At 40.2% G+C, this 144,179-nt stretch overlaps 1 protein-coding gene across 1 annotated transcript; it reads left to right on the plus strand.

Moving 5' to 3' along the window:
• Positions 1 to 5,256: 5,256 nt before the first annotated feature.
• On the plus strand, positions 5,257 to 77,193 carry Abca9 (ATP binding cassette subfamily A member 9). The gene is made up of 38 exons (XM_041635799.1): positions 5,257 to 5,370; positions 7,982 to 8,189; positions 9,549 to 9,713; positions 10,917 to 11,020; positions 11,536 to 11,762; positions 14,998 to 15,139; positions 15,726 to 15,911; positions 18,466 to 18,613; positions 21,783 to 21,951; positions 23,289 to 23,347; positions 23,571 to 23,681; positions 24,785 to 24,960; positions 25,277 to 25,396; positions 25,607 to 25,745; positions 26,230 to 26,320; positions 28,043 to 28,182; positions 33,475 to 33,594; positions 34,685 to 34,883; positions 36,789 to 36,955; positions 37,641 to 37,774; positions 39,678 to 39,815; positions 46,486 to 46,593; positions 49,321 to 49,494; positions 52,613 to 52,726; positions 55,682 to 55,801; positions 57,233 to 57,301; positions 58,374 to 58,465; positions 59,982 to 60,102; positions 61,249 to 61,366; positions 62,278 to 62,369; positions 66,714 to 66,874; positions 67,649 to 67,724; positions 69,538 to 69,632; positions 70,351 to 70,470; positions 70,665 to 70,805; positions 71,710 to 71,789; positions 75,413 to 75,468; positions 75,967 to 77,193. Exons 1-38 carry the CDS (start codon positions 5,275 to 5,277, stop codon positions 76,063 to 76,065), a joined length of 4,875 nt encoding a protein of 1,624 aa, XP_041491733.1. The 5' UTR covers positions 5,257 to 5,274; the 3' UTR covers positions 76,066 to 77,193.
• Positions 77,194 to 144,179: the final 66,986 nt, after the last annotated feature.

Raw genomic sequence — 144,179 nt, forward strand, 5'->3', positions numbered from 1 at the left:
GTATGTGCCCATTTCCTGTGGCCAGAAGAGGACATTGGTTCCCCTGGTACTGGAGTTACAGATGGTTGTTAGTCACTATGTGGGTGATGGGAATCAAATTCAGGTCCTGGGGAAGAGCAGCCAATGTTCTTAACCATTACTATAGCCCTAGATCCCAAAGATTAAATTTTAAAATGATTTCTGTTAAAATGATGTATATTATCGTGTCTGCTTTGGATCTCATAAATGTGGAGACTCAGGCTTTTAGGGCAAATTCTTTGCTCTGCACTGTAAAATAAATAGTGTACAGGTGAAGGGATCCACAGAAAGGCACAGAGAAACACAGTCTGGGTAAAAATGAAGAACTGGAAAGCACCAGGGATGAATTAAGACATGCTTAAAACCACATGAGTGGAGGAAACCGATTCACCATTTTAAAGGCTTGTATTTATTTTATAAAAGTAAAATTTAAAAAATCAAATTAAATAAAAGGGGAAATTTTATTAAGTTGCTTAAAAAAGGAAATCTTCCATATAAAATATTGGTTCTTGATCAAAATATATCTGAGAAATAATAGTTGAAGTAGAGGGATGAAATAGATCGTTAAAAGACTATTTCATGGGAAAAGTCCATGAAACGGAATCAAGTTTAATTTGATTAATATTTGTCTATAAATATTTATTTGTTTTCATTTTATGTGTGTGGGTGCTTTGCCTAAGCCACTGCTTCTCAACCTGTGGGTCACAGCCCCTGGGGGTGAAATGGCCTAAGGCCATGTGCATATAGGATGAAAATTATAGTTATGAAGTATCAACGAAAATAATTTATGGTTGAGGGCACCACAACATGGGGAATTGTATTGGGGAAGGGGCTCATAACGTTGGTAGTAAGGTTGAGAACCATTGGCCTAAATACATCTTTACTTCACATGCATGCAATGTCCACGGAAACCAGAAGAGGGCATCAGATCTCTCTGGAACTGCCCTGTGAGTGCTGGGAACCAAACTGGTCCTCTGAAAGGGCAGAAAGTTATAGTTATCACTGAGTTATCTCTCCAGTCCCTTACATATTATGTTTTTTTATTTTTTGAGGGTTTGTGTATAGTTTATTCAGTGAGTTATGGAAGGAAAGGGAAGGAGGGAGGGAGAGAGGGAAGGAGGGAGAGAAGGAGGGAGGGGGTGCTGCAGCCATCTCTTCGGAAGAGAGACGGGATCACATATTATATTTTAAAGAAACAATATATAGTTAAGAATGATATCAGACAAAACCTGCATGTATGTTGTTCAACTGGGTCTGAGGAAAGAGGGAATATATTCATTTCTAAGAAATAATACATTTTCTAAAAGACAAGATCGCCTGAGTAAATTGGGAGCATGGGGACCATGGGAGAGGGTAGAAGAGGAGAGAAGGGGAAGGAAGGGTAGTGGAGAAAAATATATAGTTCAATAAAAACAATAAAAAAATGAACTAGGAGAAGATTCTGGCCCCACTGCCAGGGATTCTACAAACGGACTAAGCCACACAACTTTCACCCACATGCAGAGGGCTTAGTTAGGTTCCATACAGCTCGCCAGCTGTCAATCTGGAATCTGTGAGCTCCCACTATCTTGGGTCCACTTTCCCTGTGGATTTCCGTGTCGTGATCTTCGCCCCACCCATGGGAGTCCCTATTCTTTCTGAGGAAGGGATGAGGGGTGGGGTGGGGGGGGAGGTAGAGGGGAGCAGGAGGAAGGTAAGGAGGGAGAACTGTGTTTGGCATGTAAAATGAATTAAAAATGTAAAATAAAATAAAATAGAGCTGGGTGGTGGTGGTGCACACCTTTAATCCCAGCACTTGGGAGGCAGAGGCTGGCATATCTTTGTGAGTTCAAGGCCAAGCCTGGTCTACAAGAGCTAGTTCCAGGACAGGCTCCAAAGCTACAGAGAAACCCTGTCTCAAAAAAGAAAAAAGAAAAAAACTAAGAATGCAAAAAAGAAATAAGACATTTTCTAAATTATAATCTCTGTGTACAAAATGTTAGCAGTGTGATTAAATGTGCTAATGCGTGTTCTGTAGAAGGCACCAGACATACAGAAACAATCACAAGGCTTGTTGTTCTCATGGATTATGAGTTCAATCTGGTTGTGCAGACTTTGCTGAGCAATTTCTGGATCTAATATAATTAGCAAACAAGTAATTAAGCCTAAATAAATACCGAAGGAATATTTCATATCTTTGTGATGCTTTGTCTTCCGTGCACACAAGAAGTTCATGATAATGTAGCCATTGCCTGCTGCAAACATTTGACAACACGGGGAACAGGACATACTGAAAAACAGTGGTTGTCTACAGAGAAACTTGCTTCTTGGGATTGGATGTTAATGTATCAATCTCTTCCTCCCTCCTTGCTCCTACCCCCATAAGTGGTGGAGCGCAGGGGGCGGGGGTACATCGCATGTGTGTACACACTCAGATAATTCAGATAAAGGCCAGAAGACAACCTTGGCTCTCATCCTTAGAAACATCCCCCACCTCCAGACAGGCTAGCCAACAAGCCCCATGGATACTCTTGTCTCCCCCCTCCCCACCCCAGTACTGTACATTGATCCCAAGGTAACACCCCTGACATTTCTTACATGGGCTCTGGAAATCAAACTCAGTTCCTTAGGCTTGCAAGGCAAACACTTTACTAAGTGAACTTTCTCCGCAGCCTGAGAGCACATCTCTCTACTCTGCTTTTCTGCCGTAAATGACGATGGAAATAGGATGCACACAATGCTACAGAAATGTAGGCAAAAGTGCAGATCTACCCTGTAACCCTGGAAACATTGCTATGCTGTTGTGTGCAGATCCAGCTTTTAAAAAAATCAATGAAGGGCTTTGAGAAATGATCTTATCCAATGTGTACGTTTATTCTTGTAATTTAGGAAATCCTTTTCTGCTCTGCTTTGAGCTGGCCTTTTTCTGATTTTTGTTTAAAGAACGCTGCTGCTCAGAGTCAAGTCTCCTATAGGGGTCTAATCTGAAAGAAAGAAAAATGCTTTTTAAAAAGCCCAGCTTCTTCCTGGTTTGATGGTTGCTAACGTTCCGACATGTCCAGCCAACCATCTGCAACCACAAATTCCCTGCTGAGGAGCTGGCGGGAGGCAGAGGAAGAAAGAGCAGCTCAGGAGTCACTACATGAGCAGAGCTTTGGCAGTCAGGCTGAACTCAGTCAAGAATTCTCTTCAGAAACCAGAGTGAAACAGAACCGTTCCCGATAAGCAAAATTCAAAGCAAGATGTAGCAGTGATCCGAACAAAGAGATGTGAATTCTCCTCCAGGACAAAGATCTGTGGATGAACTTTTTGAAGATTCCTGCTTTAGCTTCCCTCAGTAAGTTAGCCTCTAAACTGGCTATTAGCACTTATGTAATGGGACAAGAAAAGGCATCAAAGTCATGCCAAACATTTCGGTGGAGGTTACGAGTAAGTCATTTTGATTTTTCAAACCTTTGAGTATTTCATACTGTACGGCTAAATAAGCACTTGGAAAACTAAGAATTTTCCATTTTGCTGCATGACTAAAGCATTTTTCTAAAAAGCACATACGCTGGACCAGGCGAGCGGGTAAGTGGAAAGGAATGTAACATGTTTGGCTCATGCTGTTTTCAAAGCTTCTAGAACTGCTTATTCCCCTTCGGTGTGCAGCGCTTTCCAGTTTTATGGCCCGAGGAATGTAAACATCGGGATGCAAGATTCTGTGAGCTTTGAGTTGTTTTTAACTGACTTGAGAGTTTTAATCAAGAAAACTTGGGAAATACTCTATTGGCCCTGTTTATCATACTAAATATGTAAAATAATTTAACTTGTGCAATGCTTGTCGTCCCCGAGTAGCAGGAATACTGTCCAACTGGGAAATTACTAGTTTTTAACAACTAATGTATTATTTTTAAACTACTCAATTTGCTATTCAAAACAATTGAAGCTAATTTAATATTTTCTTCACCTAGAGCAAATAGCATTTTGCATGGGCATGCAAAATGGAATAATTAATTCTTAACAGCCAGGAACAAATAACTTAATGCATGATGGTTAGATTATACAACTGTTTTTATTTATGAATATTTTCCTCCATATACATTAACTATCTAAGAAGAATTGGCACTTGAACAATATATCTTTATGCTTTGGATACCAAGACTTGCTACAGCATTGATTTCTAATTGAAAATGTGATTTAGTATTAATTGGAGTTTCCAATTGTCATAGCCTATTGATGATATTATTACTTGGAGATTATTTATGTAAGTGGAAAATCCAAACATTGGAAGCAATATGAAATTATTTAAAATGTCCTTTTGTGTCCCTTGAACTTAGCTACTTACTATTGACCTGTGGTTTTTTTCAGTGGTTTTTGTAAGAGTTTTTCAGACTTCAGTTGCGAAAGGTCAGTAAAGGGCTGAGTTAATCATTGTCTTGAGTTCATGACATACAAAACGCCTGTCTTTTCTTTTTGTTTACTTATTCCTTTGACTCAAATGTTCCATTTCATACTTGACTTCCATCCCTATTTCCCACTTCCCAAGATAATCTTTTAAAATTGTATTTGGTAATGATCTTTTAGCGTTTGGGATCTATTTAGAGATATGTATTGCTCATGGTGTGAATTCATATAAATTATATTCTTATATAAATCAACCTCTTTTTTTTTAAAAAAAAAAAGACTTAGTTGACACCGTATTATTTAGGATTTCTTATGTTGAGCCGTGGGTATCAACTCAATGCTTCTGAGTCCCACAGAGTTCTGTTTGAATAGTGTGTGTAAAGACGTGTTCTGTAACACCCTGTCACAGTGATCTACATCTGGAAGAATCTGAGTACAGGTCCCTGGTGAACCCACACCTCGGCATACAGACCCAGGAACAGAACTGACTGGTAGTGGAATTCTGCTGAATAGTAACTAGTAATTAGTAGTAACTACTGGTAATTAGTAATAACTAACTAACTGACAGGGTATAACAGGAGACCTCCCACCAGCCTATATAAAGCTTGGACAGCTTAGCTGCCAACTTTCATGGGGGCGGCACGGGACATTATTATTAGTCTCTGAAAAGCCATTCCATTGAAGAAAAGACTCTTATTTTTTTCAGTAGATTTTGCCACCTCCTCTTTTTTCCTTCCTTTCCTCTGTCTATATTTGGCGCCCTGCTTCTGTAGGCACATAATTGGAAACAGCTGCTCAAATGTTTCCTTCTAGTTTGATTGCACAATGCTTTCTGTTTCAGGCTTCCACGTTTGCCTCCTTTACATCCTTTAGAACAATAAACAAGCCGAAATGAGGAAGAGACAGTTGAGAGTGGGTCAGCAGACGTGGGCTCTTCTCTGCAAGAACTGGCTGAAGAAGGGCAGGATGAGAAGAGAAACAGCGATGGTATGGCTGAGAATCTATGCGCTCTCATATTTGGAAAAGAAAACAGTATTTTCTCAGTGATAGCCACATGGTGATTAGTCAATGTTTTTTTTTATATAACCCAGATATAATTTACAGGCTAGAATTTTTCAGGTCCTGGGCTTTACTACTATTTTTTTTCACATAAAAAATTTGAATATGTAACATTAAATACTTTATGAGAGATATTTTAAAACAACTCATATTCAGACATGCCCTATAAAATGAAGCTATACCTTTATACAACAGAAATAATAATTTACATCTGTTTTAATTTCGGTCTCATGAGGGCATAGACACTGAGGTTCAGGGCATCATCAAAGAAGCAAACTTTAATCCGTAATTGCTTCAGAGTGTAACCTGAGGTTTAAGAGAAATGAGAAAAGCCTGTCACAAAGAATTCCCATTGGCACTCTCCCCGTTCCCTACAACTCCACGCCCAAAACAATTCTCAGAGCTATCTGTGACATCTACACGACAAGAATCTTACTGAGCTTTATACCAGGGTGTATTCTCAAACACAGACGGAAGCAAGCTTAATGTTTAGACATTAACGGGGATAAACGTCTCATGAAAAGGTTATTTTAAGGAAAGGACTTTAGGTTAAATATATACAAAACTGCAGGAGCATGAAACACAGCAGATACTTTAAAAGTACTTATTGTGTATTACCATGTATATATGAAAGTGTGATGACATATACAAAATGAAAGGTTGCGGTCATTTCTAAATAGTGACAAAGATAGGGCACAGTGCTGTAGATGGTGTGATTCGCAGAGTGAGCACATCGTGTGTGTAATAATATACTGCTGACTTTTCTTCAGTTTGGAAAGATTCAACCCATGCGGTTTTGTCAAAAGGTGTCATGCTAGTGATAAGTAATGAGCTTTGCTTAACCGCTCTACCATGCGAGCATGTGTTGAAATATGTTATACACATAAACGAGTATAACTTTTATGATTTAAAATAAAACACCTGCATAATTTAAAATATCATAAAAATTTAGTGGATTTTTAAAAGATGATCATATTTTGCTGGGGAAAAAGATACTCGCCACAAAGAAATTACAACACTAGAAAGATACCTATGTAGCTATCATGTCCTTCTCGGCAAGCACACTGTAGCTACAAGCTGCAGTGAGAGCAACAGAAACAAAATCATATTTGGGTCTTTCTTTTTTATTTTTATTTTTACTTTTGGTTTTTCAAGACAGGGTTTCTCTGAAGTTTTGAAGCCTGTCCTGGAACTAGCTCTTGTAGACCAGGCTGGCCTTGAACTCACAGAGATCCGCCTGCCTCTGCCTCCCGAGTGCTGGGATTAAAGGCGTGCGCCCCACCGCCCAGCTGGGCCTTTATTTTCATTGCACTAGTACTCTTTTTGTTTTAACAATGATATATATTTTCTGTAGAATTAATGATAAACACAAATTAAAGTCACTCATTAAAAGAATTACCAAATTAATGTCGTATTCTATGAACAGTGTGTGTATTCATCCAAGAAACATTTGATGAATGTTTGGATTGTCAATGAATAAAATATTCAAGAGCTTTAAGGATAAAGCAAAGGTCATATGAATATTAATATAAAAGCTGAGAGCCTACTTTAAGTAATTGTTACACTTCCAAACGTTCGCTCTTTTAAATTCTATGCATACATACATGTACATACATACACATAGCTAAAATTGTATATGATGGATGTGGTATACCATGAGAGAAGAACAAATAAATCCTTTTTATACCTGACAGTTTCATGCATTTATATAATGATTTTTAGTTGCTTTTGATCATCACCTCTTTCTCTAGAACCCTTCGTCTCCCAGGTGCTCATTCTTCTTTCATGTTTCCCTGTGTGACTGTGTGTGCGCTCCTGAGTTTAGTTAGAGTTCCCTCTTTGAGTCAAACTAGAACGGCAAAATGAATTCTTTGCACTGGGCTTCACACATGGTCTGTTGTGTTTACAGTTCTAGAACGCAGTGACCGTGATAAAGAACATTAAAATTCTTTTGGTGAGCAGTATTTTACTGCCTCTTCCATGTGTAGAGAGCTGAAGAACAAGATAAGGCCGTGCTTCTGTTGAGGGAAGTACTTACCTATTCCATACCGCCCCCCCCCCTTCAAATACCAGCGAGTGGTCCGTTCTCGTGGTCATGTGGCCTCTGATGAGACTTATTAGAGGTGACAAGCATCTGGCCTTGCATTGTTGAATGAGGAAACACTTTCAGTTATAATTGGAACTGCTGTCACAACCCTGTCTTGGTGAACAATGCTCCTGTCACAAAATGTGCAGATGAAAGAGCAAAGTAGGAGCTGGAGAGCTGGCTCAGCAGTTCAGAGCACTAGCTGCTCGGGCAGGAGATCTGGGTTTGATTCCCAGCACCCACACAGTGACTCACAGTCATCTGTTACCTCCTGATGCCCTCTTCTGCCCACTGGACATAAATTAAATGGATCTTTGGAGGACAAAAGTAAAATCAATTACTTTAAAATGGAAGAGAAAAAAATGGAGCAGCAGCTGTATGACAGGATGACATTGTTTTGGTTATTCGTGGGAGAAAGCCTGATGTTCTTTCTTTTCTCTTGTTACTATGTAGGAATGGTTTTTCTCATTTCTTCTAGTATTTCTTACATATCAACTGTCCTCCGATTTACATCAAGTTCATGACGCCCCTCAAATTCCTGAAATGGATCTAGGACGTGTTGATGATTTTAATGATTCTAACTATATGATTGCATTTGCTCCTGAGACTAAAACTGTCTACGAGATAATGAACAAAGTGGCATCAGCTCCCTTCATGAAAGGTATGTTCTGTGGCAGTTCATGAAATCATTTCTTTACTTTTATTATTATACTCAAATTTATTTTAGGATTTTCTTGAAAATAAATGTGTTAAATGTTGGCATTGCTAAAGTTGATTAACAACATGGATGGGTATTACTTTTGATATCAAGGAGAATATCTTACTCCAGTAATACCTTTGAGCAACTGTACTTCAAAGAGAATTAATATTCCTTATAAATTATATCAAAATGAGATGAGTCTTGGGTTATTTAAATGTAAAACAAGACCCTGAATCTATTCTCCTTTGTTTAGCTGTTTTTCCTGATCATTACCCATAAAAACTTGTAATCAACATGCTAAACAAAAACAAACATTCATGAACATTTTTTTAGGAATGTGGGCATAGTTTTCAAGGCTACTACCTGCTTATTGGTAGTACTGATAATCTTATGGGGATTCAAAGAAAGTTTGGGATGATAGTCAAGTCATGACTAGAGTATTCTGTGAGGCTGGATCATCTCAGGCAGAAGTCTTGAGGCTGTTCTGGATGTAGAACTCAGAGGAAACTGCAACAGAGGTGCTCTGAAATGTTGGACCATCTGGGTCATCTGTTACTATTGGAGATTTTTTGGGGGGGAGGTGCTTCCTGGATCAAACCTTATTTTTCTTAATCCAGAATAAATCTACAACATCCCATTTCCTGTAGAAACAAAAGCAAGATCTCTTCTCCAAAGTAATACATCTTTTGGCTTAAAATTTTAAGTCAAGGCATTTTCAAAATACAGGTTGGATTAATCCAGCAGCATTTATAATCAATGGTCTTTTAGCAGCTGTTGCTCCTTCCTCAGCAGTCAAAGAATTCAAAGACAACACAATAACATACAGTATCCAGAGTCTCTGTGTATTTTCCATTTTTATGTGGGGTTTTTAACTCTATTTTTTATTTTTATTTTTAGTTTTTTAAGACAGAGTTTCTCTCTGTATCTTTGGTTTTCCTAGAACTCACTCTATAGATTAGGCTGGCCTTGAACTCATAGAGATCCACCTGCCTCTGCTACCCAAGTACTGGGATTAAAGTCATGCACCACCATACCCAACTACTCTAATTTTTTAGGGCTTTCTCTATCCTTTTTCTTTTCTATCTAAAGCCTATGTATATTTTTTAAAAACATTGTAAACTAGAGTTTTTTCCCCTCTGAGTCTGTCTTTACTGTATATATCTATCTTTTTCTGATCACATGAGTCTTTAATCTGCTAAACGATGTGACTAGGGAAGAATTAACTCAAACATAAAACGGTCTCAAGTCTCTTGAATCTGGTATGCTGCCATTGAACTACATGGGAATTTTACTGAACTATTCCGTTTCTTCACATGGCAGGAAGAAGAATTGTGGCATGTCCTGATGAAACATGTATGAGCGAACTAGATTTAAATTACTCAACAGACGCAGTGAGAGTCATCTTCAAGGATACATTCTCATATCATTTGAAATTTTCATGGGGTCAGAGGATCCCACAAGTAAAAGAACACAGAGACCACTCAGGTAACTTTGCCATTAGGAAAAATATATTAATGTAGATATTGCTATTATGTCATTAGACCCAAGGGACACATACAGAAGAAGTTAGATGAACATCATAACCCCCATGATAATTTCCAATGTCCAATGGATTGATCATTATTAAAAGAAACCTCTGTTTTTAAAAATATAATTTTATTGATATATATATTCCTTATAGTGATGGATTTATATTCAATCAAGCCTGTTGTGTACTTTGACCATATTTACCCCACCCTCTCCCTTTTCTCCTCTCTCCCTCCTATTATTCTTATTTGGTCTTGCTTCTACAATCATGTCATTTATGTATATGTATGTATGGTTTTATGTATTTATAGAAAGTCTAGGTTCTATAAATGAGAGGAATGTCATAATTTGTCCTGAGTTTAACTCATTTTGTTTAATATGATGACCTCCTATTTCATTCATTTTCCTGCAAACTACATCAATTCTTTTTCTTTATGGCTGAATAGAACTTCATTGTAAGTAGGTATATTTGCCCATCTGTTGATAGATAAGAAAGACTCTATACCTGACTAGGATGAATAGTGCTACATTAAACATAGGCGTTCAAGCATCTCTATGGTATGTAGACCCAGAGTCCTGGCATAAACTCCAGCCTGATAGATATTTTATATATCACAGCTCCACTTTTATTATTTTTAGGAGCCTCCATGCTTATTTGAAAATTATACTTTTAAGTTCTTTATTCCACTATGAACTTAAAGCCTTCCTGTGAGCCCACGACCAGCCTGAACTACAGAATGAGATCCTGTTTTGAGGAAACCCAAAAGCTGCACGTCATTCTTTCTGTTCTTTGATATATTAAAAACTTCAACAAATTGGCTTAAGTTATCCCCACTTATTTAAAAATAGCTCAGTGTTTTCTGTGTTAGTGAGTCTACTCTTTGTTTTTCTGGCACAAACAACAGAAGGACCAAACATTTTAAAGTTGAAATAACTATAAAATAGCAAGAAAAATAATCAAGAACTTACCTTAAAGAACGTCGACAAAGCAGTCTTGGTATGTCCTTTTTGGTCATGCTCTACAACCCGAATCAATATGCCTTGCCACATACTGTCCTATTATAGATTTTAAAGACATTTTGGAGAATTACAGATTTTTATTTGCCCCATAACTAGTGCTGTCTGGTCGCATAACAGTGGTTGTGTCTTCTTTTCTTGAAGCTCCTTGCGAAACAATGGATGACAAAATAACTTGTAGAAGTTCAATCTTCTGGGAGAAAGGGTTTGTAGCCTTCCAAGCTGCCATTAACGCTGGCATCATAGAGGTGAGTACTAAGTTAACAGAAACTAGGTGCATTGTATACTGAATTTTGATAGGTGGCGATATGGATTGTCTTATTTTGTAATTTATTTGCGTTTAGCCACTAATCATAGTAATGACAGACAGCTTCTTTTCCAGACTGTAGTGTCAAGATACTGGTGACTTGAAAATATGCACAGTATGGGTACTTTTAAGCAGAGATCCTGGTAATACAGAGGTAAAAGTATAGATAAGCGGTCATTAGGAGGGCTTTAGGGTCTATCATGGGGTAGTAAATTGTGTGCTGCATAAACAATAAAACAGGAGATACTCTGACTAGAAGCCCCAGAGAAGATCTAGCTTGAAGTGTTATTCCAGTTGGGTTTTAAAAACAATGGTAATTTTTTTCACTGAAAGACTTAAAGTAGAATCTTGGAAACCAACAACTACAAGCTAACGCCTTCTTACAGACTGAAGAAAAGAGCCCAAGGCTGCAATGGGATTGCTGATAATGATTTGTTCATTGGTGTCTCTCTTTAGATGACAACAAATCACTCAGTGATGGAAGAGCTGATGTCACTTATTGGGTCACACATGAAGATACTACCTTTTATTTCCCAGGGAGGAGTTGCAACTGATTTTTTAATTTTCTTCTGTGTTATATCCTTTTCTTCATTTATATACTATTTATCCATCAACATTACCCAAGAAAGGCAATACATTACGACACTGATGGCAACGATGGGACTTCGGGAGTCTGCTTTCTGGTAAGTTGCTTGTCTGTAATACACCAATCAGCATGTTAACAAAGGGAACTCCCTAGGTTTGTTTATGTCATACTTAGTCTTTAGTCTTGATACTTTACTAAGCTAGGGCATATGGATGCTTGAAACACATGGACTTACATGCCTGGTAACTGGAATTTTCTGTATTTCTTTGACTTAAAGAAAGCCTAAGGGTCTCCAATCTTCAAGACACTGACGACACGTGGAGTGACTCTCAGTTATTAGCTTCTGCGTCTATGTGAACTGACATATATGAGAAGTTATGAGTCTTTTAGGGAAAATGAAATACGTATTTTGGATACTGTGTTAAATGAAATATGTATTTCAGAGACTATGTTAAAAATGATGATGATTTGACCCCACTTTACATGGGCCATGGAAGAGAAAGCTAGTATGTCCTGAGCTTTTCTTAGCAGAGACAAGAGAGCAAGCAGTTGGGCAGTGACCAGCCCCATGGGAAGCCGCAGGCTGTCTTCATCTCAGCCTTTAGTAGCTTTCCACCTTGGGAGTGTGACTTAAACTTTGTAAATTCCAGTTTTCTTTTCTGTGAAGCGCCAATCATAATTCTACTTCTTGCTGGCAGCAGGATTAAATAGAATGTACTTAGAGTACTTTCCGCGGAAGTTGAGAGACATGAAATGCTCGATGTTAGATATTAGCTGTAGAAGTGAAGAGAACAGAGCATCAAGAGAGAACAGAAGATGTAACTTAGGAAACTGAGGGCCCAATAGTTAGTGACAAGATTTCCAAATAAGATTAACCAAGTGATCCATTAAAGATAGATAGTGAGGCAGGAAAGAACACAGAGTCAGAAAGCAGTGATTTGAATGTCAAATTTGCCTTTTACGAACCGACCAGTATTTTCAGTGTTAAAGATGGTATGGAGATTATACATAGTGTCCAAAGAGAAGCCCTGCTGAGTAGGAAGACTACACATTTTGCTGGCTGACTTGAGCCAAATTTGTTATTTTTTTCTAAGATATTGTTCACTATACTAGTGTGGAAAGAAAGAAGACAGTAGCTCGAAAGATAGATCAAGGGTGAAGAGCACAGGCACTCTTGAGGGTTTGCTTCTCAGTTTGCTTCCCGGCATCCCACACTGAAGCATACAACTGCCGGTAACTGCACTCAGGGGACCCCACAACTGCCTGTAACTGCAGGTCAGGGGACCCCACAACTGCCTGTAACTACAAGTCAGGGAACCCCACAACTGCCTGTAACTACAAGTCTGGGGACCTTACAACTGTCTTTACTTACAAGTCAGGGGACCTTACAACTGTCTGTAACTACAGATCAGGTCCAGAGGAGCTTGCATCTGCCTGTAACTACAGATTCAGGGGAGCTTGATGCTGATGTTTCTGGTCTCCATAGGCAAACACCCATGTGCACATTCTCTCCCCCACACCCACCCACAGAGATGCACATATACATAATGCAAAATAAAATATATCTTTCAAAAAGGGATGGCAGGTTTGATACAATGCAAGGTTTTTTGTCCCTTTGTGTACTAAAATTATGCCCACGATATTGAAGAGAATTTTTTTACCATATTTTAAAAGGTATTGAAATCTATGAAGAGCCAGTAGAAGATAATATATTTAAAAAATCTAATGAGGAGAGATTAAAAATATTAGGGCTTTTCTTCCTCCTTGAAGGAAAGAAATATTTTATTTGAATAAAATTAAGAATGTAATCCATTATATAAATAAGTTGAAAGAAAAAAATCTGTATGATCATTTCATTAGATGCTGAAAAAGCATTTGACAAAATCCAACACCCCTTCATGATAAAGGTCTTGGAGAGACCAAGGATACAAGGAAAATATCTAAATATAATAAAAGCAATACATAGCAAGCCAACAGTCAGTATCAAATTAAATGGAGAGAAATTAAGAAGTCTGTAGAAGGCAGGCAGATTAAAACTGGTCCTGAACTTGATAGGATTTTCTAATATAAATGAAAGGAAACTAGCTGTCCACTGTGGGCCTATCACCATGTTATATCCACAAAATACCCGACTAATTTAATTCTCAATCTTTCCCTAGAGAGGAAATTGAAATGTAAGGGAATTAAACAATTGCTTCTTAACATATTAAGTTGTAATGAATAGAGAAAATTTGATGCCAAGTCTGTGACATTACTGGACCCTATGTTGGGCCTCCTCTGTCCTTGGTATCAAAACTAAATAAGCCTCTCCATATCCACCTACCTGGCTGTATTCCCCATAGAGATGCTCTGTGTATTCTTGTTCTGGATCATCTATACCAGAAGCTGACCAGGTACTTTTATGCAAGTTGTGAAGTAGGAGTGGCTTGTCTGGGAAGAAAGAAAAAAGAGCGGTAATCACTTTTTAGGGGACATAAAAATCTATTGGAAACTCAAATGTCTATAAATACATTCTCATTGGGATATAGCCATATATTGGGCAGAGACTGCGTGTAATTGCTCTTGGTCTGTGAAGGCAGCACTGATGGCAACAAAGGTTACTTGGCTTGCAAAGCCTAAAATGTGATCAGTATGTTTCTAATGCCCATGCTGTTTCCCTGACTTCCTTATGAAAGAAGGTGAACAGAACCGAAAAAGCAGCACAGATTCTCCCTTAAGCCCTCCCTAGAAGCCTTTGATCCTCAGACTTGAGAACGGTGACTTTCTTACTGTCCAGTTCATGTCCTTCTGTTTGCATGCAGCTGCTGTGATAAGCCAAAAGCTACCCGAGCAGGAAAGGATTTACTTGGATTATACTTCCCTGGTCAGAGACCATCACTGAGGGAAGGCACAGTAAGAACTCAGAGGCAGGAACCATGGAAGAGTGCTACCTTGTGGGCTTGCTCTCTGGCTTCTGCTTAGCTGACTTTTTCATGCAGGACCATCTGCCTGAGGACTGGGCCCTTCTGCATCATTCAGTGAGCCCATGCCTCCCAGACATGCACACAGACCAAGCTGGTCTAGGCAGTTCTGCAACTGAGGCTTCTCCCTTGCCAGATAACTCTAGGTTCTACCAAACTGACAATGTTTACGAGAACAGCTATTTGCTGTATGCATTTGCTTGTTTATTATCTACTTTATAGAATATGAGCTTTAAGATGAGGATGTTTTATGAATTGTTAGGAATTACCCTTTTGGAAGATACTCTTGATAAGTCACACACGTTTAAGCTAAGTGAATGAAGAGAGTGACCGAGTCATACCATTTGCACTAATCCTGTGTTTCTTGGCCAGGCTTTCCTGGGGTTTGATGTATGCTGGCTTTATCCTTGTCATGGCTACTTTGATGTCTCTTATTGTGAAATCTGCCCAGATTGTTGTCTTAACTGGTTTCATGGTGGTGTTCCTTCTTTTTCTCCTTTATGGCCTGTCTTTGGTAAGTTGGTGAATTCTCTCCCCCGACTTTCTCCTTCCCTCCCTTTGATCATGCACCATTGCTTGTTTCTATCTTTTCTGTTCTGTGCAGTATCTGCACAAGGCACTATCCACATAGAATCCAATTGAAAATTGATGAGATATACTTTTCAAATACTGTGCTGCTCAGCTCTCAGTCCCAATAACAAATGCCAGAGACATTCAGCTAACAAGAAGGGTTTGAGTTGGGTTATTTTTCCCTATAATTTTGGAGCTCTTAGTCCAGGATTGGTTAATCCTGTTCCTTTGGCCAGTCTCTGTCATGTCAGGTTCATGGTAGACCAAAGTTGCTCACGTCACAGCCAGCATGTCAAAAAGAAAAAGAGGTGGGGCTTTCATAACCCCTTTAAGGACAAGTATCCAATGACAGGAGAACTTCCCACATACCCCACTTCTTAAAGATGCTATTACCTCTCGATTGAGCCTTTGGCTGGAGGCTTTAACACGGGCGCGTTTGGACAACCCTTATCCAAATAGGAAATTCCTTTGAGTGTGCAAGCGATGGCCCTCAGACCATCATACCGGTTCATTTTTGTTTCTCTTCTCAGATAACGTTAGCTTTCCTCATGAGTGTGTTGTTAAAAAAACCTTTTCTCACTGGTTTGGCCGTCTTCCTCCTCACCATCTTTTGGGGAAGTCTGGGATTCACAGCGCTGTACAGACACCTTCCTGCCTTTATGGAATGGAGCTTGTGTTTGCTTAGCCCCTTTGCCTTTACTGCCGGAATGGCCCAGGTAAGAATGAAGAACATTTGTTTTTATCTGTTTATGTGTGTGTGTGTGTGTGTGTGTGTGTGTGTGTGTGTGTGTGTGCACATGCACAGGCATGCTGTGACATTGGAGGTCATAGTACTGTGAGACAGATGTCAGCTCTCTCCTTCCACCACATGGGTTGTGGGGATCACACTCAGGCACTTTTACCAGCTGAACTGTCCTTGCTGTCCCCCGTGTTATTTATGTACACAACACTCTAAACACATTCCTTCTATGATCTATGCAATACTCTCCAAACACTAAAGAATTGTCCCCATCTTTATAGAGATAGAAGTTTAAGAGATAAGAGACATTTTTGGTTTTCTCTCTCCTATTTTTTTAATTTATTTTTTTTGTAATTTTTAAGTTACAATCACATCATTTTCCCCTTTCCCTTTCCTCCATCCACCCCTTCCCATGCCCCTTCTCTCCATCTGCATCGCTCCCTTTAAAATTTGTGATCTCCTTTTCTTTTTCATTGTTTTACACACAAACACACACACACACACACACACACACACACACCACATGCACAGAGACACAAATGTATAAGCCCACAAATACAAACTGAATCCTTTTAGTGTTACTTGTATGTATGTGATTTCAGGGTTGACTACTTGATATTGGATAACCAATTAAGGGGCTCATCTTTTGGGATAACTCATTCTTCGTCTGTCATCATCCGTAGTCACCCTGTGAGAATTCCCTCTTTCACATTAGGATAGCTATTGGTGCTGACATTTTTCAGGTCGTGTTTAGGCATATTGTTGAAGTATAATGAACACAGTTCTCTGTCATTTAGAGCAACTTTCCCATTCCTCTGGTTCTTAAAATCTTCTTTCGCTCTCTTCTGTCTCCTGAGCCTTAGGTTCAAGTTGTGTTGTAAGTGTATCAATTTCAGCAGAGAGCCCCACAACTAATGGGGCTCTTTACATTTTGATTAATTGTAGCTTTCTATAATGGTCTCCATCTGTTGGGAAGAAAAGCTCCTTTGATGAGAAGCGAGAGCTGCATTGAACTGGGGGTATAAGGATAGATATTCAAAATGCAGTTTGGATCTGTGTTGATTCAGTAAAGTAACAGCAGTAGGTTTTCCTCTAAGGTCAATGACCTTACCAGCCCCAGGTAGCTAGCTAGGTGTCCTGTACCAGGCACGAATTCCCTCTTGTTGCGTAAAGCATCAGTCCCATTACAGAGCTGTTGGCTAACGTCAAGGTATGGGTACCACGACTGCCTCTTTAGTTACCAGACTGGTCATTGGTGTGGTTAGTAGGCATCACAGCTGGGTATGTGACGAAGAATGAGTTATCGCTGCTTCCCTCCCTCGGCAGCTTGCATACTGCCATCCAGTACAATGAGAACTAGTCCTCAGGAGGAGGCTTTCCAGTTAGAACTGGGTCAAATCCCCTGAGCCTTGTGTATGAAGTGTATGGTGCCTTTAGCAATAAGGACTTACCTCCAACCTCTGGCAGACAGCAGCAATAGCCTGTGTTATTCGGGGAGTCTATTGGACTCCCATAAACAGCAACTTGAAAGGTTGGTACTGAGATGATCGTTAATTTATGGCTCTAAATGTAGAATGACATTTGATGGTTGATGTGGCTCAGCTTAGACTTCTAACCTAATATTTGTCTGATTTACGCTTGGGAAGCATGAGCCTCAACAGTATCATAAGTTTTTGAAAATTAAAACTCATTGGACATTTCTACATGAAATTAAATCTCCTCCCCAAAATTTCATTTGAAATCATTTTATGTTATTGAAATTCTTCTTCTTTTTTCTGCCCAACTAATAAACTTTCATTTCTCCATTTTTTTCACTATGGAGTGCCCCACTGAAGAACACCTTCCCCCTTTATTCCTTTTAATCCTGATGAATTTTTGTGCTAGATATGTCTCAAATACCACTTTCCTAGTCCTTTTATCTCCTCTGAGCAGATGTCACCATCATCTGTAGTCTGTAGTTAGATGGTGGCTGCTATGAATGGCGATAAGCCTGAGCTATATATGTTGTGTCTCATTTTTCTTTCCCTTGATATCTTGTAGTAATAAGAGCGGCGGGGCTGTGTCCCCAGCACCCCGGCTGCCTGGCTAGCTTATACCCCAAAATAATTACACGGGCACTGTATTCTTTTAAACACTGCTTGGCCCATTATATCTAGCCTCTTCTCGGCTAACTCTCGCACCTGGACTAGCCCATTTCCAATCATGTGTGTAGCACCCCGAGGTGCGCTTACCGGGAAGATTCTAGCCTATGTCCATCCTGGGTCCAAGCTGAATCGCCTCTGCCTGGGAGAGGGAAGCATGGCGTCTCTGCTCCAGAGAGCAGAGCTGTCGAGTCTGAGCTCACTTCCCCTTCCTCCCAGCATTCTGTTCTGTTTACTCCACCCACCTATGTTTTAACCTATGAGAGCCAAGCAGTTTCTTTATTATAATTAACCAATGACCTTCCTCCATCAATATCTAGCAGAATTAAGATCATAAATATCTTTAAAATTTTATTAATCCTTGAAAAATTTGATGTATCTCTTTTTCAGCTTATTCATTTGGACTACGACGTGAATTCTAATGTTAATTTGGACTTTCCAAACAACTCGTACCTAATCATAGCCAACCTCTTTATGTTGATTTTGGATGCTTTTCTCTATTTGGTACTGGCATTGTATTTTGACAAAATTTTACTCAGTAAGTAGTAAAATTATTGTAATTTTATACATTTCTATTACTTGCATTTACTTAAAGTAACTGCCTATGACAGTGGTTCTCAACTCTCCTAATACTGAGACTCTTTAATACAGTTCCTCATGTTGTGGTGACCCCCAACCATAATATTATTTTCATTGTTACTTTATAACTATAATTTTGCTGTCATTGTTAATCATAAAGTAAATATCTGACATTTTCAATGGTCTTAATTGACCCTTGTGAGAAGGTCATTTGAGTCCCAAAGGGGTTGTGATCCCCCGGTTTAGAACTACTCTTCTACAATATATTGAATATAAATGGTATAGCATTTTCTTTTCTAAATTTCTGAAACTACAGATAACATTTGAGAATTCCATAATGCATACAATGAAGCATGATCATATCCACCCTCCACTCCCCTTCCAACTTACCCCATGTCCCTTGAACATGCTTTCTCTCCTTTATCTTTTTAAATAACCCAATAATTCCACACGTGCATGGGGGTGGCTATCCTCTGGAGTATGGGAAACGAGTCAGTAACCATATCCCTATAAAAGATGAGCCTCCTTTTCCCAGCATCTATGCATTAACATTATCTCTTCAGCTGGGGATGGGGCCTGGCGTTCCTCTAGCCCCCCAGTGCTGACATTTTTACTGACTTGATATTGTCTAGGTCCAATGCAGATAATCACAGCTACTCTTAGCTCATGATTGCAGTAGTCACATCATGCCTAGAAGACAGTATTTTGCAGACCCCCCCCCCATCCTTCCATACTTTACACCTCTTCTTCTACAATGTTCCCTGAGCCTTGGTGATGGTGTTGTTAATATAGATGTCCCGTGTAGGGCTAAACATTCATCCCCTGGCTCTTAGCACTGTGACCGGTCATTCATTGACTGCTATCCACGGTAAAAGGACAATTTTCTGATGAAGACTGAGAATAGCTCAGGTCTACGATGGCTAGTTTTATGTCAGCTGTGGGCTATGTTACCCTTGGGCTGATGCTCTTGGGTTATATAATAAAATAGACTGAGGAAGCCACGGGAATCAAGCCAGTAAGCACCACTCTTGCATGGCTTTTGTTTCGGTTGCCATCTCCAGGTTTCTGCCTTGCTTCAGTTCTTGCCCTGACTTCCCTCAGTGGTGGATGAATATGTTCTAAAGTGAAATAAACTCTTCCATCCATCCCCAAGTTACTTTGGTCATGGTATCACAGCAATTAAAACCCTAACTAAGAAAATGGGTACAGACGTAAGTATTTAGAAGACATTTTTTTTAACACAAAGGTTTTTGAGTTTTATTTTGTCCTCCAGTTGGAGATTTATTTTATCTTGCATGTATTTTAAAACAGTAATAGGGGCTCAAACTGTTCAGAGCAGATATTAGACAAGCACAGGGGTGAAAATTCTTATTTAAAAAATGGAACTTGCTGCCAGATATGAAGACACTTAAACAACATGGTCATTTAGCAAAATAACAATACCAAGATCTTCCCTAGGGCCCATGATCTCCAAGTCATGGGATTTTTGACCAGGATTATAGTACCAGACATGCAATTTACGCCTATGGAGCAAACCTTAAATCCAATCATAAAGTAGTTATTTACCTGCTTTCGCTAGACCATTATTGCAGGAGATACATCTTGCTCAATAGTGTTGTAACACACATGGTTCAGTCTGAACCCTGCATCTTTTGGCAGTATGAAAACTGGTCAGAAGCTTCCTGAGTAACTGGCATTAATTTCTCCATGTCCTTTTGCTAAAGTGTGTGATATCTTAGGCAATAGGATCTTACTATAGTTAAGGTGGGTGTCTAAAGACAATATCAATGTGATGTGGGAGTGATTTCTTTCTAATCTGTTGCTTTCATTGGTTAACTAATAAAGAAACTGCTTGGCCCTCTGATAGGGTAGAATTTAGATAGGCGGAGTAAACAGAACAGAATGCTGGGAGAAAGAAGCTGAGTCAGTGAGTTGCCATGATCCTCTCACTCCAAACAGACGCAGGTTAAGATCTTCCCTGGTAAGCCACCTCGTGGGCTACACAGAATATTAGAAATGGGTTAGATCAATATGTAAGAGCTAGCCAATAAGAGGCTAGAACTAATGGGCCAGGCAGTGTTTAAAAGAATACAGTTTCCGTGTAATTATTTCGGGTAAAGCTAGCCGGGTGGCAGGAAGCAGCCCGCCGCCCTTATTATAACATCAATGCCTTTGTTTTTTGGAAATCTCTGGGGATTCTCTGACCAATAACTCACAGGAAGGTGCCTTATGCCTTGCATTCCAATTTTTATTCAATAATTACCCATGTCTTCTAAAATGACATTGTCCATGCATGCATGGTAATTTCACTTGAACTCCTGAAGTTAGCTTACTAGTTAGTGGATTTCTATAAGGCCCTTTCATAAATTCTTAGTTTTGGTAAACTCACTCATTACTCCCTCCTCTTCCCATTCTCCCATCCCTATCAACCTTCAATCCCTTAGCCCTCAGAATCCCCCTCTTCTTTCATTTTGTATGTGTTCTGCCATCCTTATACTGATATTATTTTAAGTTGGGTTGTGAGATAACAGAAGTCTAATATGGCTTTTCTCATCCTCTTCTTTTGGGTTAGCCCCATTTCTCTCCCACATGCCTCCCATACTCCCCATGACCTTCTACCCTGGTATTCCACTCCACAACTCTCATTTTACCTCAATTTACTATGCCCCTCCTTTAATATTCTCCTAAACCCTACCCCTCTCTAGTTTCCTGTCTTCCATTTTGCTCCAAGTTAAACTCACAAAAGAAACTATTTGAAGCAAGGCTCTGCATACGAGAAAGCACATAGGGCACTTGTCCTGCTGGGGTTGAGTTACTTCTCTCAGTTTCATTTTTTCCAGTTCCATCTGTTTACTTGCAAATTTATTTTCTCTTAGAGCTTAGTAATATTTCATGTTTATATGTACCACATTTATCCGTTCATTTTCATCTTAATAGAATACTTAAGTTCCTCTTGAAACAAGTCACTCTGGCCTAAAGACTTTTTTCTTTTAGTTTACAATGCTGCATGTTTTTCATACTCTAATGTGGGCTCAGGGTAGAGCCATAGAGGTTGGTTTGCCATTCTGTGCTGAATGGAACGCAATCCTTGGAGTGGTGACTGACCCGATACTTACCTGTCCATATAGGTAAGTATGGACATCGACATTCCCCATTATTTTTCCTGAAGTCATCTTACTGGTTTCAACACAGAAGAGCTAATCACGTGGTCCTTGAGAATGAAACGGACTCTGATCCTCCACTAAATGACTCGTTTGAACCAGTGCCTCCAGAATTCCAGGGGAAAGAAGCCATCAGGTAACAAACAAATCACAGGGAAGCGCCACGGAGAACAGGCCCCAAAAGAGGGACCTACCAGGGCAAGACACTGATGTACAAAGATCTCTTTCTGAGACCCTCTGGACCCACATCCTCCTAGTCTACTGTTCCTACCAAAGGATATTCTCATTGTAGATAGCACTGTATTTCACCCCATCTCTGTCATTTACACTTACTAATATCTTTTGGTCGACAAATACATATTTCATCCCCATTCTCATCGTCTTCCTTGTCTACTCTTCATATTTTGTTCTGATGTCCTCTTGGTGATAAAGAAGATTATCATCTTCTTTCTCTATAATCTACTTTGTCTCTTTTCAGGGCCTTCTTGGTGGATAGCATGAAAACAAAATATAAGTGATGCATAAAGGGAGGTAGAGACGTTCCAGAAAGATGGGAAGAGATGATCAGACCATAGGGCACTAATGCCCTACATTCCCCACCCCCCAGAAACCACAAATGAACTGTGGTCAGTGCTGACTTCCCAACAGCTACACATCTCAGTCATCCTTATCGTCTTGAATTTTGTCTGTAGCCCACCTGATGCTTTGCTTTGATAATATAAGAAACTAATGCCTGTGGTCTGCACAGGATCTGGAACATAATAGACCTTCAACTCAGAAAGTTTCTGTATGCTCCCCCCCCCCCCTTTCTTTAAGACAGGATCTTACTTTGTAAACCAGTCTGGCCTGGAACTCACAATGTATTTCAGGCTGGCTTCAGATTCCTAAACTTCTTCCTTTGGTCCCAAGAGCATCACCACACTTCAATTCTACAGACTCTTCACAGCTTTTCATCATTTTCTTTTCCTTTCCTCCTCTTTTGACATTTCAAACATCTTGAGTTCTGCAGTTCTTGCTTTCTGTAGGAATCAACCTTATGTGATAATTAGTATTGTCATCCTTGCTTTATTGTCAAAGACTTGGACTCTAAATTCTGTCTTTATACCCGAGCTCTGTGTAAATGACACAGACGGAGTTCACTCAGAGGGTTTTACTCCAGAGCTCAAGACATTTTGCTCTGACGTGAGTCCCTTCACCTACGTCATTGGAGCTCCTACTACTGATCTCATCTCCAGCTTTCTTCTCCAGTCATCTGCCTCGATCTGTGTGTAGAGCTGTGTGTATTCATATGCTAGCTACTCCCTGCTCCTCTTACATTCTGTTGAGGTACAACTGTCAGAGATGCTGCCTCTCATGGAATTCCCAGGATGCTTCTGACTGTGTCTGTGTAAAATCAAGAGCCTCCAGATTTTATCAAGCCTCCCCCAATCTTTACAATTTCCCCAAAACAGTTATTTTTAATTTTTTTTGCAGGATCAAAAATCTTAGAAAGGAATATACAGGAAAGCATGGAAAGGTAGAAGCTTTAAAAGGTAATAAATAAGATTATATTTAACATAGCTGTTTGATTTAGAGACTTGTAAAACTTCAGTAGGGATGAAGAAGAGCTATTACAGACAGCTGGACCAATTTTAAGATTGATTTTACTTTGAAGATTAGTACCCACACTTGTCTATGCGGTGAGACATTGTGAACTGTGGCACCTATAACATGGCTACACATGTACTGAATGTAATCTCTTTGACACCACATCAGGTCTGGGATTTGACATATATGAAGGCCAGATCACTGCTCTTCTTGGCCACAGTGGAGCTGGGAAAACCACACTGATAAATACACTCTGTGGACTGTCACCCCCAACTGCAGGTAAGAGGTCACTTATCAAAGACAAGCTCGAGGACAAACAGATAAACTGTGCTTTTCACTAGTTAACTCGCTGCACCATGTTACTAAGACAAAAAAAATCAGAATTTCTCTTAAAATGTTGCACAGTGTACGCACATGTTGAATTACATATTTCCCCATTAGCAGATACTATGTTATGTTTTCATATGTCACTTGAGAAGCTAAGAAAAATGTTAGAAGTTTCTTTATTGTTACATAATTATACAGATTTGTGAAACTGTGTTCTATACAAGTGACAATAACTGTTCAATTATTAATTGGTATTTCTGCTAGATTAGATGCTATTCTGAGCATTGAATCACTCTCTGTGTGTGTAGTATACGAATATGTCGGGGTGAGCTTGCTTGGATGAGCACATGTGGAAGCTGATGATACAACGCCTTTCTCAACCACTTCTTCACCTCTTTTTCAAATGATTTTTTTTTAGTTTAAAAATTCTTTTTAAAGTTTTATATATGTGTACAGTGTATCTGGGTCATATCCATTCCGCACTCCTGCTCTTCAGCACCTCCCAGTCCCACCCCAACTTCATGCTTCATGTCTTTAAAAGAATTATAAATTCAAACCGAGCAGTACTGCCCATATGAGCATGTGTGTGTGGTCCTCCTCTGGGGCACAGACAACCGACCTTCACACACAAAGTAACTCTGCCTCTCTCAGAAGCCATTAGCTCTTCAGCTTGAAGTGGGGCATTGGGAACCCTTCTCCCATCCATGCTGGAAGTTTGAAGTCTCTTCCTATTGCCTTCACCTTATTCTTTGAAGTAAGGTTTTGCACTTAACCTTATACTCCGTGTTTTGGCCAGGCTCAGGGTTTCAATGAGTTCCAAGGCTCTTCCTTTCTTCACCCATTTTTCCCCACACTAGGTCTATGGTCCATGCTGCCACACTCACACACACTCAGGTTTTACATGATTTTGAAGATCTAAACCCCAGTTCCCACATGGCATAATAAACACTTTACCCTCTCTGTGTTGCAAGCAGACAAAATATGCTTGAACGAATCTTGTGATGTACATAATTTATACCTTGCCCTGATGGTAACTCCTTATTTTCTCTGCGTAGGTTCCGTCACCATCTATAATCAGACACTTTCAGAAATGGATGACTTTGATGCTGTCGTCAAGCTCACTGGAGTTTGTCCACAGTCCAATATACAATTTGGTTTTCTCACTGTGAGAGAAAATCTCAGACTTTTTGCTAAAATAAAGGGAATTCTGCCACATGAAATAGAGCAGGAGGTAAATGAACATGTCCACTGTTATGCAACAATGAACGTGAAACTGATCACCTAGAAAATATTAAATGTGCTTGTGTTGTCTGAACACATTTGCCATATAAAGTTAGGCACACGGGATCTTTCTGAAGACAGAAAACTGTGTTTTAAACATAAGGGAGCCAGAATGATTCATGCCTGTCATCCCAGCACTTGGGAGGCGGAGGCAGGAGTATTGCTGAAGTTTAAACCAGCCTGGGTTACAGAAGGGAGACTTGATCTCAACAAAAAATAAGAACAAACATCTTAGACTTTAGACTAAATATTCTTCATTTTGTTAGGTACAGCGAGTTTTGCGGGACTTAGAAATGGAAAATATTCAAGACATTCTTGCTCAGAGTTTAAGTGGTGGACAAAAAAGGAAACTGACTTTTGGGATTGCCATTTTAGGAGACCCTCAGGTAAGGTGATCAAAAACCACTCATGAAATCAGATTGAAGATGCAGAAGCTATTATATTCAATAAATCTGATAAATTTAAGAAAACTTTTAAGCACAAATGCCAATACTTTGACACCTCAATGGGTGGTTTTTTTTGTTTTGTTTTGTTTTTTTTAAGAATAATTGTGCCCCAGAGGGACAAATGACGCTTTGGTATTTTCTACTGTCCAGGTTTTGCTACTGGATGAGCCAACCGCTGGGTTGGACCCACTTTCAAGGCATCACATATGGAACCTCCTGAAAGAGAGGAAAGCAGACAGAGTAATTGTCTTTAGTACCCAGTTCATGGATGAGGCTGATATCCTGGCTGGTAACTATGGTTTTGTTTTTCATGTTTCATAGTGAGAAAGAAGGACTTAAAGATGGGTTGCAGACAGGCCCCATAGACACATCTCACTAGTGACAGCCACAGCCAACACAGGAGAGTTGCTTCTATCCATTTGAATCTCTGTGTTCCAGGTGAAGGGCTTTGCCCCATGAATGCAGTTGTAACCCATCACAGAGAAGGGAAGGTTGTAAAACAGGCAGTACTATCTTAAACATGCTTTATTCCACGTGGATAGATGTCAGCAGGCTTGAAAGTTGTAGATGCTTGATAACTTTCTGAACTACGCAGAGGAGCAGCAAACATTTCTGTTACCAGAGTACCTAGAAAGTCACAGAAGGAGTATGTCACTATTCTAGTGTGACATGCTTCTAAATCGCCGTTGGTTCGTGGGGTTTGATTTTTCACATTTATGAATACTGAAAAATCATCCTTTGTTAAAATTTATCTTTTGGTTATTTCCAAATAGACAGGAAGGTGTTTATATCCAATGGGAGACTGAGGTGTGCAGGGTCTTCTCTGTTCCTGAAGAAGAAATGGGGCATTGGCTATCATCTAAGGTACAGATGCGTGCTGAACCCATTGGTGACAGGCACCATCTCTTTTATTTTGGATAATCACATAATTATTATAAATGAATCTTTAAAAACAATAAAACATAACATCATCCTGGGGATTCAATAGACCTCGCTGTTTCTTTTTAAATCTCTTCTATTTTAATTTTTAAGTTCATTTTACATTCCATCCACAGTTCTCCCCACCCCACCCCTCCTTCTGTCCCCTGCCTGTCCCCCAGCCCACCCCCTACCACTCCTCCCAATATTTAAGGGCTTTCTACAGTACCAGCATTATCCATTGTTACAAGCAGAATAAATAATTTCCCTGCCATACTCATTGGTACCTGGACAAGTCTCTCTAAAGGTCTTTGTATTTGTCATGTTTCTGTCTTAGGGAGGATATCTGTTACCTCCTCCTTCATCACGCTCAACCATGTAAAAACATTAACCGTGTATATGTGTGTGCCGTGTGTGAGCATGCACGTATGTGTATGATTGTTCACATAGACAACATTACAGCATTAGATACCTGGAGCTAGAGTTATAGGTAATTGTGTGTTATCATATGGAGGTGCTCAGAACCAAGCCTACCTCTTGTGTAAGAGCAGAGAGTTCTCTTAACCCCTGAGCTCTCTCTCCAGTTCCTTTATCTGTTCTTAGAGGTTGTTTCGTTGTTTAATTAATTTCTTTGGTCTTCAGTGACTTCATCTGTAAATATACAGTACTACCTATTTTTTGGTTAATGGTAATGGAGGAACACTTGACAGAGCACAAAGCACTTAACTGAGTTAACACAGTTTCCCTCTCCCTCTCCCTCATGTTTCCTGAAAACCTCTTGCTTTGCATTACCATCCTGCTGCAAGCCATGTTAGGGAAGGTGCTGAATTTCTTCTGCCTGGTATACTTGATAATGCTATGCACAGCACTTTCAAAGCACAGACCAGTTTTGTCATTACATTTAGATTCATGTAATCAGTGATGTGTGATGTTTGTACCGCTAAGTTACCTCAGTACATTTCAGTGGACATGACTAACAATGGTGTTTCTAAAACCCCACGTTTCATAAAAACTTCATAGACTCTTCTCAAAGACTTCATCTATTACTTGAATAAATTTTACACAAAATGATAAAACTATCTAGCATGTATTAAGAGTTCACTTCATGAAAGACCCAGCACTATCTCATAAATACTGTTTCATTCTGCCTGTTAAGGTGGATGTAAGAGCTGGGTATTATTTTATTTCATAGATAAAATTCTCATATTCAGAGATGGTGGCCAGCTCACCTGGCCCCTGGGACCTGCATAATATAATGTCAATACCATATTCTTAATGACTACAGATTATCTCCATCTTTCTTTTACTGGCTTTAAGTGTTTGCAGAGCTCATGAATAGCTGAAAAAGAATTCATAACTGGGTTTTCTTGGTAGGTGGAGACCTGATTGGTATTTCCAGTTACTTTGCCCCTCTCAGGATTTCCTTATTCCTTTCCTTCAAATGAAAGCCCTTGAATTATCTTAAATGAATCTCACCTTCTCTTTTACTAGTTCCTCTCCTATGTTGTACAGACTGTTTGGATTATATTAGTATCATTGCATCTAGTTTCCCCTCTGTAAATTGCACAATTTTGTCTTATGAACAGTCATAAGACAAACAGGCAACGCTAGTTGATTTTAGAGGCAGTGTTAGATAAATGACTTTGTCTTACTTTTTTTGAATATTAGTTTGCATCTGAATGAAATATGTGATTCAGAGAGTGTAACGTCACTGGTCAAAAAGCACATTCCTGATGCCAGAGTGACCACACAAAGTGAAGAAAGGCTCGTCTTTATCTTGCCCCTGGAAAGGACAAACAAATTTCCAGGTAATCCTGAACAAGTTACATCACTCTCTGCCCTTCAGATTTCTCACTTGCATAAAAAAATGGCAGTCATACCTTTATGGGTCTGTTCTGATGATTAAATTACTATGTAAAACATTTAAATATGTTGTTAGATATCTATAACACATAAAGGGACTATGTCAAAACAAAGTTATGGTGACTGTGGTGTTTCTCTAGCTCTGAGTTAACAGGACTTGTGAACATCAGATGAAAAGAGTGAATGCTGTCATTTTAAATCATGACCTATCCTCACATCAGAAGATCAGAAATGGCAGCATTCTTCATTTTAAGAATCATTTCTTTTAAGGATCATTTATCACAACAACAAACACAATAAGAGTACCACATGTAGTTAGGAAGGGATGAAGTGGGGAGCTGAGGAGAGAATATGATCAAAATATGCTGTGTTCACATATGAAATTCTCAAAGAATAAATGAAATTTTGTATACTAAAAAGGGAAGAAATGAACTCATCTTGGAAGCAGGGACAGGGACATCTAATTTAGTATTAGATGCACATACAATGTTCTTGAGATACATATCATTGTAGCTACAAATATTCTCTATCTCCCTGGTCCCCCTGCATAGGTTTCTCTCCACCTATTAGGTCCTATCGCGAGTTCTCACAGCTGCTTATAAAATAACCACTCTGAGGCTTAATATTAATTCTAAGTATACTACTTGGCCTATTAGCTCAGGCTTTTTCTTGACTAACTCTTACATCTTAAATGAAGCAACTTCTATGATTTTATATTTTACCACAAGGCTTGTGGTTTGTTACCTCACATCTTGCTTCCTGGGCGGCTATATGGCATTCCTCTAACTCTGCCTTCTTTTTTCCTCTATCTCTGCTTAGATTTCCACTTTGCTATATTCCGCTCTGTCATAGGCCAAAGTAGTTTTTTTTTATTAACCAATGATAATAAAACATATTCATAGCATACAGAGGGGAATCCTACATCATCTGCCATTTTCTGTCTAAATAAAAAGGGAAGTTTTAACTTTAACATAGTAAAATGACACATAACAGGTATCAAGTAAGAATGACAGTTACAATATTTTTTGTGAGTCTAAAGTTTCATATCTAATTTGTTTTTATCATATCTAAGGAAAGTTATAAGTATCTAATCTTCAACTCCATCAAAGATCCTAGAAGGACATATTATTACCTAAGTTAACAGGAAGTGCATTGTAAGTAACTTCCAAAACTCTAGAATTGACAGAGGCATCTTGATGTGGGATTCCCTTCTATATGATCCAAATATCAGTGGTTAATAAAGGAACTGCTTTGGGCCTATAGCAAAGCTGTAGGGGAACAGAGCTAGGTGGAGAAAACTAAACAGAATGCTGGGAGAAAGGAAGCAGAGTCAGGGAAAAGACATGTAGCCCCACCAGGGCCAGCCAGAACTCTAGCTGGTAAGCCAGCCACATGGCAATATATAGATTAATATAAATGGGTTAAATTAATATGTAAGAGTTAGCCAATAAGAAGCTAGAGCTAATGGGCCAAGCGGCGATTTAAATAATAAAATTTTTGTTTCATTATTTTGGGGCTAAGTGGCCAGGAACTAACTAGTGGCCTCCTCTAACAACATCTCGCTGCCTAGACAGTCACCCAAAGTTCTGTAATGTTGGGGCATCCATCTTCAGCCTACAGGCCCATAGTACCCAGCAGACTTTTCCACGAAGCAAGAAATTTCAAAGGCAGTTCCGCCTATATTGGCGGTTTGTCAGTCACTTTTTTCTGTGTCCTGCAGAATGTATGGCAGTCTCTTTGATGAAGCAGGAACCCTGAAGGACTGTCTTACCTTTTTTAGGCAAGTTCTATAGTCATTTTTCTGTGGGTCCTGCATGTCCAGTTTATATAGCATACCATCAAGAAGTTCAAGCAAGAGCAGTTTCTTGCTGAAATGGCTAGCCTTGTCACATTGAAGGCAAATTCCATAATGAATTTCTTCATTGTCCATCAACCACTCTGAAGTAATTTGTGCTGCCAGAAGCAGACATGCCTCACAGTCAAGAAAACTCTAAATTCTTAAAACATTTTAAATGCCATATCCTATAGGTCTTTGAAGTGTTATAGATTATCTATCTAACTGAAATAAATCATGTTGAGAATTTTGGCATAGTTTTCTCCAAACTGCTTCCTGCTGTTTGTTGTACAAAGTATTTGTTTTTAGGGTTCACAAAGACTTCTCAGGGAGTCTTGTTCCATCAAACCACATTATTCTGGAAGAAATCCAAAGATTCCCATCTTCCATGGAAACAAAAGCAGAACCTCTTTTTTCAAAGTAACATATCCTTAGACTCAAATTTTGAAGTTAAGATACTTTTAAGATATAAATGCTGGTTTAGTTTAGAAGCCCCCAGAATCAAATGGCTCTGTAGTCAAAAAAATAAAAGAAAATGCAATAATATACACAATCCAGACTCTCTGTGTGTTTTCCATCTTTACTTGGCCTAACATATATATTATTCTATTTCTTTTTAAGTATTTTTAAAACATTATTTTAAACTATGACTATTTCTACTCTTTCTTTTCTCTTTTCCAAGCCTATGCACGTTTATTATACACACTATTTCTTGTTTAGAGGTATTTTGTGTCTGAATTTGTCCTATTATATATCTGAAATCCTTTTTTGACAAGGAGCATTTTTTAAAATGGTAAAAAAAATGTGTGATCGTGGAGGCCCAGCTGCTGGCTCCACCTCTCTCAGCATTTCAGTATGGTGGAGGTACATTTACCACCTGCTCACACTCAACTCTGGGAAGCACCATGCAGCACATAAACCTTTTTAAAAATTTTTTGTCTGAGTAAAAGCTAAATCTGCTATGCAGAATGTTATGCAGCCTGGAAATGCCTCTGTGTATGACAGCAGAAACCTGCCATGTTCTCTTGCCTGTGCACACCTAGCAAACCTGATCCCAGCCACCTCAAGCTGAGCCATGAGCGTGTGCTCAGCTATGTTCCTCCTGACCCCGAGAGAGTGTACAAGCACCTGGACCTGAAGTGGATAGCAAGCCACATGGGATAGCCCCAAACATTTGGGTTCCAGATGTAACTATAAACATTCTCCATCTCTCTGGTCCCCCTGCACAGGTTTCTCTCCACCCATCAGGCCCCACTCACTAGTTCTCGCAGCTGCTTATAAAATAAGCACTCTGAGGCTTAATATTAATAACATACTCTTTGGCCTATTAGCTCAGACTTCTTATTGACTAGCTCTTACATCTTAAACTAACCCATTTCCATTCTTTTATATTTTACCAAAAGACTCATGGTTTGTTACCTCACATTTTGCTTCTTGGGCAGCTACATGGCCTTCTGACTCTGCCTTATTTCCTCCTATATCTCTGCTTGTATCTCCTGCCTTTCCCTAATCTGCCCTGCCATAGTCCAAAGCAGATTCATTATTAACCAATGGAAATATAAAACATATTTGCAGCATACAGAGGGAAATACCACATCATATCCTCCTGAAGACAGAAATCTTTATGAAGGTTGAACAACAATGGCTTACTCGACTATCTTTTAAAATGTGTTGCAAAGTGCCGAATCATTAAGACCAGTGGTTCTCAACCTTCCTAATGCTATGACCTTTTAATACAGTTCCTCATGTTGTGGTGACCCCAAACCATAACATTATTTCCATTGCTACTTCATAACTGTCATTTTGCTACTGTTATGAACTATGTTGTAAATATCTAATATACAGGATATCTGATATTCAATCCCCAGGGGGTTGAGACCCACAGGTTGAGAACCACTGATTTAGAAAATGTTTGAAGGGTGGACTTAAGAAAGAAGGAACATTTATCTATTTTTAGCATATAATTAAGATAGCTTCAATTTCCAACATCATCTACAAATTCTTAAAATGGCCTCCTAATCCCTCACATGGATCTACCTTATGTCAGCATTTCTGAGTAATTTTTATAGTAGGCTTGGAAGGGAAAGGAGGAAGAAAGGAAGTGAGGAAAGGAGAGATAAAGAGGGGGTGAGAGAGAGAGAAAGTATACAGGAGCAGAATGTCTTCCAGGGAGAGCAGAAAGGCAGACATGTACTTTGTCTACTTTGTCCTGTCTTTAATTTGTATTTTTCACACGAGTCCATGGAAATTACTTATCTCTGTAAGTATCAGTGATTTTGCATTTGTTACCATGGCGATTGGAAAGAAAATGGCCCCCTGCTAGCAGATATGGCTTTGTTGGAGTAGGTGTGGCCTTGTTGTAGGAAGTGTGTCACTGTGGAGGCCGGCTTTGAGGCCTCATATATGCTCAGGCAATGCCCAGTGTTGGAGACCACTTTCTGTTGCCTGCAACAGACTCTCAGCTACTTCTTCAGCAACATGCCTGCCTGTGTGTCACCATGTCACCCCACAAAGACAATGGACTAAACATCTGAAAATGTAAGCCACCCCAATTAATTTTTTTTCTTCATAAGAGTTGCTGTGACCTTGGTGTCTCTTCACAGCAATAGAAACCCTAACTAAGACAATTATTATAGTTTTTTTAACTAATCTTTGCCTAAAATAAAAACGTTTTGTTCTCCAGATACTCATCTTTAATCATAGCTTAGACAACCCGCCCTGCTCCCATAAGAGAATTTAAACTAGGATGAAAGGGGTTGGAGAGATGGCTCAGTAGTTAGGAGTGCTTGTTATCTTCCAGGGGCCCTAAGTTCACTTCCTAGCACCTATTTCAAGCAGGTCACAACTATCTATAGCTCCAGCTATAGGAGACCTCCTCTGGAATTCATGGTAACACACACACACACACACACACACACACTTAAAATTTTGAAATTTAAACTACTTAATATTTTTATGTGTACAAGTGAGTTACCTACATGTACACCTGTGTACTGTGTGCACACATGATGCCCCTGGAAGTCAGAAGAGGGCAACAGACCTGGGGTTGCAGGTGTCTGTGAGCTGTCATGTGGGTGCTGGGAACAGTACAAGAGCAGCATGTACTCTTAGGCACTGAATCATCTCTTCAGCCTCTGGAATGGAAAGGTTTTAAATACATCAAATTTTGAAAACCTGTGTAGTTTTCTAAGTATGGAAACATAAAGGTTTATGTTATATTTTGATGCTGAAGGAACCATGAAAACTAATATATTCTATAGTTATGTTTTATAATTTAAGTGAATATTAATATGTTTATGATAAAAGTCTGCATAAATTATTATTAATATTTTATTGCTTTGAAGGGTATTATTAGCTGCTTCATTATAATTTATACTGTATTCTACTTTGTGCCTACTTTTAGACCTTTACAGGGATCTTGATAGGTGTTCTAACCAAGGCATTGAGAATTATGGTGTTTCCATGACAACTCTGAATGAGGTGTTCCTGAAATTAGAAGGGAAGGCAATGACTGATGAATCAGGTAAGAGGCGGGGAGAAGATGGAGAAGGGAAGGGGGCTTTGTTGGTACTAGCCTTGGGAAAAAGTAGAGAAGAGATACAGACTTAGAGGAGATGGCAGTGTACCCCACTACTAGGACACTAGGTCCTCATAGAATAGACAATAAATATGAGGTGCCCTATTACCTGAATATAAAAGGCTGTGGGGAATGGAAAATTACGCTGAAAAATAAATTCATTCATTTTTGAGACGGTTTCACGGAGTAGCTCTGGCTGCTTGGAGATCAAGCTGGCTTTGAACTCACAAAGATCTACTTGATTCTGCCTACAAAGTGCTGGAGAGAAAAGCAGGTACTTCTACACTCAGCCATACACTTTTATTTTTCAGTATCATGATAGGCAAGAGATGTGCTACTGTCTTTTACCCGTACTTAACTTGTACATGTTTTATAATTTTCTAGAAATTTCATTTTTTCTCAAGGTTTCTAATAAAAAGAAGCAAAGTTTTATCTAGTTTTTGTAATGTGGCTGTATCAAAATTGTCATATCTACCATCTTTGTATTCTTGAAGGGAGGAGAGGTTTCTATATGTATTATCTTTGTTATTTTAGCCAGAAATATAAAGGTGGTAACAAGACTGTAACAAGGTGTAACAAGAACACTTTTGCATGGATTAATTTTCATGGATTTCCTAGAATATGTCTTAGAAAGCTGCATGTGCCTTTTTTTAAAAAAATTGCAATTTTTTATTTATCGCTCAAATTGTTTTGATTTTCTCCCATTTGCTCAGTATTTGCTTTAAAATTATTTATTTATTTATTCATTTATTATGTATACAATATTCTGTCTGTGTGTATGCCTGCAGGCCAGAAGAGGGCACTACCATGTGGTTGCTGGGAATTGAACTCAGGACCTTTGGAAGAGCAGGCAATGCTCTTAACCTCTGAGCCATCTCTCCAGCCCCAGTATTTGCTTTAATATAGTCATGAATTCGATTGCGTATTTGCTCCCAACATTAATGCTGAAACTTCTCAGTGAGCAAATGGCTGTGGGAAAGGTTAAGCAATGCATAAATAAACTGGCATCTTCCCAATGTTTGATCTTACGTTTCAGATATTGGAAGCAGTGGGCACTTAGAAAGTGAAGGGGCGGAAGCCATGGGAAGCCTTGCTGAGCTGGAGCAAATGGTGTCCTCCCAAGATTCATCGGGAGACGTGAAGAGCGGCTTGGCGCTGTGGAGGCAGCAGCTCTGTGCTGTTGCTAAGGTTCGCTTCCTCAAGCTCAAGAAAGAAAGGAAAAGCCTGACGACCGTGTGAGTCTCCCATGGGTTGAGAGCACAGTGCAAAAAGTAGATAAAATAAACTTCAGCAATTGTGTAAGTCTTCTAAATGTTTCATAAAAACCTACCCTTGTGGATATGTAATAAAAAATAAGTAAAGTTTAGGGTGATTGTATTTGCACACAGATTCTGTCCTTACCAAAGACCTCATTCTCTGCTTTCCCCAGACACCAAAATCTCTTAACATTTTCCATAGTATGAGGTAGGGAGATACACAGAGGGAGAGAAGGAGATGATATTCAGATGAATAAATGTACAGATAGGTAGGTAGGTAGGTAGGTAGATAGATAGATAGATAGATAGATAGATAGATAGATAGATAGATGCATGCATGCATACATACATACATAGAGGTTGATTTTAAGGAATTTATTTGCACTAGATGGATAGATGATAGATAGATAGATAGATAGATAGATAGATAGATAGATGCATGCATACATATATACATACATACATACATAGAGGTTGATTTTAAGGAATTTATTTGCACTAGATGGATAGATGATAGATAGATAGATAGATAGATAGATAGATAGATAGATAGATAGATAGATAGAGGAATTTACTTGCGATAGATAAATAGATAATTTACTTGCACTAGATAGATAGATAGATAGATAGATAGATAGATAGATAGATATTGATTTTAAGAAATTTGCTTGCACTACTATGTGGATTGGAATCTGAAATTCGGAGGAGAAATCAGCAGCCCGAAAAGTCCATTACTGTTGGTGTTCCTGCCAACAAGTTGGGCACTGAGACTCTGTGCCTCTTTTTTAACTTCTCAAAGTCATCTAGTACCTGTTGTAAAGGCCAAACCCCTGCAACTTCCACCTAATTGGTAAGTGCTGCCTCCTGGCAAAAACCTGACTCTACTCTCAGGAGCCTTCTTTACTCAAATATTTGCAAGCGTGCCTACACGTAGTCCTGGTGTTTAATGTTTGCACATACATTAAAATACATCAGACATAAGCCATTGTATTATCTTTTTATTGCTGTAATGGAATGCCCAAAATGAGGAACTTATAAAGAGGAAATCTGTACTGCTTCCCAGCCAATTAGGTTCCTATCCAAGGCCAGGGTGCTCTTGAATTTCCACAGTTCCATTTAAGGTCATACCCCAGTACCCTAAGTTTCATACAGGTTCACCCTATCTCCTGGCTCTTGCATATTTCCACTCCCTCTGCAATGCTTCCTGAGCATTAGAGGGTGTGCTCTCAGTGACATATTTGGGGCTACGTTCCCATCCTCTGCTTATTTTCTGTATCTTAGGCAGCCACGAGTCTCTCCATTACTCATTGTAAGAAGGGTCTTCTCTGATTAGGCTGAGAGCTGCCTTTGTCTCCAGGTGTGAATGGTTTTTCCTGCTATGCCAGTTTAGTTAACCACCAGGAATATGCTTTCCACGTGGGCTTTCTATCTCTCCAGACCTGAGTGCTTAGACAAGTTGGCAGTGCCGGACATTTGTCCCCACTGCTTTTTTCTTCCAGTCATTTCAGAATATCAGGTCTCACAGGAGATTTTAGTATGCCTGTATTCCCAGTACTCAAGAAGTGGAAGTAGGAGCATCAGAAATTCTAGAACATTCTCAGTTACATAACAAATTCAAGGCCCTCCTGAACTATGCCAGGACCTGTTTAAAACAAATCAGAGTTGGAAGGCCCAAAGAAAATGTCAAAAGCAGGAGTAGGTACTCGGAGAAAGGTCAACGCTGTGCCCTTTCATTTTAGAAAGAAGGAGGAGGAAGCAGCAGGATTTGAATGTCCCCATGCCCATGTTTTATCCCTATCCATTATCTACTAAAACCTAGAGCTCCCCAAAAGTTGATACAGATTATTAATTCTTGCTATTTAATATTTACTTTCTTCCACATAGGCTATTGCTTTTTGGCATTAGCTTTCTTCCCCAAGTTTTGGGATACCTAATCTATGAGCTACAGCATGAAAATTACTCATGGGGCCTGTCTCCAAGTATGTATTTCCTTGCCCCAGGACAGCCCCCGCAGGATCCTCTGACCCACTTACTGGTCATCAATAAAACAGGTAAGTCCTTACATCCAAACACAGTTTTTTTGTTTGGTAGGAGATTGTCTGGAAAACATAAAACATAAGGAAAAGAATTATTTCCGTGTATTAAAAACATTTATAAGACCCAACAGAAAATTAATTAGAAAATAAAAACCACAATTTAGTTTGTTTTAGAATACTTTTTTTTGAAGTTTACTTGACCTCTAAGGGTTTTGCCAAAACAATCAAAGAGGCCTTAGAAAACCAAATCACTTACTGGTCTTTGAGATCTTCCTGTATCATTTTATAATTCCCTATGTTGCTGGGCTCTGAAAACAAAATGCTCCAAATTCATAAGAAGATCAAATCTCATAGCATCAAAGGTCACACTACTGGTTGGTTAGTTGTTTTGTTTTTCATTGCTAATTTGTGGTGCTGGGCATTGAACCCAGAATCTCGTTCATTCTAGGAAGTGCTCTACTACTGAATTACACTCCTAGACATTATGCAATACTAGAAATATTAATACATTTTAGGCCGTGCATAGAGGATCTTTAGTATATACCTGATTTAAATAGTGGGTTTTTGCACTCAACTCTAATTCGGCCTCCTAAGGACACCTGCAAGTAATAATGACATGCTTTGAGTCATGTTTCATTTTTTGTTGCTTTCTTTGCTATCTGACTTATCTTTGCTTTCTTTGGTTTTGCCTTCCTGGTAGGTTCCAGCATCGATAACTTTGTCCATTCACTTAGACAGCAGAGCATAGCAGTAGACATAGATGTCCTGGGAACCAGAAATGGCACAGAAGAGGTACTATACAATGGCGCTATCACTGTGTCGGGTGACGAAAAGGTATGTTAGACTCTGATGGCTGTGTCTCACCAAAGGTGGACTGTGAGGGGCAATTTGAATAGCTCAAATGAACTGACTTGATATAAACAGGATGTTTCCCGTTTTTCATAGGAGAAGCTGAGCAATACTTATTTACTTGCTATCTCCAATATAACTACCAAGGACTTTAACAATAATTTAAAAATTGTATCAATTAATTTCTGCCTCATTAAGTATTTTAAATTGTATTTTTGATGGAGCTGAGAACAACTGCTCAGCTTAGATTTAGCCTTGGATCTGCAGTCTGCTGCATCTCCATACTGCTCATTCATTTATATTACTTGCCTAGATCTTGAAGGTTTTAAAACAATTTAATAATTCTTTGAGAATTTCATCTATCTATCTATCTATCTATCTATCTATCTATCTTTCAACCATCCATCAGGTTCAATGTGAACTGCCCAACTACTCTTGGATGTAGGCCTGTCTTAAAATGTAATTTACTTACTAGACAACACATCCTTAAAGAAAGCTGATTTTTCCTGTCCCAGAAGCTATCAAATGCCAATAGCTCTTCAACTAGGAGTGGAACTTTGTGCCTACCTCTCCCACACCATGCTGGGATTCCTTCTGGCTTGAGTCTTCACAGACCTTGTGCATGTTGTCACAACTGTCAGCTCATGTGTGTAATCAACCTGTTGTGTTCAGAAAACACCCTTTCCGCATAGTAATCTGTTGGAGGGAGGCTGCTTGTTGGTTCCAGGCCTCCCAGCTAGTTTCAACCCAAAATAATCACACAGAAATTGTATTAATAAAATCACTACCTGGCCCATTCGTTTTAGCTTCTTATTGGCTAACTCTTATATTAATTTAACTCATTTCTATTAATTTGTATATTGCCACATGGCTGTGGTTTACCGGGTAAAATTCCCAGCGTCTGTCTCCAGTGGCTCCATGGCTTCTTTCTGACTCCACCTTCCTCCTCCCATGCTATAGGCTAAGCCAGTTTCTTTGTTCGTTAACCAATAAAAGCGACACATAGACAAAAGGACCTCCCACACCAGTAATCTTTCACCTCAGCTCTTAAAATCTTTCTTTTCCCTTTTCCTTGAAGATTCCTCAGCCTTTGGGGGAGCTCATCTAATAAACATGTCTCATTTAGGGCCAACAACTCCTCAATCTCTTAATTTCTACCTACCGCTAGCAGCATCCCCAATGAGGGAGTAGGAGATGCACTAATTTATGCATTAATATAGCAGTAAGTCATTAGGAGTTTGTTTAATACTGCATTTGTTCATTTAGCACAGTGGTTCTCAATCTTCCGAACCCTGTGGATCTCATGTTGTGGTGTCCCTCAACTGTAAAATTATTTTGTTGCCATTTCATAGCTGTAATTTTGCTACTGTTATGAATTGTTATGTAAATATCAACTATGCAGGATATCTGACATGCGACACCCAAAGGGGTCATGAACTACAGGTTGAGAACCTCTGATTTGGCAGAATAATAATAGTAGGTTCCTTTCTAGGACCTGTTGCCTGTATAGCCACAGGTTCTTATTCCTGATAACAGTACAAGGTCAGCACTCCACCTCATGGAGTAGGCCTTAAATCCAACCAGAGTGGTTGGTAGTCCCGTAACGTTCATGCCACTATTGCTATTAAAAATCACCTTATTTAATTTTGTGAGATTCTGGGCACAAATAGTTGTGTGGCTGATGTTAGGGGGTAGTGGTGTAGAAATCCATATCAAAGTAATAAATCCCTTAAGTATATTGGGAACTTAATAGTATAGGCAGTGGGAATGTTGTTTTCCTGCCCTTGGCTTGCTACATTATCAGTGATATCAATGATTTTCTAACATAGTATATCATTAAGATTTATAGCTGCTTTCTGAGAATTAAGAAATATTCATTATATTTTAGGATCTCAGATTTTCAATAGCGTGTAATACCAAAAGACTAAACTGCTTTCCAGTCCTCATGGATATTATTAGCAATGGGCTGCTTGGAATCTTTAATTCTTCAGAACGCATCCAGACGGACAGAAGCACGTTTGTTGAAGTAAGTATATAAAGACCTTGGATGTTTTCAATAAAATCCTTGTAATGCAAGAAATGACATTGTATCAATTTTTATGAACTCAATGGTCTTATATTTTATACATCAATAACAACATATATTCCTGCACGACTCAGCTGTGACTGTGAAACAGTACAAAAAGTATGGTTCCAGGGCAGCGAGACAGCAAGAAGTGGAGCCCTCTGCAGCCCTTGATAGTGGGATTTAATTGATAGCAGGAGCCCTCTGCAGCCCTTGATAGTGGGATTTAATTGATAGCAGGAGCCCTCTGCAGCCCTTGATAGTGGGATTTAATTGATAGCAGAAGTTTTCAATGTTTGACTATGCATCTTTCGGTTTTTTTATTTTAAAATATTTATTTACTTATAAAAAGAAAATACATCAATTTAAATACATTTTATATTACAATAAATCTACCATAAAAGTTTTTAATGCAAATTGAGTCAACACACGTCAGTAGCAATTTGTGTGTGTGAATACATGTGAATATGTGAACGCACATATCTCTGCATCAGCATCAAGCTTTATTCTGTTATAGTTTCCACCTGAAATAGATGAAACCCATTCACATTATAGAGGGTAATTTTCTCACACTGATTTCCATGTTAATGTCATCCAAAAATGCTCTCAGAGAACCACCAACAAAAATTTACCCAATTGCCTCGCACTGCTGCCCAACAGAACTGACACAAAAATTAATTAATACCGTTAATAGTGTTCTATTGTTTGTTTGCCAATTAACTTTAGGCAGGGTCTCATGTATCCATTGAACTTGTGGTCTTTCTGCCTCTGCCAGCCAAGTCCTGGGGCAGAGGTCATCATACTGTGACTACTTTTTCTAATATTTAATTTTCAGATGTTTAATGGAATTGGTAAGTTTCTTATATAGAAATGTTTGTTATTTATTTTTGAAATTTTTGTTTTCCTTTTAATTTAGTAATTTTAATTAATTTAGTGTGTGTGCGCGCACGTGTGTGTGTACACTTGCATACTCTATTCATTATTGCCTAATTTTATAGGTGTTTTTTCCTTGTTCATAATTCTCATTATTATTATTACAAATTTTCATCTCCTCCCATTTCCCTCCCCCTCTCCCACTCCCACTCCCCCCCTCTCTCCAGTCCAAAGAGCAGTCAGGGTTCCCTGCCCTGTGGGAAGTCCAAGGTCTTCCCCCGTCCATCCAGGTCTAGGAAGGTGAGGATCCAAACAGACTAGGTTCCCACAAAGCCAGTACATGCAGTAGGATCAAAACCCCGTGCCATTGTCCTTGGCTTCTCAGTCAGCCCTCCTTTTCAGCCACGTTCAGAGAGTCCGGTTTGATCACGTACTCCATCAGTCCCAGTCCAGCTGGACTTGGTGAGTTCCCATTAGATAGGCCCCACCGTCACAGTGGGTGGGCGCACCCCTCGTGGCAAAAAAACAATTGATTTTGTAGTCTTTAATACACTAATTATCGAAATGTACAGATAAAATGTTACCACTGAAGTTTCTACTGAAGTAACTGTGGTAAGTGTGCAACTGGCTGGCTTGGTCAAGGTAGTATAAGGACCAGCAAAGAGGCATGAATAGGTCAGTAATTTGCTCAATAAATTACAGTTATGATCATTATTGCTGTTAATACTATTTTGCTTAGAGATGCATTAAAAGAAGCTTTCAGTATAGAACTTTCACCTTTGACTAGATTAGGAGGATTGTAAGTGGGAGCATGGGAATAGCTCTTGGTTATTTTATAGGTTATGTATTCTATAAAATTTCAAACACTTTAATAGAGAATTTAATAACCTCCCACATTTATAAGCCAACTTCATTATTGTAAATTCATAGCCTTCACAGTATTTGAATTAAACTTAAAATCATATCATTTTATCTATAAATATTTTATTGTATATATCTCTTAAAGGGAAGAATGTGGTTGAGCATTTGGCTCAGTTGGTAAAGGTGCTTGCTGCCGAGTTATGATGTACTGAGTTCAAGCCCCTGGGACCCACATGGCAGAAGAAGAGAACTGACTCTTGAAAGTTGTTTTCTGTGTGTGTGCACGTGCACGCATGTACACACACACACACACACACACACTAATTTTTTTAAAAGAACCATTTATGAACAACTATAATATCTTTATCATACATCAAAGTAGCTCTTCAGTGACATCAAATACCACATTATTTGATTTTCTTATTTAAAATATGTTGTCCATGAGTACTTCCATCCTTTAACAGTATCTAGATTGGGGAAAGGGTCATAGTTGGCTCATCCATTTTACCTTGCTGTGTTGAATTTCTTTTGCCTTAGAAAATGATACTATGATCATATGCTATTGTTAAAATCACCTTTTGTTATTAAGAATATGCCTGCTTTTGGACTTCCTTTCTCCCTGTTGATTTGCCTTGTGCAACTTTGGTATGATAGTTTTTGCTTCATCTCATTATATTTTATTTTTCAATGCTTGATTGTTATCTCTTTTAAGCCTGTTCTTTCCTAAGGAGAGACAGAGAGGGAGTAAATATGGGGGGTGGGGTGGTGGGAGGAACTGGGAGAAGTAGAGGGAGGGGAAACTATAATCTGAACATATTGTATGAGAAAAGAATCTATTTTTTTAAAAAAATTTTATTTAAAAAATTTTATTTTCATTTTACATACCAAGCACAGTTCCCCCTCCCTCCCCTCTTCCCACTTCCCCATCTTTCCACCACCCAACCCCCTATCCACTACTCCGAAAGGGTAAGGCCTCCCATAGGCAGTCTACAAAGTCTGCCATATCAAGTTGAGGCAGGACCAAGCTCCCCCATCCCATATCTCTACTGAGCAAGGTATAGCTCAATAAAGAACTGGGCTCCAAAAAGTCAATTCATGCACCAGGGATAAATTTTGGTCCCACTGCCAGTGGCTCCACAGACTGTCCCAGTCACACAACCATCACCCACATTCAGAGATCCCAGTTTGGTCCTATGCAGGTTCCCAGCTGTCAGTCCAGAGTCAGTGAGCTCCCACTAGCTCGGGTCAGCTGTCTCTGAGGGTTTTCCCATCATGATCTTGACCCCTTTGCTCATATAATCCCTCCTCCCTCTCTTCAAATGAACTCCTGGAGCTTGACACAGTGCTTAGCTGTGGATCTCAGCATCTGCTTTCATCAGTTACTGGATGAAGGTTCTATGATAACAATTAGGGTGGTCATCAGTTTAACTATAGAGGAAGACCAGACCAGTTCAGGCACCCTCTCCACCATTGCTAGGAGTCTTAGCTGGGGTCATCCTGGTGGATTCCTGGGAGATTCTCCAGCACCAGATTTCTACCAGATCCCACAATGGCTAGCTCTACCAAGATATCTCTTTCCTTCCCCTCCCTCCCTGTTCCTCCCCCAACTCAACCTTTCTATTCCCTCATGTTCTCCCCCCCCCCACTTCACCCTTTCCCACTCCTCAACACTCCCAATTTACCCAGGAGATCTTACCTATTTCTGTTTTCCAGGGGCATCCATGCACATCTCTCCTAGGGTCCTCCTTGTTACCTAGCTTCTCTGGGGTCGTGTATTATACGCTGGTTATCCTTTCCTTTACATCTAATATCCACTTATGAGTGAGTATATACTGTGTTTCTCTTTCTGGGTCTAGAGTACCTGACTCAGGATGGTTTTTTTTTTTTTCTGGTTCCATCCATTTGCCTGCAAATTTCAAGCTATCACTGAGTAGTACTCCATTGTGTAAATGTACCACATTTTCTTTATCAGTTCTTCAGGTGAGGGGCATCTAGGTTGTTTCCAGGTTCTGGCTAATATGAGTAATGCTGCTATAAACATAGCTGAGCAAATGTGCTTGTGGTATGAATGTGCATTCTTCGGTATATACCTAAGAGTGGTATCACTTGGTCTTGAGGTAGATTGATTCCCAATTTTCTGAGAAACTGCCATACTGATTGATTTCCAAAGTGACTGGACAAGTTTGCACTCTCAGCAGCAGCAGAGGAGTGTTCCCCTTACTCCACATCCTTTCAAGAATAAGCATCAGTGTTTTTGATCTTAGCCATTCTGACAGATGTAAGATGATATCTCAGAGTCGTTTTAATCTGCATTTCCCTGATGGCTAAAGATGTTGAGAAATTCCTTAAATGTCTTTCAGCCATTTGTGTTTCTTCTGTTGAAAATTTTCTTTTTAGACCTGTACCCCATTTTTAAATTTGATTGTTTGGTATTTTGATGCCCAGTTTCTTGAGTTCTTTAAGTATTTTGGAGATCAGTCCTCTGTCTGATTTGGGGTTGGTGATGATCTTTTCTCATCCTGTAGGTGGCCATTTTGTCTTGTTTACCATGTCCTCTGCCTTACAGAAGCTTTTCGATTTCAGGAGGTCCCATTTATTTATTGTTGCTCTCAGTGTCTGTGCTACTAGTGTTATGTTCAGGAAGTAGTCTCTTATGCCCATGTGTTTAAGGCTACTTCCTACTTTCTCTTCTATCAGATTCAGTGTAACTGGATTTATTTTAAGGTATTTGATCCACTTGGACTTGAAATTTTTTGTGTATGGTGATCTATTAGTATTCTTCTACATGTCTACATCGAGTTATGCAAGCAGCATTTGTTAAAGATGCTCTCTTTTTTCCATTGTACAATTTTGGTTAAAAAAAATCAGGTGTTCATAGGTGTGTGAATTAATGTCAGGGTCTTCAATTTGATTCCATTAATCCATGTGTCTGTTTTATGCCAGTACCAAGCTGTTTTTATTACTGCAGCTCTACAGTATAACTTGAAGTCAGGGATGATGATGCCTCTGGAGGTTCCTTTATTGTACAGGATTGTTTTGACTATCCTGGGTTTCTTTTGTTTTTCCATATGAAGTTGAGTATTATTCTTCTGAGGTCTGTGAAGAATTTTGATGGGGATTGCATTGAATCTGTATATTGTTTTTGTTAGATTGCCAGTTTTACTATGTTGATCTACCTATTCAAGAACATGGAAGATCTTTCCATTTTCTGGTATCTTCTTGAATTTCTTTTTTCAGAGATTTAAAGTTATTGTTATATAGGTCTTTCACTTGTTTGGTTAGAGTTACCCCAAGATATTTTATGTTATTTGTGGCTTTTGTAAAGGGTGATGTTTCCCTGATTTCTTTTTCAGCTCATTTATCATTGGTGTATAGGAGGGCTACTAATTTTTTTTTAGTTCCTCTTGTATCCAGCCATATTACCAAAGGCATTTATCAGCTGCAGGCATTCCCTGATAGAATTTTTGGGGTCACTTAATTTAGAGGCCACAATAAAAGAAAAAAAAGAAATAATGTTGCCGTGTTAACTTGTAGTATAAGACATAGGTGAGAGATGATGGTGACTTCATTTCCTTTACAAAAGTCTGACATGTTGGATTAGAAAAGGGAGAGTCGCTAGGCCCTAAACACCTGCTTCCCTTTTCCCGCTAAGGTGACCATGGGTTGTTTTTTGTTTGTTTGTTTCAAGTTTTTTTTTTTAAGTGTCTTATTGGGCATGATGCCACAAGCATTTAATCTCAGCACTCAGAAGGTAAACGCAGGGGCTCATTGATTTGATGTCAGTCAGGCTATACCATGAGACTTTGTCTCAAAAAGTTAATGACATAAATAAGTAGTCTTAGCTACAAAAAATTGCTAGCTACTAGCTCAGGTGACCTTGAATTTATACATTGATAAATTTAGAATGTGGTCAGAAATTATGCTAGCTTAGTAAAGTGGTGGTTGTAGGTTCTTCTTCAAGATCCCTGACTTAACTAACCCTGGGTAGTTGGCTAGGTTTCCTGTACCCGGAACAATTTCCCTCTTGTTGATCAGGCCCTTAAGTCCAATTGAACAGCTGTTTGCTATCAACAAGATAAGAGTGACACTATTGCACCCTTAGGAATATGGTGCCATGCTGGCCATTCTTTTAGTTCATAGGCACCATAGCTGTGTAGTACTACCCCCCTCTGGCTCCTCTCCTTTGGAAGGTCACATGGAACTTTCTGGTATCCTGAAAGCCTGTCCTCAGGGAGGACGCTTTCAGAGGAATTATTTTCTAACATTCATGTACTTATTACTTTCTATCTGAGAGTCCCATGAAAACATTTAAATTTGATACTTTAACATTATCTGGAAGCAGAAGAATGACTCTGTAAAAATGTTGAACTGAACTGTTTTAGCACAAGTTTCTAAGAGTAGGAAAAAACTTCTTCTCCATCAGTGGTCCAAGAATATGTATTCTTTTTTTTTAAAATTTATTTACTTATTATGTATACAATATTCAGTTTGTGTGTATGCCTGCAGGCCAGAAGAGGGCACCAGACCCCATTACAGATGGTTGTGAGCCACCATGTGGTTGCTGGGAATTGAACTCAAGACCTTTGGAAGAGCAGGCAGTGCTCTTAACCGCTGAGCCATCTCTCCAGCCCCAAGAATATGTATTCTTCAATTAGTTTTGTATGCGTGCGTGTGTGTAGGAAGAGATATAATTAAAAAATATACAGATATACATGTAATTGATATGGGGAATGCTGTAATCTCTGAGTCAGATCTTTGAGCTTCATGCTACAAACAGGACCTTGGGAAGGACTTCGAGGGGCTATCTCAGTTCCTCTATCCAGATGATATGGTGAAGACCATGTAAACGAGTCAGAGGCCTGGTTTCTATCTGCTCACCATGTCTGTATCACTTTAGGAGCATATGTTTTATGAGCATGAACACGTGAACAGCGCATTCTCCTGGATATCGTTGGCTGCCAGTCTCTCTCCTTACATCGCCATGAGCAGCATCAGTGACTACAAAGTAAGGAGCATGAAAGTCTTCAGATATCTTTTGTGCCCTGGAAAATTTCCTTTGAATCTTATGAACGTAGATTTTCATACAGGTAGTGAATCTAATGTTTGTGTTTGTTCCAATATACAGTCATTCGTTTCAATAATATGTTGTCAAAATATGAATAAAATAAATTTTTTCTTTAAAAGAAAATTACCACGAACTAGTAGTAAGGACAACTTTTAAGTATTTATCAGTTAGTCTCATTAATAGACACCTACCAACAGACCTAGTCACACCCTCACTTGTTATGAAATTATTCAGTCAAATAATCAAGATCCAATCAGTGCATTTTGACTATTGTTGACCAGTGCCCATGGAAACCACTTTCCCCTCTTTATGTCATCAGTATCAGCACCAGGTGCTTGCTTCATCACCTTGAACCACATGAGTGCTCAGGAGATGTCTCTATGGACTGGAGATGATTTGAGTTTATTCTGATCTTAACACTTCAATTTTCAGGCTGAATAAATTTTATAAGCTGTTTAATCACACGCTTGCCTTAGTTTGCCACTGGTGAATTGCATGGTGGTTACAGCTGAATCGCAGTGGGTGTCACTGGAGGCTGTGCTTTCGTTTCCCCCTACATTAGGTGCCATTTGTAACTAGAGACTGAGCTTCCATTTCCTGGCCACCCAGTCCCAAGTAATCACACAGAAACTTATGTTAATTATAAACTGTTTGGCCTATTAGCTCAGGCTTATTATTAACTAGCTCTTACAACTTAAATTAGTCCATTTCTATTATTCTATATTTTGTCATAAGGCTTGTGCCTTGTTACCACACATCTTGCTTCCCTGCTGGCTTTTCTTGTCCCTTTCTTAAGAGTGGGTTTTATGGTCTAAAAGCAATGATCAAGGCTTAGGGGGAAAAGTCTTGGATAAGTAAAAACAAATTCTGGGAGATAAGGCAGAGTCTGTCTTATCAAATAGTAAAGGATCACCAGGTGGTAAAATTGCATCATTCCTAGCCTTCCAGGAAGAGCAGCTACACAACTCATTCCTTTGAGGAGGTGAGCTGTTTTGTTTAACTTTCCTGGCTTCTCCAGTGCTTATCTGTGTGTGCAAGGCCTTTTGGCCCTCTACCATAGAGTTTAGTTCAGAATTATCAATGTTCACATATATTACGGACCACCTGATATTTTCACAGAGATGAGAAATAGATATTTCAAATATGAACCAAAAGAAAAAAATTTCCTGAGTTGCTCTCTCATCTTTAACCCCTTTTTACCTCAGTAAGCATTATTATTATCTACATTTGCTCTGGTGTAAAATTCTGGATTTATCTTTGTTTCTTTCCTTATTCCTTTTACATTCTACCTGTAATTCCTTTAAGTTGTGTTCCTATTGGTCTTACTGCCACTGTTTACATTTTAGTCTGTATTATCACTCTTCCTGCCTGGATCACTGCAGTAACTACCTGTTGGCGTCCTTACATGCAATGAATCCTTCCACCCAACCAGAATGAGCATTCAGAAGTTCAAACAGCAGTATCTGGTTAACTTCTCCATGCAGCTAGGATTGTCTTAATTTTTTGCATTGCCCGTCAGAGCCCTGCAGTATTCATCTTCTGTCCAGTTCTCCTTTTGCTTTCTGCATATTCCCCTTTGCTCACCCCACTTTTTAACATGGCTTTCACACTTACCAATATCAAATATCACTTGATCATTCTCTGAGGCCCGTTGCCTTCTCCTTTACCCTGTTCTTTTTACAGAAGACTTCTTGTTATTCATATCTCAGCCCCAAAATGATTTCAGACCAAGCCACCCCCCAGTGAGTAAGTCAGAATAGATTACCCATCATTGCCATGTGAACTCATTTAAAAAATATTTAAATGGCACTTAGAATCACAGGGCTTTTCACATTGGTTAACTGTTTTTTTTTTTCTCCCTAGGAATGAACACTATTAAAATAGGATTATTTTTTCCTCTAAATTCTACCTAGTCTATCACTTCTTTTTTGTTTGTTTGTTTTTTCGAGACAGGTGGCTTTGGAGCCTGTCCTGGAACTAGCTCTGTAGACCAGGCTGATCTCGAACTCACAGAGATCCGCCTGCCTCTGCCTCCCGAGTGCTGGGATTAAAGGCGTGCGCCACCATCGCCTGGCTAGTCTATCACTTCTTATGTCCATGAACAATGGGTCAGTTTTCATTCTCCTATTCCTTAAGAATTATTTTTAGTGTAGGAGTGTTTGTCTGCATGTGTGCTATACATCACGTGCATGTAGTGCCCACAGAGGTCACTAAATTGTGTCAATTCCCTGGAACTAGAGTTACTGTCCCTGCTCAAAGTAGCCAAGCACAGAATCTAATAGCTTCCAATTGAAGAGTCATGCCCAACAGTTTATCATTTTTTATCCAAAGAATATTAAACATGGACAGTGTTAGATAAAGATCTATTATTAACATCAATATTCTTGATAGTATTAAAAATGTTCAAGTCCTAGATGAATATCCTTGTGGAAAATTGAGTCAATCGTTTATCTGTCTCATTTTGAAATATTATCACATCCTCTAGGGTATGGCTGTGGCAAATGGCAATGTCATTTGCAAAACAAAAGTGATAACTATAAAGGTATATAATAAAAAATATTTGCCCTAACTATATATTTACAGTTACTCTTGCCTCAGCTTTTTAGTTTTATAATGATCTTTCTGGGGGGTTTTGTTTTGTTTTGTTTTCTGTTTGTTTTTTATCAGAGAAAAGTTCTTTCCCAGCTGTGGATCTCAGGCCTATACCCTTCTGCCTACTGGTGTGGACAGGCTCTGGTGGACATTCCCCTGTACTTTTCGATTCTCTTTCTCATGCAAATAATGGAATATGTTTTCAACCAGCAGGATATTATGTTTATAATTGAAAACCTGTTAATTCAGGTAAGTGGTAAAAATTTAGAAACCCTTACATTTTGGAATAAAGTTTTATTAGACCATCTTTTTCCACAAATGTTGTCACTAGGACCACAGAGTCCCCTTTGCAGGTTCTGTCTGGGTACCATTGATGAAAGAATTTAAAAACTTACTTAGAAAGGAACTTGAGAATGATTTGTTAAGGCTCAAAAGAGAAAATCCCAGGACATACAAGCCTGAAATATTATCAACTGCTAAGAAGAGAAGGAAACTGGAACAATGAGAGATAGCGAGTTAGACTTTGGTAGAGTACAAGCAAGAAGCTATACCTTGGAGGAAAGGTGAGAACACTGTGAAAGATAAAGATTGAGATAGGCATTTTTCACTGATAGAACACAAAAACTGTCCTTCACCATGCTGATAGGGGTTGTGGCACAAAATCAGCCCCAAAGCAGCTCTCCACACTTTTGGATCAACAGAGTGGGAACTATTGCACATTATTATCAAAATTATTTGACTTAGCCCTGTAGTGAACTGGCAGTTGCTCTGGAGTCTAGTCCTCAGGATCTGAAAAGGATAAGAAGAGGCAGTAACTAACCACACTTGTAATTGGCTTACCTTTTGATTGTATTAACCTTGGACAAAGAACGACTATCAGACACCATCTTATATGGTCACTTTGCCCTTTAATGTTGGGTCATTTTAAAGCCCCTGTCATGAACCTAGCAGTTGGTTCCAAACATCCCTGGGACTGCTGTTATCTCCCGAAAGGACAGAAATAGTTTATTATTTTTATCTTGTCTTAAGTTATTTCTTTGAGAGTTTCATGCATACTTTGATTGTATGTGCACCCTGTCTCTCAACTCCTCCCCAGTTTACCTACCCATTCTTTGATCTCAGATATGTGAGGGGAAAAAACACTTCCACAATTAACCAAATAAACCAAACTTTATTTTAAAGGTGCACCCAGGACTGGCCAGCTGCCTGTCTCACCCTAAATCAGAATTTTAGAGAGAAGCCCTGGGCTAGATTTTTGGGGTTCCTTTTTATGGGGAGAAGTCATAAGGTTAATAGAAAACAGCTGCAAGGTGTTCACAGGGACTGTTAGGAAAAAGACAGTGAAAAAAAAGTGGAAAAAAAAACAAGAGCAAAAGTAAAAATATTCGTCATGTAGGTAGAGAGTCATCTGATCTTGGGTTCCCCTCTGTATGCTGTGAATACCATCAGTTAATAAAGAAATTGGCTTGGCCTGATAGGGAAGTGTAGAAGGAGCTGAGGACCTGCTTTTCCTCCTGCCCGGCTCCCACATGGTTAGCTTTAACCCGAAATAACAACACACAGACTGTATTCTTTTAAACACTGCTGCCCATTAGCTCTAGTCTCTTCTTGGCTAATTCTCACATCTTGCTTGACCCATTTCTAATAATCTGTGCAGCACCACAAAGTGGTTTCTTACCAGGAAAGATTCAGTATGTCTGACCTGGCGGCCGGCTCCATCACATCTGACCTCACTTCCCTTCTTCCCAGCATTCTATTCTGTCTACTCCACCCACCTATGTTCTGACCTATCAGGCCAAGCAGATTCTTTATTAATTAACCAATGAAAGCAACAGATAGACATATGACCTTCCCACATCAGGGAAGAACAGAGCTAGGTGGGGAAAAACTTAACTGAATGCTGGGAGAAAGGAGATGGAGTCAGAGAGAAGTCATGCAGCTTCTGCTAGGGACAGACATGGTGAAATTTTGCTGATAGGCCACAACCTCATTGTGAATTAATACAGTTTTTGTGTGGTTATTTTGGGGCTGAGCAGTTGAAGACAAACAAATAGGCTCTTACAACAAATTGGCACCCAACGTGGGGCTTGAACCCATGCCTGAGATTAAGAGTCTCAAGCTCTACCAACTTGAGGTTGGTGGCCATCTGTGTAAATCAAGGGATCCTAAAACCATATTTTGCAAAATAAGGGGCAGTCATACATCGTGTGGTCACCAGTTCAGCATAGGTTCAAAGACACATTTGCAAGGTACATCAGGTTTAGAAAACAGAAATTTATTCCCCCTCACATTTATTTATTTATTTTAATTGATTTATTTGTTTTACATACCAGTCATAGTTTTCCCTGCCTCCTCTTTTTGTCTCCTCTCCCCCAATACACTACTTTTCCCTAGAAACCTATTCTTGTAGGGTATGGGTACTGAGCAGCAATATGGCTCCTGCTTTGACATGAAGCCATCACGGCTACTACTCTGGTTTCATGTCTTACATCCTTAAAAAAATCTTTCCAGACCAACTTATGCTGCCCAAGTAGTTTAACAAGTATGGTCTTCAACTGGAGATTATACCGTTTACCAGTGGCTACATTCTTAGAAAATACCACCTCTCCATAGCTAATACTTGCCAGTAGCTCCATGGCTTGGAGTGGAATCATAGGCCTAACCCCCTTCTCCATATTGGGATTTGGTCTGGCTTGAGCCTGCAAGGTCTGGTGCATGACTTCACAGGGGCAGCTGTCCTGCTGTGTCCAGATGTTTCTTTTGGTCATTTACCACCTCAGGCTCTTACATGCATGCCACCCCCTCTTCTGCAGTGACCTCTGAGCTGGTGGGGAGAAGGGAGCAGTGTTTAGGACTGTTTATGTGCTGTTACGTGGTGTTTAGTGGTGTTTATGTCCTATTTAGGACTAAGCATTCTCCAGTCTCTTACACTCTGCACTTTGACCAGTTGTACTGATCTCCATCTACTACCAATAGAAGGTTCTCCACACTGGTTTATCAGCCACAGAAGACTAGTACTTGGAAATTCGTTACAGTTTAGAAACGTTCTATTTGAGCACTTAATATTTGTCTACTTTTACATTTTCAAAATTCCTTATGTACCAGGTATTAGCAATCATCAGTTAGGCCATTCATTTGAGAGGAAGCAGACATGTACTCATGTCTCAAATGATGTCTGGAAAGGAGATGGCAGCAGGGGGGCCTTTTCATTCCCTCTCTTCCTGCCTAGCCTCCCCCACCAGTATTGTCATTGTTAAACCAAAGAACTTCAAATTGCCTATGCTTTTATTTTGAAGAGTCGAGGAGTAATTATGAATACTCTCTAAAGTGGTAGTCACCGATGTAACCTGAATGTTTCTGTTTTCAGACCGTGTGCAGTATTGGATACGCATCATCCCTTATTTCCCTGACATACATAATTTCATTCGTTTTTCGTAATGGTAGAAAAAATAGTGGCGTTTGGTCATTTTTCTTCTTGATTGTAAGTATGCATATGATGCTTCCTTCTTGTTTTATTTTTAGCTTTCTTGAATAAATCTAGGAGCATGTATTTTATTTTACTTAAAATCTGTTTAGGACTTTATTATTTTCTATTATGCGTATGAGCGTTTTGCCTGCTTGTGTGTATGCGTAGCACATGTGTGCCTGTGCCGGTGGAGTTCAGAAGAAGACATCAGATCCCTTGGAACTGGAGTTGGAGATGGTTGTGAGAGGCCATGTACGCCTGAGAAATGAAGCTGGGTCCTCTTGAAGGGCAACAGGAGCTCTGAAACACTAAAGCTTCCCCAGCCCCAAGGACCATATATTTCCATCATTGCACTAAGCAGAATGGCAAATTAATAATTCTTTTTACAAAATCTTAATTGCTCTAAGATAATCATAAATCTATGGAAATTGTACTGTATGTGTGGGTGTATGACTACAGAGCTTGAGGGATCCGGGAGGTAGAGATTTCTACCTCACAGCCGTTCATTTCTTTCCATTGCTATATTATACCATTGATAGATATTTCCATTCATTGATTTTTCCATTGCTGATGTCTATCAAATGGCTTCCTGTTTGGGGCTATTATTAATAATACTGACAGGAAGTCAGTATTGTGTATACTTTGACACATTTGTATACGTGCATATATGTATTCAGGGATACAAACCTAGCAGTAGAATTCTTAGGAATTTTTTCCTTTTTTATTAATTAATTTATTTATTAAAGATTTCTGTCTCTTCCCAGCCACCGCCTCCCATTTCCCTCCCCCTCCCCCAATTAAGTCCCCCCCCCCTGCCCGAAAAGCAATTAGGGTTCCCTGTCCTGTGGGAAGTCCAAGGAACCCCCATCTCCATCCAGGTCTAGTAAGTTGAGCATCCAAACTGCCTAGGCTCCCACAAAGCCAGTGCGTGCAGTAGGATCAGAAACCCATTGCCATTGTTCTTGAGTTCTCAGTAGTCCTCATTGTCCGCTATGTTCAGAGAGTCCGGTTTTATCCCAGGCTTTTCCAGACCCAGGCCAGCTGGTCTTGGTGAGTTCCCAGTAGAACATCCTCATTGTCTTAGTGTGTGGGTGCCCCCCTCGCGATCCTGAGTTCCTTGCTCATGTTCTCTCTCCTTCTGCTCCTGATTTGGACCTTGAGATTTCAGTCCTGTGCTCCAATGTGGGTCTCTGTCTCTGTCTCCTTTCATTGCTTGCTGAAGGTTAATATTCAGGAGGATGCCTATATGTTTTTCTTTGGGTTCTCCTTATTTAGCTTCTCTAGGATTGCTAATTATAGGCTCAATGTCCTTGGTTTATGGCTAGAAACCAAATATGAGTGAGTACATCCCATGTTCCTCTTTTTGGGTCTGGCTTACCTCACTCAGGATAGTGTTTTCTATTTCCATATACTTACCTTTGGTATATTTTGTAAATTAGTTGTTTACAGCAATATAAGCTCAAGGGATTGATTTCTTATACAGGTTCTTTAAAACAAAATCAAATAAAACTATTCGGTAGACACAATAATTTCACAAATGTTTATAGCAGCTTTATTAATAATTGCCCAAGTATAGAGCTAACAAAAATATATCAAAATGATAAATGATTAAATAACTGAAAGTTTATCTATGTGATAGAATATTATTCAGTTCTAACGAGAAGTGAGCTATCAATCCCTGGAAAGACAAGAAATAAATTTAAAGACAACATGAAAAGGCTACATATCATGATTTCAATTACATGCTATTCCAGAAAAACTATAAAAATAATAAAAAGTTTAGTTGGTGCCAAGAATTTTGGGGGTAGAAAGATGAGTAGGTTATCTTGGAGAACTTTTATGGCAGTGACCTGTTTTGTATAATACTATAATGGTAAATACATGTTATTGTAACTTCAACAAGACCTGCAGACTATACATCAATAAGAATAAACTCTAATACAAAATGTCCCTGCGAGTTTAAATAAAAATTTGAAAAAGAGGTAACATATTTAAACCCTTAGTCAGGTAAAATAACATAAAGAGTATTGTTCCTTTTGGAAAATGATTTTAAGATTGGGAAAGATAATATTAATGGGACTGTAGCTTAGTGATAGAGCCCTTACTTTGCATGAGTAATGCTGACAGTTCAATCCAGTCCTACATGTGTACCTGTGTGTGCATATGTGTGTGTGTATGTGTGTGAGTGTTCAGGTGGGAAGGGGCCTATGCATGTATACATGTGCACATGTGTGCATGTCTATGAAAACTGTTGGTATATCTACTTAGACAAAGGATAGTGTTCTAGATAAAAAGACAGTAAAGCCAGCCTAGAAGAACTTTTCATTTTTTTATGGTTTTTCAAGACAGAGTTTCTCTGTGTAGCTTTTGCTGTCCTGGAACCCACTCGGTAGACCAGGCTGGCCTCAAACTCACAGAGATCTGACTGCCTCCTGAGCACTGGGATTAATTAAACTTGTCTGGCTTAGAAGAAACTGCCTTGGCCTATTGATAGGGCAGAACTTAGGTAGGCAGGGAAAATGAAACTGAATGCTGGGAGAAAGGAGGCAGAGTCAGAGAGAAGCCATAGAGCCACCACTGGAAACAGATGTGCTAAAACTTTGCTGGTAGGTCACAAACCTGTGGTGATGCACAAATTAATGGAGATGGGTTAAATTAAGATGCAAAAGTTAGCCAATAAGAAGCTAGAGCTAATGGGACAAGCAGTGGTTTAAATAATATAGTTTCTGTGTGATTATTTTGGGGCTGAGCAGCCAGGAACCAACAAGAGGCTCCTAACAACAAATGCCTTCCAATAAAAGTATGACTTAGCTTGCGACACAAAGGGGAAAGTATGATGGCATTGCTCTATTGCATGAGGTAGAAATCTATAATAGGAACACTGATGAGATGAAGTCCTGATCTCTTTGAAAATAACCTGTAGCTCATATCACTATGCTTCACTGACTCCATACTGTGCTTTCATTTCAGGTCACCAGCTTCTCCTTAGTTGCTAATGAGATAAATGCATATGGGTTTCTAGGGCTCCTATTCAGCACCCTTTTGATTCCACCCTTCACACTGATTGGCTCTCTATTCATTTTTTCTGAGGTAAGTCATTTTCTTCTCCTCCTACCATCATCAAGTGTAAAGCCAGCAAAGGAAGCCTTGAAGATGAGAAACACAGGGCAAGTCAGTTACTAGCGTGCAATGTTTGAAGCTGTGATTCTCAGGAAGTGATTTCTGTATAACGTGCAGAGGGCACAGCCATGCTCTCTGTTAGTAGAAAGCCCTGCCCTGGTTCAGGAAGCCCAAAGTCAACTCCAGACTAGTAGCATTTCACAGTCTTCATTCCTGGGAGCCTACTATGAGTCAAAAGGAAAGTCCTCTTCTGTTCATAGTAGGATGTATTGCATGAAAAGGAGCACACAACAGCCAGGTTGCATATATTGATCTAGAGTCTAGCCTATGGGGAGACTGAGATACCTGAGATTTATCAGTTTATGGGTGTTGATAACACAGAATAACTGAGTAATATAGCTTACACAGCAGATAGAAGTTCAACTAAAAAGAGAGCCAAGACTTGACCTTGCACTCCAAACTTTAGAGGTTTGGAGAGAGGAAGAGTGAGTAAATCAGTGTGAAGAGGAGCCAGAGAAATGGCTGACTAGAGAATGTCACATCCCCGTGCCCACGCTCTGCCTCAGTAGCTAAGTGTCGTTTCCAGGAGTGAAATAGGAATGTTTCTATACGTAAAGACCGATTAAGCCATCGACTGCTACTGAACAGTCCAGAAGAATGGCAACTGGGAAAAAACCATTCCGTCTAAGGACGTGAAGGTCACTGGTGACATCAGCAGTGTCCGTTTTGATGGAAGCATCAGCTTTACTAAATGAGCCTGGTAGAGACTGTTAGGTGAGCAAGCGCTGGTAGCGTCTATCGGCAAGTATGCCTGTGCGTTTTCTGTCAAGATAGCAGAAGTGATGAACAGGTGAATCAGGAAGATGGTCAATGTTTTTAATTCATTTTTCCTAAGAAGTCTCATACTGTGCCGATGTGAAATAGGAAATTTCTCATAGTAAGGGAGAGGAACATTATCCAGGGAGTAAACTCTGAAAAGCCAGGTGAAAACCATCAGCATGCATGTACGAGGTTGCTGTCAACAGTCATTACGTGTGTGTGACATGTTCGAGGCAGGATTAGCATTTTCATACCAGAAGAAAATACATGAATGTGGTGATATTCTGTTTGTGATCTTACAAATAAAGCTCACAGAGAGGGTTAGCTTCAGAAAGACTTGCTGGTGTCTTCAGGGCCCTGCCTGCACCACCCACAATCTTGCTCACTCCCAGTGTTGCACAGAACAATACCCTGCCTCCTGGCCTGGGGACAAACTCAAGTTCATGGAAACACCGAGGAACAAGGACAAACTACCATGGTCAGAAACAGACTCCACCCAGTACCCAGGTTACATGGGTTCATTGCAGAAAGGATGAATTATGAACGGGAATCTTCATGTCAACATGTCTTCTCCTTTTGCAGATTTCTTATGACAGTATGGATTACTTAGGAGCCTCAGAATCTCAAGTCATGTTTCTGGCATTGTTCATAGTAAGATGGCATTTCCTTTCTAATGGTTTTGCACTAGGAGACACACTTGTATATTTTTTTATTACTTTCTCTGCATTTATCCTCTGTCTTTTACAGTGTGCATCTTGATCTCATCCATTTCCCAGTCCCTTTGCACCTGCCCTCTGCCTCCCCAAATATAAAACAAAATTTAAGTGGGGAAAAAAGGGGAGATTAGAAATTTCATCTTGGAAGTTTCAATGTGACACATTGAGTCACATAGCAAACCCCTTTATCCATGTATCTTTACTTGCAAGTATTCATTGCAAGGAGCCATTGGTCTGGTTGGAGCCCTCTGGTTTCTATGAAGCTGTTGATGCTGGGTCCTCACTAGGACTCAGCAGCTGCCCAGACCCAGAACCAGAGTTATGACTTGGCATGTCCCAACATCCACGCCATTTGCAACCTGCCGAAGTACATGCAGGAGCTTGACTTGCAGACCGAACCTTCAGGACCTCCACAACACAGGACAGCAACAGGACATTTGTACATTTTTTAATGTTTCTTTGAGTCTGAACAAATTAAAAATTATGTGGAAATTTGGGGCATGAGAAGTAACACCACACACACACACACACACTAAGATGACAGTGATCATTTGATGACAACTCTGAACAGCATTAGCAGGACTTGTATTAACTCATTACTACTATGTTGGCATTTTATATTTATTTATTTATCTATTTACTTGGGGGAGGGTGCATGCTATGGCATGCACGCGGAAGTCAGAGAATACCTTGTGGAGTCATTTTCCCCTTCCACCATATGGGTCCTGGGTATGGAACTTTGGTCATCAGGCTTGGCGACAAGCATCTTTCTCAACTGCACTTTCTCCCTGGCCTGCTATTATTATGTTCATGTTATTCCTTCTTTGAGTAACAGAAGTGCTAACTTTGGCAGCTTCCGACAATATCAAATAGATTGTATTCAGTTTTGTAAGAATGTTACCAGATGCCATTTTATAGATGATCAGTCTCATTGAATCAACTCCAATATGAAAGCAATTATTTTTATTATGATGAAGCTAATTTTGTCTTTCTTTCTCTGTCCCTAGCCTTACCTCCATTTTCTCCTTTTCTTTTTTGTTCTGCGCTGTCTGGAAAGGTACTCCAGGAAGAAATCGCTGAGAATGGACCCTGTGTTCAGGTGAAAGCATTCAAATAGAATTTTGTGTTTCATTTAATCTTCATTCTTTAGACATTTTAACATGCCTAAATTAATTAATCAAGGTGGGGGGGAACAACCCATCATTGTATTTTAGGGACCTGAGTTATAGGCAAAAACTATTATAATTTGTGATCTTACAGTCTAGCGGGAAACCTGACATTAGCATACATAAGACCCTGACACATGAGAAGAAATGGAAATTTCACTGGTACACTGAAGTCATATACGAGAGGTGGTATCTTTGAAAGAATGGACAAATAGAAATAAGCAATTGGATACGTGTTGACGTCCAAGAAGGAAATACATTGAGCAATAAGACAATGGTTAAGAGGCAGGATGCAGGCACTTTCCCCCACAGACTTGAGGAGACAATTGGGGCACATTTAAAGGCTTGTGTTGGAGGATTTCAGGAAATAAAAGTGAAGCTGGATATTGGAAGACACTGAAATAGGGAAGTGTGGGGAAAGTATTGAAAACTGCTGAATGTAAGTGCGTTTTGCACACTTAATTACTATTCTGTTTCTTTGAAGAGACACCATAACTTAGGCAACTTCTTAGAAGAGAAAGCACCTGCTTGGAGGCTCACTTACAGTTTTAGAGGGTTAGTACATGATTAACATGGTGGGAAGCATCTGGGGCACTAATTGAGACATTTACATCCTGATGCGCAGGCAGCAGGCAGAGACATAGAGAGGGAGACTGCACATGGCTTGGGTTTTTGAGACCTCAAAGCCTACCCCTAGTGACACACCTATGCCAGCAAGACCATGCCCTCTAGTCCTTCCAAAACAGTTTCACTATCTGATGACTAAGCATTCAAGTATCTAGGCCTAGAAAGAACATTTTCATTCAAGCTACCACCACACACCTAGCTTTTCCTATAAAAATAAAAAATCAAACTCAAATCCACATTTGATTAAAAATTAAAAAAAAAGAGTGGCCAGATGACAGCATGTTTTAGGGAAACCAACCAAGCATAGAAGTTAAGGCGACCCGAGGGAGAGAAAAATCAGCCGACTCTGTTATGATTGATTAAAGGTCTTGTTTGACAGCAGCAGGAAGGTCTGACTGACACATTCTTAAGGGACAGCACACCAGGTATCTGAATGGACACTGGGATGCTGATGAGACATCCTGGACTGACTAGGATATGTTCCTAATTTCAAGGGCTCTCTGGTCCTTCATTGTTATTAAACTTGAAAGTCGTAAAATATACCCCAACTTCATTCTAGAGATTTCTTTCCTCAAGGAAAAATGCCTTCACATTCCTGACTGTGGGAGTGTGCTGCTTTGCAAGTTGAAGGGGGAAAAAAATGTCATCAATGATTATGATAACTATATTCATGTAACTAGCAAGAATGGATAGGAGCAGAATCGTTTGACTCCTTGGTAGAAAGAATGAAGGTATTTGAAAGGTACACATTCCAGTAGAAAACTGGAGTCCAGTCCATCGATTTCAACAACTGATAAGTTTAACCTGCTGTTTGGGTTTTAGAATTTCCCCAAGAAGCTGTCATGCTTTCCCAAACCCAGAAGAGCCCGGAGAAGAGGATGAAGATGTTCAGATGGAAAGAACGAGAACGGCAGGTGCTGTGACTGCGCTGCAGACGAACGAGGTGGTGCTCAGAAAAACATTCTTCCTTTCTTCCGCAAACAATTCTGCCAGCTTGGCAAGAAACATTCCAATCTTAATTCTCTTAAAAGTCTGGTGGGGGAGGAGGGCTCGTCCACTCTTACAGTTCATTATGTGATGTCAGAAGGTATGCAGTGCCCATGATCTATGAAAACAGAGGGAACACACAACACACACACACACCAATTTATTAATTTATTTTCCAGAGTCACAGTTTGGTACATACAGTCAAACATTAGAAAATTGAAGATCTTAATGACTTTCTTTGAAAGAACTGTTTGTATTTTATGTGTACATATATTGCCTGAGTGTACGTATGAACATCATTTTACATAGATGCCCACAAATTCTAGTAGCCAAATCAGACCATTAGATTCCCCTAGAACTGGAGTTACAGGCAGTTCAGAGCCACTTAGTATGGGTACCAGAAACCAAACTCAAGTCCTCTACAAGTGCTTTTAACCATGGAGCATCTCTCCAGCCCCAACTTTTATGAGTTTTATAAGCCAAGTTAAGCTAGTTGCAAACAGTTCAGAAGAGAGTTCTCCTGTGCCTGCATCTGTGTCTGTGTGTTCTTGTATTTATGTGTGTGTGCCTGTTTCTCTGTGTATCTGTGTGCCTGTTTCTCTCTGTGTGAGAATGTTTGTGTATGTATGTATATGCCTGTTTATGTGTCTGTGTTATGTCTCTGTGTGTGCCTGTTTCTGTGTGTTTGTGTGTATTTATGTGTGTGTGCTCTCTCTGTATTTGTGTATTATGTGTCTGTTTATGTGTGTGTTTTTATGTCTGTGTGAGTTCCTGTTTCTGTGCCTGTGTCTGTGGGTTTGTGTGTATTTATGTGTGTGTGCCTGTTTCTCTCTGTGTGTGTATGTGTGTGTGTGTGTTAATTCATTGGTTATGTGAGGGGCCTCATTCCAATTCTCTGTAGAATAGCAAACACAAATCACACACAGTACTGCAAATCAAATACCCACAGAGGAACTTGGCAGAGTTCACTTGAAAACAACAGCTTCTATCAGGAGTGGTTTCACTCACGATTCTATGCAAGGAAAGTCCTGGTGAAGGGGTGTAAAGAAGTCTCTTGGTGGCAAGTGAGACTACTACACTGATGTTCATCTCTCTTTAACAGAAGCCAGTCATCATTGCTAGCTGCCTACGGAAGGAGTATGCAGGCAAAAAGAAAAAATGCTTCTCCAAAACAAAGAAAAAGATCGCCACAAGGAACATCTCCTTCTGTGTTAAAAAAGGTTGGGAACCACAGTTCTGTCCCTAGAGCTGCTGTGGGCACTGAAGCCTGGGTCTTTCTAAGGGGCAACGAGTGTGAGACTGGAATCCTCTGTTGGTGAACTCTGAAAGGCAGCTGGCTCACCAGGAGTTATTATAACTGTTTTAGTAATAATGGGTTTCCTTTGCAAAGGAAGAGAGTGTTACAGCCTTTCTCTTTAAAACCCACTGCAAGAGGTCAAAAGGATAGTATAGATTTAATTTAATTATTAAGTGTTTCAAATGTTTTTTTTTTTTAAGTATTGAGGATAAAGCCAGGGCCTCGTGAATTCTAGTAGGCAAACATTCTACCGATGAGATACATTCTAAGTCTTGGCATAGGGATAAATTGAAATCTTTCATAATAGATAGGACTGAGTCACAGTAGTGCATATTTCATTCTTAACAAATAGTTTGTGATAACTAGGCATAACAATTTATGCCTATAGTGCCAGAACTTGGGAGTCTAAAGCAAGAATATTGTAACAAGTTCAAGGCCACTCAATTATACATGAGTTCCAGGGCCATCAGAACTGCATAGGACGAACCTATCTGAAGAAAGAAAATAGTGTTTGCTGTGGATATAGCTGCAGCAAGTGCTCTTTGAAATTCCAACTCGGTCTCTTAGTAACCTATCTTAAGCAAGTTATCGGCATTCTTTAAGACTCAGATATCTCCCCTGTAAGATGAAACTAGTAATGACATTGTGTGTGTGTGTGTGTGTGTGTGTGTGTGTGTGTGTGTGTGTGGGAGAGAGAGAGAGAGAGAGAGAGAGAGAGAGAGAGAGAGAATAGTACATTTTATGTAGTACCTCTACAGAAAGAGTTCACAAGTTGTATTTAGTTTTATTTTGTGAAATTATTTTCCTGTTCTTGAGTATTCCTGTTTCTTTCAGGTGAAGTTCTGGGGCTCTTAGGACACAATGGAGCTGGTAAAAGTACAACGATTAGTATGATAACCGGAGACACAAAACCAACCGCAGGGCAGGTCAGTAATACACAAAGAAATATGTTCCATAATGTTGAGTAGAACAAGCATTTTGCAGTGATTATTCATGGCAACCTAAAAATACATAGTTTGTCCTCAATCAATTATAGTGATATGCATTGAAGATGATTGATTAAATTCTTTCTACTTGATGCAAAAAGTAATTTTTAAGAAGGGCTAATCTTATCAGTACAGTGCCCTTGAGTAGAGAATATTAATGAAATTACTTTTATACATTATAAACATACATACACACAATCATAAATACTTTCATGAAGACACCATTGCTTTGTTATTTATCCCAAGAACTTGGTAAACTGAGTTTTCTCACCCAGCATTATACTAAAGACCTCTGTTAAAACCCAAACAAGCCTTGGTAATGTGGTTACAGTCAAGAAGCCCCATATTTAATACTATTCTCTGCTTCCTTCCTGTAAATAAAGGCTACTTGCCTCTTGTGTAGCCAGAGGCCACGGGTGTCTGCGCAAAGAAGACAGTCAGCAACACTTTCTGGTCATAACTGAGATAAATCTGGCCAGAAGGTGGATGATGTCTCCACTGGCAGAAATGCTGGCAGTGTCAGATGCTACTGGAGTCGTACTGATGTTCTCAAAGTGCCACCCTGGAGCTGTGCAGGAAACCTCGTTTCCTAAGATGACAGTCTTTAGAGACAAGCAACCCAATTGTCCACACTCTCGTATAAAATCCTAGATTGTATATAAGTTGCATTTTTCTAGGCCATATGAGATAAATGATGGACGGAAACCAGAGTCACGACTTCAGAGGAACATGCTGTTGCCATGTGATCTGACTGCTAAAGCTATTTCATGAATTGGCCTTTTGTTTTCACTCTTGCCTGATGCAGCTCCTGGAGCAGTCCTTTAAAAATGCAAACAAAAGCATGTCACTCGCCTGATTACCATAGTGATCCATACTCTACCATGGCTGCAGACAGCTTAGCACAGTATGGGCTGTGCCAATACAAACTCTTACCACAGTGGTCCATACTCTACCATGGCTGCAGATGCCTTAACACAGTGTAGGCTGTGCCAATACAAACTCTTACTGTAGTGGTCTAATTTCTATCATGGCTGCAGACAGCTTAACACAGTGTGGGCTATGCCAACTGCCTTTCTCTCTCTCTCTGCCTCTTGGATTGGCCCTGGCTCTTCTCACTGAAGGGTGTGCAGATTTGAGTTCCTAGTGGACAGAGCAATCTCCAGAAGCTTCCTATTGCTCTATATCTCATTTGCTCAAAGAGCGTTTGAGTGCCTAAATTATTCACTTTATGAATTTGTATATTAGATGCATGTATTTTCACAAAAGCATTAAGTGGAGGCTGTCATCACTCCACTTATGTATCAACTTACTTATTTTCTGGTTTCTCTCTAGAATTAAAGGTCTTCAAAGCCAAGCTGTGTAGCGGCGTAAACGAATGCAGACAGAGTGTAAAAATATATATATATATAGCTTTAATGTAGAAATAGACTTACAGAACCACCGTTCCCGCGGAGACCAGGAAAGCAGAAGCGAGAGCTCGGAGCTTGCTCGCCAAATTTATAGGCAGACATTAGCCCGAGGCGAACACGCCCCTTAAGGGGCGGGACTTATCCCTACATCTCCCCTTTTTGTCTAAATAAGACAGAACTAAACCAAATACAACTACATACAATAACAACAAATAATAAATACAACGAACAATATTGAGAACAAAAGCTTTGCTAAACATTCTATCTCAAGAAGTCCAAATAATGTAAAGAGTAACTACAATTATATAATCTTCAACTCAGTCAAAGATCTGAGAAGGGAATAAACACTACTCAACAAACGAGATATATCCAAAATGTGCAACAATTGACAGAGACAACTGACTACCTGGGCAATCACCCAAAGTCTCGTTTGCAACGTTGAGTCAACCAATTTTGGCTAAGGCCTAACATAACTGACATACCATTATTAAAGGCAAGGAACTTTTCAAAACTATCTTACCCTGTCTTGGCAGGATATGACAGTCCTGTTTTATCCATTGATGCACGCTCTGTATCTCTGTCAGTGGTTGAGGTATGGGCATTTCTTTGCCCAAAGGCCAGTTCTGCCAAATAGAAAGGCTCCAGGTGGAGTGTTTTTGGTGCTCAACATTCTCTCGGGAATAGAGCGGTGTTGCCAGGAGCAATTGTGTCTCACTATCACGAAACTCTGAGTTAGATTAAAGGCCATTTTCTACAGCTCTTTGAAGAGGTTGAAGATTATCTATCTATACTGAGTATAATCTCTATATATCTAAAGAACCTGATTAGTCTAATTATAAATGACAAACTTAGATGACAATTAGTCTATATAATTCTCAATATCTATCTAACTTAAAGACTAAGACAATAAACGACTGTGAAACAAATGAGGACAATGACCTCCAAATATAAACAATGTACAAATATACATTGCAGTAGGTAAATATATATCAATACACAAATATTATATAAGTATCTTAATCAGAGGTAGAAATGTACACTGCAATATGGTAAATATATACAATATATATATATATATATCAATACAATATATGTCAATACATAAAAATGTTTTAAACAGAGCCGTTCCCACGGAGACCAGGAAAGCAGAAGCGAGAGCTCGGAGCTTGCTCGCCAAATTTATAGGCAGACATTAGCCCGAGGCGAACACGCCCCTTAAGGGGCGGGACTTATCCCTACATCGCTGACTTGTTTTCTTTTCCTCTTTTGTACCAGAGAGAGATAGTAACAAAGAATCAAGGTCAAGGCCTTAGGTTCTAAAAGTTGATCCTAGTTTCACTCCCCAAGTTTACCTTCTGCGACCCTTGTGCAAACTTCTTAACACTGGAATGTACTAGGTTCGCATATCTAATAGGGATACAGCTAACTCTAGGAACTTTTGAGGATAACCTAACTTAAGATCTATTAAACGCTTAGTTCCAATACATAGGGTCACTGAGTACACACTAGCTATCATGCACAGCACAGTGCTGGTCTCATCAGAATAATAAATATCACCATTGTATTAGTTCTTAAGTAGTAGATACATTGCTAAGGGATTTTTTCTCTATTAGTTGCTTCAGGGTTGCTCAACTTTAGAACTAATAGCATAGTGGATGGAATAAATGTTGTGTATAAAGTATTTATAAGCAACTATGGTTTTTACCCACTAGATGCCAGTAATACCCTTTCCAGTACAGAAATGAGCACAGTTGTGACAAGTAACCCTCTGTGTCTCTAGATAGTGTGATATGTACCCTGAGAAGAAGACTGTTCTTCACTGAAAACCTCTGCCCTAGTGGGGAACAGAACACTTACCACGTATCCATTGTTGTGAACACTTGGATCAGTGAAAGGACCCAAGTAATAAGTCACCAAATAAACAATCTTAACTTTAACTATGGTGATGGATTTTGTCATAAAGTCTAAACTATGATACTAAGATATAATAGTGTGGAATATTTGCCTTTAAATTATTGAGAGATTCATAACTTCCCCAGAACTAAAAGATTACTCAACTCTTGTTGGAGGAGGCCATTTGTTTGTTCCTGACTGCTCAGCTCCAAAATAATCACACAGAAACTGTATTAATTAAATCACTGCTTGGCCTGTTAGCTCTAGCTTCTTATTGGCTAACTCTTACATCTTAATTACATCTCCATTAATCTGTGCATCACCACAAGGTTGTCGCCTACCAGCAAAGTTTCAGCATGTCTGTCTCCAGCGGCTCCATGGCTTCTTCCTGACTCTGCCACCTTGCTCCCAGCATTCAGTTTAGTTTTCCCCACCAAGCTAAGTTCTGCCCTATCAGGGGCTCAAGACAGTTTCTTTATTAACCAATGGTATTCACAGCATGCAGAGGGGAATCCCACATCAAACTCTAAACATTTAATAATTTTTGCGTGAACTTCACACATGAGCTCTGTGAGTACATCATTCCTGCCCCTTCCTCCACCTCTCCAATTTCTCCCATGTTCCAGCCCTACCTCTCAAACTCATGGCCTCTTCTTTAATTATCATCGCTTCATGACCATACACATATATATGTAATTAGATAGACAGATAGATAGATGTACATATAATAGCATTGCTCACATGAGTATGTGTCTAGACCTGACCACTTATGACCACTTAGGTTTAGACAAAGTATGCAGGAGCTCATCCCTGGAGAAAACTAATTTTTCCTGTTGAAGCAGTTGTATTTTTCACTTTTATGCTCTTAGTACCCAGGTGCATGAAGAAAACATCATTTAGTATCATTTACATGCACGTGCATGCGTGCACGCACACACACACACAGTTGAATAGAACTTGAGAAAGGTTTTCTTCTGTGTAGGTATTTTTGAAAGGGTGCAGTGAAGGTACCACCCTCGGCTTCTTGGGGTACTGTCCTCAGGAAAACGTGCTGTGGCCCGTCCTGACAGTGAAGGAGCACCTGGAGGTGTACGCCGCCGTGAAAGGGCTTAAGAAAAAGGATGCCGCGGTCGCTATTACACGGTACGTGGAGAAGCCATACTCACTCCATGCTTAGGAGGGTGGCATATTATTAATGGCGTTCACACTAAATTAAAGAGGGGGATTCTAGCTAGTGACCACGTGTTGTGGGAGACTTGGTCATCCCCAACTAGGGTGTGAACTGGGAATCCAATTCACTGTTGTTATTTTCTCTTACTTTAAGCCTAGAGAGAAAAGTTTACTGATTTTTTTTTCATATGGAAAAGGATACTGAAGATAAGAATATGTTGAGCAAAATGGGCTATAATATATCAGTATTAACCAGCTTCGTGTTATTGTAATGAAACCCATGGGTCTGGCTACATTTGAAGAAAAGAGATTTATCTATTTAACTCAATTTTGGAGGTGAAATTTTGAGATGTCAGCCTTCAATCTAGACTCTGGTGAGGGCCATATAGCAATGAGATCAGTACAGGATTGTTTATGAATGGGAGAGGGTACAGTTAGACAGGAAACCAGAGAGAGATAAAGATTCTATAGTCCTTCTGAAACCAGAGCCCTGTTGTTCTAGGCTTTCCCTCTTCTCTATAGCTTTTAAGGGTCCACACTATTTCCTAACATTACCCACTAAAAATAAGTGCATGAACCCTTGGTGAGAAAACTATAGCTAAACAATAGTAGTAACCTGAGGGGTATCGAAGTTGTGACCAACTCCAGTGACTTTTAAATTTTTTACTACTATAGTATTGTTTATGTTTGCATGCTATGTTTCTTTCTGCTCACACCTAATGAAGAGTGACTCATTGTTTTTCTTAGACTGGCGAATGCCCTCAAACTGCAGGACCAGTTGAAGGCTCCAGTAAAGACCCTATCAGAGGGAGTGAAGAGAAAGGTAGGTACAGGGAGGGCTCAGTCAGGCTGTCCTACTGCAGCCCCAAAGAGCCAGCTTCTGAGCTGCAAGCAGGGCTCAGAGGAAAACCCCACACAGTCGCCAATTTAGGATTTTTTAAATCTGAGGGGTTTCAGAGTGAAGAAGGGGTCAAGCGTACACTTTTTGTTGATGGCAACACTCCTTAGTTTCTCATGATGGATTCTGCCAGTTTCTGCCAGTTTATGTCACAATGAATTCTGTCAGTGTCTCTTAATTTCTGCCCTCTCTCTTTGTTCTACACAGCTTAGAAAGACCCACAAAAATCTTGCAGGCATCTGAAGGTCACATACCATTTCTTAGGTAAATGACAAGAAACAGAGTTTTCTTGATAGTCTTGAGCAATAAATCCAGGTTAATTATCACATGGCGAAGAGTAGCACTTCCGTTCAGTTAACTCCCTAATTAGTGGCCTGCAAACTGTGGCTACAGAAGGAGGAGACTTTCTGTCATCTAACTACTAAGGAGGCTAAAAGAAATAAGGAAATTATGTGCTATATCCTATTCTTCTGAGTGTATAAAACATCTTAAACGTTTTGTGGTTAGCGGTCATAAAGGCCAGACTTTCACTGTTTACAAATGTGTCCTCAGAGAAAGTGTAGCAGCAAGAACCGCGAGCTGCTGGGGAAAGGGTGAGGGCACAGCAGAGGATCCCACTCAGAACTCTCTGAGGCACATTGTCACTAAAAGCATTTTGAAACTTAAGATCAATTTTTCTGGCCTGCATGTAACCCTTGACTATAAAAAAAGAGACTTGCAACTCTTTCTTGGGCCTATGAAGTTGGTTTCTATTTTGTAGCTAGCCCTGGCCAGTCAGGGAATCTTATCCTGTGGTGTCTGAACAAAGACCATAACATTGAGGTTGGGGATCCATGTGAAGAGTTAATTACAGTCCCTGGGCCACAATTAGGTTACTTTGCACTGTTTACCTTGGCTCAACAAATCACACAGCTGGCTACATATCCTTGTAAATAAGCTTGTATTTTTCTGCGAATAGTTTACCTTAAACTCCATTAGCCGGACCCCTGATCTGATCGGAGGCTATTTTGAAATTTTGTATCGGTTGATGGTATAGGGCTATCTTGGCAGCTGGGGAAATTGCAGCTGTTTTCTTTTCTTTTTTAAAAACAATTTATTTATTTATATTTTATGTATGTTGATGTTTTTGGCTGCATGTATATGTCTGTGTGAGGGTGTCAGGGTCCCTGGAATAGGAGTCATAGACAGTTGTGAACTGCCATGTGGGTGCTGGGAACTGAACTCAGGTCCTCTGAAAGAGTAGCTAATGCTCTTAACCCCTGCACCATCTCTCCAACCCCTACAGCTGTTTTCTCAAGCTGTGCTCGAAGACAGCTCTGAATGGAAACTTGTAACACCTGACTTGGGCAGCATCTCTTTGTATTTATTTTATTCATCAAGACTCTGTATAGGCTAGCAATATTAATATTAAACAGACAACACAGCTAAGGAAGAGCCACCTTCGAGATAATCCACAGATAAAAATGCCCAGAAGATTGGAGTGTGTATTTATGTGATAGTCACACATTATATCCAGGCTGTGGAAAACCACAGCCACTAGGGAAGGAATGCAATTAGCACATTTAAAGATACAAGGCAGAAGCAACAGGATATTCTGGAGTCTGTACATCTCATAGACTTTGCAAAATGAGTTTCTCTCCACTAGAAATTATTTTCCGGGGCATTGACACCTTGAGTACCAATTGCTATCTCCTGTAATAAACGATAAAGGCTCTCAGCACTGTCCCTCTTGTTTCAGCTCTGTTTCGTGCTGAGCATCCTGGGGAACCCATCTGTGGTGCTTCTAGATGAGCCATCGACTGGGATGGACCCTGAAGGGCAGCAGCAGATGTGGTGAGATCCCAGGAGCAACACTTATGAGGATTTATGTAGCTTTCCAAAACTGATTTTCAGCATAATTTACTTAAAAGCATAAAGATATTCATCCTTTAGCAGGAAAAGCAACATTAATAGAAAAGGTCCACGGTTTCATATTCTGGCTAATGTTTGTAATACAAAACAAGAGACATAGTCCCTCCATCTAACATGCACTGTAAGAATCTTTTTCTTTCTCTTAGATCTCAGTATGCATAGGACACAGTTAGTCCACGCAATTGATTATTAAAGTTCAAATCCCCTGCAATAGCAGCATGACGTGGTCATGGAGATGAAAATAAAAACCCCGAGTCCTCAGTATGTCAATTACTTTGTGAAATTGCTAAAATCGGTCGTGTTGTGACCTTGTGGACTACATCATGATCATCGCGTGGTCTAGGAAGTCCTCACTTCCTCCCCTGCCTTCTCTCATTAATTCTCCTGCTGTTCAGCACTTTTGAGAGCAACTTTTTCTTCAGTATCAACCTCCGTGTTCAGCCCCAAATCGCTTCTAAATTATATACCCAACCAAAAGTGAGGTTATTTATCTGTCAATCCTACAAAAAATATTTTGGTTTTGGTTCCTCTTGGATGCCCTTCTTGTTTCACATGTGTGTTAATAGAAACGTCTTTAAAAGGTTCTGCGATACCTTGAAAATTCTCTTTATATCAGCTGCTTCCCCTGACCTGACTCTAGGCAGGCGATCCGGGCCACCTTTACGAACACAGAGAGGGGCGCCCTCCTGACCACCCATTACATGGCAGAGGCGGAGGCTGTGTGTGACCGCGTGGCCATCATGGTGTCTGGGAGGCTGAGGTGAGTACCAGTCAGGCCTGTCTTTGGCTCCGGATTGCCTTCTGTGATAAAAGAACACTGTCCACTGTGGCAAGCTGGAGAATCTGTGCCGGTCTCTGCCTGGCCCTGCCCCAGACACCCAGATAGTGAATTGCGATGGCCAGAGATAGTTCTCTTGCCTTGTTATACTTTAGCCTCCTCCTATCTATCTCCAGATGTATTGGTTCTATCCAACATCTGAAAAGCAAATTTGGCAAAGATTACCTGCTGGAGATGAAGGTGAAGACCCTCACACAAGTGGAGTCCCTCAACACGGAGATCATGACGCTTTTCCCCCAGGCTGCTCGGCAGGAAAGGTAATACACCTGCATTATTTTAATCTTTGTTTTAGGTGGTATTTGCTTTATAGAAAGATGAGAGGTGAAAGTTCTATCTTCTCATTTTTTTTTTAACTTCAGTAAGTGTTTAATCCCAACACTTGAGTTTGAGGCCAGCCTGGTGTACAAAGTGAGTTCCAGGTTTCGCTACTAAGAGAAACCCTCTGTTCCCAGGGCTGCACAGGAAATAACCAAGACAATAAATTGCTCATTGGAGGCTGGCTCTTGTGAGGGAATTAGCATTTGCAGGACTTTGGAATAAGCTACGTACTATTGTATGCTGGTGCTTATATTATCTCAGTCGCCTTTGTAAGAGGGTCAAGCCATCATATTAAAGGAGGTGCCCTGAGAGAGCTCAGTGGTGGTAGTAGACGTCTCAGAATCCATGAATGGTGTTTCTCAGCATTTGTATTAGTGGTGGTTCTTGAGGCACAAGTATATGAGGTGATACCAAATAACTAGTGTTTCTGCTTAGATACTCTCTTCTTCCTAAAATGGAAGGACAATCCTATTCCCTCTCTTCTTAAGGCATCTTGCTGCTGATTTCCTCTTTTGTCCCAGTCTTCTTCCTCGCAGACTGATTTCTTCCTGAACAAAGAGCTCTGGAACTGCAGCCATCTCCAAGTCATAAGATAGTTTTATGCTGGGCAGTGTGGCACACGCCTTTAATCCCAACACTTGAGTTTGAGGCCAGCCTGGTGTACAAAGTGAGTGCCAGGACAACCAGGGCTACACAGGGAAACTGTGTCTTGAAAAACCAAAAAGAAAAAGAAAAGACATTCATTTACACAAATAGTTGACAGGATTGTTTATCGTATTCAGACATGCATGCATCAGAGGGTACAACGGTGAATCCCAGTGTTCATCCTCCTTCTCTTCACAGATACTCCTCTCTGATGGTCTATAAGTTGCCTGTTGAGGATGTACGACCTTTATCACAGGCTTTCTTCAAACTGGAGAGATGTAAGTGAATGTTTAAACCATGAACACTTGTAAATGAAAACTGTTTGTTCGTCTTGGCAGGCCAGATCCAAATAATCATACAGAAACTGTATTAATTACGGCACTATTTGACCTGTTAGCTCAGACTTCTTACTAAGCAACTCTCACATCTTAAATTAACCCATTTCTATTAATCTGTGTATCACCACGTAAGTGGCCTACGGTAAGATTCCAGTGTGTCACTTTGATCCACCTACTTTCTCTTTATATCTCTATTTGGATTTCCTGCCTGGTTTTACTCTGCTAAGCCACTGGCCAAAACAGCTCTATTCATCAACCAGTAAAAGCAACCCATATACAGAAGGACATCCCACATAAAAAACAAAAAAGCTTTAAAAATTATAGAATGTTCATGATATATAATTAATAAATTGTAGGACATCTATTTAATCCAGTGATTCTCAACAAGAAATAATTTAGCATGTCCATCTCATAATGCAAAATACATTCAGTCTAACATCAAAAGTTCGCATAATTCTTAAAAGTCCCTATACTGTTCAAAAGTCTTTTATCAGACTCAAGGCAAACTCCAATATGTGATCCACGGTAAAATAATAAAAAAAGAACACTACATCCATCCATCAAATAATGGCTCAGAGAAAATATTCCTATTTAAAGGAGTAACCAAAGGATAGCAAGCATAGATTACAGAAAAGCAAGCCCCAAACACACAGGGTAAGTTACATTAACTCTTGTAGCTCCATGTCAGAATCTAGTACATGTTTGCCAAGAGATGATCACCTACAGAATTTTGTGTCCCCCTCCTATGTGCCTGCCACTTTTAGCACATGCAACCTCCTTCTTGGGCCTGTTCTACTCAATACTTGAACATTTCCTCAGTAGACATTTTTCATCCCTGACACCTCCAACATTCAAGGTCTTTACTGCAACCTTGACTTTACACTTTAAAGCTTCATAAATGGCTTGCCGAGGAATCTGACTCCACTACACAGTGCCTGGTCTCCCAAGCTTTTCGTGGGAACCTCGGTGCAAGACCCAGTTACTCCAAAACTATTGCATTATGAATGCATGCAAAAATTGCACCACGTGCATGATTCCAAGTTCTGCTGTCAGCTTGAGAAATACCCAGATGCTCTTTTACCAAGGCTGCAGCAGCCTTTGAACGCCTGGATAGCTGAAACCAGGAAGTTCTACCCTGGTCCTTCACCAGCAGGGCGCTTACTCTCCCTGCTCAGTCACTTACTTTTCAACTGAGCTTACATTTCTAGACACTGTGGTCTTTTATGGGAAAAGTCTGGTCCTCAAGAAAATGTTTCTATTTTTCCATTATTTTTTAATTGCACTAATGACTTTAACAGCTGTAACCACTCTCTCTGCATCTACTTTGTCTATATCTATTGTTCCATTATTTTTTAATTGCACTAATGACTTTAACAGCTGTAACCACTCTCTCTGCATCTACTTTGTCTATAGTCACTTTAAAGGCACCCACAATAGTTAAGTTGTGTTCTGAATGCTGTTTTGTCTCAAAATTTTCTCCACCCAACTAATCAGTCTATTGAGTGAATGTAGCCTCACTCATATTCTCAAGACACAGACTGTAGCAGACATCTTTTCCAGAAGTCATACAAACGACTTCAAAGCTAACTCCCAGTGGAGGGCTCGTTTGCATCTGAGACCTTATGAGTACAATGTTTACCAGCTGCGTTTCTCCTGGCATCTGGGTCTTCCACCAGAAGCTCTGCTTATAGAAATTTAAGGCTCTTCTTAAGGGTTTTCCCAACTCTTTCCACATTCCCCCCGTAAGCTAGTTTCAAAGGTCTGAGAACCAAATGGTCATGTTTAGTCACAGAAATGACCCCATTTCTGGTACCAATTTCTGTATCAGCTCAGTGTTGTTGTGACCAAATATCTATCAGAAATAACTTATGGTAGAAAAGCTTAATTTGGCACATGATTTCAGACAACTTCAGTTCATAATAGCAAGAAAAGCGTGATGGGACATCTCTGTAGGTTGGGAGCACGTTACTGGGGCTCCTCAGATCATTGTGTCAGACCAGAAGCAGAGTAAACAGGCCAGAGCAAAGAGAATGCGCAATCAGTCTTCCAAGGCTCATCTGTAGTGACGGACACTAGTCAGGTCCTATCTCTTAAAGGCTACACAGCTTTCAAGTAAGTTTCACAAACTGAAGACTATTTGGATAGCTTGTGAAGGACATTCCAGATTCACACTGGTTGATTCCTCTTCTTGTGTTGTGCAATCAGTCTTGCCAACTGCCTTCTGTTGAGGACTCACACTTTCCAGCTTGTGTCTTCTTGATAAATGGTTCTTTTCTCAGCTTCCTGTACATTCTTATGCTATGGTCTGATTTCCAGTATGGCTCATTTTGGCCTGGTTGCTAGGTTTGCATCATTATGATAAGAAGGATTCCATGGAGATCTTATAAACAGGATGTATTTTGAAATAGATAAGTATCAACAGAATTGATGTTCCAGGAAGGCTGACTCCCTGAGATACTGTAAAGCTTCTCTTTCAATGCCTTCTGATATTTATGCATTCATCAATTCCTTTTCTAACTTGTATTCCTTTCTTTTTATTTAATTTGCTAGCATTGAGATTCACATTTGGGGGTATTTTAAAACAATCTTTAATGTCAATTTGCTACCTTATTCTGGGAAGAGAATACAAAGTGTCAAATATAGGCATGTAATTAACATTTCCTCAAGTGTCATTAGACACCATTATGTTCTCAGCTTTGATACATTTATTGAAGGAACTAGACTCAGAATTTTTCACGAACGATGCATGCTCCATGGTCATCCATATCGATTTATTTTTTTCATACCAACAGAACAAATGTGGACAATGAAAACCCTAGCACAACTCTAGGATCTTATCTCTCTCAGGCCATACTTGCCTCGGGTGCATGGTTTTATTTAATCTCTCTTCTTCTGTTCTCTCCTTGTCTTATAAGCTGATATTAGGAGGCTGCCTGTGGTGGAGTGAAAGAGAAGAAAGAAGTAACACAGCAACAAGCATGGCTCACCATGGGCACTGTAGTTATCACTTCTGTATAGGAACACAGTACATCATCTAGAGAGTATAGATAAGCACAATGGTTATCATTGTCATTAGATCTAAAGAGACAGAAAGACGCAGCCTGGGGCAGAGTGGTGGAGAATTTATCACCTTGAGACCTAGTGCCAGGGAGGGAGTGAAAGAAGAAATGCCACGGCCCCTCTTTCTTTTTTCCCTCCTGTTGAAACCCCATTGGGACACGCCACTTACCACTAGCCTCTGGGGCAGGAAGAAGGAAAGATGTAAGAGGCACAAGGGAATTTTCCAGCAGAAAGAGAATCATGTTTTAACTTTATTTCAGATTGGTGTTATAGGATTTCTTATTCTTCTTTTTCATCTTCTACTGCCTTTGCCAAAACTCTAAGGAAACAGGACGGTATTTCTATCTTTTTATGTGACTAAATGATGTCTTTAATTTCCAGTAGTTAACTCAAAATAGTTATTATCTTATATTTTCATTATTTGTTTGTTCTTTCTGTACATGAATTGGTGAAATTCCCTGAGAAAAAAAATGAGCTTCTAATGGGCATTCATCCTTACATAGTGAAAGAGAACTTTGACTTGGAAGAATACAGCCTCTCACAGTCCACTCTGGAGCAGGTGGGTAATTTTAGTGGTTGTATATCATCCTAAAAATGTTAATAGCTGAGGAGATGGATCATTGGATAAAGCACTTTCTGAATAAGTGTGAGGACCATAGTTTGAATCCCTAGAATCCACACAGAAGCCACGTGAGCACAGCTGACTCCTGTAATCCTAACACCAGGGATGCGGAGGTAGAATCCTTAATTAGGGCAAGCTGGCTGGATGGACTAGCTGATTGGAGATCTCTAGGTTTCAATTGAAAGTCCGCGCCTCTTTAATAAAGTGTGGAGAGCAACTGAAGAAGACATGTGACATCTACTCCAGTCAGTCAGAGATCCCTGCACACACACATCCCAACATCCATGTGGGCATGAATGCATACACATCACATCCAAGTAAAAAATCAGAACAGGCAAATCTTAGGAAGAACACACAAATCTTCGCATCATTTGCAGAGGTAGAAGGTAGGATGGTGCGCCTCTCATTTCTTTCTTCATTCATTCTCTTTTGCAGGTCTTCCTGGAGCTCTCCAAGGAGCAGGAGCTGGATGACTTGGATGAGGAACTAGACTCCTCGTTGAAGTGGAAGCTCCTCCCACAGGAAGAGCCTTAAAGTTTCAAATATTCTGTTTGTCTTCAAGCTCACGTCCTTTTGAAAGGCAGTATTCAGTAGCATCGACGCGTCTTAGTTATCTCAGATGTAGGGTTAAGTATTTTTGAAACCCATGTCAGAATTTCCTTGAGTAATATTTCTAACAGTGGTGACCAAAGTAAGAACAAGTTAGAACACACAGCCAGGGCCCCCTCAACCAAGTCATGGTTCACACAGTATGGAGTTTTTAAATGCATTTATAATAGTAGTTTCTGAGTCAGCTGTAGAGACTGGTTGACCTTCTTCCCTCCACCCCCGAATTTCAAAACACTGACTGTTTTCTTTCCTTATTGATTAGGTAAGGTATAGTTTAAACAACATTGATTTTAGGGAGAAGATCGTCGACTTCCCAACAGCATGGTATTTGTTTTTCGTGAGCCACATTGACAGTTTGTATACTTTGGGTTACAGAGAAGGGTTTTGTCCATTGTGACTACAAAAACAGCTTTAAAGTTGTGGGAGTAAATACTTGCAATCATTAAATGACTGAGTGCAAATTTACAACACATCTGAACTATTTCTGAAATTTAGACTTTTTTAAATGATGCAAATGTATATTTTTAGGCAAAACGACTAGCTTTGCAAGTCTTTATTTATCAAGTCTGTGTATACTAAGTTCTATCTACTGTAACCTCAGTGCAACTGCCATAAACTCTATGAGATTTTTACTACTTTTATTTTTACCAGTTATCCAAACATTTACAGGCAGTTATGAGAAAAAGTTGACCTTGATTATAGGGTGTGTGTTGTGCATGTGAACATGAACTGCCGTCATGTCATGAGAAGTTGTGCCCTAGATCTTGAACAAAGGCTTCAAGTCTTTAATTCTTAAAAAGAGACAATAATGCTGGCCTTGGAAACGACAAATTAATTGATATAAGTCAATACCTAAAAGCACTTTACTGGGGCCAGAAGAGCAGCTTAACAGTGAAGGCTGATGACTTTTAAGCCTGGTGAACAGAGTTTAATCTTGGGGATTGTAGAAGAGCCATCCCTCAAGTTGTTTTCTGACTGCCAAACACATGAGCCGTCATGCATGTGTCTACATACCTATACTCAGAGCATACAAAAAATGAAATAAAAATATAATGGGCTTTATTGTGGTGTTTTCTTATGTATTTTGTTTTTGTTGATACTTCTTTATTGCACCCCTCCCTTACCCCTGCACTACTCTCTGTAGCTCCCCTCTCTTACCCCTGCACTACTCTCTATAGCTCCCCTCTTTTACCCCTGCACTACTTTCTATAGCTCCCCTCCCTTACCCCTGCACTACTCTCTATAGCTCCCCTCCCTTACCCCTGCACTACTCTCTATAGCTCCCCTCTCTTCCCCCTGCACTACTCTCTATAGCTCCCCTCCCTTCCCCCTGCACTACTCTCTATAGCTCCCCTCCCTTCCCCCTGCACTACTCTCTATAGCTCCCCTCCCTTACCCCTGCACTACTCTCTATAGCTCCCCTCCCTTACCCCTGCACTACTCTCTATAGCTCCCCTCCCTTCCCCCTGCACTACTCTCTATAGCTCCCCTCCCTTACCCCTGCACTACTCTCTATAGCTCCCCTCCCTTCCCCCTGCACTACTCTCTATAGCTCCCCTCCCTTCCCCCTGCACTACTCTCTATAGCTCCCCTCCCTTCCCCCTGCACTACTTTCCATTTTTCTCAGTGGTATAGCTGCTGAGAAGTCATGCTTGCTTCAGAAAATAACCTTTCACTACACTTGGGCAAAAATCATTAGTTAAACTCAGTGATCAAACATAAAACAAAGATATGGAAGCAGGAGGCCCAGTTTTTGGAAAGAAGGCTTTCAGTGAGAGAGGGTGGGTACAGAGATGACAGGGAAATAAGGGCTGTCAATCACTTACATTCATTATATAAATATATGAAACCATTGAAAAATAGAATTAAAACTCTGTGAGTTCGAGACCAGCCTGGTCTACAAGAGCTAGTTCCAGGACAGGCTCCAAAACCACAGAGAAACCCTGTCTCGAAAAACCAAAAAAAAAAAAAAAAAAAAAAAAAAAAAAAAAAAAAAATTCAATAGCTTAAGTAAGTAAATATTAAAACAGCCCACAAAAGATTTCTCTTTCTAATCTCTAGAGACTAAGGCTAGTATGTGATTATTCCATTGTGTCTGTTCATTGCATGGCACCCTGGATGTTGATGTCATCTCTGTGGGGACAGATGATCTAATCACCTGACTCCAGAGCTCTTTCTGACCAGTGGAAAGGGGAAGCTGCAGACATTCAGAATAGGGGAATGATGCTCTTTGTCTTTGAAAACTACAGTCATGAGACAAGGAATGTAGACATCCTATAACAGAGTAGTTGAGAGGAACAATAAAGAAAACCAAACATCTACAAAATACTCTGTGATATCGAAATAATTGAAATTTTAAAATTGCTTATCATAACAATTACTTAGGATTGCATTGACGATAATAGTAATTCAGGCCAAGGAAAAGCTGTGTTAAAATCCTGAAATATGTGTTTCTCACTCAGGGAACTGACAAACAGTTAAAACCTTTGATCTAAGCCAAGTTCTCTGTCAAGCCAACAGTTTGACAATCTTACCATCTTCATACAAAACAACAACAAAAAAAGAAAACAACAATAAAAAACAAACACCCACACACAAAATAAAAAATAAAACGAAAAGCCCAGTAGATTTTCTTCTATAGGAGTTTTGGGTTTTTGCTCTCAGAACACTTGGTCAATCTACGAAAACAATGACATCAACATCAAAATGGTTTTTAGAACAAATTAGAGAATTAGTATGAAAATGGATTAGTATGAAATATTGTAGAGCAGATGTCACAATAACAGTTTGTTTAGTGTTCATGGCCTTTTGCGTGTTTACCAGAGAGCAGACCTCCCAGTGGTGTGCTGCACAATAACGTAAATAGTTTCTGTGAGGGGCAAAACAAAAAACAAACAAAAAACTCAACAAAGCAGGGTTAGCTCAGTAAAACCTTTGAAGAAGCAAATGTAGCAGACTGCTGGAAGTGAAGGCTCTTCTCAGGGATGACAGCAGCAATTACAGAAGAAAAGGCTGCTTCTTTGAGTGTCTTGGCAGAGAAGCTTAAAGTCAGAACAAAAACGTAGACATGAATTCTTACTGAACAACAACCCCCCACCTCCCAGAGCTTGTGAGTGTATTTCAGTCAGCAATACAAAATGATCTCAGAATTCTGAATAGGTAAAGACTTCAGAGAATGAACTGTATTTACTTGTTTTATAAGTTAAAATCCAACAGGATTCATTGTGTAATCTTAAGGAATATTATCTGCAGTTACAAGTAATTTTGTAGGCTTGCATTTGGAAATATTGTGTACTGATGCCTGGATTTTCATTATTTCTAGCTATATAAGTAAAATAGAACTTTCTACATATTAGTTGAGCAGTGGCTTACGCTTCCCTCCTTACTCATAACTCTGTATTAAAGTAAGGCTTGCTTTACCAAGAGAAAAGGCCCTTTTATGGTCGCCTTAATTCAGATTCTTCATCTCCTGTGTATAGCTCAATGTTGTTCTGAGCCCTATTTTCCAAGCCTCATTATGAGCACATTTTCGAGGTTGAGCCCACTGATTGATGCTGCTAAGACTGTGAACTGATGAAATAGCTAGGATGGATGATGTGACATAGAAAGAAAAAAAAAACAAGATATGATTTCTATGCTGTTCAAAACCTGATTAGATTATCTGACTCAACATTGGAAAGGAAGCTCAGAACTCTGAGAGCCTTGCGTTTTACCTTTTGAAACAGTATTTTATTCTTTGAAATCTGCCAATTTCTTTTTTGAGGGGTGTAGACAAGGTACAAATTTGTATTTTTATGATATTATAACTAGTCAGACAGATAGGGCTAACAATTCTATGCTGTGGGAACTAGCTGAAAGTCAATGAAAAAGACATTTGTCCAAGGGCGGCCATGTGAATTCACTGCTTAGCAGGTCAAGAAAATTACAACCACAATCTTCCTCTAGAAGCAGTCACACTGACTGGGAACCCCCAAAACAGGCAAATAGACTGAACACAATACAGAGGTGATTGAGACCTGAAAGAAATAGAAGCCATTTTCTTGAAGCAGGGAAACGCAGGGATAAACCAAGTCTCTAGGACACTTCAGATATCCTGAAAGTAAGTTCAATTTTGCTTCTGTTTTGTTTGTGTTATGTAATTATAAATGAGATTTCATGTACTCAATGACAAATCTGTAGGGAGAAAATATCTTTGAGAACAGTGACTTTAGTGTTTTTGGATTTATTTTTACATGGTCTCCAGGAAAAGGAACGGTTAATTTTAAAGACATTGCCGTATTTTGTCATTTTAAGTAAAAATGTCTGAATGTACCAGGGATGTGTTAGTGATCATGAGGGATGTAAGAAGGTCTTCTGGAAGCATTTATGGTATGAATCTGAACACGGATCTGCTGTTGGGCTGCAGCTAATCATGCATGTGGCTTAATTGCACAATACTTGGCAGGCATTTCCAATACACTTTCTCTAATCCTGAGACTTGTTTAGAATAACATTTAGAGAAATGCTCATGTATTTCAGCTTATCATTCTCAAGCTTACAGCTTTTTAAGATGTAAGATACTTTTCCTGCACACCTTTATTGGTTGGGTCTGAGATACTGAATCCTATTGAGTCATGTGTCACTTCATTGCAATGGCATTTCCTATGTCCCATCCTTTGTTGTCTGCAGGAGTTTGTAGTAAACAAGGTTTTGTTGTCTGGTTCAGAGAGTCAGTCAGTGACATTCACTCATGCTGAAGCAAAGTCTTCATTTTTATTTGCACATGGGCTAGCAAGCATCTACAATAAGAGAAGGAAGAAAATGCAAGCAAGAAGGATGTCTTAATGAGATTATTTGTTGTATGGAGCGGCGGGCCGCTTCTCACCACCCAGCTAGCTTTGCCTGAAATAATTACACGGAAACTGTATTTTTTAAACATTGCCTGGCCCATTAGTTTCAGCCTCTTATTGGCTAGCTCTTACATATTGATCTAACCCATTTCTAATATTCTGTGTAGCACCACGAGCTGGCTTACCAGGAAAGATCTTAACCTGCGTCTGCCTGGAGTGAGAGAATCATGGTGACTGTCTGACTTGGCTTCTTTCTCCCAGCATTCTGTCTGTCTACTCCACCTACCTAATTTTCTGTCCTATCAGGCCAAGCAGGTTTCTTTATTAGTTAACCAATGAAAGCAACAGATAAGATACAAGACCCACCTCCATCAATTATTTGTACTGCATGACTGATTTGCAATGAAACTCTGGGCTTGGGAGTTAGACTCAGTTCTTCTGGCTACAAGGGGCTGTGCCTGCTTCTTTAGCAGGCTTAAACTGTCCCATCTCTTTAAGAATGTTTAGGTTACCAGGGACCATTCTTGGGAATACTGGACAGTCTGACCTAAAATATTTTTATTTACTTTTTGCTAGTTCTACATTCCCTCCTCCATTTGTCAGTCCACAGGCTTTCTAATATCTTTTCTCTGTAGTAGGAAGGCCGCGTGTTTGTTCCCAGTCGCCCAAACTCCCAAAATAACCACACATAAATTGTATTAATTAAATCACTGCTTGGCCTATTACCTCTAGCTTCTTATTGGCTAACTCTTACATATTAATTTAACCCACCTCTATTAATCTGTGTATCACCACATGGCAGTGGCTTACTGGCAAAGTTTCAGCATTAAACTATACTCTGCTCCATTCTTTCAGGTCCTCAGACCCCAGGTCTCACAGGAACAGATCTGCATACGTCATCAGAAAGTCAACACCAACTCTATGACATTTTCTTGATTAGTGATTAAGATAGGAGAACCCATCTACCAGGAAATAGTGTCATGCCTGGGAAGGTAGTCGTGGGTAGTATAAGAAAAAAGAGTTGAGCAAGACATGAGGAGCAAGCTAGCCAGCAACATTCCTCCATGGCTTCTTCTTTAGTTCCTGCCTTCAGATTCCTGCTCTGACTTCCCCTCAGTGATGGAGTCTGACCTATGACCTAAGAGTTACAGGATGAAATAAACCCTTTCCTCCTCCGCATTGCTTGTGGTCACCATGATTACCACAGTGGTATAAATTCATACCTGGTCCTGGGCTATTGCTGTGACAGAAGAGACCATGTTGTATTGGGGAGAACTGTGGAGTTTAGAACCTTGAGCTAGAAAATCTATGATTTTTATGGATTATTATGGGAATGTGAAAGATAGCACCAAGATCAGTGAAAGTAACAGATACCTGCCTTGTCAAATTTTAGAGAAAAGTTTGAGATTCCCTTAAAAACTACCAGGACTGCTCAAAATCTTTCTCTAGATTTTTAGCTCTCGTCTCTGAATCTTTACATTTAAAATAGGGTGATTTTTTTTTAATTTTATTTATTTATCCTCTCTGTTGCCATTGAAAGCAATTATTTATATCATTCCTTCCTAAAATTAATTCTATGAATCAACCTTGTGATTAGAGAACTTGAATTACTTATAGCTAGCATAATCATTGAAGTGGTTGAAGAGACCTACCGTGCATATGTTTTTCACTTCCCATATTCTTACTCTTCCTTGTTTCTCTTTTGGACTAGTTGCATATTTCATTTCATGTATACCATGGGTTTTTAGCTGCATTGCTTTTATTTCCATATTTATATTTTGTGGTAGTCTAGGGCCAAAGTAATATTGTCACTATTCCCTGTGTGCCAAATTCTCTCAGCTCTGTTTGTTTTTCCAAAACGTATTCTACTTTGTCTTCAGTTTAGATTTACTGTGGCTTAGTGGGAGGCCTACCCTGACTAAACTCTGTATATGCTGAAGAGCTTATTCTGTTATCTGTTTGCTATCATTTCTGATAAGACTGATCTGGTTTTTATATAACTGATACAGAAACAGTAATCTAAAACTGAGAGGTAGCTCAGTTAGTATAGTGCTTGACATGCAAGCTTGTGAACATTAACTCTAATGCTCAGAACCTGTCTGTAAAAGCAAAGTATGCTAATGCATGCTTATAATCTCAGTGTAGGAAAGAGACATAGGCAGATCTCTGGGACTTATTCATCATCCAATTTAGCCTACTTGGGAAATCTCAGGCTAGAGATCCTGTCTCAAGAAGTGAACAACATAAAAGATTGACCTCTGCCCTACACACACACACACACACACACACACACACACACACACAAAATCAATTATCTAAGTCAATCTGCTATATCCTATCCAAAGTCTCGGATACCAGTCAGCTTCTATTTAAAGTTCATGGGTCTGTTGAACATTTGCAAAAGAATGAGATGCAAAGCCAAGTTGCTCAATCCCCTGTAAATCATCTATACAGAGGAAAACAAAAAAAATAAAAAAAAATGAGGTAGGTGATATCAGTGAATAAAATTTACTTCAGCTGTTGCAAAGATTATTAAAATTGGAGAGAGGCCATCTGATTAGGTGAGGCTGTTCCCTTAACTGATCCAAGGATTCTCCAGGAGACATCACCAAAAGCAATAATCGTCAACATTCAGTGTGTATTAAAAAGATTTCTTGCTTCAGCACTGTCTAAACAGCAACTCTTGCTGGAGGATAGGAAGCCTGAGTTGTGATATAAACATAGTGTATAGGATTAATGTTGACTACAGATATCAAGCTGTCATTTGGTTACTGTCTTAGTTAGGGTTTCTATTGCTTTGATGAAACACCATGACCAAAAGGAAAAGGAGGAAAGGGTTTATTCATCTTTACCTCCACATTGCTGTTCATTACTGAAGGAATCCAGAAAAGGAACTCAAACAGGGCAGGAACCTGGAGGTCATGGAGGGGTGCTGCTTATTGCCTTTTCCTCCTGGACTGCTCAACCTCTTTTCTTATAGAACCCAGGACCCCCAGACCAGGGATGGTACCACCCACAATGGGCTGGACTCTTCTGCCATTGATCACTAATTGAGAAAAGGCCTTACAACTGGATCTCATGGAGTTAGTTCTTCAAATGAAGCACCTTCCTCTCTGATGACTCTAATTTGTGTCAAGTTGACACAATACCAGCCAGTACAATTACTTTATAAGAAACCTACCTGAACATATAGGAAGAAAAGTTGTAAATACAATATAATGATTGATCGTCAATTAGTGGAACCCACTCCATCATGGTAACTGTAATCAACTTTGTTAGTTGTCTGAGCTACTGATTAGCATCCACCTGATAGACCAATTTATAGCAACTCATAACCAATGTGGTCAAGCGAATAGCCATTTTTATGTAGATTTTTTCTAGAGTCTCTATTTTGTTCAAGCTGTTACCGATCCTCATTTCAAATCTGGATGCCAATTCTTTCTCTGAGAGTTCTATCCCTCCATTAAAAATCAGAAGGTACTCTTGGCTAGGGGAGCAGAGGCAAGCTAGGAAAAGAATGAGGTGAAAATATACACGTCACTCAAGGCAGGTCTGTACTGCTCTCTTTACTATTCATCTTCAGCCATTAAAGTCGGTGTCCTGACTCTGTTGAGCCTTACTCAGTAGTTCAGCTTGCTCAATCATCTTGTGTTTCTACAGTGTCCTCAAATTTTCTTGGAAAGTGTCTAGAGGTGTTTGTCTAGATCGGAGATTTTTAATTTGTGGGTCCTGACCTCTTTGGCAAACTCCTATCTCCAAAAATATTTATATTATGATTCATAGCAGTAGCAAAATTACAGTTATGAAGTAGCAGTAAAAATAATTTTATCATTGGGGGTCACCTCAACATGAAGAACTGTGATTAAAGGGTCACGGCATCAGGAAGGTTGAGAAACACCTCTCCAGATTGTGTACTGCGAGACGAACAAGTACACTGTCCTATCTGTTGGATTATCACCACTGATAGAAGATTACATCATTTCTTACCTCTAGGTCTATGTTGCTTGATAATAAACCACCTCCCAACACCTTCATGAGTCACATGACTGGGAACGTTGGTAGTGAGTAGAACAAGGAACAAGAGGGGAAAAAAGGAAGAATAAGGATTGAAAGAGAAAAGAATAAAGAAACTTGGACAGACAGAACCTGTTGTGTGTAGACTTCTTTACCCTCAGACTTTTAGCCCCTATTTAGCTTATCTTGGCATCTTTAATTGAACCATGAAAGGAAGTCTCAAAGGCTAGAACTTTAAGGCTCCTGTTACTCCTTAACTCCACCTCACTAGGCATTCAAATCAGATACAGGTTCACTTTTGGTGTCCTGTCCATCTTTCTTTCCACGGATTGTCTCATTTCTTTCCTCCATCTGTCAGATTTGCCTCTGAGCCTCATTAAACAGCCCCATGCAGGTTTCTCCTCTCACAATACCCCCAAGCCTGCTGTGTCTCCCATTAGCCTGATCCCTGGACTTATCCTGAGCTTTGACTCTAGGAAATACAGCTCTGTGTGAGCTCTCAGTCTATGAACACAGCTAGGTCTTCTGGTGAGGACCCACCCACTCCTTGTTACTCTGGATCACCATGTGATGTCCATACATAGCACTTGCTTCAGAAGGCAGGACTTAGAACCAAATTTACAGGATTTACAATGGAGCTACTGACTGTGATTGTCACCCAATCACAACTCCCTGGCATGTTTCCAAGAAAACTGATGAGCACCAGATTCTAAGGACTCTTCCCTCCCATGATTCGTCTTAGATATCCTATTTCCTCCCATGGGATAAACCTGTTAAGAGCATTTACATCCCACAGTTTTCAGAAGAGTTTCAGCAGACCATATTTACATAGTATTGATTGTTGAATTTGCAGAAGATGATGCTGTTATGCACTAAAACATCTTCTGTAAGACATTTTACACTCCCATTTTGGTGTGGGACAATGTTCTATATTCTGTCAATTACATTTTAAATAAACTCTGATTGGCCAGTAGCCAGGCAGGAAGTATAGGTGGGACAACCAGACAGGAAGTAGAGGCAGGTCAATGGGAACAGGAGAATTCTGGGAAGGAGGAATTCCTAGTGTGCAGTTGTGACCCTGCCACAGAAGAAGTAGGATGTGACTGCTTTGCTGTAAAAGGTACTGAGCCATGTGGCTAACATAGACAAGAATAATGGGTTAATATAAGTTATAGGAGTTAATAAGAAGCCTGAGCTAATAGGCCAATCAGTTTATAACTAATGTAGACCTCTGTATGATTTCTTTGGGACTTAATGACTGTGGGAACTGGGCAGGACAGAAAACCCCAACAACACTGTTTAATGAAATACATGTGCAAATTCCCTTGCCAATTACCCATTGATATTTACACTCACACCAGAAAGAGAGAAAGAATGAGTGGGAGAAAACAGCCCACACTCTCATATACATGGCCTTTGCGCAGTGTTAAACTGTCTAAAGCTATGATTTGCTGTTTCTGCTATGGGTAGGAACGCCTATTCTATTCTGCTAATGTAGTCACTGTGGGGGTGAGTTTTGAGGTTTACTATGCTCAAGATACTGCCCAGTGATACAGTCCACTTCCTGTTGCCTTCTGATCAAGATATAGCCAGCACCATGTCTGCCTGCATGCCACCATACTCCCCGCCATGAGGATAGTGAACTAAACCTCTGAAAATGTAACCCAACCCAATTAGAGTTGCCATGATCATGGTGTCTCTTCACAGCAATAGAAATCCTAACTAAGACACCGTCCCAACGTATCTGATCATAAGAATCATAAACTATTTTCTAAAATAAGCAAGCATCGTTGCTAACAGGGGCTGGTGAGAATTTAGATATACTGACATTTAGACTCATATTTGGGATATCATCTGCTAAGTATAATAATTTAAACAAATCCCTCTGTTCCCAACATGTTTATCACCATAAATTCTGCCAATTAATGAAGAAGACATTATCTCTTGTTTTTATTTTCCTGTGACTAAGTTTGCATACCCAACTTGCCTTTTACATTACCTAGAAGGGTGTGGTAATTTAGAATGCCTAGGAATGCAAGGCAGGTTGGTACTTTTCTAAGTATATGTTTGGGAATAGACTCTACAATCCCACCAATATTTAATGGACTGCATTGCTATAGTAGAAACCCAGATACTAGACTTGATTCCCTCCATGTTTATGCAAATCAATATTCAAAGATCAGTAACTTAACCAAAATCATGGGCCATTTAAGAGCCCTTCTGGTGTCCTACTGTCTCATGTATTTCTTATCATCTCTGGCTGCCTCAAGCCCCTGTTAATTACTTGATTTGGAAGACAGCAGGTATAGAAACTCCAGGAACTCCAAACTGTGTCAAAAATCAATCAGATGTGAAATTATACAAATGTGGTGTGAAGCAAAAAGGTAACAAAGTAATATATAATCCCATGTCAAGTTGTTTGCTATCAACAGAAGTGTTCAGTACAAAACTTTAAGATGGAGCTGCAGAGACAGCTCATTTGCTTTCCCAGAGGATCCCAGTTCAGTTCCCAGCACCCACTGTGGGTGGCTCATGACTGCCTCTACCAGTTCCAGGGGATCAGACTTTCTCTTCTGCCCTTTGCAAGCACAAATTCATATGCACATGTGTAAAGAAAAATAAAAGAAGTCTTTTTAAAAAAATTTTTAAAGAGAAGCCGGGCGGTGGTGGCGCACACCTTTAATCCCAGCACTCAGGAGGCAGAGGCAGGTGGATCTCTGTGAGTTTGAGGCCAGCCTGGTCTACAAGAGCTAGTTCCAGGACAGGCTCCAAAAGCTACAGAGAAACCCTGTCTTTAGAGAAACCCTGTCTCAAAAAACCAAAAAAAAAAAAAATTTTTTTTTTTAAAGAGAAAGATTCATTGTGGCCTAAGTCTGTCTAATGACTTCAAGCTGAAAGACATTTAGCCTTGAGTTTGAAGAGAACATTGGGCAGCTGTGGGTGGAAGCAGCACAGAATTACTGGGAAGCAATTGAAAGGTTGTCAAAAACAGATTGTTCTTGCTTCACAATAGGGCACATGGCTAAAAGTGACCTGCTTGACCAAGAGTCTGCAAACATTTCTGCAGTGGTGACGACTCGTTGGCCTTCTAGTTATAGTCTGTGGGTTTCCACTGCGACTCACTGGCCTTCTAGTTACAGTCTGTGGGTTTCCGGTACACAAAGAAAACTGACCAAGTCAACCTCAAATGGAATAGCGTATCAACAACTAGGAAGACAGATCAAATCGAGGGAGGAGTTTAATTGTGTTGTGATTTTGAGAAGGCTAAGAGCAGTAACCCACAAGGTGATAGTTCAAACTGTGCAGAGAGCCTGCAAAGAGAGAATAAGGAAGCAAAAACCAGAAAAATTCCCAGAGTCACTCATTTTCAGACCAGTATCATCCTGAACCAAAGGCCATCTGACTCTTCTTTGTTTTTGTTTTATTTTATGGTTTTGTTTAGTTTGTTTTGCTTGGGGTTTTCTGTTGGTTTCTTTCTTTCTTTCTTTCTTTCTTGGTTTTCGTTTTTGTTTTTTGTTGTTGTTGTTGTTTTGATTTTTTGAGACAGGGTTTGTCTGTAGCTTTGGAGCCTGTCCTGAAACTTGCTCTGTAATCCAGGCTGGCCTTGAACTCACAAAGACCCACCTGCTTCTGCTTCCCGATTGCTAGGATTAAAGGCGTGTGCCACTACCACCTGTCTACCCTTCTTTGCATAGTGGCCATAACCAAAGTTTTTGACCATCCAATATCAGATTTCATTGAAGGTCTTTCATAGGGGCATTTCATTTGTATTTTAATAACTAAAGCTTGCCTGAAGATCAGAGAGTAAAACAGCCACCCTGGTCAGTCTTACAGACCAGGCAGTGGTAACATGCACCTTTAATCCCAGTAGCCACACTAGTTGACATTAAAAACTAGGCAGTGCATGCCTTGAACCCCAGTGTGGATTATATAATGGGAGGAGACAGCTTTCAGACACAGTCTCATTCTGAGATTCCTGGAGGCACGATCACCATTTTGGACTGAGGTAGAGGTAAGAGCCAGTGGCTGGCTGTTTTGCCTTTTTCACTTACAAGTTGAACCTCAGTATCAGTCTCTGAGCTATTATTACTTGGGTTTTAGTTGTTTGTTTGTTTGTTTGTTTGTTTGTTTGTTTTGTAAAATACAGGCCATAGGTGTTGAGTATTTGGCTGCAGCTATCTGGACAATGACGTCCAGTCTGTCATTGATATAAACTTGATATAAACTCTGTGTGTTCCTTTAGAAATGGCCACTTCCTTTGCTTTCTCTGTTGAGGGTTTTGTATAGCAGCAATGATTACAGAGAGATTGTTAAACGAGTAGACATAGATTTCTGAAACAGTCTGCTGTGTGTCTGCTATCTCAAACACAGAAATTTAGAAAGGAGTGTGTTCTGTGGTTCAGAAAGTCCAAAAACCTGAACTCCAGATCTTTTAAGAAAGCCCAGCAAGGCAGAGTGTTGGCAAAGAAATCAAAAAAAAATAAATAAAAAGAGAAAGACAAGGTCTAGGAGGAGAGCAATGACTTCTGGGGGCTAGAATGGATTGAAGAGGTGGATCTGCCCCCATTTGAATTATAATAAACTTGGTGGAACTCTAGAAGGTGAAAGACTGAAACAGTGAAAAGGAAGGAAGCAAGGGGACTCAGTAAGGTACCAGAACCTCTGAGACTGGTGAAGGGTTGCAATTAGCACAAATGCACACAACTAGCACAAATACCTAAATTAAATTTAAAACTCAGACAGCATTAATGCTTCTCTACCCAAAACTCCATACAAGCTACTTCTACTGGCCAATATGTGAAAGAAGATGCTGATGGTTTTCTGTTTCTGTCAAACCTTGTGCCATACTTTGATTTTCTGTTGTAGAACATTGACCAAGCCAAGTTGAGAAGCAAAGGGCTTGTTTCATCTTACAGGTTATAAACTTTAATAGAGGGATGCCAACGCAGGAACCTGGAGGCAGGAACTGAAGCAAAGACCACAGAAGAATGATGCTTATTGGTTGGCTACTCATGTCTTGCTCAGCTTGCTTTCCTCCACAGTCCAGCCTTTGTGTTTAAGCTTGGCACCACCTGGAGTGGGCTGGGACCCTCCTAAATTAACTAACAATTGAGAAAACACCTCACAGACATAGACACAGGCCAATATGATCTGACCAACTCTTAGTTGAGGTTCACTCTTCCTATGTGACTCTGGGCTTCTCAGGTTGACATCTGAAGCTAACTTTGACATTTCACCTCTTGTCAACTTTCTCAACCAACAAAGATTTAAACTATAACCTTCCTTTCATATTTGTCCCCAAGATCTCATGCATGTTAATATCACAGTATAGAATGTAGTATAACTTTACAAATTCAATAATCTTTTTAATTGCAATTTTGTTTCATTTTTTGTTTTTATTTACTTCTCTTAGTTTGAGATTAAAATTACATAATTTCCTCCTTCCTATTCCTCTCTCCACACCCTCTCACATACTCCTCCTTACTCTCTTTCAAATTCATGGCTTCTTTTTTTTTATTAATTGTTGTTTTGCATGTATATATGTATGCCTAAATATGTAAATACAACCTGCCCATTCTTATGTGGTTTGTATGTGTGTTTTAAGGTCTAACCATTTGGCATTGGATAGCCAGGATTCTCTTTCATAGGGAGGACTACTTCTCATTGTAGAGTATTATTTTAACTAAACAAAGATTAGTTATAATTGTATATGCTGCAGAATATTGCTTTAACCGTGCAAAGGTGTATAACTTTTGTTATGTTGTATTTGTTTAATTATGAAAAGCTGTTTTACCTTGCCTGCCTAAAGCACCTGATTGATCTAATAAAGAGCTGAATGGCCAGTAGCTGGGCAGAGAAAGGATAGCCAAGTCTTGTGGACAGAGAAAATAAATAGGAGGCAACATATAGGCTCAATAAAGGGAAGAAGACTGGAGAAGAAAAAGGAGAGAATAAGGGACACACGCAGGACAAGAAGCCAGGCAGATGCCAGCCAACCAGATATAGAAAAACAGTGAAAGTAAGACATACAGAAGTAAGAAAGGTAATAAGCCCCAAGTAAAAGGTTGATAAAGAGAAACAGGTCAATTTAAGTTAAAATAACTAGCCAAAAAGGAGCCTAAACTAGGCCTAGCATTGAAAACTAATAATAATGATGACTTACTCATGGTCTTCTGGTCTCTAACGGGCTTGGAAAGTCCCAATTCTCTGGCTCTGCCATCTACAATACACACAGCTTGTCTGTAAGACTCAGGCCAGCTCCACTCCACACCTGCTTCTAAACTTGGTGGTCATCCCATGACCCTGGTATCTCCAATATCCTATGGTCTCCTCTGGAACCGAGGCTGAGCTTCCAATAGAAGCTTATCTTGGCCTTTGAGGATGCCAAACATCAGCTTCTCCCGATGACCCCTCAATCCTAGGGTTTCCATTGCAACTGAGGCAGAACCTTTATCAGTTGCCTCTCTTGGCCTCTCTTCTAACTTGCCACTCAGTGCCAAAGCTCAGCTGCTCTCCATGACCCTTTCATGCCTTTAAAGCAGGTACCATGTAGGAGGCGATTCAGCATTGCAAAGTTCAGGGGCCAGCTTAAGGTAATTTCTGTGTGTTGACTCTGAGGAAATACTTCTCAGAAGATTGCATCTCAATAATGCTGGTATCTTACTGAGCACTGATCTCTTACTGATAAGCTGAATTTTCAATCCCTCTGGCCAGCATCCTTTATCCCAGAAATCTTTCTAGGTTTCACTTCTGAAGACTGTTCTTTCAAGTATGTCATACAAACAGCCTTGACAGAGTCTTCTTAGGGAGGGATGCTCAAACTTTCCTCTGAAACTTCACAAGCCAGGCCTTATAATCCCTATTTCTCTCAGCATCTTTATCATCCAACTTCCCACACAATGGCCAGTGAGCTCTGAGTACCCAGTGTCTTTTTCAGCCCAAAGGTCCACAATCCTCGCCCAATATAACATGACAAGGTTCTATTGTAGCAAGACCCTATTGGCCAGGACCAGTTTATGTCCTTGTTTGTTTTCTGTTGGTGTGAGAAAACACTGACAAAAATAAACTTGGAGATAAAGGGAGTTTATTTCATCTTACAGGTTATAGTCTGTCATCAGCTGAGGTCAATACCAGAACTCAGTGCAGGAACTTGGAGGCTGGAACCGAAGCAGAGGCCATGGAGAAATGCTGTTGGCTGGCTTGCCTCCCACCCTTCTTACATAACCCTGGCCCATCTGCCTAATAATGGTATTGCCCACAGTTGTCTGGGCCCTCCTTCATTACCTAGAAATTTAAAAAATGCCTCACAGACTTTGCCAAAGGCCAATCATGGCAAGAATTTTTTTAAATTGAATTTCCCCTCTTCTCAGTGTCTCAAGGTCTGTGTCAAGATGACAGCTGGCCCTAACTGTTACATCACAACAACTCAGATGTGTACTCCAGAAGCTTCAGGACAAGAAACTGGCGAAAGCTTCATCTTATACTGTTCCCTTAATTTTGGCTGAACTAATTGTCAAACTATAGAGCTAATGATCATTTAATAAGTCTCTTGAGAAGGCAGAGATCTGCACTCTCCGCCTTAATAATACATCCACGTGGAATCTGGAATCTTAATGGTAATAGGCTTTCTGCCTCCCAATAATAAGTTTCTCCACTAATGCAGTAAGCCAGATCAAGCCAAACTGAAGCAGTATAACAACAGGTGTATTAAGCAAAACAGCTCCATGACTGGTTCTCAGGTTTCAGAGATTGAAGTCAAAGGAGCTGCACCCCCAAACTAAAGCAGGGAGATTTTATAGGTTGTAGGTGAGGGGTGATGATATGGTCATCACAAACTGGGTTGGTGCCCAAGTATGGTCAAAAGCTGAGTAAGCAGGGACTTGGGTGGTTGGCAACTTCAGGGGAGGATGTAATAGCCATCAAGAATGCAGAACTGGGCTTTTCGTCAAACTCTGAGTGAGTGAGGTTTGGAAAGAAAGAAGGAGACAGGAATGGGACTTTCCAGATCATGCAGGGGTGAGCTGGAGGCTCCAACCAAACAAATGGTATTTAAGTTCTATTACCAACTTTATCGGAGGGCAACAAATTACGCTAATATATTAAAATATCTCAATGGGTGCTGGAGCGCTATCATCCCCCTCTGCTGGGGCTTTGTCTTAGTCATTTTCTGTTGCTGTGATAGACACCATGACAAGGCAACAGAAAGAAGGCTTTGTCTGGGTTACAGTTCCATAGGGTTAGATGTCCATCATCATCAGGCAGGGAGCATGGCAGCAGGCACGGCAGGCATGACGCTGGAGCAGGAGCTGAGAACTCAAATTTGGACCCACAAAAAGGAAGCAGAGAACACACTTGGAATGGCATGAGCCTTTTGAAACCCCAAACCCCACACCCAGTGGACACCTCCTCCAATACGGTCACACTTCTTGATCCTTCCCAAACAGTTCCACCAAGTAGGAACCAACATTGGAACATATGAGCCTATACAGGCCAGTGTCATTGAAACCACCACAGGCCCCAAGCTCTTAAACTGATAGACCAAATTGCCTTGAATTCGTGAAAGTTTTATTACACATTTACCATAATATCAATCGTAGGACAAGAGTACTTTTATCATTTAAAGGGACCTAGGTTTTCAAAAGACGGAGAAATTGAGGTCAAAGGTTTGTTGTTTTGTTTTGTTTTGTGTTGTTGCTTTCTCTCAGTTGTTTGTTCTCTTGAAATGCTGGCAAGGACAAATGCAGAGAGCATGGGAATTATTTAGTAGCTGCATGTTGCCCCAAATAAAAACCTCTCTCTTAGATTAAGCATGCCACTATTTTTAAGAAAAAGTTATAGAACTATAACATAACATTCTGGTGTGTGCGCCTCTGTGCTTGTTTTGTGTATGTGTCCATGTTTGTGACGTAGGCATGTCTTTCTGTAGGTATGTGCATTTCTGAATGCATGTTGATAGCCGAGGTTGAGGCCCAGGATTCTTCCTTGACCATTCTTGGCTTAATTTTTGAGATGTTTTCTGTCATTTATCCTAGAGTTCATTGATTCAGCTGGGGCTGGCAGCCAATGAGCTCTGCTCCCCAGCACTGGGGGTTACAGAGGCACACAACCACACCAGGCTTTTTAAATGGGCACTGGGAATCTAAACCCAAATCCTTGTGTTCGCAAGGCAGGCTTTATACTCATTAAACCATATTCCCAACTCCCTAACATTCTCGTTTTTTTTTCATTTATGCCTTCTTGTATGGCAATAAAGGAGCTAAGCTGGCTTATACCAAATATTAAAAACATGACTACATTTGTATAGGGGTAAAAGAACAGAAAAAAAAACAAAGCAATTATATGTGGGAAACACATAATGAGAGGGAAAAATTATGAATAAGAAATTAGGCACATGGAAAGTTATTATTCCATTTCCACAAATGGTTTGGAAAGAGAATGCTACAGTTTCTCAGCATCAGAAGTGGCTAACGGGGTATCTCTAAGGAATTAAGCTCATCTGTCCAGCACATTTCGCAATCAATGAGCACTTGAAGGCGCTGCAGCTGCTGAAGAGCCCTGGGATGGAAGACTGCATCTGGGAGGAAGATCCCACAATCCAGAAAGGAAATGAAGAACACTCTTTGTGGATGGGTAAGGAAATAACTCTATAACGCTGGCATTGTATCAAGACAAGCTTAATTTTTCGATTAGAAAAAAAGAAAAGGCATGCTTGCCCATGAGACCCTTAAATCCATTTGTCTTGTTTCCCAGAACAACCATGAAGAAGGCTTCTGCTAAAAGCAGAGCCTTCTGGGAGCCTTACCTAGGAAAGAGCCTTAACACTCAGTCTGGAGCTGGCAGCAAAGCCCCACAGCTCAGCCACTGGGGTTAGGGGACTCAGCAGGCCAGTGAGGAAAGGAGATGGAAATCTAATAGAGTCTAGACATTGAGAGGTCATAGAAAGAGAAACCATAATCTTTCCCATGCAAAACTGTGATTATGTTTGACTCTTAAATGGCCTCCCAGGGCTGATATTTTGAGCCCTTGGTCCCCAACATAGTCTACATAGCTATCTTGAAGTCTGCGTGGCACGTTTAAGAAGTGTGGTCTACCAGCGGAAGCACGTTACCAAGGGTGAGCCATTAAAGCTTCTCCGTGGTCCTAGACTGTTTTCTGTCCACATGTGTAAGTCGAGTCTGGTACAGCCTTTCTCTGCCATCCTGCCTTCCCCACCACGATGGACTGAACTCTGCTCCAAACCCATGCGTCAAAATAAACACATCCTCCCTGGCATTGTTCCTGTCAAATATTACAGTCTTAGAGCAAACATAGCTCAACGTCCAGTCCACAAACCTGTGGATTCATGGGCTGCATCTACCATAGCTGGAAAATATGGAAGTTGAGGGACCTGAGAGCTGAACCCTTCCTCAGCTTTCACATGGGCCAGGCAGCGGTTGGAGAAGGCCTTGCATGCCTGAAGTGTCTGGAATGTAATCTCTCTTCAAAGTGAAAAAGTGCTGGGGGAACTTGTAAGGAGACAATCTCAACCTTTATGCCTGTTCTACCTACCCAGAAAGCCACTGTAACTCAACCATGGTTTCCATGTGGTTCAGAAGCACTTGGAGACAAGGGAAAGAAACACATAAACCAGGTTGCATTAGCATCGGGAGCTTAAAGTCAGGGTAGTGATGGCCAGGCACCACAACGCATATGCCCCGTGCAGACATGGAACAAGGCAAGACAAGGTTCTCATTCCACGGGCAGCAAACTGTAGCCGTATGCAGAGTGAAAATGTACCCACATTAAAGAGAAAGGCACAGAAGTGTTTAAACTAAATGGTTCCTCATGGGAGACAGACACAGCAAGGATCAGCGGGTGCCTATGGCCCCTCTGCCTCCCTGACTGGCTTTTAATTAAACAGTGCTATTCCTAGAAAAGGGACCTGGATCAAACTAATTTACCCAGTTATAGTTGATATCTTTTCTCTCTTCCAGCTTTTTGATGAGATGAACCATATATATCCATATAATGACCCATGAATTTTCACATACATACATTTGTGCTACCAGCATTTCAAGAGGGTCTCCACTCCCAAAACAATGCCTCCTAGGACTGCTCTATTGACACTTTAAACATATTTATGGAAATCATAGAAGTTACATCTATATAGAGAGGTGTTCATAGAACACCTATATATAAAGGGGAGTTCATACAAATTCTACAAAAGCTAAAGAATCAGTCTTGGAAACGAGAAGAGAGGTAGGAGTAGACGAAGGCTACCCTCAGAGACAATCTGAGGATCACAATGTCGCCACCACTGTGACAAAATCGTGGATGACAACAGCACCAGTCACAGCCTCCGAATTCTCAGTATGGTTGGTTGATGTGGGAGTGTCATATATCGATCTGTTGATTTCATTGGTTAAGCAATAAAGAAACTGCTAGGCCCATTTGATAGGCCCACCCTTAGGTGGGTGGAGTAAACAGAACAGAAGGCTGGGAGAAAGGAGCTGAGTCAGTGAGTTGCCATGATTCTCCCACTCCAGGAAGAAGCAGGTTAAGATCATTCCTGGTAAGCCAGCTCGTGGGCTAAACAGATTATTAGAAATGGGCTAGTCCAGGTGCGAGTGTTAGCCGAGAAAAGGCTAGATATAATGGGCCAAGCGGTGTTTAAAAGAATACAGTTTCCGTGTAATTATTTCGGGTATAGCTAGCCATGCAGGCAGCCGGGTGCGGGGACGCAGCCCCGCCGCTTGTAATACAACAGTTGGTCAACCCTGCTGAATCAATTTGTCTCTTCTTTCCATCTGTCTTCGATTGCCGTCCCTAGGTCCAAAGGCTTACGAAGGAACATCAGAGCTGAGTTCCCAGGGGAGTGCAAGAAGGAACATTTGGTTTCTGTAGTGGGCAACCTACTCTGCCTTCTACAAGCCTTCAAATGTATACACTGCTCAAACGGCAGAGCTCAAAGATTATGTTCAATTAAAGAAAGCTTGCTTTTGGCCCCGCCTCAACGTAAGGGGAGGAGCTTGGTCCTGCCTCAACTTGATACACACCATGCTTTGCGCAAGTCCATGGGAGGCCTGTCCCTTTCTGAACAGAAATGGAGAGGAGTGGATGGGGAAAGGGGTAGATGGGAAAGAGAGGGAGGGAGGGGGGAGGGGAATGGGGAATGATTGGTATGTAAAATAAATTAGAAAACATTATTTAAATAAAATAAAATTTAAAACTAACAAGAAAAAAAAGACCTGCATGATAGTTCGGGGTGGGGGAAAGGCCCTTGTTTAGAGCACAGAAAACTTCAGAGAATGAGAAAGATGACTTCATAGTGAAAGAGAGACAGTCCCTTAAAAGACAACTTCTCAGGAGAGAACATCTGGGTAAGAGTATGATGTGGAAGCTCAACCAATCATGTCTGGTTGGGGTGTGGCCTCCTGGAGCCCAGGTAGAAAAACCAGGAGATGCAGGTGTGCTTTCTCTCTCTCTCTCTCTCTCTCTCTCTCTCTCTCTCTCTCTCTCCCACCAGACCTATCGAATTTCGAAACTCCCATTCTTATAGTGTAAGCTTCCCCTCTTTAACCATTAAAGTATTCCTGTTACTCTAGAGCTAGCCTGGTGACTTATAGTAACGACCTAATTCGCCAGCAAGAGTAGCTCTGGAAGGGTTTGTCAGAGGAGTCGATCTCTCAATAACAAAGAGCACATCAGGTTTATTACAGTGTTTTTTGTTTCACCCCTTGGGGATAGCACAGGGTGCAGCGTCCCTACTACGTGACAGTACGGTACTACTCCTGTATTGCGGCTCCTGCACAAGACCACTTGTGAGCCTCGGGCAAGAGCCTGGAGATTTAAACACACAGAGACACACAGACAGAGACACAGGTCAAACTTGAAACAAGAACAATCCAAGAATGCTCCCTTTATTGTGTTCAGGGGCAGCTTATATAGGGATAGCCACGCCCCAGCCAAACCCACCAGAAACCACTCTCCTGCCATCAGGAACTCCTGAGGGTGTCATGCTCAAAGCAGCTGCAAGCATTGCAAGTTGTTTACCAGAAATTCAAGATCTGGGGGTTCACAGCTCCCAACACTTGGGAGACTGATTATTAGAGATCCTTATGCATTGCATGTTTTGATACTCATCAATTATTATATGTCTTAAATATTTGAAATAGTCAGGCAAGTTGTGCAAGATTTTTTTTTTTTGCGTACCTGAATAAAACACTCTAGACCAAAACAAAGCCACTAGATTAGTAGGGTCTCTTTGTGCAGAGGCTCTACTAATTTAATAATCTTTGTGTTTCCCCAAGATAGCCCACATCCATGAGCTGACCGATTGGAAATTAGCTGGCCATATCTACTTGTAATGGTTTTGATCAATTTGCTGCTTACTTTTGAAGCACCCCACCACTTCAAACTTCTTCCTGTACATTGGCCTGGCTGGTGGCCCACCCCTTCTTCTCATCCCCAGTGGCTTCTTTCAAGATGGCAGTCTCCAGAATCACCAACACTTCTGTTGGTCCCCAGGTTCCCTTCGAGTCATACTCTGGGGGTTTCCCTGGCCTTTTTCCTCAAATCTAAACTGGTCATGTCCAAAAGGATTTTTTCCAAACATCAAATATTTGCTCCAATAAAAAAATATTTTGCAACTTGGTTAATTGGCCAAATGATACTTTCAAAGTCCAGAGAGAAACCTGAAGTGTCACAAGCAGGACCAATATAGGAGACAAATGAGATAAAATATTCATAGCACCCTTGTTTGGGACTTTGGAGTTGAGGCCATGAGAAACCACACACACTTTATCTTGTGGCTGTTACAAATCAGGAGGGGAAAACCCTAGTTCTAAAGAACTAAAAGTTTTGATAAATGCTGGGCTCTTACATAAACCACCATAGAAAAGGCAATTAAAACAAACAGCAATTTCTCCTTTTGCTTATTGTAGGAACTTTGGCCTGTGATGAACAGTTTTCAGGCCCCTGTCCTGGGAGGCCCTGGAGAAACTTTCCCAAGTATACTCAAGATTTTAATTGAGCGGGAGAATAATAAAGCCAAACAGTGTTTTCACTGTTACCCTAATTACTCAGTAAAGTCTTTATGCAGAATCTTCAAAGAATAAAGAGAAGGAAAATAAAAATCATACAATCTTGCATCCCACCCAAAGATCTCCCCAATGAAGCTTGCTATGAGGAAGCTATGATGCAAGGCAGACTCTAAACCAGTACAACAGTGGACCCATCTTGGTCTTTGGATTATAAATATTTAAACAGTTCCTACTTTTCCCCCTTTGAAGTGGTAAAGCATTTTCCCCAGCGTGATGTAAGGGACAAGCAACTCTTGCTTTTTCTCAACACCTCTCTCTTCTTTTATTCTTTAAACACGTTTTTTTTTTTTCTCAAGGGAACTCGGTCTCCCACAGCGCTGTCAAGTCCAGTAGAATCCTGGGGAGCCCAGACAGTGAGCCTGTGACCCCCAAAAAGACAATTTTTAATCTCGTGTTCAGAGATGAAGCCTGTGAGCTTATTTTACTAGTGATGGTTATACCAAGGAGGTGGGAGTGTGAAGCTGTCTACTTAAGGTTCCAGAGTCAGAGAAAAACAGAGTTTGAAGAAACAAGTTACCTTTAGATATGTAGCGGTAAGAGGTTGCAGGTGGCTTACTGTATCTTCACTTGTATGGAAAATTCTGATTTTAGGTGAGAACTTTTGGGAAGGCAGGTTAAAGAGAGGTATGTAAAGATGACAGTCAAGGGCTTCACATAGTGGAAGTCCATCGTAACACGTCTTTCTTTCCGAATAATCTCGATTATGACTCAAAAAGGGAAAGACCATGCTCATGCTCCGTCTCCTTCTGCTCCTGATTTGGACCTTGAGATTTCAGTCCTGTGCTCCAATGTGGGTCTCTGTCTCTGTCTCCTTTCATCGCTTGCTGAAGGTTAATATTCAGGAGGATGCCTATATGTTTTTCTTTGGGTTCTCCTTATTTAGCTTCTCTAGGATCACTAATTATAGGCTCAATGTCCTTGGTTTATGGCTAGAAACCAAAGCTTTTGGGCTGGTGGGGGGGACTTAATTGGGGGAAGGGGGAGGGAAATGGGAGGCAGTGGCAGGGAAGAGACAGAAATCTTTAATAAATAAATAAATTAAAAAATTAAAAAAAGAACAAAAAGGAAAAAAAAAGGGAAAGACCAGGGATGTTTGATATTTTATTTGTGAAAGTAGAACCTTATATTACACAAGTAAATATGTGTGTATGTGTACATATGAGTGTATGTATAATATATTCTTATTTATGTAAAATATAAATATAGAGAGGGAAAAGAATAGAGAAAATAAATAAAACCATTCCAGTGGGTATACATGTTTGTGTGCAGCTGAATCCGCAAGGGTGAGAGCTTGCAAGTGGAGGCCAAAGGCCTGCATGATTATCGTCCTCAGTTGGTCCCCACTTTGTTTTTCTTGAGGCCTATCATTGAACTTGAAGCTCGCCTACTGGGCTAAACCAACTGGCCGGGAAGCCTCAGTCCTTCCCTTGTCTCCACCCAGCACCACTAGCACACACTAGAATACAGGTGCTCGCCACCCACCCAGCTTCTTTCATATGGCTGCTATGAATCTGAACACAAACTCTCATGCATTTTACTAGCTAAGTCACGTTCCCTGCCCTTTTACTCGTGTGTGTGTGTGTGTGTGTGTGTGTGTGTGTGTGTGTGTGTGTGTCAGGGGGGGATAGGGCATATACGTTCGTGTGTGCACAGGTTCTTTTTTGTGTATGTATATAATAAAAATAAAATTTAAAGAACTTCATACTTTATGAAGAGTTTTACTCCAATACCATTCTCCTCCAAAGAAAATGAACTAATTAATTAGCTGACAGCAGAATTATCAACAAAGAACTATTATATGGACCGAATAACGCTCAAAATGAGATTGACTTAGGGCATCATACTCAATCAAGACTACGAATATTCCCCTTGTCACACACTGCCTGGGCAATTAGAGTAAGGCAGACATTTGAAATAATTTTAAATGATTAACATAATCTTAAGAAGGAACTCCAGGGGGGTGTGGCAAAACGCACAGGTAGCGTCTGGATCTATGGAGGAAATGTCCTTGCAAGTTTCTCCTTGAATTTGTTGTTTGGTTTGGTTTTGGTTTTTCTGGCTGATTTAGGTAAAGGAGGAGGGGCTCAGTAACCTTACACGAGAAAGGAGACTAACATTTCAGAGCACAAAGTCCCTCAACTCAGGGATCCACACAATGGAAAAGCAATGGACAAACCGCCAAGCCGTTGCTGGGCGTCTGAACCTTTCTAGCAGTTCTTGAATAACTGGAAAATAAAATGAAAATAATTATTTTCTTCCTGTTGGAATATTCTTATGACAATAATTTCGCACACAATTCCAAAATTCTCATTCTACCAGTCAGCAAAGGCACACGTCAGGTTTTCTCAGATCTGCTGGGAGGGCTTTGGTTTCTTTACTTTTTAAAAATTAATTACGTAAGTGCCCAAATTTTGCCTCCTGGAGCTTCATCTGACCATTATTAGTGAGTCCAAAGTTAAGAAGCATTTAAACCAAATAAATACATGCAAACCAGAAAAGAGCTTCTTTGAAGAAACTGGTGCTCAGCTATTTAAAATGTTCATTTAATTTCATAATAATTATCTCAGATAATTGCGGTTATTCAAAAACATGCACAAATTGTTAACTCACCATATGGTGAGTGAGTTCATTGCGGTACCTGCATAATAAGCAGGCACAGAACAGCAGCAGGGTAACAATCATTTGGCATCCTTGGTGTGCACTACGGTGAGGGAGAACTGAGATCCCAGGCAATGCTGCAGGTTTTAGGAGGGTCTTAGAAGATCCAAGAGTGGGCAGCTATGTTGTACAAGGCAATCTTGGTTGTTGCCCCATATGCAAATGTTGGTTATGCCTCTGTGTGTGGGGATGGGTGTGTGTGTGTGTGTGTGTGTGTGTGTGTGTGTGTGCATCAAACCCAAGGACTTGCATATGACATGCAGGTGTTTTACTCATAAGCCAAATTCCCCAGCTTTCAATTATGCCTAATCTTAAAACTGTAGCAATATTTTATAAGTTAACTATAATACATGAAATAATTTTTCAATGAGATTCTTATTCCACAAAACTTTGACTATTTCATTTTAGAACAGTATATGTGTATGTCACTGTTTACACCTCTCCATTGACTAGACCACATATTTCATTCACTAACTAAAGCTTTATTGCACCGTTACTATATGGCATATTCTAAGCACACAAAGATGGGTGTATTTTCTACTTTGAAGAAACACAACTGAACAGAAGAGAGAGAAATAAATTGGGTGATTCCAATAAAATATTAGAAGTCTCTGAATGTGAGTAGTGTATTAGAAAATCAAAGAAAAGGGAGTTAAGAGCACTTCTGGGGAATTTTCTCCACAATGGCTGCTATTATCTTTATCTCCTAGCTGGCCATGATATCAGAGGGAAGTATGGACATTAATATATGTTATTAAATGGATGGATAAATAGCTTGGCTAATAAAGTGCTTGTCACACAAGCAAGAGGACCTGAGTTTTGAGCCCCAAAACCCATGTAAGAAAATTGGGCGTGATGGTATGTGTTCATAACCCCAGCAACAGGGAAGTGGAGTCAATCTTTGGGACACGGTGACCAGTCAGCCTAGGAAAATAGATGAGTTATAGGATAATGAAGAGACCTGTCTTAAAGCTAAATAAATAAATAATAAGGTGATGGCGAGCCAAAGAACAAAACACAAGAACATAGCTGTGTGTACACCCACTCCTGAACAAAAGCAAACGTGCGCAGAGATACATACATGTATCATTAAATGTGATATCATAGCTCTTGATCTAAATTTTAAAAATTCATATAAAAGCTTTCCAAATTTTTTTGAGGAGAAATAGCTCAGGATAAAAGTATCAAGACATGATTTTAGGCTCAGGTAAAGTAGTGTACTGCCATTGCATTTTCTCTCTGGGTTTGCAAAGTCACCTACTAGCTCCAACAATGTGTGGTTACTTCGGTTGTGGTGAAATGATGGATTCTAATCTGACTAAGTTTCTCCTTAGTTTATTCTCTCTCTCTCTGTCTCTCTCTCTCTCTGTCTCTCTCTCTCTCTGTCTCTCTCTGTCTCTCTCTCTCTCTCTCTCTCTCTCTCTCTCTCTCTTGGATCTCCAGGCTAATACTCCCTTGTACTTTGTTCATAGAAGACACCTATTGCTCCTTCAACTAGTAACATGGATTGTAATTCATGAGAGAAATGTGAAAAATAGTAATTTTATCACTTTCTTGTCGGACTCAGAAGTCAATTATGGTTAAATATTATCTCTTTCCCTCAAAAAAGTCATGAGCTACTTAGCCCCTGACTCCTAAAGACAATAGTAAGCAACTATCATCTTGGGACTGAGCCCTGATTTTTCTGGACCAACTTGAAAGAGAGGAGGAGGCTGGTGTTTGCCTTGAATCATGTTGCTTGAGTTAATATTTTCTTCGTCTCTTTATTAATGTGGGAACTTACAGTTGTGGTCACTCTCAATAGATTAGATATCAGCCCTGTTTCTTATTAAGTTGTTGATTCCTTGCAGCTGTTGAAAATTTTCAAATTAACATCAGAGAAACCCAAGCTCCCCCAGTATTATTTTTTTTCTTGAGTACCGCACATAAATAATAAATCAACTTACATCCCCAGCCAATTTGGCGAGGTGGAAATTATCGAGATCAAGTTGACATCATTCTCACTAAGGAGATTGGCTGAGCAATAGATCATGCTATCTTCCTTTAACTAACATTAAGAATGTTTTGCTTTGTATGGCACAGTGGCGCCCTGCCTGTAATTCCAGCAGATGGGAGTCTGAGACAGGAAAAAAAACAGAAGTTAGAAGCCAGGGAGGGCTATGGATCAAGTTCAAGGCCAGGCACAATGAGTAGTGAGATCTTGTCTCAAAAAGACAGAAAAGAAACGGGAACAGCAAAAATGTTTTATTTTGTGGTGAGAGTATGTGGATCACAGTGCAGAGAGAAATGGCACAGACAAAAGGGTGGTGGTGTTTGTCGTGTTCTATAGACTAAAGAAATAAGAAAATGGAGTTAAAATGTGTTACAGAGAAGAGCTGACAAATGGGGCAAGTAACAGTCCATCATGGATTAAAGAGGCACTCATGGGACTAGATTGTAGGTAATGGCTTCTGGTGGTGAGGAGGGGGGTTATTTTTATTCCCAGTGGGCATAGCCACTGGTAACTTGGCCTTGCTACAGTAAATAACTCCCTGCCCACGCTTAGGCAAAGAACAGTGATTATAGTCAATGAGTCACAAAAAATACAAAAATCAAACCAAAACACATAAAGGACCCTCCCTTCAGTGACGTACTTGCTAGTAGTGGTTAATGGACTCTCTAACTGTATGCCCTTCTGATCTTGTTAATGATTTGCACTGAATATCTATAGCTTCTTTCTTGGTTGAATTGTGAAGAAATCGAAGAGAGTGGGTTTCTACCCCAGTCTGTCTGATGAGTTCTGAGGCAGAAGGATAAGTAGAAAAGGCTTGCTTTGATGTTGGGTTAATCTGGGTTTTAACCCTAGCTAAGTTCATCACTTGTTATCTGAGCTCTACTAAGTTACTAAGCTCGATAAACACTGTTGTAAACATGCCTGAACAGTGAGCATTGAATGCCTGTTCTGTACATCTCAGTGTTTGGAATCTGCCCCACACCCTTGGAGTCTGCCTAACAGTGAAGCATTTCAGTTCTGCTAGGCGAGCCATCTGTTTTGTTCATGTCAAACAATGTACCCAGCAGTATCCTGTTCGATGCTCCTAAAGATATTCTGTGCTCCAAGAGACATTGTATTGACTCTCACAACAACTGAGTAGGTGAGCAGAATGTGAGATGGAAGCAGAAGATGACAGGACTATAGGATTCCCTCTTCATCACAAAGCTATGAAGAAACCAGTCTTAGATTCTAAATCCCCTGGAATTCACGAAAGGGCAAAAGAATGTAGAGAAGAATTAATCTATAATGAGTGCAGAGGTTCAGTTCTCTGAGTTGAAGGGAGTTCTAGAGATAGATGGTGGTGTGAGTTGCCCCAAAATGTAAGTAACCAAAGCCACTAAACTACTTTTAGGAATTTTTTAAAATGATAAATTTTATATGTACTTTCCAGAATTTAAAAATGTTAATATATATAAACATATATGTAAAATAACTATAGCATACATGTTTGCTCAGCCATGACAGCTACATGCTGCCTTCTTTTCCCACCATGATGTGATATAATATGGTATGATATGATATGGTCTGAAGAGATCATCACAAAAGATTTCATGGGAGCCAACTTTGTGAAGGACCAAATCATTTCATAAAATATTCAAGTTTAATCCTTCACCTGAAAATATTTTTTCCTTCATTTCAAATTTCGAGGGATTATAAAGAAAATAAGATAGATTGAATATACTGGGATAATTTGCTAACACAGTTCCCAGGCTCTAGCTCATTGAAACCTCAAAACAGCAAAGACTTTAAAAGGAGGTATCAGAGCCTCTGTTTAGGAGCTGAGAGAGTAACCAAAGTATTATGATGTTGAAGGAGTGAGCCACTTGTTCGTCCCGGCCACCCAGAACCAAAATAACCACACAAAAACTATATTAATTAAAACACTGCTTGGCCCATTAGCTCTAACTTCTTATTGGCTAACTCTTATATTAATTTAACCCATTTCTATTAATGTGTATATTGCCACGTGGCAGTGGCTTACTGGCAAAGATTAGGCATGTCTGACTCTGGCAGCTCCATGGCATCTCTCTGACTCTGTCTTCTTCCTCCCAGCATTCAGTTCCATCTTCCCCACTTACCCAAGTTCTGCCCTATCAAAAGGCCAAGGCAGTTTCTTTATTCATTAACCAAGAAAAGCAAAACACAGATCAGAAGGACCTCCTACACCGTTTCCCTTTTCTGTTTAAACAAAAAGGAAAACTTTAACATAGTAAAATTCTAGCAGGAATTACAGTTACAAAATTTATATCTACTTTAACTTTTATCATAACTAAGGAAAACTATAACTATAAATTCTTCAACTCCATCAAAGACTCCAGAAGGATATACAATATCACCTAAGTCAACAAGAGGTACATTGTAAGCAACTTTCAAAACTCTAGAATTGACAGAGACATTTTACTGCCTGGACAGCCACCCAAAGTTCTTTTGTACCATTGGGGCATCCATCTTCAGCCTACAGGCCCATAGTATCCAATAGACTTTTCTATGAAGCAGGAAATTTCAAAGACAGATCTGCCTATATTTACAGTTTTCCAGTCACTTTCTTCTGTATCCTGCAGAATGTTTTGCAGACTCTTTCATGAAGCAGGAACCCCAAAGGATCCTCTCACCTTTAGGCAAGATCAGCAGTCATTTCTTTGTGGATCCTACATGTCCAGTTCATCTAACAAATTCCATAAAGAGCCTCTTTGATGCCCATCTTCCTCTTGGAGTAGCTTGGTGCTGCCAGGAGCAAATGTGTCTCATGTCATGAAAAATCTTAAGTTCTTAAACATTTTAAATGCCATATTCTGAAGATCTCTGAAATTTTGAAGAATACCTACCTATCTAAAATACATCTCTGTACATCTAGAAAATCTAACATGACAACAAGCTTGACTATTATAGATCAGTAGCTATTAACTTATATTTCTTAATTATACTTTTTTAATGAGCTACACAAACACAATACCTTAATTAAGATCAGAAATATATATGCATAGAACAAGCTTGATCTTAAATTTGTATCAATAAACTAAGATTCATACCAATGCAAATTATTCATATCTATATTATATCCCCCTTTAAATGTAAAGAAATATTTACAAACAATATTTGGGAATATGGACACAGTTCTGTCCAAACTTCCTGCTGTTTATTGGGTGAAGTAATTTTTCAAGGGGTGTATCTTGGAGGGGTATTCAAGGAAACCTTTCAGGAGGTCTTGGTCCATCAAACCATATTGGTCTGGAAGCAGTCCATACAATGAAATGTCTCTCTGTACTTAGCTAATTCACATTCAAAAATTCAAAGATAACACAATAATATACATAGTATAGACTCTCTGTGAATTTTCCATTTTTACATGGCTTATTTTTTTACTCCTTTTAATCTATGACTATCTGTACTCTGTCTTTTTAAAGACTTTGCCCTTTTTTTAAAGCATTAACTTTATTTTATGACTCTCTATACTCTTTTTCTTCTCTCTTCCAAGCCTACATACATTTATCTAACACTGTGACTCATATGGATTTGTCTTTATTGCATATCTGTAATTATTTTCTGACTAAAAGTGCTTCTTAAAATTCTAAGTGCTTAATAATCTTAGGGGAAAGATTACTAGGCTACAAAAGGTACTGCCTGCTTGCCATGCCCATTCTAATATGGTGGAGCTGCTAGCTGCTTCCGAGAGCCATACACACACAGCCCCACTTCCAGCCACACAGCTGGTCCACATTGCCATCATAAGTAAGCGATCACACGCTTCTCACAAATCCCATCCAAATACTTGGTCTCCCAAAAGAGTCAGAGGTTGCACTGGCAACACATCCCAGAAAGCCTGCATTTCAAACGATATGGCTTTCTTTCTTTCTGCTGCTGCTGCTGCTTCTGCTGCTGCTGCATTAGGAAAACCTCTCTTAAAGGAGCTGTTACATGCCACCAGCAAAGAGCAAGAAGCTGTGTTAAACTTTGTATTTTTTTTTTTGTCTAGAATTCCTTTTCAAGGCCTCTCAGGTTTTACATGGATTTAGTTGGCCATGTAGGCACGCTTGTTCATCCCAGTCACCCAGAACCAAAATAACCACACAGAAACTATATTAATTAAAACACTGCTTGGCCCATTAGCTCTAAATTCTTATTGGCTAACTCTTATACAAATTAACCCATTTCTATTAATCTCTATGTTGCCGTGTGGTAGTGGCCTGCCAGCAAGGATTAGGCGGGTCTGACTCTGGCTGCTCCATGGCTTCTCTCTGACTCTGCCTTCTCCCTAACAGCATTCAGTTCCATCTTCCCCACCTGCCTAAGTTTTGCCCTATAAACAGGCCAAGGCGGTTTCTTTATTCATTAACCAAGAAAAGCAACACACAGACAGAAGGACCTCCCACACCATTATGAAGATTAGAAGAACTAAATACAACTAAATATACATCTTAGTCTTTTTCTATATGGAGAGTTTGATTCCCCGCTAACACTGACAGCTTTTGGTAAAATGAGTAAATGGGGACAACTTCTCATTGATGTTGACCCCATGCCTCATGAGCTCAGCAACAGCCATGCTTGTCTATGGTTCATTTTACAACGCCTCAGTTCCCTGGGATTCCCAGAGGTGGCACAGATGTTTCAATTTGTAAAGCATGTGTTCTTTCCTAGCAAAAACAAAGACATCCATTGTTTTTTCTGTGGATGACATCGATTTGCTGTTATCATGCCTCAGTAGCCATAGTAAACACTGCAATTGTTATGTGCTCGGAGGAAACAACAATTTCATTATAAAATATTCTAAATATCAGATTCAGGACACTTGGCAAGTCCATGCCACTGTTTAAGATCAGTTAGCAAAGATGATACCGTGCGGGTTTTTTTCTTCCTAATTGTTCAGATTATCTTAAATTGAAAAATTAAGTATTGTAGATACTGGACTGTAAGGAGGTTTAGAGTGAAGAGGATGGCCGCCAAGTCTGATGACCTGAGTTTGGTTCCCAGGAAGAACCACACAGTAGAAGGAGAGAAGAGAGAACTAACGATTAGAGTTATCCCCTCTCCTTTTCCTTCTCTCTCTCTCTCTCTCTCTCTCTCTCTCTCTCTCATACACACACACATGCACGCATGCATGCCTTGGCATGTGTGGGACTATACACGTGCAAATACCAAGTTAACAAAGTAAAAATGTAGCATACTATTTTGAAATACATACTTTTGTGGAATGACTGGCTCCAACTTATTAATATAGTCATTACCTCACATACCTACCAGTTTCACTGCTATTTGTTTGAGATTTACTGTCTATATTCTCTCCAAATATAGTTAAGAATGCCAACAGAGGAAATAATGGAACAATATTGGGTTAAGATAAAGTATTTTGGTAACTACACAAAGCCATTGCATGAGGGAATCTATCCACAACATTTAATCTCAGCTGTCACATGTCATGGGTTGGGGCAGTTTTCTTATGATAAGAGAAGTCAAAGATACAAAGGAAGAATTTAGGAATCCATGAACTTAGACATGTTTTAAAGGCTATTTGTTTACATTGAAACCAATGAAACATCAGCACTCTGAAACTAACCGGACTACAGATTCTGTAGAAGCCTGCTCCAACAGAATCAGCTGGGCGTATCTGGGTATGGGTGTGAAGATTAAGGAAATGACAGACTGAAAGAAGTTGAGATGGAAAACACAGGATAGGTCTGGGGGACCGCCAGCTTGCTCTGCACTGCCCTGAGTTTATTTCAGATCCTTATATACAAAAAGAAAAAGAAAAAAAGCAGAACAAAACACAGACGGCCAGAAAGTATCTAGCACAAGATCATTCCTGTCCTTGAGTAAGCAGTTTCCTGACTATCAAGCACTTGCTTCCCACAAGCAGTTTTAGTTTCTACCTCAATGTTCCTAAGCTTTGGCATCAGCAGTATTCTTTCTACTAGATAGAATTCTTTTCTTTTCTCATGGGCAATGCTCTTTCCCATGGCTTAATCAGAACTTTCTCATAGCCCTCAAGGATACTGGAGCGAGCAGAGCAGGCAAGCTTGAACTTAAATGACTGTTGAGCCATAATGGACTCCAGATGGAAACTGAGTCGCTTGTGGGCTACCACACAAGGCCCAATGACCCAAAGACATCTCAATGAACTTCTGCACAATTGGAGTATCCATTCAGGATGGAATCTGTATAACTTCACATTGGATTTGGATTTGACATTTTTAGCATCAAATATGTTTTTTGTTTTGTTTGGGTTTTGGTTTTGGTTTTATGAGACAGGGTTCTTTTGCACTTATTCGCTACCAAAACTGAAAAGTTCATGACAGAATTGGAATTAGAAAAGCAACTAGCTTTGTATCATCTTCCATAATTCATGTTCGTTGCCTTCATCCCCTAATGTTTATTCCTCCTTGTTCTCTTTTCCACATGTCTCTGTACCCACATGAACATGTGTCCACATATGTACATGTTTTATTGGTTGAACTTCACTTTTGAGAGAGACTGTTCAATGATTCTTTGCTTCTTGAAATTATGTGACCTCAATAGGGGAATTTTGAAAGTTGTTAATGCTATCCACCTGTGTGCCATGAGTACATGTAGAAACTTAATAACAAAATTATTTACTTCCAAATGAGAGTTGAGAATAAATCTCATCACTGGGAACCATAAGAAGTGATGAAGTCTGCTGTATGTGGTGGTACACACCTTTAATCTCAGCACTCAGGAGGCAGAGGTAGGCAAATCTCTCTGAGTTCAGTCTGGTATACATAGTGAGTTACAGGAAAGTCAAGCCAACATATTAAGACCCTGTCTTAAAAATTAAAAAAAAAAAAGAATTTGTGCAGCCTGTCGCTCTGTCTCCTGCCAGCTTCTTTTGTCCATCTCTTTATCCTTCTCTCGTCATTTCTCCTTCGGGCACTTTGGATGAGACATCTCCAGACACTGCCCCATTGCTACCTACATCTTCCTCATCTTCTGCTCCCATAGACACCCATCCAATGAACAGAACCCACTTCTTAGTGGAGAGTCGAAATATTTTATAAATTCATCATAAGAAGGAGCAGGGTTACGAGAATAAAGTTGGTAAAGGAGTCACTTGAGAAATGGTGACGAGAGAAAGAGACAAAGAGGAGAAGACATAGCAACGAGTCTGGGGCAGGCATGATGTGCAGCTAAGACCCTCCTCCATATGAAAAGCACATTCTAACTGGAGTCTACACGAATCCTGAGGGTTGAGGAGAACAGAACTCTTCAATCTTATGTGCTGGATTCACAGAATCCTGGGACAGCATATTCAATCTTCCATTTGATCTCAAGCCCCAAAACAATAGCTGAGGAGGCGAGAACTTCCCAACTGATGGTCTCCTGCCTGCACAAGAAACAATTTCAAATCAACCAAGAATACCTTTAAATGTGGGTTATGGCAAAAAAGCAAGTATTTCCCAGCTTTCTATAACATCAGCTAAGTAACTATTAAGATTTATTTTTGTTCTTGGACCTATCATACTTCTGAGACATGCATGAAGAATATGAGTAGCATATGTTCCACTGTAAAGGCTATTCCCATGAGCCACAATTTCTAAACAGAATAGGATTATCAAAGAGTGTTCTCATACTGAACACTCTTGGCTTGTGATAGAGAGAAATGATCACACTTTATGCCAAGCCTTAGGGAGTCAATTGATGGCAACTAAATAAAACACCACTTCAAGCAGTCCTGGCTTAGAGTCTTATTTGTCTTCCTGCCTCATTAGTCAGTAGCCAGTCTTACCTAAGAAAGAAAGAATGAAGAATTTAAAAAAAAAAAAAAAGCAACTCCCCCATCCTGTTACTTAGATCAACAAAAGGCCTTTGTTTGTAACCTAATTGGAACACTGAAAAATGTTTCCAGCTCTCTCAGGACACACAGGGTTCCTTTGCCAATTTTTCAAAACCCCAAACAATTTGACAACAGCAAAATCCTTCAAAGCTTGAGCTCACAATCAGGATATCATCCAAAGTCTGACAAAGGTTTTTCTTTGCCCAATGCTGCTTTATACTTTTTAATTGACCTAAAGAACTTAACTCTATTTTTTCTTTACTTTTCCAAGTAAATGATGCTGTTTGGAGTCCAATCTGGAAAAACCCCCAGATCTTGCAACTCTGTAAAGGATCTAGAAGTTTCGTGTTCAGTGGCCCCACACTAGTAGTGAGAGAGCTGCTTTCCACTTCTGGATGACTGAGCGGCATCAAGTGTCCCTCCTGAGCTTCTTGGCAGCTGCATATGTGTCCCAGCAGAGAATGGAGAAAGTGTGACGTCTGTAGATTGGAAGGTGTCAAGTGTCAACATCATGTCTTACAAGCACAGTCTCTACAACAGGGACAAGTTGCCATTCCCAAACACCCTTCACTGCCAAAGGAACCAGAAGCCCACGAGCTACATGATTTCCAGATTTTTGCACACCAAACAATAGCAGGCCTATACTCACTCTGAAGCTTAGTCAAACAAAATACTCCAGAGTTCCTTATTCAGAGCAGGCAGTAAAGGTTTTTGTCATAGTGAATGTTAAAGCCCACCTTCCTCCTCCAAGGACAGTGTACAATATGCTCCCTTAACGAGTTACCACCAGCTCTAACATGACAAAATGTCTCTGTGCCAGATAGTCCTAATCCTAACATTTCAAAGGCAGAAAATGACCAAAGCTGACAAAAAGGGGGGTGGGGGTGGTTATGACTCTTGTCCACTTTTGTGATTTGAATGTGAGGTGTGCCCCAGAGGTCATGTGTCTGAGACCTCGGTCCCCAGCTGGGGGTGGTGTCATGGACTGTTATAAAGTGGAGCCTTGCTGGAAGATAAGTCATTGGCTGCCCCTCCCCACCCCACCACCACCGCCCCACCCAGATGCAATGCAATCACTCCACTTGCTGACTGCCAGGCCAGCCTCATAGTCCTGTGGGCTAAACATTCCCCATCATGATGCTTCCCTTCTGGAACTGAGAACAAAAATAGACCCTTCTCCCTTAAGTGCTTTAGTTGGGCATTTTATTGCCTCTGCATAAAGGGAGATAATGTGACCATGTGACCGTTCACCAGGAACATGCGCTGTTTACCCAGCTTCCCTCTTAAGGAAAATAGCTAGACACCCCCGTGCTGAGAATAAAGCCTAACCGGAAAATGAGTCAAATTACCAACTCAAATACAGAGATTTTCCTCTAGATCAGCGGTTCTCAACCCATGGGTCATGAACCTATTGGCAAACCTCTATCTCCAAAAATATTTACGTTATAATTCAGAGAAAAAATACAGTGATGATAGCAACAAAAATAATATGGGGGAGGTTACCTCATGTGAGGAACTGTATTAAAGGGATGTAGCATTAGGAAGGTTGAGAACCACTGCTCTAGATAATTAGGGCAGCAGTGGCACTCTCCTGCCAGGGAGGATGGATGGATGGTAGTATGGCTGCTTAAGGCACCAGCAAAAGCAAAGCCAGATGATAAAGGCACAGTGTAATCCATCTACCAAAGCCAAGTCAAGCTGGTAGACTGGCCAGAAAACTGAGTTTTCATGTGTGGTATCGCATGAGCTACCTGGAAGAAATCACAAGACTCTAGAAGCATCTTCAAGGATCATTTCCTTGATCGGGTCCATTTTTCTGCATTTCAGGTAAACTCCTATCGTAGATTTGCTGATGCGTGCTTTGTGAGTTGGAGAGTTCTATTCTAGTTCTTGATTGTTAAGCCCTAATGATGATTGTCTGTTCTAGGTTTCTAGTTTTCTCTTACTATAATAAACCCTATCATCTAAATCAGTTCAGAGAGGAGATGGTCTGTTTCATCTTACAGTATCTCGTGGAGGGATGCCAAGGCAGGAACTTGAAGCAGAGACCAAGGGAGAATACTGTTTGCTGGCTCACATCTAGTTACTTTTCTTTTACATCCCAGTCCTACCAGCCTAGGGAATGGCACCGCCCATAGTGCTCTGGGACCTCTCACATTAATCAATAATTTTTAAAATGCCCCCAAAGGCAAGCTCACAGGATAATCTGAAGTAGGTAATTCCTCAATTAAGGTTTCCTCTTCCCAACTGTGTCAGCCAAGATTAGCCATCAGAAGCATCAACATGAGTGATGAAGATTTATTTGCTCCACACAATAAGTACCAATCTCTTATTCAAAGATTAAGTCACATTTGTCACATCTTAGGAATCTCTAAAGGTGTAACAAGGGATATCAAGAATAGTGGCAAAAGCACACACACTTTCAGATTGGATAAATTTGGTTTGGGCTAATCCTACTCCAGTCGTTCACAGTGCAGTTGGTCACAGCAACAAGGTCATGCCTTCAGTTTTAGCCCTTGAAACTATTGCCCCCCAAAAAGCAAGTGGAGGGGTTGATGTGTCCCCTCTAGGATGTTCTGTTCTCTCCAGTATGGTGATCACCTGCTTCTGGAGTCAACTAATCTTTTGTTCATATCTAACTGGGTCCTGAATGTGCTTTGACCGTATTTTTAGCTGATGATAGAACCCTGCTAGGATAGCTTGATTTTATCAGTTGGGTTGGTGAGAATTGAAAAAGAAAGCACTCCTGTAGCTTTAAAGTCACTCAGAGTAGTTGGAGTGTGGGATGACCTATTTCTACAGAGCCCCATAGCAGGTGAGAAGCTGCCAGTCAAGGGGTTTGTATCTTGGGCAGCAGAGCTGCCACAGCTTGCATGACAGAATCCACAAAGTCAACTTTTGACTGCCATAGACTCTTATTAGCATGGGTGAGGGACAGGAAACACCTGCTGCTCCATCGGACTCACAGCCTCTCAAGGACTGAGACAGTCCTGGGGGCCAAGCTGGAGGGACTGCTGGCACCTTCTGTGACACTTTGACTGATGGGGCCAGAAGGATGCCAAGATGGGGTGCACTCTGTCTCCAGGATTCAAAGAGGCTCAGTAGCTGCTGTGATTCCTTTATGTTAATGATATCTTCTATCCATAGAAGAGTTGGGAAAAGTATTGGCCAACTCTGTGGCAGTATGCCAGTCTGACTGGTGTGCCACAGTCATCGTCACAGCAGTGGCATCTCCTTGACACTCTACGGTGTCAGCCAGCATAGCTACATAAGCCTCCAGGGCCCCAATGATTTCCTTGATAAGTCACACAGGGCTTCTATCTCATGCCGATGTGGTGTTGGCAGCAGATCTCAGATTTAAATTAATTGTTCTTTTCACCAACAAGGATGTAGCCCTTTTTGCTGAATCACATGGTGATGTTTAAGCTATTCTGGCTGTGAGTGATGGCATAAACAAAACAGTGACTCAGATATTGCCCTAGAGAAATAAATATTTCTGCAGGGGACACTTGCATGGAACACCCTTGGTTCCATGCCAAGGGTGACCCAGAACGTCAATATCGATAATGCTGTTGGTGAAGAGGACCAAGGTCACTCTTCCTAGAAATTATCTAATTTTTAAAATAGAAAATTGGGCCTGGAAAATGGCTCAGTGGATAAATACTCTTGCCACCAGGCCTGATGACCTGAATTCCATCTGGCAGATCCTTTGTGGTAGAAGAAAAGAAATGACTCCAGCAAGTTATCCTCTGGCCAGTACCTGTAAACACACACACATGTGCACACGTGCGCACACACACACACACACACACACAGTCACACAATCAATAAATGAATTTTAAGAATTTTAAAGTCATTAAGAAACACAGTCTCTGTTTCCCAAAGAATGCCTATTTTTGGGTTTGCATCTCCTCTAGCTATGTTAGCATTTAAGCATTAGCCACCTCTTCTCTACAGTATTATGCAACTTTAATCTACGGACCCCTGATCTTGTCTGATTTCCCTAGCTTGTCTCTTGTTTTAACCAAGTTTACATCCTGACACTATACTTCCTTTTCCGTGATTAACATTAAGTGGTTGGAAACACCCACCAATCCACAGTCCTCCAACTACTTTGTGAAGTGGTCCAGATAACTGCCTCTGGCCCAGTGGATATTACACACCGAACTTCATGTCTAGAGCCTCTTTGTGTTCTCTGCACAAATACTATCTATGGTTTAGCATTTTCCAGTGCCAGGATAACATTCGCCGGGGCTCTGTAGGAAAACTGATAAGTTTGAATCCAAGCCCCAATCAGCCTCTCCAGATAATCAATGGAGTGTTTTTTTTTTCTTCCTAAGATAGATAGATAGATAACAAGTTAGCAAGTGAAATGGTTAGTGTGGTTGGAGGCTGCTTGCTCATTTCCCACATCAGGTTAGTATGTAGCCTGATCCACTGATCCACTAGAAGCCATCAACCATGTATTAGCTGTGACTACTGCGTGTGTGTGTGTGTGTGTGTGTGTGTGTGTGTGTGTGTGTGTTCCCCTTTCCCCAATCTTCATCAAAAAGTGTGGCTTTCAACTCAAAAAGGTAAACTATATACAGAAATAAGAAGGTGACAACTGCCCTGTGTTTTGGGGGCCATGCTCTTCCTTGCAGAAGGGACCCACCCAATCTACTGCTTCATTTCCTGGGGTGACTAGAACAAAGTTCTTCAAACTGAGTAGCTCACAAAGGCCTTCACTGGCAGTTTGTGAGTTTGAGTGTTCAAAGTGAAGACACTATGAGTAGAGTTATGTTTCCCCCAGGGCCCTAGGGAAGAATTCTCCTTGGATTCTCCTAGCTTGCTGTGACTCCTCCCCTTTTCTGATTAAATAAAAAGGAAGGATTTAACTTTAACACAGTAAAATTACATATAACAAAACAGGTATCAAGCAATAATTATAGTTACAATATTTATATCTACTTTATCTTTTATAATAATTAAGAAAAACTATAACTATGAATTCTTCAAACTATTCTATGAACTCCATCAAAGACTCCAGAAGGATAGAATATTACCTAAGTAAACAATAAAGTCATTGTAAGCAACTTTCAAAACTCTAGAATTGACAGAGACACCTCACTGCCTCGACAGTCACCCAAAGTTCTTCTCTACCATTGGGGCATTCATCTTCAGCCTATAGGTCCATAGTATCCAGCAGAATTTTCCATGAAGCGGGAAATTTTAAAGACAGTTCTGTCTATATTGGTAGTTTGTCAGTTTGTCTTTTGTGCCCTGCAGAATGTCTGTAGACTCTTTTATAAAGCAGGAACTACAAAGGATCATCTTACCTTTAGGCAAGTTCAGTAATCACTTGTCTGTGGGTCCTGCATGTCCAGCTCATACAGCACACTATCAAACAGTCCAGTCAAGAGCAGTTTCTTGCCCAAACAAACATGATAAGGAGCCGCTTCAATGTCCATTATCTTCTTGAAGTAATTGGTGCTGCCAGGAGCAGATGTGCCTCATGTCATAAAAAGTCTTAAGCTCTTAAAATGTTTTAAATCCCATATTCTGAAGTCTTTGAAAGGTTTGAAGAATGCCTATCCATTTGAAATACATCTCTGTACATCTAGAAAATCTAACTAACTAGAATCTAACATGACTAGAATATTGACTATTATAGATTATTATCTATTAACCTATATTTCTTAATTATACATTTCATTTTTAAATGAGCTGCACAATCACAATACCTTAATCAATAACAGAAATATACATATACATATATATACATATGTGTATATATATACACAGTATGACAAAATTTGTATCAAAAAACCAAGATTCATACCAATGCAAATCTCTATAGCACATCCCCTTTAAATGTAAACAAACATATATAAACAATAGTTATAATATGGGTGTAGTCCTCTCCAAATTACTTCCTGCTGTTTACTAAACAAAGTAATTTTGGGGAGTTGTTCACAGCAACATTTCAGGAGGTCTCAGTCCATCAAACTATATTAGTCTAGATACAATCCACAGGTTCTCATCCTCTGTGGAAACAAAAGAAGAACCTCTTTTCCAAAGAAACATATCCTTAGACTCAAATACTTAAGTCAAGATATTTTTTGTTGGTTTAACTTAGCAGTCCATACAATAAAATATATCTCATTATGTAGCTCTTTAACAGTCAAAAATTCAAAGGAAACACAATAATATACATAATCCAGGTTCTCTGCGCATATTTCATCTTCGCATGGTTTGTTTTTCTTACTCTATTACTTTTAATATTTATTTTATTATCTTTACTCCTTTAATCTATGACTGTCTGTACTCTGTATCTTTAAAGACTTTGCTTTAATTTTTTAAACCAGTATACTTCTTTTTATAACTGTCTATATTCTTTTTCTTTTTATCCCAAGCCTAAGTACATTTATCCAACACTGTGACCCACTTAGAAGTCTTTTTCATCTGATTTGTCTTTATTGCATACCTGTAATTCTTTACTGACTAGGACAGCTTCTTAAAATGCTTAAAAACTTAAGCTGCAGCATTACTATGGTATATATGGCACTTCCTGCTTGGCTCACCTATTCCAACATGGCAGAGGAGGTCCGTTCATTGCCTCTGAGCTGCATACAACACCCAGTTCCAAGTATGCAGCAGGTCTATGTTGAACCATTAAGCAGTTTGTAACACACTGCTTACAAACCCCATTTAAATGCTCGTCCTCCTGAAAAAAACAGAGTTCATATTGACAGCATGACCCAGAAAGCTGCAGTTTCAAAACTGCAGCTTTTTTTTTCTGTTATGACTGAATCAGGAAAATCTCTCTTAAAGGAGCCATGGCATTAAGCCATGATTAACTCTGGTTTTTTGTGTCTAAAATTAATTTCTAAGCTTTAATCCACCTTGTTGGCACTCCAGTTTGTTGTAAGGAGGCTGCTTGTTCATCCCGGTTGCTTGTACTCACAAAATAACCACACAAAAACTGTATTAATTAAACCACTGTTTGGCCCATTAGCTCTAGCTTCTTATTTGCTAACTCTTACATATTAATTTAATCCACCTCCATTAATCTGTGCATCACCATGAGGCCATGACCTACTAGCTGGCAGGGCTACATTGCTTCTCCCTAACTCCTCCTTCTTTCTCTCAGCATTCAGTTTAGTTTTCTCCACCTAGCTCTGTTCTACCCTCTCACGTCAAGCCAGTTTCTTTAATAACCAATGGTATTCACAGCCACAGAAGGGAATCCCACATCAGTCAGTCACTTTCTTCTATGTCCTGCAGAATGTCTAGCAGACTCTTTCAGGAAGCACAAACCCTGAAGGATGGTCTCATCTTCAGGCAAGTTCAACAGTCATTTCTCTGTGGGTCCTGCAAGCCCATTTGATACAACATACCATCAAGCAGTCCAGGCAAGAGTAGTTTCTTACCCAAATGGCTAGCCAACTCCATACAGAGTCTCTTCAATGTCCATTTTCTTCTTGAAGCAATTGGTGCTGCCACGAGGAGATGTGTCTTGTTGTCGTGAAAAGTCTTAAGTTCTTAAAACATTTTAAATGCCATATTCTGTAGTCTTTGGGAGGTTTGAAGAATAATTATCCATCTGAAATACATCTCTGTACATCTATAAAATCTAACTATCATGATTACAAGCTTGATTGTTATAGGTGACTCTCTATTTACCTATATTTCTTAATTATACATTACATTTTTAAATGCGCTGCAAAAACACAACATCTTAATCAAGAGCAGAAATAAACATATAACAAAATCAACCTTAAATTTGTATCAATAAACCGAGACCTATACCAATGCAAATTATTCATATCTATATCATATCCACCTTTAAATGTAAACAAACATTTATAAACATATTGGGGAATTTGGCTGTAGTTCTGTCCAAACTGCTTCCTGCTTTTTGTTGGGCAAAGTATTTTCTTTGGGGATACTTAAGGTGACCTTTCAGGGGCTCTTGATCAATCAAACCACATTAGTCTAGAAGGATACTACAGGTTCTCATCCTCTGTGAAAACAAAAGAAGAACTTCTTTTCCAAAGCAACATATCTTTAGACCCAAATTTTGAAGACAAAATACTTTTAAAGTATATGTGTTGGTTCCTTAGCTCCCTCACAATCAAAAAATTCAAAGAAAATACAATACTATACATAATCAAGACTCTCTGTGTATATTCCAACTTTATGTGGCCTATTTGTTTTTACTTTATTATTTTTTCTACAAGTTTAATATTTATTTTATTATCTTTACTCCTTTAATCTATGGTGGTTTGCACCCTTTTATATTACATTTACTGTCTCTTTTCTCTTTCTCTTCTTTTTCCCAAACCTGTGTACATTTATCCAACACTGTGACTCATTTAGAGTTCTTTTATGTCTGAATCTGCCCTATTAGGTATCTGTAATTCTTTTCTGTCCAGGAGCATTTTTCAAAATGCTAAGTGCTTCTAAGGCTGCTTTACCTTTTGGCCCTGCCCAGTCCAACATGGTGGGCAGAGGTCTGTTTATCTTGAGCCATGCTCACAGCCCCATTTTCAAGCACACAGCTTGTCTATGTTGCCATTAAGTAAGTTGTAGCTCTTTGCTCGCAAATCCCATTTAAATGCTTGGCATCCTGAAAGAGTCAGAGTTTTGCTAGCAGCACAGCTCAGAAAGCCTGCAGTTTCAAAACCGTGCAGCTTTTTTTTCTGCTACCACTTAATCAGGAAAACCTCTCTTAAAGGAGCTGCAGCATGCTGCCAGCCAAAAAATAAAGAAAAGAAAACAGAAAAAAAATGTGGCTAAACTTTGTTTTTCTGTATCTAGAATTCCTTTCCAAGCCCTCTCAGGTTTTATGTGAATTTATCTAGCACACGTTGGAGCACCAAGCTGGCACCAGAGACAGACATGCTGGAACCTTGCCAGTAGGCCATGAGCCTTGTGGTAAAATACAAAATAATGGAAATTGGTTAAATTAAGACGTAAAAGCTAGCCAATAAGAAGTTAGATTTAATAGGCCATGCAGTGATTTAATTAATATAGTTTTGTGTCATTTCAGGAGTCTGGGTGGCTAGGAAATGAACAGCCTTCTACAACACAAATGAACTTTTCAAAATTTAAAAAAAAAATGTCTGTTCATCAAGGGAGTTTATCAAGAAAGTAAAAAGAAAAGCCAGGCATGGTAGTAAGTGCCTGTAAGCCCAGAAGCAGGAGAATTGGAAGTTCAAGGTCACTCTCAGCTATCTAGCAAGTTTGAGGCCAGCCAGAGGAATGTGAGGCCCCGTGTCATACACCTGCTCTTGGTAAATTACCAGGTGCTGTTTAAGCTTGTTGGAAGGGACCCTGGAGCAAAAGGCCCTGTCTTGTCTCATATGCAAGCACATTTATAATAGTGTCCCCCAAGACCTCCTGTCATGAGTCAGACTGATCCGTGGCTCCAGGATGAAGAGAGGAGAAAACAGGCCATAGCAAGCCATTCTCAGCAGGAGTTAGTATCGGTTCCCAATGGTGTGAAGGTACCTGTAGTGGGAACAGGAAAAAGAAGAACATCAACGGAGACACAGTCGGAGCTCCACTGGCATGGCTGCCTCTTCCGGAGCCAGATTCTGCTGGGTGTTGTGAGCACTGGTTTGAGAATGTTGCTTTTGCTCGCTCAGTCACTCAGACTACTGCAGTCATCTCTTCTGGATATTTGAGCTCCCGATTGGACAAGGTTTTGCTGTCTATCCGCCACTTCAATTGGCTTCTCGCTCTTTGTTCTTTTGCTTGCTACACAATCGGTAAACCCACAAGGGTGGCATGAAGATAACCAGAAAGTAGAGAGGAAAAGACAAGTGATCTACTCAGAAAAATAAAACTGAGCAGAACACAGCCCCAGTCCTGGGCTCTGTGGTCACAAGAAAGGAAGCACAAGCCTTACCCTAAAAGCTCATCAGGCAGCACTTGTAAAACAGCATCAGCAGTCGTACACACAGGGCTTGCCTGCCAGCTCACAAGCATGAAATCCAACTCTGTGTGTGCGTGTGTGTGTGTGTGTGTGTGGTAATTTATTTCCCAGAGGGGTACATACCAGACGTTGTCTGTGGAAATCTACCAAGATAAAGTTTCATAGAACACATTCATAATAATCATTACAAGTAAATACAATGTATCCTACTATGGAACTTCTTTTTAAAAAAAGAAAGACACATGCCACTACTAATAGCAATTTTTCATGATATTGGTTTTTTATCTTCTGTTAGCCTAAAATGCTCCCTAGAATGGATCACTTTTAGCCACAATTAACATTTCATGATGTGATTAAATTACTTTAATCCACGCTTTCTATTGCTTCCTCCATCATTAGAGGCAGGTTAAAACATGCCAGTACCTTCCAGTGTCTAAAATAGATCTAACGGTCTGTCCCACCAACAGAATAGTTCTAGAAAACAAGGAAAACCAAATATATAAATTATGTATCTAAGCAAGAAGAAACCCAGCTGGTTCTTTGTGTGTTGGATGGAGAAGAACAGCAGAAGACTAACATATGTAGTGGGAACAACAGAAAAAATGCCAGGATTAGGATCAAGGAAAAAATGCACCACCATGGCAGAGGGAAAACATTTGCTATACTTATGAGTAAAAGCATCATTTTGGTTTTTTTTCAGCCCAGAACAATGTGCACACTAGACAAGAATTCTAGAACTGAGCACTGAGCCATATTCCCAAGCTTTGAACTTCAATACTGAAATGTAGAGTCAGTGAGATTGTTTGGTAGGGAAAGGAAGTTGCTTCCAAGTGTGAAGACCCAAGTTTGACCCCCAGAACCCACAGGGTGGAGAGACCTGACTCCTGCATGCTGTCCTCTGGCCTCTATATGCTGTGGAATGCACATGGCCCACCCCCACAAAGTAAATATTTAATTAAAACATACTATCTGTGCACCTAGTTGGCCTTTCACAAATACAGAATGAAAGAAAAACTGAATAATCTAATGAATAAACGACTCAAGGTTTTTGTCTTCCTGCCGATGATAATATAATTTCATTATTTTCCTTTTGAACTACAAATACAATTTTATTAGAATTTAAAGCAAAACCCCCAGGGCAGGCAATAAATTCCCAAATATAAATCTCAGCAACTTCCCAGTAGTGGGAAAGCTATGCCACTTAAGTTGGCAATGGGGAGTCAGACACATGGCGGACAAGCAACCACTTGAAAAAAGATAAAAATATGGAAAAGAGAAAGAGGATCCTTTAGGGGAAGAGTGAGGAAAGGGCTAGGGAAGCGCAAGGTGTCAAAGAAAGCCTGCTTAGAAAAGAGAAAAAAGAAGAAGTGAAGTCACACTTTCCCAAATATGCCATAAAATCAAGTCTATTATTTAATCTACATAGATGCGTTCAATAAGCTACTCTCCTAGGGTTAGGGATTCAGGGGAGAAAAGGAACAATATCTCATTGAAGGACTAATTATCCTGCCTGCTTCATTAGCCAGAATTAAGGACATCTCCCTGCCCTCCCCCTCATTCTAATGATAGTCTGTTGACCAATCCAACTGTAGTGGTAGGTCTCCACCAAGGCCAGGAGATTCTAGTCTCATGACTGAAGAGATTTTCTCCCAGGAAACTTTACCCTATCCTAACATCGACCTTCTGAAGGTATACCACTAAAATCACTTAATAATCAGAGCAAAGCCTCCCAAATACTTTTGGCATCTTTGGCCTCCGGTAAGGCTGCCAAGAGGCATGAGAACATTTTTGGCTTTAAGTCAAGAAAGAATCTGGTTGCTTAATCTACCCAGTGCGCAATTTGTTTGTTACTGGTGACGGCCGCATTGCTTTTGAACAGGGCATGGTACTTTTGCAGAAGAGCGTCCTTCATTTGTTTCTCACAATCCTCTTGTGTAGGAGGGAGGAAGGTAGGATTATTCCCATTCGTAGACTAACTGTTTCATCAACTGAACAGCTGCACCATTCAGGGAACCAGATGAGGCTCCAGGGAGTTAATGGTAACAGAATAACTCTGGCCCTCACAGAGTCTAATGGAAAAGGCAGATGTCCGGTGAGTTACCGTGAGTCTCAGAAGATTACGTGTATGGGGAGGCTGACAGACAAGGAAACAGGACTCCAAGAGGGGTAGTGATTTACAAGGGGCCAGAAGATAGCCAACTGACAGCCATAATCGTGCAAGTGTGTGTTTGCATGTATGTGCGTGCATGTGTTCCTGTGTGTGTGTGTCTGTGTGTGCATGTGTGTGTGTCTGTGTATGTGCATGTGTGTGTGTGTGTGCATGTAGGTGCATGTAGAGGCCAGAGGTTGATGCCAAGTATCTTCTTCAGTCACTCTCCACCTTAAATTTGAGACAGGGTCTCTCACTGACCCTGGTACTCACCAATTCTGCTAGACTGCTGAGCCTATGAATCCCAAGGATCTATCTGTCTCTGCCTCCCCAGCGTTAGGATTGCAGCAGCTACTCCTGACTTTTTATCAGGGTCGTGGGGATCAAATTCAGGCCCTCATGATTTTGAGGTAAGTATTTTACTGACTGGACCATCCCTCAAACCCCAATAGCCATATCTTTAGAGAGCAGTTAGAAAACTGAATTGACTTAGTCCAATTTAGAAAGATAGAATGATCTTAGTATGAATTTCTAAAAAGTTATCATGAGATAGAAAGTATAGAGCTTAGATACATTGCTGAGCAACTGCAGGAGAATGATCTAAATGCCCGGTGGGTTAGATGCACCCTGTGAGGTTCAGGTGAAAAGACAATGATTTTGAATTTCTCCAGGGCCATTCACACACAGAGATGCATTAATATCAGCATCAAAGTTCAAGGTACAAACTTTGCGTCAGATAGACCATTCACAGCAAGCCTCTTACCACTGACCACTTACCACCACCACTCCCTATGAGACAAGTTTTCTGGGACAGGTGACTTAATCTCTCTGAGCACCAAGTCCTTCATTTTCACAGGACCTGTCTCGAATGCTGGCTGTGGAATTCTGTAAAGAGGTGCATGCCGTCTGGTTTGCTAACCGACCCACAAAGCACCGTGTCTATTAGAAGAATGAGGGTATTCAATGGACAGATGTGAATGTACAGAACTCATGAAATATTGCCATCAGCCACACAGCTGAAGAGGCAATCTCCCCTATGCTTGGGAGGCTGCCCCGGAGTCACATGGACATGGGATCGCCGTGGTAAGTTTCACAGACAGATGTTGAGATGTTGTTTCTAACTGTGGCCAGGGAGATAATGGGAATGACTTCCATGCTGGGAGAATGTTTGAACCAAATGTTCTCAAATGTCCTATCCAAGTTTTAAATTCCATGAGAATAAGAAAAGCCAAATGGTTGGATTGTAGGAGTCAGGAAGTTTCTGTTCCTCTGAGGCAGCAGGAAAGGTCATAGAGCTACAGCCTTGAAAGTGGGTCTTTCTAGAAGCATGGTCCTCCCCATCTCAACCCATCCTGTTATTTATGGTCACAAAGAGTCCTTTGTTCTTGTACCCTTCCCCACAGGAACCTGAGAACAGAACATGTTCTAACATTCCAGAACGTACATAGATGTGTTGGGGTTTGGGTGGGCTGGTGCTGCTATTTGTTCCCTTTTCCCCCAAAACTTTTCATAAAAATACCCCCAAGGAGAGCAAAGAATGTCCATACTATGGACTGTGTTTTCTAATAGTTGGTTTTCATCCAGTTCTGTTTCAGATCTTAAACCTCATGTGGAAAACAGCAAGACCTTGTTCTGTGGAGACGCAGAAATAAGTTTTCAGATTGCGCCACCTTCTGGTAGAATCTGGAAAACAACTTGACAGGTTTCTTCCTTTTAGCTCACCGCCACCCCAGGAAAGTGGAGCAGATGTCTGTCTTCCCAGAATTTGACCCTCGCTTCTGTGGAGATAGCAGCTCAAATTGCATTTAAATAAAACCAGAACCCTGTTCCATTTCACGAAGCAGCATGCGTATCTGCTAAAGAGCAATTGCTGGTTTAGATCAGATATAGCTCAACCTCTAGCTGCCAACATCACTAGGCACTTAAGTCATTTTCTTCTTAATTTTCTGAATACACTCAAAACTACTTCTGTGACTTGGAGGCACCTACTTTAAACCCCCCAAACAGACGACTAACTGCCCTTTTCTCATCTGTCAAAACTGGGTACTTAAAAATTCCAAATGTGCACCTAAGAGAAAAAGTTACTCCTTAAAATTCCTTAATTGTATGCTCTGCCATTTATGTAGTTCAGCAGATTATAATCGTTTTGAAGGTCCTCCTTCTCCAGCTGCGTCTAGCTGCAGCGCGCCGTGCCCTGCCCTCCAGCTCACACTCCAGGGGTTCTGTTGCACTCTGCTAGCTGTCTCTCAGGCTGATCCCATTGCTGCCTACATGGATAACAAATGAAACAGCCTGCTCTTCCCGGGTTCTCACTGGCATTCCAGTCTGCAGGACCCCCAGCTTCACCTCCATATCAGCAGGAAGACACCATGATCCATTTCTACACCTCTATGTCACTTCCCACTTTTTTTTCTATACAGAACTCTACAGCCCTGGGGTGGGACTGCCTTTAAAAAAGTTCTATTACTAATTATATAACTTCTGCCCATAATTCTAAAATGTGTGTACTATCAATCTACTTATGTACTTTTGACAATTGTTCTGTTATGAACATCTTGCTATGTATACTTTGAGGCAAGTTGGTACTGCCCTCTCATAGCCAAAATGTTTTATTATTACCTTGATTACAAATTTGAATATTAGTTCAACTTTATCCACAGCCTTGGTCCTACAGGTGCACACCACTAATTCAGGCAAACTCTTTATCTAACAATGCTTCATTAAAATACAAATTGATCATATTAATACAACTAACCAAAGACTAATAGATAAAACTAACATTCTAAACTTAATCATTATTTTTAATAACTCAAAATCATAATATTCAAACACACTTAACCACATCGTGCCATACTATTATAGATTTCTATATTACTTTTCTATCTTACTATATATCAAAAATATTAAAAATCATTTACAATCATATCTACAAGGTGTTTAAAATAGTTCTCAACTTGCCATCAATATAAATTATCATTTATTGATTACATATATAGATTACTGATCATAATATTTATTATTGATTATAAATCATTGATAAATATTGGCTACATATCAATATAAATCATTATTAATTTCAAAATCATTATTGTTCTTCCAGTCATCATCATACTTTTCATTACCCATATTTCTCACTACCTAAAAGACATTTACAAGCTTCTTTTTAAACAAAAAAGGGACAGGTGTCAGGGGCCAGGAGAGTTTCAGCAGGTGACAATTAGTGTTTAGATGTCAACCCACCAGAGTTGATGGAGGGTAATCCTGTCCAGACAAGGTCTACAAATCTATCAGCTCTGGAAATTGTTGCTCACTTTTGCTAGAGCAGATTGGTATCTCCCCATTACCTGCATTGTAATGTATGATCTCATGTGATGTATATATGTAATCTCATGATTGCATCTCAATCTTAAGGGAACATATCTGTGGATGGTCAGGAAGATGACTTTTCATTTATCTATTATATATATATATATATATATATATATATATATATATATATATGAACATACTTCATAATTGAATCTATTTGTCCCACAAGGACTGCGGACACTTAAAAACCTGCCTTTTCTTTTGCTTATTGGGTGACTTCCCCCATCTCTGTGGGATCCTAGTGAGAGCCACATAGTTAAAAAAAAAAAAAAGAACTTGATTCCCACAGTCAAATTTTCACTCCCTTCCCTGAGATAAAACTTGCAACCCAATTCCCTACAATTTGGCAGGGCATTTAGTCAGGAGAGGAGTCTTTGAAATAGATCACATTTGGGACCCTCAAAGATAGGGGTGACACATCCCAACTTATTTGATTCTTAGTCCTTCTGGATAAGGAGATTGGGTGTCTTAAATTCTCCCACAACCAACTTGGGAAAGCTCTATCCTCAGTTGACCCCCAGTTCTAACCCTAGAAATGCTGTTAATTCCCTATATCCACCCTCACCTTGGTTATTGATATAGGATTTTAACCTAGGAATGTAGCATCTTGCACAAACTCGTTTTCTCCCTTCTTAGAATTTAAAGCCTCCTAAATCAGCTTTTTTTATTTTTTTTTTATTTTTGCCTGTTAATGCTGTTTAGGCATCGTTCTGGGCTTTTATCTGCCTTATGACACTGAGAAATTCTAGCTCTGAAACTCTGAGGTTACCAGAGACTTGCCTTTGTTTGTGTATATATAAACTTGAAACTTTACAGCACGGCAGAATAGTAAAGAAACTGGCATGAAGTACGGAGTAAGAGAGTTTGTTCATTTGCCTTCAGATAGCCAGAGGAGAAAAAAATCTTTTTGCTTCTTGTAGCATCTAATCTAGACCCTGAGAGGATATTGAGTCTGGTCTGCAAAATCTTTCATTATCTGACACCCCCCCCCCCATTTTGGGACAGGGTCCCACAAGGAACTCTGGACGACCTGGTACTCACTGTGTAGACCAGGCTGCCCTTGAGCTCACAGAAATCCCCCTGTTTCTACCTACCAAGAACTGAAATTAAAGGCATGTTCCACCTGTCCCTCAGCCTACTTCTTGGCCTAAGTCAGTATCTATGTTTAAAAAAAAAAGAGACCCAAGTTAATGAGTCCCATAAATATCAGTTTCTTTCTATACTCAAAGAATTGAGATGAACCTTCCATTCCAGAGCTTTCTTGAATTAAATAGAGAAAAAAAAGAAAGCAGCTATAATAAAAATCATATGGGTTCGTTCTCATGTGTGCTTTCATTTGTTGGAATGGACTCTGGGAAGGAACACTGTACCAGGGTTTTTCTTTAGTGCTATCAGCCAGCTCCCAATTCATGACACAGAGACTTCTTATTAGTTATGAATGCTCAGCCTTGTCATATGCTTCTCCCACTAACTCGTATAACTTAACCTGTTCCTCTTCATCTGTGCTTTGTCTCAGGCCTTTTTACCTTTCTTTCCTTCTGTAAATCTTACTTTCGCTGCTTCCATATCTGGCTGGCTGGTGGCTGCATGGTTTCTGGCACAGGGCATGTTCCTTTCTCCCTCATCCTCCCCTCTTTCTTCTCTCTCTATCTCAAACCTAGATTTCTCCTCCTATTTATTCTTTCTGCCCAGCAGCTCTGTCTATCCCTTTCTTTCCTAGCTATTGACTATTCAGCTTTTTTATTAGACCAGTCAGGTACCTTAGGCAGGCAAGGTGAATCGAATGTAACACACTTTACATTGTCAACAAAGGCAGCATAAACAAATGTAACACATTTTTACATAGCTAAAGTGATATTCCACAACATTTCTCCCTTTTTGTCTAAATAAAAAAGGAAGGGTTTTAACTTTAACATAGTAAGACTATATATAATAAGAACAATTATCAAGTAAGAATTAAATTTACAATATCCAGTCCATTTGTATTTGACTACTTCAGAGAAAATTCTTCATTATTAAACCTATCTAGGTGAGTCCAAAGTTTTGTACCTAATTTACCTTTTATCATAACTCAAGAAAACCATCACTATTACTATCTAGTCTTCAATTGCATCAAAAAACCCAGAAGAATACATTACAGAACTGAGGAAACTGCAGCAGAACCACTCTGAGAGGCTGGATCACCTGGGCCACCCATTTTCATTGGTGTCTGCTCCCCTTGCTTTGAAAACACACAAACTTTCATGGGTAACATAGTAATCTGCATTAATATAAGTATGGACTGGGCACTGTACATAATCCAGCCAAAGACAATTTCTTTTTGTTTTATGTTTGAGCAGGTAAAATATACATCATATGTCTTGTAGTTTTTCTAGGTTTATTTCTTTATGTCTGTAGCCAGAATTTTCAGGGAATCTCCCTCAATCACACCTAATATCTATCAATCTTGAATGAATACACAGCCTTTTATAGAAATTTGGGTCCCACATTGAAATACCAAATGTACCAGGCTTTTTCTTTTGGGTCACCTGCCAGCTCCCAAGTCATGAAACAAAAGCATAACTTTTTCCCCAACACAGTACATTTTCTGACTTCCATTTTAAAGTTAAGCCATCCCTAAAGTATCTAGGCTGATTTATTTCAGCAGCTGCTATTACAACCCCAGGTCTCTCAGCAGCTGTCATTCACTCATCAGCATTCAAAAGAATTCATAGCCAACACAATGGCATACAGGATCCAGATGCATTTGTCATCTTTATGACTTATTATTTTTATATTACTTTACTCTTTCTTTAAAGACTATTATTTTTAAACTACTTTTCTATGACTGTCTATACCCTTTTTCTTTTATTTCTTAAGTCTATATACATTTTTAAACACACTGGAACCTGTTTAGATGTTTGTTTTTTTCCATCAGAACCTGATTTACTAAGTGTTTGCAACTGTGCACTTGCAGCATTCTCTGATGCATGAGCCAAACTTTAGACTACTCAACCGCTTTGCATTTGGCAGTATTGGCAGCTGACTCCACCCAGCTGGGGTCCACGAAAGCCAAGCTTTATTCCCCGAACCTGGCAAGAGTTGTCTTCAGCTGACAACTGTGTCTAACTGCCACAGCTCTAGGAAGCTGGTGCCCTGCACTTTGGCAGGTGTTTTTACTTACTTTTTGTTTCTATTTAACGTACTGATTTTTTTCAGCTATCTCAGGCCTTATGTGGAAATATGGGCCCCACATTGGAATACCAAATGTACCAGGCTTTTTCCTTTGGGCTATCAGCCACCTCCCAAATCATGAGACAGAGACTTCTTATTAGTTATGAAATCTTAGCCTTATCTTATACTAGTCCCACTAGCTCTTATAACTTAACCCATTTCTCTTTATGTTTTGCTTCCAAGCTTTTTGCCTTTCTTTCTTTCTGTATATCTTACTTTCACTGCTTCCCATGACTGGCTAGCTGACTGGTGGCTGCCTGACTTCTGGCCCAGGGCATGTCCCTCTCTTTCTCCCTAGTTCTTCCCTCCTTTTCTCTCTCCCCCAAGTATATATTTCTCCTATTTATCCTCTGTTCACTAGCCCTGCCTAACCCTCTCCCATATAGCTATAGGCTGTTCAGCTTTTTATTAGACCAATCAGGTGCCTTACCCAAGCAAAACAAAACAAATGTAACACATTTTACATTGTTCACAAAGGCACTAGAAACTCACTTTTGTAGACCAGGCTGGCCTCGAACTTACAGAAATCCCCCTGCCTCTGCCTCCAGAGTGCTGAGATTAAAGGCGTGCACCACCATTGCCTGGCTGAATTAATGTCTTCTAAGTGATCACTCCCAAGCACAGCATATTCATTTTGTTCTCTTTCTTTTTTTATTTTTTATTTTAATTCATAAAGTAGTCAATTATCTTTCTAGTAGGGTGTGTGTGTGTGTGTGTGTGTGTGTGTGTGTGTGCACGTATGTGGAGGCCAGAGGTCCTCCTTGGGTACTGTTTCACCTCAGGTGACATTCATCTTGTTTGTTTGTTTGTTTACTTGTTTAGTACTTATTTAGTTTTACTTAATTACAAATCTTGGTTAATATTAAATAGGGTCAAAATAAATAAATCTCCTTAGCCCTGTGTCCTGTCTGCCAAGCATTGAGGAGCTCCCAGCCTCCACCATGAGCCGTCCCGCCACCGTACTCCATTACCCAGGCTTGGGAGGCTATGGGGTGGGCTGAACCCTCTGCGACAGTGACCCAAAACAAAAGGAGAGATCCTTTCTTTCTCTTATCGAGCCACAGCAAAGAGGAAAGCAACGGACGCACACAGATTCATCAGCTTCCGATCAAAGAAAGACGCTACACGTGTGCGGCCCGTGGGTGGGTCAGTAACGAGCGGAGTCCTCCTTTCAGGCGTAATGAAGCGGTGCTGAAAACCAGCCATGAAATAGCACATTGCAATTCCAAGTTCTATTCTTAAAAATAATAAATAAATAAAACCACCTACCTAACGTAAGTCTCTAGTTCGTCTTATCCTTCATTCTCTGAAAATCAAAGGGCTTGCTCTTCAGTAGCTTCATAACTGCTGACACTGGGAAAACCCAACTGACATGAAGCATTTTTTTTACAACGTAGTATTGCTTCAAAACGATAACATCCGGGGCCGGAGAGGTAACTCTGTTCTTATGGACCTGAGTTTGACGCTCAGCATCCTTATCAGCTGGTTTACAACTGATCGCCTATTACTCCAGTTCCAGATCCGAAGCCTCCGGCCTCTGCGGACACCCGTACTCACATACACATACCCACACACAGACATCTGCGAGTAAGTAAAAATATCAAAAATTAAAAAAAAAAAAAACAACCTGTAATCCTAGTTCCTGCTTACATTGTAGACCACCAACCAGTCCCACCAATTTCAGGCCTGCTTGTACCCACATATACTTGAGGCGCTTCCTTTAGGCAACTCTCCGATTGGTTCTGTATCTCTGGAGATCCCTGAGTGATGTGCCAAGTCTTACTGAAATCAACGCCGGATGCCACAGACTCTCTTGGGCCCCACTTCCCTGCTTTCCTAGTTACAAAAGTGAGCCAGTCCCAGTCACCCATAACAAAGAGGAGCCTGCAGTAATCATATCAGACACACAGGGGCGCTCCTGTTCTATCCCAGTGAGCCATGCTTCCTGGCTATAAAACCGGATCCAGAGAAGGGTTTGCTGGGGTTTCCGAGGCTGGTCCCTGACTCAGCAATAAAAAAAGCAGGCCAGAAACTCGCGGTTTAGACGAAGGAGATTGCCCAGAGCCAGTAGACACAAGCTTACAGTCTCTGTGGTCTAGAGGAGTAGCTGTTGAAATGCGGCTTTCCTTGCATGGGCTAAAAGAAGTCCCACAAAACGCCCCAGGGAAGAGCAGAAACTTCTGGAGCAGCAGAAAAGTAGGGGTGTGCTTGGTGAGGATTGGCTATGCCCTTTCTCTTATTCGTTCCACAATAAAAGACAACTGTTCCTTGCTGTGCTTTCTTTCTTTCCACACTGTCAAGATTGCTCTAGAGTGACTGAGACCACCATAGCCTCAAGATGCAGCCTGTCGGTTTGCATGTTTTTGCACACCGGACGTGACTCACACTGCGCCCAGGACTTCTGCTGCCCACAATCCTGGACAGGATCTGTCTGTGCTTCCGTGCAACCACTTGGGCGGTCAGAACTGTACCCTGTCATTGAGCTGTGAACTTAGCCACGGGTCTCAAAACTTCTTAATTCACAGGTTTCTCTAAGTCTTGTGATTTCTGTAACAAAAGTTTCAAATGCCCTCACTCTTTAAATTTCCTCTTTTGTATGATGAAACAGAACCAGATACACGGAGTAATGTCAACATTGGAGTAAAAAGCCATGGCTCCTGAGACTGAGGGGATGGCTTAGTAAGTTAAATATTTGCTGCTCGACCACACAGACCTGAGTTTGGATCTCCAGCACTCATGTAAGCTGGGTGGTGGTGGCGCACGCCTTTAATCCCAGCACTTGGGAGGCAGAGGCAGGTGGATCTCTGGGAGTTCGAGGCCAGCTGGGTCTACAAGAGCTAGTTCCTGGACAGGCACCAAAGCTACAGAGAAACCCTGTCTCGAAAAACCAAAAAAAAAAAAAAAAAAAAATAGAAAGAGATTCTGTCGATTACCTAGGTTATAAAATAGGTTTACAGAAAATCAGAGCACAAAAGTCCCAAATTAAGAGAGACCAATTATGGACTCTTAATGACTTTCAAAGATTGTTAGGAGATATTTCCAGTTTACAACCAGCTGTTGGAATAACACCTGATCTAATAGTTCATTTAAACAAAACCTTAGATGGTGACAAAGACTTAAATAGTCCCAGGGAATTAACAGCTGAAACAAAAAAGGAATTGATTGTCATTGAAAAAAATTACAGAAGGCACAAATATTAATTGCATTCTAGTCATATTGTCTTCCAGAATTTCCCCTACAGGAATTTTAATGCAAAGGGAAGATATTATCTTAGAATGGATCTTTTTACCACATAAAGCAAGTAAAAAATTAAAAACTTATGTGGAAAAAGTCTCTGAACCGATTATAAAAGGAAGATTGAGACTTTGTCAACTAACAGTTATAGACTCAGCAGAGATTATAGTGTCTTCTACTACTGAGGAAATTAAAAAATTATGGGAAGACAATGACCTTTGGCAAAAAGCTTGTGCTATTTTTTTAGGAGAGATTAATAGCAATTATCCCCCAAAGTGATAAAATTAACCTCAAAAGAGAACTACTTGGATCCTTTCCCACATCCTACAAGACACACCAATAACTAGAGCCTATACATTTTATACTGATGCAAATAAATCAGGAAAGGTGAATTACAAATTGGAAGATTTAAGTAAGGTGGAACAAAGTTCTTATAATTCTGTCCAAAAGGCAGAAATATATACTATTCTCATGGTACTGGGGGATTTTAAAGAAAGAATTGACTTCATTATTCATACAGGTTCAAGATTTAATCAGGGATAGGCTTTGTCCCATATACATAACAAATATCTGATCCCATACAGGTCTGCCAGGTCCTCTAGCACAAGGTAATACAGAAATTGGTTGATTATTGATTGGAAGTATGTTGAAGGCCTCAGAATTTCATAAGAAACATGTCAATAGCTCTTTCTATAACCAAACGCCACTAACTGCAGGGACTAACCCAAAGGGTACTCAAAGGAATGAAATCTGGTAGATGGATGTGTTCCACTTTACAGATTTTGGAAAATTAAAATATGTACACTACACCATTGACATTTATTCAGGTTTTCAATGGGCAACTGCTTTGAGCTCAGAAAAAACTGATTCAGTAATCATGCATTTATTAGAAGTTATGGCCATCATGGGTATACCTGCAAAAATAAAAACAGATAATGGTCCAGCATATTTCTCTAAAAAATTATAATGTTGCTTATATAAATTATAATATTTATAAAAATTAAATAATTGCTTATTATAATATAAAGCATACTAAAGGTATACCAAACAATCCTACAGGTCAGAAAGTTATAGAAAGATCAAATCAAAATATAAAGGATATGTTAAACAAACAGAAAGGGGTGGAAAATACCCCCAGAAATAGATTACATAATGCCTTATTGACCTTGAATCTTCTTAACGTTAATGAGAAAGTAACAACAGCAGCAGAGAAACAACGGATAATAGAAAAGCCTTCTGAATTAAATCAGCCAGTGTATTTCAAGGATGTGTTTACCTCACAATGGATATCAGGAGATGTACTACGTTGGGGAAGGGGTTTCACTCTTGTTTCCACAGGAGAAGAAAAGTTATGGATACCATCAAAATTAATAAAAATTCAGTTTGAAAAAGAGAAATCTCTTGAGAAAGAGAAATAACAACTCAACCAAAGAGGTGACAACCAATCAGATGGTAAGGAATCCTCATAAGGGTTGGGGCAGGTTTCTGTCCTTGTCTTTGTAGAAAAATACTCATCTTCAAAAAGTCAAGAGACCCTGGGCATCTAGATGCCTAAAGAGGAAAAGATAATTATCCAGATAGGATCACTAAGCAAAGACAGTTATGACTTAGGAGGGCAGGTCATCTGAGGCTAAGAATCTCTAACCATAAACTAGAATAATAGTCATGACTCACTTAAAAATTAAAGCTAACTCTGGAGCTGGACTTTGCTCTGTACTTCTCTAAATCCAACCATGTTGTTAACACAAAAATTCAGAGTTTCTGTCTCATGTCAGGAGCCATGGTATGGGACAGAAAGAAGAAAGAATTTAGAAAAAAAAAATTTACCTTTCTTCATACATATTTTTGTCTCTATTGTACCTTTCATTGAATAAATAGTGCTTAAGCTTTCCACAATGAATGATGAGTTTCAGGGTGTGGCCCCACCAGGAGACAACACCTGAATTGGGCAAGGCCCCCAAGATCACAGACCCCAGAATGTCTCTTGCTTCTGCTGTGCCCTTTACATATTTGCTATTGCTATCCTTCTCTGGCATGACTGGATTGGGTGTGGGAAGATCCCCCACTGCCTGTAAGGTAATGTGTTTATCCCATGGGAACAGCCCATTCTACTGGGCATTTTTACCTGTGCGTTATTATGAAAATGACTTTATTCCTAAGCTGTACCATCTAACTGATAATAATGTTAGCTCACACAGCACTTTGATGAAGAAAAATATATACTAGGATATATATATGTACGTATGTATGTATATATGTATGTATGTATATTATATAGTATATGTTTCACAGCTAAGGCCTATGAGTTTCATCTAGGAACTGTTTTAGATCATGGTCTAGGTTAATAATTAAGAGAACAATTGAATTCTCCAGGAGCCAAACTGGTCCTAATTCTCTTAATACTGAAAAGATATTAACTCCTTGTACTAATTCCTGCCCTCTATTTTCTGATATAAGAAACTAGCGATAGATAGATATACACCCTAAAGATCTAAACTACAGCAGACTGATTGTCTTTTATGTACAAAAGTCTAGGTTTGTGATTCCTTTAGGATTCCTAGTAAGATTAACTTCCCAGATAGTCCGTAGAAGGTTGATCCTTTCGTGGTAGCCCAGTGTGCAGCCTGCCAGCAAGGGAGTTGGCTATGAAGAGATGCTTCCTGTCTGCTCATGTTCACGATAATTACTTAGACAGAAGTGTACATGGGATATAGGAATGACTCCGTCTTTTTTCATGCAAAGGAGATGAAAAACATGGTACTTGTACTCTAGGAATTTAGCAAAATCACTGTATAGAATATAGATTAGGATGGCCAGATGTTTTTAGAAGGACCTTGACCACTGACGAATCCTTGTGGAAAACAATGATTGCCTTGTTGAAGAGGGCTTGCAGCCTGCCATGACCTTGGTCACAAGACACTTCAGGCATACCTGGGCTCTTGTATTACTGTGTATTGTGCACAATCCATAACGAAGGACTAGAGTCATGGAAGCTTGTGATGCTCCCCTTCAGTAAGACACGGAACTTAAGGATGGGAACCTTGGTATAAGAAAACACTTTATGTATCAATCTATAAATATGCTTTTGTATGACTGTTAACCCCTCTAAGCCAAAAAAAAGCCAAGCCAGTCTATCAGAAGAGGCTGCTGAATAAAAAAGGAAACCACCAAGAGAATGTGTTAATGTCTGGTCCCTAACGCCCCTCAGACAGAAAAGGTCTTAGCTTGCGCTGATGCTGTGGATTCCTTTCAGAGCCCTGTGCTGCTGGATGCTGGCCCCCAAGACAACAGTCAATGGCTTTGCTCTGAGCTATGCCTGCTCCGTGGCAAACCAGCTTGTTCTATGACTAGAATGGTTGAACGCAGCCATCCCTCGACCCCGAGAACACTGTCCACAGGTTAAATCTTATTATAAAAGACAAATGCTTATCTTAATCATGAGAAACTGCCTGCATTATCTGTTGCTGTGTATCAAATTACTCTACCATTTAGCCATTGGAAAGAGCATGTTTATTATCTCACAGATTCAAAGGTTGAGGAATGCAGGAATGGCTTAGCTTGGGCCTCTGACTCAGGGCTTCTCAGGAGGCCCAAGCTGTCAGCCAGAGTGCCTGTCATCAGTCTGATCTGTTTCTGAACTCATTCAGATGGCTCTGGCTGGAGGCATTAGTCCCTGTCACTTGAACCTCTCCATAGTTTGCTCACAATTTGTCAATGATTTCGTGCTATATATTCTGCCTTAATCTGTGTATCTGTCAAAATACAGAAGACAGGGGATGGAGAGATGGCTCAGCAGTTAAGAGCCCTGGCTGTTCTTCCAGAGGACCTGGGTTCAATTCCCAGCAACCCCAACTGTCTGTACTCAGGTCCAGGGGACACAACACTCTCATACATACATACTGCAGGCAAAACACCATGTACATAAAATAAAAATAAATAAACCATTTTTTAAAAATACAGTCAACAGAGGGAGGCAGATGTCCCAGGAGGCCATCTTGCAGGCTGGCTATAGCTGCTCTGTCCAAGGAGAAAGCTAACAAGACATTGTGTTTCCTATGAAAGTCTGAGCGCTGCTGAGCACATACCTCATGATACTGAAGTGTTCAGGAGCTGAAACACTACATGGCAAGATAGTTTCATTGGTAAAACGTGAGTATGAGGACCTGAGCACAATCCTTAGAACCCACGTAAGCAATCCCAGTGTGGTGGCACGTGTTTGTAATCTCAGCACTGAGAAGTCAAGGATAGGCATGTTCCTTTGGATCGACGCCAGCCAGCCTGGCATACTTTAGAGCTTCAGGCCAAGGAGAGACCTTGTCTTAAAAAAAAAAAAAAAAAAAAAAAAAAAAAAAACAAAAAACAAAAAACAAGACGGAGAGCTCCTAGAAACCAATGATACCCAAGGTTGACCTCTGACCTTCATAGGCACATGTCCTCATGCATGCATGCACACACATACACAAATACACAGATAACATAAATGAATAAATGTAACTTGAAACTGGATGTCATCATAGTCCCTGTCTATAAGTTTTGTCATGAGAATTAACCAAGAATGTTCATCAAAAGTAGGTTGTACGGGGGAGGGGGGCAACAGAGAGCTAACCTTCCATGAAAAGCCACAGTTACCATTTATCTGCCTTCCATCCCTAGGAAGTAAAAAGACACAGCCACTTTGTACACTATAATCACATCTCCAGCCTCCACCATAAAGCCATCTTCAATCTAGGACACTACAGAGAATTAGGTCATTTCATTCTCTGCCAGCTCCCCAATGCCCATGATAATCAGAGACATCAGCCAAAGAAGAGCCCGCAAGAGGAGCGTGGACAGGTGAAGTTGGAGCCCATCCCCCATATCTTGGAGGGTCAAGGGGGAAGGCACTGCCCCTCTGTGCTGCCCATTCACAGTACCACCCGTTCCCACACCCTGTCAATGTTGTTCCCTCTCCAATGGGATCAGATACTTTGGATGTGGCTGCTCCTAGAGAAGCCAAGGGCTCTGCACTACTGTCAACCTCCTAAGCCATTAGTCACCCAGCAGCCACTCTATGAGGGCCTGACAGGACCACTGGGGAAACTCAGGGTCACATTCTCCAGGGCTCCAAACATTCAGCGAGTGACCTTTGTGTGCACCGTCTCTTGCTGTCCATAGACATCTCATTTGCTTCCCACAGTTAAGGAAGGGCAAAATGTTACTTGTTGGCTGTTTGTGCTTGGCAGGGAAAATTGTCCATGCCCTTCTCACTTCTGGATGGTATGGCTTCAGCAAACCACCTGCTGCTGCCTTGGGGACATTTTTATCAGCTACAGGCTAAAGGTGGAGCTCCCCAGGAGGGGGTCAGGGTGGCACTTGCTTAGCATTTGTGAGGTCCTGGGTTCCTGTTCCCAGCACCCATAAAATAAGCTGTAGTAACCCATGGACAGATCTACCTGGGACCCCCCAGAGCTATCCTCAAACACCCTCAGAAGGGGATAAAAGGTCTAAAATGAAATTAAGGCAACGGGACATTTAAAAGAAGGTGAAGGGTTCAGAATCAATAAATCACAGTTAACTGATCAAAACTATTTTCAAATCTTTCTTAAAACTCCATCAAGTCCTTGCTATGTTCTGGGCAATACATTAGGTGCCCTACATAGGCTTTCTCATTGAGTCCTCTTATCAAACTGTTAAAGACAGTGCAATTATTAGCCACAAGTATAACTGGGGAAAAAATACCAAGGCTTAGTTGGGTTAAGAAACTCACTAATTCATGTAGTAAATTCTTGGTTTCTCCTCATTTTTTGTGAGGGGAGGAGATGGGGAGACAAAAGGAAGAAGGGAAGCAGGGAGGAGAGGGAGAGGAAGAAGGAAGGAAAGAGAGAGAGAAGGAGTGAGGGAGTAAGGAAAGAAGGGGAGGCTATAAGGAGGAAGGAGGAAGGAACTAAGGGAGGAACAGGAAGAGGGAAGACCATTTATCTGGGTAAAGTCCCTTAGGAATCCCTGAAGAATAGAGAAAACAGCTTCTTTGTTTCTCTCATTCTGCCCGCCCATGGTGCAGGGTTGCTGAGAGATGCCGAGGGTGACTGCCAATGTCTTTAGGTGGCTGCTGCCTGAGTACCCACCCCCATAGCACAGACCAACAGACCAATGTCATTCCCCGGTCCTGAAAGCAAATAATTGGGCTGAGTGGTTTTCTAGTGGTTCCTGCTGTCCCTTGAGGTCAAGACAATGTTCTGCTAGAACGGAGGAGGGACAGGTATCTAAACAGAAGCAGAACAGGACTGTTCAGTAGGCCTCTGTTCTGTGGCCAAGACCTCCTGGGCTGTGGCCTGGCTTCCCTATGTGAACCGGAGCCGTTGTTAGTTCCCAGCAGTCAGAACCCCAAGATTCCTGCTAGTCCTGAATAGAGAGTCCTGTTACTACTTCAGGTTGCTGTGTCCCTGAACCATCGTTTAGGCTTCTACTGCTCAGCCATCCTACCTCACTGCCTCATGACTCCTTAAAGCCCTTGCCATGATTGCTTGCTTTCTGTTGCTCCCCCACAATGATGTCATTCAAATATTTTCCAAGCGCCTACAATAATAAGATCTTCCAAGCCTTTGGTGGATATTTTATTGAAATAGATGTGCCGTACATTCATTCTCCATGTTTCCTCAGCTCGGTCCCTTCACCTTTCACCTTTCACCTCGACTGTCTTGGTCTAAGGCCTCCATCTTCTGACCCACTCTCCATGTTGTTTCTCCAAGGATTTTTTTTTAAATTAAAAGTAATTTCTTTCTTTAAAGAAAAATAATTTCTTTTGCCAATGGTGGTGCGTACCTTTAATCCCAGCACTCAGGAGGCAGAGACAAGTAGATTTCCAGGTTCAAAGCCAGCCTGGTCTGAGAGTGAGTTCCAGGACAGCCAGCACTACACAGAGAAACCCTGTTTCAAAAAAAAACTAATAATAATAATAATTTTCTCACACAATATATTCTGACCCAAGGTTCTTCTATATATAAAATTGATTATACCATGTCCATGATTAAAACCTCTTGAACTGACAAAATTCATATACTGCGTTATGGATTTTAAAGACATGCTGCCTACCTTTCCAGCATAAATATCTTGCCCACTCTCACTCCTTCCACCCCGGCCTCACATGTATGTCCTCTCTTCCCACATGTATGTCCTCTCCTCCCACATGTATGTCCTCTCCTCTCACATGTATGTCCTCTCCTCCCACATGTATGTCCTCTCCTCCCACATGTATGTCCTCTCCTCTCACATGTATGTCCTCCCCTCCCACATGTATGTCCTCTCCTCTCACATGTATGTCCTCTCCTCTCACATGTATGTCCTCTCCTCTCACATGTATGTCCTCTCCTCTCACATGTATGTCCTCTCCTCCCACATGTATGTCCTCTCCTCTCACATGTATGTCCTCTCCTCCCACATGTATGTCCTCTCCTCTCACATGTATGTCCTCTCACATGTATGTCCTCTCCTCTCACATGTATGTCCCCTCCTCTCACATGTATGTCCTCTCCTCTCACATGTATGTCCTCTCACATGTATGTCCTCTCCTCCCACATGTATGTCCTCTCCTCTCACATGTATGTCCTCTCCTCCCACATGTATGTTCTCTCCTCTCACATGTATGTCCTCTCCTCCCACATTTATGTCCTCTCCTCTCATATGTATGTCCTCTCCTCCCACATGTATGTCCTCTCCTCTCACATGTATGTCCTCTCCTCCCACATGTATGTCCTCTCCTCCCACATGTGTGTCCTCTCCTCTCTCTGCCTGCTCTTTTTCTCAAATATTGCAGTCTGGTTTAACATTTCGTAAACATGCTTGGTCTTTCCCTCTGCTCATCTTTCAGCATCTCTACAGCCAGGGAAAAGATAAGAGGAAAAGATGGAGTCTTTCCCCATTGTAGGAGATGTGAGGCTGTTTCCATACTTCTCTCATAAACCCTAGTCACGTGATACTTGTATTACTAATTTTTATGCTCAATTTCCCAGCTACATCGAATGCTCCCTGCAGGAAGAGATCATGTTTTACTTATCTTTATACTCCCTGAAACTAATTCAGAGTTAAGTACTCACTAAGTATTTATTAAATGATATAGGCAGAGATAAGATAAAAATTCATTCTTGTTTCAGACTCCCTCAGCTGCCAGTGCAATCTTCCATGCTCAGGCAACAGGAGCGTAAGTCAGGTACCAAGATGATTGTCCTTGTACTGCACCCCCCCCAGCCGTTCTCCCCACCCGCCCACCTCTTTTTCAGTTTCTCTGTGCGTGGACTCACTTTGTAGACCAGGCTGGCCTTGAACTCACAGAGATCCACCTGCCTCTGCCTCCTGACTGCTGGGATTAAAGGTATGTGCCACCATTACCCAGCTTTCTGTCTTTCTTTTAATAAAAGCTCCTTTTGGCCTTTAAAGGGAAGCGTCCCCCTCCTTTTAAGGTCCTGTCAAGTCTACATCTCCATAATATCGTATGCTTTCTGCCTAACACTCTCCCACCCACATCAGGCTCCAGTCCAGACCTTCAAGCCGTCTGTCTCATTCTGATGAATCTTGTTCTGAGAGGGAACTATGAATTACAAGTCAGCTTTCTTTCTGGACTGATCACTGCTATTTTCTTTATTATATTTGTCAGGTATTATTAATTTTTCAATAATTACAATGCATCAAGTTGTCTCCCTTCCCAAGGGAAATGTGGGTGTCTCCAGATTTATCAATGTGACTTTATTTTGGGAGAAGACAGATGTTAGTTTGGGGAAATTATATTCTATCTGGCATCCTCTTTTCTTCACTTTTTCTTGATTTTATTGTCTTCTTGATCTTGTCCCAGTTTTGAATCGACTCTAGTGTGTTTTTTTGTTGTGGGGCAGTCACCAGAAAAGACTGCTCAGACATGGGTTTAAGCCAAGAGAAAATCTTTTTTAGCCAGCTGGCAACCACACTAGGTGTTCAGGATCCCAGTGTAGCCCCACGTCTTCCTCAGGCTTAGCTTTTCAACACAAAAGCCATGTCCGGGGTTGACATTCTTCAGTTAACAGGAACAGTGAGCCAGAAGCAGAACTCCACCATGCAGTCAGTTGTGCTAAGATTTAGGCCCCGTTACAGTTTTCCTTCTATATTTTCCTTACAATAAAAGACTATTGAATCTGTGCATTGACTGCGTCTGTCAGCTGTGGGAGACAGTCAGAAACTCTTTAATTTTCCTCGCCTCACCTTGGTCCTCCTCTTTCCGGCACTCCTATTATACATATCAGCTTCAGAAATGTTCATATTTCTTAAACTTTGTTTGATGTGTTTCCTATTCTTCATTTTAATATTCATGCTTCAACATATTCCCTCTCATTTAAAGATAATTTTCTCAAGTGCTTTTACATAATTCTCTATAACAAACAAAAAAATTAAGGACAACTTGCTAATCATTTCTTTTTATGGTTCTAATCCCCCCATTAAATCCACCTACTGAATCCTTAATTTCTTATTTTTTAAATCAATAATTTTGACTTGACTCATTTTGTACATCAGTGAGATCATTTCCAATTCCCCACTGAATTCTCCAGATTGCAATCTATATTAAACATATTTAACATACTTTTATTTTAATGTCTGTATCTCATTGCAGTTTGGTTTGCTTTTTAATACCGGGTCAGTTGGCCTTGTTTCTGGGCATGTCTGGTATTTTTAGTTGGCTGTCATATTGTACATTAAAAAAAAATAACATGACGTCCTAGGCTGGAGATTCAACTCAATGGTGGACTATTTGCCTTAAATAGAATGTGTGAGGTCCTGGGTTTGATACCCAGCACTGAACAAACAAAAACAGCAACAAAACAAAAGACAGAAGGATATTCTTGATAGTGTTATTTTCTTCAAAGGTGATTAGACAAACGTGACTTAGTTAACTCATCCCCGTCTGGAGACAAAGATCACACAGAGCTATCTTCAGGCTGTGTGAGAGTTAGTGACTGTCTGATCCCCATAGGTCCTGGTGTGTAGTACTTTTGGGGCTGAACCGAGAGCCCAGAGTCCTCCAAACCCTCCATAGGATGCTTAACACATCTTCCTTGGGATGCCTACCAAACCCTGCCTACGATGCTGCTTATCAACCCTCCTTAGGATGCTTTCATCTTAGAAATAAATAAATAAATAAAACTAAATCTGCATTTAGTTGTCTCAAAATCTTCATTTAGCTTCTCATCCTCCGTGACCCTCTTCCACTTGGTATTTTGGTTGACAAGGGGACAGAAAGATTGTAAAAGCCGAAGGAGGTGGATGGGTAAAAGGAAACAGTCTTTTCTGGATATAGCAGGACAGCTGTACAAACGGACTCACAGCATTGAAGCAGCAGGCATCAGACCTGTGCCAGCTCAAGCCAAACAAAATCCCAGCGTGCAGTGGGGAGGAGGGCTATGCATCCATTGGACATGACAGCTTCTGGGAGAGCCAGAGTCTTCTCTGGTGTGGCTCTCTTTTGACCACCCTCCAGGGAAGGCCACACATCCAAGAGTATATGAGCAACACAGTCTGTACTAGATTTAAAAAAAAAATACACATTTGAATGGATAGAAAGGAGGAACGGAACGGATGGACCTTGAAGGGTAGAGAGACTGGGGTAAATATAATCAAAATACATTGTACAAAATTCTCAAAGAACTAATAAAAGAATGAGAAAAACAAAATTGGAACACAGAGGTCAGGAGTCAGAAATTACTTCAAAAGGAAACTCCACTTAGAACACGGATCTTATGTCCCTGCAGTTCC

The sequence above is a fragment of the Microtus oregoni genome, unplaced genomic scaffold (genome assembly GCF_018167655.1).
Source record: "Microtus oregoni isolate MIOR12 unplaced genomic scaffold, Mior012 000048F_ref0000485, whole genome shotgun sequence".
In the NCBI taxonomy this organism is placed as follows: domain Eukaryota; kingdom Metazoa; phylum Chordata; class Mammalia; order Rodentia; family Cricetidae; genus Microtus; species Microtus oregoni.

Excerpts from the sequence above, each read along its gene's own strand:
- Abca9 (XM_041635799.1), top strand. The coding sequence starts at position 5,275 with ATGAGGAAGAGACAGTTGAGAGTGGGTCAGCAGACGTGGGCTCTTCTC. Across the intron at positions 23,682-24,784 it reads ACTGTCACCCCCAACTGCAG|GTTCCGTCACCATCTATAAT; the intron begins GTAAGAGGTCAC and ends TTCTCTGCGTAG. Across the intron at positions 57,302-58,373 it reads TGTTTCTGGCATTGTTCATA|CCTTACCTCCATTTTCTCCT; the intron begins GTAAGATGGCAT and ends CTCTGTCCCTAG.